Source organism: Mustela lutreola, chromosome 10 (assembly GCF_030435805.1).
Source record: "Mustela lutreola isolate mMusLut2 chromosome 10, mMusLut2.pri, whole genome shotgun sequence".
In the NCBI taxonomy this organism is placed as follows: Eukaryota; Metazoa; Chordata; class Mammalia; order Carnivora; family Mustelidae; genus Mustela; species Mustela lutreola.
The window spans coordinates 99357934-99501591 of record NC_081299.1 but is presented as its reverse complement, the minus strand read 5'-3'; the positions used below and the strand labels follow the sequence as shown (position 1 = coordinate 99501591).

At 47.2% G+C, this 143658-nt stretch overlaps 1 protein-coding gene and 2 long non-coding RNA genes across 5 annotated transcripts; 1 reads left to right on the top strand and 2 right to left on the bottom strand.

Moving 5' to 3' along the window:
• Window positions 1-14013: 14013 nt before the first annotated feature.
• Window positions 14014-16324, top strand: LOC131810185 (uncharacterized). Its single transcript, XR_009345463.1, has 3 exons — window positions 14014-14090; window positions 14724-14816; window positions 15557-16324. It is a non-coding gene; the product is annotated as an uncharacterized LOC131810185 (long non-coding RNA).
• Window positions 16325-58940: 42616 nt separating this feature from the next.
• LOC131809543 (uncharacterized) lies at window positions 58941-89185 on the bottom strand. 2 transcript variants are annotated; one of them, XR_009345219.1, is made up of 9 exons: window positions 89051-89185; window positions 78837-78998; window positions 74808-74852; window positions 73056-73223; window positions 67205-67344; window positions 65722-65894; window positions 64628-64707; window positions 60523-60967; window positions 58941-59214 (listed from the first exon to the last, which is right to left on the bottom strand). It is a non-coding gene; the product is annotated as an uncharacterized LOC131809543 (long non-coding RNA). The 2 variants fall into 2 exon arrangements; XR_009345220.1 differs by lacking the exons at window positions 73056-73223; window positions 74808-74852; window positions 78837-78998; window positions 89051-89185 and adding exons at window positions 69447-69498; window positions 69759-70453.
• Window positions 89186-92477: 3292 nt separating this feature from the next.
• On the bottom strand, window positions 92478-138343 carry MAB21L3 (mab-21 like 3). 2 transcript variants are annotated; one of them, XM_059136727.1, is made up of 8 exons: window positions 137285-138343; window positions 136440-136685; window positions 127233-127373; window positions 124221-124512; window positions 121041-121219; window positions 120367-120561; window positions 94114-94241; window positions 92478-92978 (listed from the first exon to the last, which is right to left on the bottom strand). In XM_059136727.1, exons 2-7 carry the CDS (start codon window positions 136485-136487, stop codon window positions 94125-94127), a joined length of 972 nt encoding a protein of 323 aa, XP_058992710.1. In that variant the 5' UTR covers window positions 136488-136685; window positions 137285-138343; the 3' UTR covers window positions 92478-92978; window positions 94114-94124. The 2 variants fall into 2 exon arrangements, with proteins under 2 accessions (XP_058992710.1, XP_058992709.1); XM_059136726.1 differs by lacking the exons at window positions 92478-92978; window positions 94114-94241 and adding an exon at window positions 113126-115033 and having other exon boundaries at window positions 137285-138299.
• Between the last annotated feature and the right edge of the window lie 5315 nt (window positions 138344-143658).

The window sequence follows — 143658 nt, the reverse complement described above, 5'->3', positions numbered from 1 at the left end:
TAAGAGGACTGAGCATGCCCAGAGAAGGGCATTTAGGGAAACCTCTGCAGACCATTTTACATTCCAAATTCACAAGGCTGCAGGGGATGCTTGCCAGAGAAGACGGAAGTCTGGGGCCATATGTAATAGCTGTCTATAGCTACTTGAAGAACTTATCCAATTAACTCCAAAGGCCAAAGAAAGGTCAATGGGTAAAAATCATAGTGGGGCAGACCTTTATAGTGTGGAGGTTTACCATGAAGATCTTGTCCTTGACATATCTGAGTTACTTAATGGCTTTTTTTTCTTTTCTTTTTTTAAATTTAAATTCAATTAGCCAACATATAGTAAGTACATCATTAATTTCAGAGGTAGTGTTCAATAATTCATCAGTTGTGTCTAACACCCAGTGCTTAATGGCTTTTAGTCTCAATTTCTTCCTTTGTAAAGCAGGCTCAATAATAATAACTCTTTTAACAGGATATTATGAAAAGAAATTAAAATGTGCATGTAAAGTACATAGCCCAGTGCCTGACACACAGGGACTGTTAGAGTGTTGTTATTTATCTTGCTTTATAGTGACTTATATTCAGAGCTGCCCCACAGTGGAAGAGATTGCTTTCACAGGCTGTGAGCATATTTCCTCCCACTGATCATCTCTAAGGGTTCACACGGGTGGTGTGTGAAGGATTCTATCACTGGGCTGGTCACTGAAGTCCACGGTCTCCAATGTCACCCTTCTCCTACCTTCATTCAAGGAACCAGTCTCCCTCCTCCTTGACTGAGTCTTAGTCCTGTGATTTGGGTAAGTTGGACACCATCTCCCAGACCCAGAGTTCGGTACAAGACCAAGGCTTGGCCAGAGTGTTCCTTCCCTGGTCATGGTGATCTGTCCAGGGACATGCCCGTGACCCAAGTCAGCCAATGGACAGCTTCAGGACGGGGCTGAAGCTGCAGTGAGAAAGGGGGTTTCTTGCTAATCTTAAGCCTGGAGAGCTTGGTGGCATTATTTGAGAAGGAGGTCAAGAGAGAGAAAAGGGAATCTGAGAGATTGGGAGGAACAAATTCCTACAACATTCTTTTAACAGCCAGACCCAGCTGTTCCTGAAACCCTCCTAGACAGTTAAGGTACTCAAATCAGTAAATCCCCCTTTTCCTCCAAGGCAGTGTGAGTTGGGGATGGGCCTCTTGGGAACCAAAGAGGAATGGCCAAACCCCGGTTCTCCTCATTCGAGGATAGTAATCTACAGGAAGCTGGGAAAGATCATAAATTTCTCTGGGTAATTCCAGTTGAAACATCAGTCCAGTTATGAGGGCACCCCCATGGGATACTGCAAAGCAAGAGGCACCCAGCTGAACCCAGTCAATCCATAGGCCCAAGAGAGACAACAATGAATTGTTAACAGATAGCCACACTGGGTCACTGAATCACGCAACCCACAGGGGAGCCTCTGGGAAAACCCCAGCAAATGCTGCAAAGCCTCCAGCCCAGGGTGACCTCCTGCTTTGTTTCTGGGCTACTCGGCAACTAGGGTACACTGATCTCACCACTGGCCTTCATAACCCCTTTGCCTACTCTTCTCCTTATCAGTGGTTAGGATGACAGCCCTCCTGAAATTCTGAAGGATTTCTTTTATTCTTGCCCCTCAACCAATTTACCTCCCTCTTCTTCACACAGTCTGTGTCACACACCTTCAGTGGTGCTCGAGGTAAAAGGGGTCCCATTCCAATATCAGGTTGTCCTTTTCACCTTACTTCAGGGAGGAATTCAAACAGGGAAACTCTTTTGTTCCTTGGAATAGCTGTTCTTTATAGAAGTTACTGATTAGATCAAATCTGTAAAGTTGAAATGTTTGTACCTGGGGCGGGGTTGGGGGGGGGGCTTGGGAATCCTGCTGATAAGCATTTATTCTGTGGACATTCCCCAAAGTTCTCTAAGCTATCTACACAAAGATGTTAATTGGAGCATTTTTGCAATGGGGTGAACAAAAAGAACAAATTGTCCATCCCTAGGGGACTGGTTGAGTAAATTATGGTACCTCTAAATGTGGGATCTGTGAAGTCAGATTTTTTTTTTTTTTAAGACATAAATCTCTGTGTTGATCTAGAAAGAGCTCTGGGGAATGTTATGAAGTGGAAACAACACTCCTACCACATTGCATAACTCTGGTGGGTACGGCTCACGTTGTGTGCTACGGGAATGCAGTCCTTGCTCGGGGTACCCAAAAACATAGTGGGGTTGGTGCAATCTTGAGGCTATTTTGGTGTCAAAAATATTTAAGCACAAGCGGGTATGTAGTTTCGTGCATAAACGTTTTTCCCCAAGAGAGAAGCAGAAGAAAGTTCTTAAAGTGGTTGCCTTTGGGAGAGAAATGAGCAAGTGGTACACCTTTTTGGACACCCATATTATCTAGTCAGGTACTTGTACCCGTAGCCATCTCTGGGTACTCTCTGGGGATGGCAGAGAGGGGATGATGGGCCACGTCTGGTCTAGTCTTTAAACTCTCTCTGCTAATTTTTCAAACCCTAATGTGTGGCCCTTTTCCCTAAAGAAGCCACTAAGCCTCACCAAACAGCAAGCCTAATTTTTAGAGATTATCCAAGACAAGGTATCCATTTTTCTCATGCAAAGCAAAACATTGCTCCTAGTACAACATTCCCTCCTGGGCTCTGCTTGTTTCTGCTTGCGAAAAAAGCCCTGAAACCCTCCGGTGAGCACACATTTTTGCCCCCCATGGCAGTTAGTGGAACATGGGATTGGGGTGGCAGGTGGATGATAGCTCCTGCCGAGAGCCGCTGCTCCCCCCACCCTCTGTTGGTCCCTGCCAGGTGGCCCACGCCATCAGCCATCAGACTCCTCAGGGCTGCTTCCTGCATGCCAGCTCCCGGGGCTTGTTTGGAAGAGGGAGATGAGTCAGCAGATTTGCCTGATTTCGAGGCTGGCCTGGTGCCAGCTCGATGCCCTGCCCGGATTCAACTGTCCCACTCCAGCAATAACTGGCAAGATGGGGTCAGAGCCCGCCTCTCGGGTTCTAGAAATGAGCTCATCTCCTTTGGCTGCCCTGGGGAGACAGACGCCCAAGGAAGGGGAGCCAAGGGGAGCTGGTCTGGGGGAAGGGCTGCCTCCTCACTGGCACCTCAGGGAGAGGAAAGGAACTAGGAACAGTCTGCGGAGTCCCGACCCCCCGCCTGACACCACCTGCCAGGCAAGGGCAGCTCTGGATGTGGCCCCTCTGTAGTCTGGGGGACAAGGATCTCTTCCCACATATTTCTCAGCAACACCCTCTGTTCTCTCTCCTCTGCCTCTTCTTGGAGGAGGTCCACAACTATCTACAGCCGAATGTCTGGAAGAATTAAACAATCATTCAGGTAAATCAGTGAAGTGGGAGCCATCCTTGCTACATGCCCTGAATCACTGTCTCTTGCAAGCTTCCTCTCCAAAAGGTCTGTCAGGCTGAAGGACCTTCCCTCTCAAACCCTGTGCCCTGCCTCATGCCCCTAGCACCTCCCTCGCCAAATTTACTCTGTGTACTAGGCTCTTTACAAATCAACCAAAGAAATGACTGGAAGGAATGTTCTTCCTTCTGGGTGTCCCTTGAGTTCTGTTCGGCGTTGTGTTCCAGCTGCCTGAAGAAAAAATGCAGTCTTATCCCAATTTTCATGGTTTGGCCTTCAGAGTAGAGGTGGGTCCCCATAATATTTTGTTGCTTTCCATGGTTTCCCTTGCTTTGAATTTGGGCTATTCTCTTTCAGAGACAGAGAAGGGTTCTTGTCCTTTAAGGCAGAAGCCCCAAAGACTTCATATATTGGGGGTTTCCTCCATTCACAGAACAATACAGAACAGCATAATTTCACAGATGACCCTGTGACAGCAGCAGCTCCTGTCTGGGAACCACACTTCAGAAGGGATCGGGCCACTTGTCAAGAGACCACAAACACTGGTACTGTCAGCGGGCCTGTGAGCAGGACAAACGCTTTCACTGACAGATACCTGTCAGGGGCTATGCTAGACGCCATAAGAATTTTGATCTTCCATATTCCTCTCGACAATTCTGAGTGGAAACGTTTTTGAACTTTTTTTTTCACAGAAGAGGGAACAGAAGCTGAGGTATTTAGTGAAGTGTTAGGGTCAAACAGCTTAAAGAGAACCCCAGCCTGCACCCCCTGCAAACCTCTGACTGCCTCTTTCTGGGTGAGTGAGGTGACACTACAGACGGAGAAAGCAAACAGCTCCTTGGCTGGAGAACCAGCAGATTGAGTGTTCAGATAGACCGAGCTTGCCACCACGCCCACAGATGCAACATGACCCAGCCTTCTGGTTCCCTCACAATGGCGGCTTGGTGCCAACATGGCAGTGAGGTGGCGAGTCTCTACCTGCGGCACATACCATTCCTGCCCTGAGCCTAATTCCCATGAAAGTCTGTCAGAGAGGATTGAAAGGAAAACCGAGGGAAGCTGCAAACACTCTCCCGAGGCTCCAAGATTCAGGGCCTTTAAGCCAAAAGACCAGCTCACTTGTTCCTTCCCATGTTGGCGGGCCTCACCGCTGGAAGACTGCTGTCCTTGAGGGCTGCATGGGTCCTAGACTCAGAGCTTTTCCCCACCCCAAGCATATGGCTGAAGGAGCACTTAGGGGCTCCTAACCCCCTCAAACACCTTCTGGGTGTTGCAGGCAACACTGTTGTCATTTAGGAAAGTACCCTGCATGACTGGCTCTTGGTCCTGTGGTCACCATGATGAGGCTGGAATGGAGTCTCCTGTGGGGCCCCGACTCTGGCCAAACCATTATCAAAGCCAATTATCAAATAGAGTCAACTCTCAATTATTCATAAACTAATGGTCCAGTCTGTGCATCCCTTTCTTCCTCCTCCTTCTTCTTTCTCTCCCTTCTCTTCACCCGCTGCCCTTTGGCTCTCCTCACTGATATACCCACCAGCGTGGGAAGAGGTGGAAGACTCCAGAGCCCTAGGTGTCAGGGCCTCTTAGCGATCCGGAAAAGAGTTTGTTTAAGGAGCACATTGGGCAGAACATGGGTTTTGAGTAACCTTGCTTAGCTCGTTCCCACTTACCATGGATGAGAGACAATGGTCTTGAGTTCTTTGAGCCCCTCTGCTAAGTCTCACCAGGAAAAGAGCTGGGTCCAGGCCAAGACTGGCCAGATTGAGAAGGCAGGCATGCCCCATGCTTCCCAGTCTTGCAGACCCAGGATGCATGTGTGTATTTCCCCAGAATCTGGTGGAAGCAGGAAAATGGGTTTTGAGATAAATGAAAACTCAAGGGTTCTCCTCTCTTGAGTGGCTTGGGTTTTACAGCCCCAAATCGAATAAATAAACAAATAAAATAGGAAAAGTGGTTTTAAAAAGCTGAATTCACATACAATGGCCGTGGTCAGGTCTTTCCTAGCAAACAAGAAGGCTTGTTTCAAGATACTACAGTTTCTCTTTATATTAGAACTAATAACAAACATTAACATATTGATAATGGAAGTGGCCAATGCTATGTCAAGTGATGTATATGAAAATATCTTATTTACTCTTTCGAACTGCACGAGGTAGAAACTACTATCACTCTTGTTTGCAGAAAAAGAGAGAGAGAAGTTGAGTCGCTTGTTCCAGCTTGCTCAGCAGTGAAGGGACAAGGGAAGTTAATTGTCTTATTCAAGTTTCAGACCCCCCCCCACCCACCTTTGACCTACGGTGCGGTCCACGCCACACGATTTAGCCTCTTCTCCTGACTGCAACTACAACCACCACAACAACTAAAACTCCAGTTATGGAACTTGGGATCCCAACTCCCCTCCCTCCTCTCCATCGGCTCCTGAGCCCCACGTGTCTGGCCTGAGTGCCCTTCCCTTCTAGAACACTCCTGCTACTTAGCAGTGAGCTGTGCACATTGCCTGGTTTTTGGATTTGGATTTGTTCTCTCAAGCACTGTTAGGTCTTTATATTATAATTTAACTTTTCGCGTGATATCTTACCTGCCCAGAGTAAAAGTCTCTTGGGATAAGACGGTGTCGCGCTCATGCATGTTGTCATTTGTCACTGTTCCTAGATGATTCCAGGCACTGCGCAAGCCTATAATACCTATTTTCTGATCCCTGAGTTGACCGACTGAGGAGTAGAAACCATGTGCCGTATACCTCTAGTGTGTATCTCACAGTGCTTAACACAGCCCTACGCAGAGGGTAGATACTCATAATCATTGTTGGCTGAGTGTCAAACTACGGGAAGAAAGAGAGAACGAGTCCCACAGTTACCAAGCGTCTACTGTATGGTTTATGTATAATATCTAATTTAAACTTCACAGTAATTCTATGATGTAGGTGTTGCCCCTACTTGTCACATTGCCTTGGACCTGTAGCAGGTGAGTCGGGGAAAGGAGGGCTCCTGAACAGCAGCACCAGGTGAGACAAGCACAGGCACCTGACCACCAGGTATCATTCTTGGGGATACCGGGGAGGTGGTTATGTGGTGGGTAAGCAAGGCCCCGGGCCCCCACAGGCCAGGTCCTAGGAACAACTGAGAGCTGGGATAGGGTGTCTCAGCGAGCAGTCCCCAGGAACAGCCTGTGGGGAGTTGCTGTCCCAGACCTTGAACTTCATCCCCACACCAGGCTCTACACACAACAGCAACCCCTTCAGCCCATTACTTTCCAATTGTTCCTGGACCTAAGCTGGTTCCAGTCGAACAAATTCTGCATCAGAACAGAGAGAGGGCTCAGTAGGAATCTGTGGGAATGTGGGGGAGTGGGCAAGACAAGAGACAGCAGGATTAAAAGATTTCACAAAGAAAGCACTCCTTTACCCTGGACAATGCCCGGCCGGCTGCTTTTAGAGCACTGATGGAGTGGGATTTCTACTGCCTGGGAAGGAGAACATTTATATTTATGTAAACTTCTACAAACTATGGAGGCTCTAGTCTGCCTGTCTTGTGGGAGCCTGGGACCGTGCCAGGGACCCCAACACATCCTGCCAGGTTTCTGCTCATGGACTCCCGTGAGTGCCCGCTTCCGCTGCAAGTTGCGAAACTCTCTTCACAGGAAGGCTGATAGGGGAGACAGACGGCCCTAAGAGGAAGGGTGGGAGGGAGTCTTACCCCAACCCCACCCCACCCTACCTACCCCGTGGCATATGCTCCTGCACACGGCATCATTCATTCTGCTCAAAAGAGATGGCTGCTCTCTTGGCCCGGGTTGCGAGGCCACCAGACTGAGCTCCGCAGGTCCCTTCCTGTCCCGTTTTTAGGAGCCTGGGCTTGGCACTTACAACCACTACTGCCTGCATCTAGCAGGTGCCCAGGAACTGCGTGTCAAGAAAACAATTTAACAAAGTGTCTATTAACCTGTCCTTCTCTGCAGCATCATGGCTGGCCTAGCAGCTGTATAAATCTGATGGGCAAGGTGGATGGTGGGCCAGCAGAGCGGGAAGGGGATCCTTGCGCTCGATGCTCATCATTTCTCAGAGTGGAGTGGGGGTTGGCTCTCCCAGCGTCCTTCCTGTGGAAGAAGAACAAGGCCCAGGGAGGCAAGGACACTGTGTACTCAGATCCAGCCTCTATCAGCCTCCCCAGCCCCTTCTTAAGCTCCGTAATTACTTCCTCTGGGACCCAAGGTCCTCCAGACCCTCGTGCACCTAATTCTCCAGTTCACATTCTCATGCCACACAGCCTCTACACTACGTTTGGTACTTCTCGTGCTTGGCCACTCTCCCTTCCTCTCTTCATTTGAGATATTTCTCACTTTGGAGTCCATAGTCATTACCTCTCTGGGAAGTCTTCCTGGGATGCCCCTAGGCAGGCTTAGTGACCATCCCTGAGTCTCACAGATACCCTGTGCTCTCCTCTGTCATGTACCTAGCGCTTGCATTTGTGCTGTATTTGGGCTACCGGGCTTTCTCCTCCCACACTGCCTGCACACGGACCAGGAGCTCCGGGAGTGCTGTTGAATGGTGATTGCTATTATTTATTTAAACCTGGCACTTTAACAAAGCTCCTTCTAGGGTGCCTGGGCGGCTGAGTCGCTTAAGCATATGACTCTTGATTTCAAAGGCTCAAGTCCTGATCTCAGGGTTGTGAAATCAAATCCCACATCGGTCTACATGCTATGCCTGGAGGCTGCTTGGGATTCTCTCTCTTCCTCTCCCCTACCTGTGCCTGTGCGCATTCTCTCTCTCTCTAAAAACAAAACTAAGCAAAACAACAATAACAACAACAACAAAAACCACCTCCTTCCATATATTAACTCATTTAATCCTTACAACAACAATCCCACAAAGTGGATGACTGAAGATGTATTACTTGAAAGTATCTATTATTATAATTATAAGCCTCCCATTTGAAAAGAGAGATGTATGCACAAGCTAGCGAGGGACAGAGCCCATTGTAGAAGGAATATGTAGACAACCATCTCACTGGCCTCTTCCTGCTGGCCAGAACCTCTGTAGCCTCATTCTTGCCTTCTCAGGAATGTTCCCCTTGTCCACAGCCTTTCAAAATTACAAGTGTCTCCAGACTCGGTCACATTTTCCATGACATTTCCTCTGCCCTCTGGCCCAAGCGGCTTGCTCCTGACCTCCCACGGCATTAAAAGCACCACGTCACACATGCTTTGATTTTTCTTCTTGTGCCATAACCTCGCATTCTTCCCAACATGAGGGACCCTGTGTGCTCCTCCAGGCAAGCGTTTGAGTTCTCCATTCTCATTTTCCCTCCCCTGTGCCCAGCACACTGCTAGGAGCGTGAGAGAGGTGAGACGAATACTTGGTGGCACCCTGAGCGACAGAACAGCTCAGGGCTCCATCCATCCTCACACACGGTGGGTGCTCCTTGCTGTCATCACAATGGTGGCCAGGGCTGTCCCTCCGCTGCTAACAGGGGCATGGTTCCCATCTGGGGTGCCCAGACAGCAGACTGGGCCTGGGGATATTTGGGTGTAACGGGAGGCTCTTTGACTGTTGTCTGCCGGTCGGACCTCTTTACAGGTCTCTGAACAACTGGACTCTTCTTCCTCGTACTCCCTTTCTTTGCACAGAGAGAAGTCTGCATTTTACATAGCTGAAGAGGTTGAGCTGACTGAGGGTGAGATCAGTAAAGTCAAAGAAGTGCTCAGGAAAGAGGCCTGGGGATCAGCTGGGGATTGGAATGGCACATGCCACCTCTGCCTTTCTGGGGACGTTCTTATGGTGACCTGCCAACTCTGTGGACCCTGGACGGCCCTGTGTGCGTGAGCCCCTTGGAAGACCCCCGGATGAGCGCTGAGGGACCATTTACTCCGTACATGACTTGAGCAAGTCCTTTTCTCCCTTTAACTGAAAAATGAAATCATAATGTCTACATTACCTCGCCCACCGGGGATTGTTGTGTGGATGAAATGAGCAAAGCCTGGGGGAGCGCCAGCCATTCCTTCATTCCCTTACTCATCTGTTCCGTAAATACTTCTTGGGCACAAGACACTGAGTTCAGCTCAGTGGGGATATGATGGAGGGCTCTGGACCAACAGACATAGTTCCTGCTCTCATGAAGCCCACAGTCCGGTGGGGGAAAGGGCTCCAGTTAATCACACTGTTGTGTAACTACTCAGTGAGGTAGCAGGGAAGGAGCATGGTCTCCCTGGGACAGTGTGACACGGGAACAGATCACATGACACACTTTGTTGCTCTTGTCACCTAGTCACTGGTTCACAAATTCTGAATTGCGAGAGTCACCTGGGCCCCAACCCCAGGGAGTCTGATTTCCTAGGTCAAGAATTTTCCTTCCAGAAATCTACATTTTTAACATGCTCCTCCTCCTTCTCCAGGCGACTCTCATGCAACTGACCTTTGGCCACATTTTAAGCAAGAATGACCTAAGGGTGGTGTGGGGCCTACGGGAGGGACTGGTGCCTCATGAAGTCTCTGCGACAGTTTCTTGTTTCTGTGTTTCTTCACTGATTCTGCTCCAGGCCATTCCTGAAGCTTGGCGGATGAGCCAACAGATTTTCTTCTTCGCTCAAGCTACTTTGAATTGGGTTTCTGTCACTTGAAAACACCCCCTCCTGCCTAATTTAGGTCCCTCTGATCTCTGTGAGCTCCCCTCAAGATGTCTGCGGTCTCTACGGTGAATACAAGATGTGCAGGGGGTTAAGTCAGGATTTATTGTTCGAAACAACAGTTAGCAAGCGTCATTCCCATTCTAAGCTTTGGCCCTGCAACACCCCCCCCCGCCCCCGCCCCTTACAGAGCCTCACTTTTCATCTGCCGGCCTTTTGTGACATCTCAACGCGTACAATGCACAAAATAGGAATATCAGCAGTCCATCTTGAAATATGAATTTCTGACCAAACAACACTGGTACTTATATGTCCATGCCTAAATCAAATAATTCTGGCTGGCTGATTACTCCACATCACCAAACCATACGGTGTGGGAACTGGGTTAGCATTCTGGAGTCACACCATCTGGATCCAGATCCTGGCTCTGCTGTCTCTGAGATGGGGGACGCTAGTCACCTCACTTCTCTGGGTCTTCGTTTTCCCATACACAAAATGAGTACAGGGGACAGGGCTCGCCTCATCGACAGTTGCAAGGGCTAAATGCACCATGGTACATAAAGACCTTAGAACAGGGCCTGGCACACAATCAGGGTTCAGTAAATATTAGCTATTATTATGTGGGTTTAATGTGCTTACGGTAGCACTCCCTCCAGAGGGTTTTCCCAGCCTGATAACCTTTTATCCACAGTAGGAAATCTTGTTTGTAACTGTGCTTCCCTTTCCCCCCAGTGAATACTGGTTTTCCATTGCGATCTACTCTTTCCCTCCCGTCTCCTAGGGTTTGGGCCTCCTTTATTTCTCTCTTTCCTGCCAATTCAGTGCTCTCCTCTTTCTATGAACGCCCAAGTCCCTGGGATGCCCCCTCCGTAACCTCAAGGCTCTGCTCTGAGTCTCTGCCACTGTATACGTCCCCAAGAACCCCAGGGCAGCTCCAGGCACACCTCTGCCCCCAGCGCCTAGTGCGTACTGCCATGACGACTGAAGCTATGTGCCTAGCATGAGTCAGTTAATTACACAACACATACTGCTCTGCCCTGGACTTCTGCATTGCTTAGTTATAAATCGAGGCTAAGAACACCTACTTAGTTAGATTGTTGGAAAAACTGAAGGCAATGATACACACAAAGCCCAGGTTAATGCTTAATAGCATTTAATATTGTAATTGCTGTTATCATCTGCAACTGTAGAGAAAATAAAACAAAGGAAAGGTCTGTATTTGCACACACACATGCACCCTGTTTCATGTGCAGACTCTCGAAGATGAGGCCAAAACTTGGCCAACAACACTGACCAGAGACCAGCAGCAACAGTTTGGAATGATAAGGGCCTCACCCTTGTGCCTATCCTGGCTGGAAGAGCCTGTTACTGGTCACTACCATCATTGTTATTTCGCTCTATCGCTTTTATTTTGTTTTTTTTTTTTTACTTTCTAAAACATTTATTTCTGCTTTTTTTTTTTAGGAGGTTTTTTTTTTTTTTTTTTTTTAAGATTTTATTGATTTACTTGTCAGAGAGAGAGAGAGCGCGCACAAGCAGGAGGAGCAGGAGGTTGAGGGAGAAGCAGGCTCCCCACTGAGCAGGGAGCCGATGTGGGACTCCATCCCAAGACCCTGGGATCATGAGCAGAGCCAAAGGCAGACACTGAACTGACTGAGCCACCCAGATGCCCCTCTGCTCTAATCTTTATTAGTTTGCTCCATAACTTTAACTCTGTCTGTTGGTCTGTCTCTCTGGTAAAATACACACAACATTGAAATTACCCTTGGCCATTTTTAAGCATGTGGTTCAATTGTGTTAACTGCATTCACATTCTTGTGCCACCCATCTCCAGAATTCTCTTCTGTTTTCTTTTTTAAAGATTTCATTTTATTTTAGAGAGAAAGAGAAAAAGCATGCACAAGCAGGGGGAACTGCGGAGGGAGAGGGAGAAGCACGCTCCCTGCTGAGCAGGGAGTCCATCATGGGGCTCCATCCCAGCACCCTGAGATCATGACCTGAGCTGAATATGAATGCTTAACTGACTGAGCCACCCAGGCGCCCCTGCAGAACTCTTTCCATCTTGTCAAGCTCAGCCTGTATCAATTAAGCCACTCGCCATTCTTTCCTGCCCCAGCCCCTGCTGACCACCATTCTACTTGACTGCTCTAGGTACCTCTTACATGGGGAATCGTACAATACTTGTCTTTTTGTAACTGACTTGTCGCTTAACACAATGACTTCAGCTTTCATCTGTGTTGTAGCAGGTGTCAGAATTTCTTTCCTTTTTAAGGCTGAATAATATTCCATCATATGCATCTACCACATTTTGTTCATCTGTTCATCATCAACAGACAATTAGATTCCTTCCACCTTTTAATTACCAGGACTGTTGCTGCTAGGAATATGGGTGCATAAACCCTTCTTCAAGACCCTGATCTCAAATTTTTTGGTATACAGATATGCCCCACTTTTTGAAGCTTTGCATCCGGGCACTTTGCTTTTACAAAAGACCTACAATGAGTACCTGTTTTTGCTAGCCCAAAGAAATCCAACGAGGAGTTTTGCTTTTAGGAAAAAAAGGTGAAAAGCAAGAAGAGCATTCAGCGAGTGTTCTGCAAGGAGCCTTTAGAGAGGCAGCTCACCTGCCGGCAGCAAGGGTGGGCCCTTGGAGCGCATCCCCCCCCCCCCCCCCCGGGAGCTACACTCAGCATGTCAGCCTCAAGCTGAACTGTGTCTGTGAGCATCTGTGATGTGTCTTGATTTATTCTGTGTGTTCGCTAGCCAGATGCATCCTAAGTCATCAGAAAAGCCAAAGAGGGGTTACTCTTTGGATATGGCAATTGCTAAAAAATTTTCCGCACAAATTAATGGCAATGACCTCTTTGCTTTCTGCCATTTCAGCTTATGAAAGTTTTCACAGAAACACTTCTCTCAGGTAGCGGGGAAACCTGTGTGCCCAGAAGCAGACTTGCTGGACCACACAGTAATTCTATTTGGAATGTTTGGATGAACTGCCATGCTGTTTTCCATGGTGGCTGCTCATCTTACATTCTCTCCTACACTGCCAGCAGGTTCCCATTACTCCGCATCCTCATCTCCTCATCAACACATCTTTTCTGTCTTTCTGACAGAAGCCTCCTTGAGGTGATCCATAACTCTGTTTTATCACTGGCCTCAGGGGTTCTCTGACCTCAGAGGCAGATTTTTCTACCACAACCCAAGGGCAGAGGGCAGCATTCCGACAGAGAGCACAGCCCCCCTTTATTCAGTTCCTCATCAGGATGTGTATATCCATACCAGAGCGGTACTCTCCCAAGTCCAAGGTGAGAATATGCCCTCTCTGATGCTCTTAAAGCCATACAACCCTTGGCTTCTGCTCAGCTGCCCCTCCCCCAGCCACTCAGGGGCTGCCTGGCTTGGGGAAGAGGAAATAAAGCAGACCACATTTATTATTTAACCAGAGGCCCAGGTGCACCTGTTGTGGCATTGGGTGCTGTTTATGATTCCAGTAAAACGTATAGTTCCAAGTGTTAGATGACTTACAAGAGTTTTCTTCAATTCCAAACCTCAGAGAGGGAGGGGCAAAGGTCAGACAGCTGGGGTCCCTTTAAGTAAGATCTGCTTGCAGAGAGAGCCTTTAAAAAATGATGCACGGGTCTTGGCTTTGCCTTACCTATGTGCAACAGCAGCAGATCTCTCCCCCTGCAGCGGTTGGGCCAAGCCCCTGTTTGGTCCAGAGGGACTAAGCGGGAGGTAAGTCAGGGTAAGGCTGCCGGGATCGCAGCCGGAGAGGACTGGTCTGGCCTGACCCAGGCTTGCACCCAAGCTTGCAGAGGCAGCCGGACTGTTCTACTTGAAGTCCTTGTCCCAGACACAGGTATCTTAACTGCCCCCTGAGGGATAACTAGTCAATGGAGGCACCGCCCTCCACGCATGCGCTCTGGTGTTCGCCTCACAGTCCCAGGTCAGCCATGCTTGACTGCCCCACGCCTGTTAGACGCTCAGCTCCTTTCAGAAGCGCCTTTTGTACCTTGATCTGGTCATGGAGAAGCCAGAAGTCCAGGGAGAGCTCTGCCCTGGGGGAAGACTGGGAGAGGGGCTGAGAGGTGCTTGCAAGCCCAGCTCTCAACAGCAACGTGGAACAGGGTGGGGGGGGGGGGTCGGGGATTGGGGAGTGGGGGTAGGGTGGGCAGTGAAGGAGCACCGGACAGAGGAAGAAAGGGGGAAGGGCATCCCAGGGGAGGGCGGGCCTTGCCACTGCACCAGAGCGAAGTGACCAGCTGGATAAAGGGCCATGGGCGCATCCCTCTGATGGGGCTTAGCACCAGTATTCGCTTGAGGAAGTACAGGAAGTACGGGAGAGGCGCACTTGACAGCATTCATCCCTTCTAGGCTGGTGAAACGGGGTGGGAGTGGCCTGCTTTCTGGAGCCCAGTGGCTTCCGCGGTCTTGCTCACACAGCTTCTCTGAGGGGCGCACATCTCCCCAGGCGTCCTTTCTGCTGCATCTACGGTACGGGCGGAGGCTCCTGGGCTAGGAGTTCTCTGGGAGGCAACAAACACCAGGCCTTAATGTGGAGGGGAAGGAGGCTGAGGAGGGGTCAAGGAGAGTGTGCAACCCTTCATGAAAGAGTTAGTTCTCAAAAAGGGAAGCCAGATGGACTAAAGGAAGAAAGAAAAGGGCACATGCATCTCACTTTCAAGATGTCTTCACACAGCCTGGGGCTTCTTCATATTCAGCTACATGTTTTAGACCTGCTGAATCAATGTACCTCAGTCCTGGAAAGGACAGGTGGGCTGATGGGTCCAGCCACATGATCCTACTGGTGGCAGGTAAGTTGCTGGATGTTATCCAGCCAGCTGGTGACAAAGTCCGGATTCAACCTTAGGTTCCTCATTCCCGGTGCAGGGCTGTTTCCATCTCCTCCTCTGGCTCCCACATTCCTCATTTTTCAGATCCCTCCTATAAGACTTTGTCCCTGGACCCAGAGCAGCAGGCCCTTTGGATAGAAGCCAACGGCTGGTTCAGGGAGCAGCAGGAGAGGGTGCTCCCTGGGAGGCTGGGGGATGGGCCACCCTGCAAGTTCATTTTATTCACTTCAATGAGACCAAATGGAATGGGAGCATTAACATGTTGAGTGTGCCTCCATGCTGTCTAAACCAGCCCTGAATACTAACCAGGAAGCTTAGCGGGAGCTAAAAATAACTGGCTAATCACCACCACGAAGAATTAACAAGGACTCGGAAGAAAGGGAAATGTCTTAATATTCCATCTCCCTACAGCTGGGCTCCAGCTGCGGTTAGTCCCCTCCTGGCTTCCACAGGGCGGGTAATTAGGCAGTATGGAAGCTCCAACACTAATGGCGGGAGGGGGCCTGCCCCAGCCTGCAGGAGGGTACATGGACTAGGGTTATTTGGGGTGAGGTGTTGGGAAGCAGTGAATACGGAAGAAATGCAATGCGACAGGAGGCAGGTTTTGAAGAACGAAACAGATGTTCTAGTTTATACCCCTTCTTTTCTGAGGAAGCAGCATCCTTAATTAAAGGGAAACATCTTTATATTCTGCTTTGCAGACCCTCAGGAAGTCTTCAGGAAGCACAGGTGCCTCGTTCAGCACTGAAGTCCAAGCCCTGGGTATACCCCATCGAACTGAGGTCTTCCTGGCAAAATTACCCTCTTTGGATAAGGACCAATGGGGAGCCACAATAAACCAAATGCTGTGAAGGGGCAGAGCATGTGAATAAAACCATGAAGGCATGACTGGAATGATTTATTCATAGAACTTGAAAGTAGGAATAGGAAACAATTATTGCAATTTGGAAAAGGCCAGTTCAAGAGAAATTTTTAAAAAAAGAAATAATTTGTAGAGGACAGGACTGGGTGGCTCAGTTGTTTAAGTGTCTGCCTTGGCCTCAGGACATGAAGCCAGGGTCCTGGGACAGAGCCTTATGTCAGTTCTCTGCTCAGCGGGAGCCTGCTTCTCCCTCCCCCCATGCCTGCTACAGAATTAAATCTTGTAAAAAACTGAAATCATATTAAGCATCTTCTCCGAAGACAATGGCATGATACCAGAAATCGATTACAAGAAAGCGCTGGAATAAACACATACACATGGAAGCTAAACAACACATTACTAAACAACTGATGGGTCAACCAAGCAATCAAAGAGGAAATAAAAAAATACATGGAGAGAAATGAAAATGAAAACACAATGGTCCAAAATCTTCGGGACACAACAAAAGCAGATCTAAGAGGAAAGTTTATAGTGATAAAGACCTAACTCAAGAAAAAATAAAAATTTCAAACCCAACATTACACCTAACAGAGCTAGATAAAGAACAGCAAAACTCAATGCTAGTAGAAGGAAGGAAATAATAAAGACCAGAGCAGAAATCAATAGAGAAAAACAATAGAAAAAAAATCAATGAAACTAAGAGCTGGTTCCTTGAAAAGATAAACAAAGTTGATAAACCTTTAGCCAGACACAAAGAGAGAGAGAGAGAGAAAGACAGAGAGAGAGGACTCAAATCAATAAAATCAGAAATAAAAAAAAGGAAAAACCACCGACACCACAGAAGTATAAAGAATTGTAACAGGGGGGGCACCTGGGTGGTTTAGTTGGTTAATTATCTGCCTTTGGCTCAGGTCATGATCCCAGGGTCCTGGGATTGAACCCGGCATCCATTGGGTTCCCTGTTCAACCGGAAACCTGCCTCTCCCTGCCTCTACCCCTGATTGTGCGCTCTCTGTAATAAATAAATAAAATCTTTTAAAAAAAGAATACAACAGAATACTGTGAGAAATTATACGCCAACAAATTGAAATAGATAAATTTTTAGAAACATGCAATCATCCAGAGCTGAATTAGGAGAAACAGAAATTGGAATTAGTGTCAATTACTAGTAACAAAATTGAACTGGTAGCCAAAAAGCTTCCAACAAACAAAAGTCGCCAGGACCAAACAGCTTCATAGGGGAATTCAACAAAACATTTAAAGAAGAATTAATACCTAGTCTCAAACTATTCCAAAAAATAAAAGAGGAGAGCTTCCAAATTCATACTGCGAGGGCAGCATTACCTTGATACCCAAACCAGAAAAAGACACAAGGAAAGAAAGACTTCAGGCCAATATCCCTGACGAGAATGGATGCTAAAATCCTCAAGAAAATGTTAGCAAATTGAATTTGATAATACATTAAAAGAATCACTCACCATAATCGAGTAGGATTTACTCCAGGCTGCAAGGGTGATTCAATATTCCCAAATCAAGCAGTGTGATACATCATATTTAAATGAAAAAGAATAAAACCATATGATCACCTTGATGCAGGAAAAGCATTTGACAAAATACAACATCCATTTATAGTAAAAACTCATCAAAATGGTTTAGATGGACCATACTTTGACATAATAAGGACATATATGACAAACTCACCATTAACATCATTCTCAATGGGGAAAAACTGAAAGCTGTTCCTCTAAAGTCAGGAACACGACAAGAATGTCCACTCTTACCACTTTTATTCAGTATAATACCAGAAGTCCTAGCCACAGCAATTACACAAGAACAAGAAAAGACATCCAAATTGGTAAGGAATAGTAAAACTTTGATTATTTGCAGATGGCGTGATATTACACACAGAAAGCCCTAAAGACTGCATAAAAAAAACTATTAGAACAAATAAATGACTTCAGTAGAGTTGCAGGATGCAAAATTAATATTTAAAAATCTGTTGTGCTTCTATAAACTAATTATGAAATGGCAGAAGGATAAATTCAGGAAACAATCTTATTTACAACTGCACCAAAAAAAAAAAAAAAAGAAAAAAAAATCCCGCAATAAATTTAAGTAAGGAGATGAAAGACATATACTCTGGAAACTATAAGACACAGATGAAAGAAACTGAAGATGACATGAACAAATGGAAAGATATATTGTGCTCATGGACTGGAAGAATTAATACTGTTAAAATGTCCATACTACTCAAAGCAATCTATAGATTCAGGGCAACCTGTATCAAAATATCAATAGTATTTTTCACAGAACTAGAATAAGTAATCTTAAAATTTGTATCAAACCACAAAAGATGCCAAATAGCCAAAGCAGTTTTGAGAAAGAAGAATAAAGTTGCACAGATTACAATCCGAGATTTTAAGATAAGCCACAAAGTTGCAGTAATCAAAACAGCATGGTGTTAGCACAAAAATGGACAAACAGATCAACGGGACAGGATAAAGAGCTCAGAAATAAACCCACATTTATTTGGCCAATTAATCTGTGAGAAAAAAGGCAAGATTATACAGTGGGGGAAGGACATTCTTAACAAACAGTATCATGAAAACTGGATCACTTTCTTACACCATACACAAAAATAAACTCAAAATGGACTAAAGACCTAAATGTGAGACCAGAAACCATACAACTAAGAGAAAACATGGGCAGTAATTTCTTGGACATCACCCTTAGCGACATATTTAGGGCTATGTCTCCTCAGGCAAGGAAAACAAAAGCAAAATTAAGCTATTGGGACTGCACCAAAATAAAAGGCTTTTGCATAGCAAAAGAAACAATTAACAAAACAAAGGCAACCAACTGAATAGGAGAACATATTTGTACATTACATATCCAAAAGAAGTTAATATCCAAAATAAAGAACTTACACAACTCAACATCAAAAAATAATCAGATTAAAAATGGCCAACAGACACATGAAAAGGTGCTCAACAGCACTCATCATCAGAGAAATGCAACTCAAAACCACAAGGAGCTATCATTTTATATCTGTCAAAATGCCTAGTATCAAAAACACAAGAAATAACAAGTGCTGGCAAGGATGTGGACAAGAGGGAACCCGCATGCATTGTGGATGAGAATGTAAATTGGTGCAGCTACTGTGGAAAGCAGTTTGGAGGTTCCACAAAATATTAAAAGTAGAAATACCATATAAACCGGTAATTCCACCACTGGGTATTTAGCCAAAGAAAATGAAAACACTATGGGGCGCCTGGGTGGCTCAGTGGGTTAAAGCCTCTGCCTTAGGCTCAGGTCATGATCCCAGGGTCCTGGGATCGGAGCCCCTCCTTGGGCTCTCTGCTCAGCAGGGAGCCTGTTTCCTCCTCTCTCTCTGCCTGCCTCTCTACCTACTTGTGATCTCTGTCTGTCAAATAAATAAATAAAATATTTTTTTAAAAAAAGAAAACACTAGTTTGAAAAGATACATGCACCCCTGTATTTATTACATAATTATTTACAATAGCCAAGATATGGAAGCAGCCCAAGTGTCCACTGAGAGATGAATGGATAAAGAGGATGTGGTGTATCTATATACAATGGAATATATCCGACCATAAAAAAGAATGAAACCTTGCCACTTGCAACAACATGGATGGACCTAGAGGGCACTGTGCCTAGCGAAACAAGTCAGACAGAGAAGGACAAATATGTTGTGGTTTTACTCCTATGTGGAATCTAAAAAATAAAATGAGTGAACAAACAGACTCTCAAATTCAGAAAACAAACTGGTGGTTGCCAGGGGGAGGGGGATGGGAAAAATAAGTAGAGAGGACTAAAAAAAATCCATGAATGATGAGTACATTATTAAAAACAGCTGCCAGGGGCACCTGGGTGGCTCAGTGGGTTAAGCCTCTGTCTTTGGCTCAGGTCATGATCTCAGGGTCCTGGGATCGAGCCCCCACCAGGCTCCCTGCTTAGCAGGAAGCCTGCTCCGCCCGCCCCCCTGCCCACCCGCCTGCCTTGCCTGCCTCTCTGCCTACTTGTGATCACTCTCTGTCAAATAAATAAATAAAATCTTAAAACAAAAAAACAAAACAAAAACAAAAACAGCTGCCAGTGAGGAGCTGACTGGTGGCATATCCTGGACCGCTGGATTCACTACCACCTGCAAAATGTTCATGATGCTTCCCCAGCCTATGAGCTTGGTGCAGACAGGCAGTCTGCCTGCTGGGAGTAAACGTAAGAGGCAGAGAAATGTGAAAAGAGGAATGTGGACTTTGGATATGGAAGATGGGTTCAAGTCTCACTCCACCAATTTTTAGCTGGATCTGAGCTTGATTGGGACAGCTACATTCAGCGTGGCTCTCTGGGTCTTTATTTTCTCACCTGCAGATGAGGATGACAGAATTCCATTTTCTCTGTAAGGGGAATCAGACCACCTCGTGCATGTGAAAACACTTCATTCTGAAGTACAATACAGATATTAATAACTGTGAAGCTCTGGAAGGAGACAGACATTAATCAGCCCGATCTTTCCGATACCCAGATTAAGACAAAGAAGTGTTTAACTGCTCAGCACCTGCACCTGTTTCCCAACACAGACTTCCTTGATTAGGTGTCTTGTCATCCTACAGCTGTTTATCTTGGCCTGGGGCTCTAGCGGCTAGGTCCGCCATTGCCGTGGCCTTGGGGGAAGGGCACTATTGGTAAGTTGCAAGGGGGGCAATTTCTGGAATTCGTGAAGTCCCCGTGTTCTCTTCCCACAGCCAGAGAGGCCTCATCCTGCCACCTTAGTCACACTGCGGCCCCCAGGTAGGGGACAGCAGCCTCCACTGAGCTGGGAGGGCTTGGAGGATCCTGCGTGGGGTGCTAGGAAAAGGCAAATCAGGAATTTCCCCCACATCCACTGGTCTGATGTTCCTGCTCCAAACCAGTAGATCTTTATTTTTTTTTGGGGGGGGGGCTCTTTATCAGACAGTACTTAAAACTACTAAACATCATGATGGCCTTGAAAGAGCAAAGAACAAAGTTTAGGAAACTAAGTTCGAATGGCAGTTGGTTACATGACATTATCAAATAATTGAACAGCTCTGAGCTTCCTGTGGTGCTTCAATCACCCCCCAGCAATCACTGATCTCTTTTTTCTACCCCTACGTTTTACTTTTTCCAGAATGTCCTATAAATTGAATGATACAGCATGAAGCCTTTTGAGTCTGGCTTCTTTCTCTTACTATACTACATTGCTATTCATCTACCTTATTTCATATATTCAGTAACTCATTCCTTTTAATTGCTCAGTAAGTAGTATTTCATTCTGTGGGTGTACCCCATAGTTTCTTTATCTATTTGGATTGTTTCTATAAATAAACCACTATTAACATTTGTATACAGGTTTTTGTGTGAACATAACTTTTTATTTGTCTTGGGCAAATACCTAGGATTGGGATGGCTACATCATATGGTAGGTGTTTGTCTAACTTTATGACATTAAGAGCTTTTTTTTTTTTTTTAAGAGCCTAGCACAGAGCCTGACATGAGGCTTGATCTCACAGTCCTGAGATCATGACCTGAGGGGGAATCAAGAATTAGACTCTTAACTGACTGAGCCACCCAGGTGCCCCCGACAGACTGTTTTTTTTTTTTTTAAAGTGGCTATAAGAATTTTGCATTCTAGCACAGCACTTAAAAAAAAAAAATCTTGAAAAAATATTCCTAAGCCCTCATGTGTCCAATTTTATTTTATCCTCCAGATAGCTCTGTGTGATAGGGAGGGTGCAATCACTACCCTGTGTAACAGGTGAGGATGTGAGGGCTGAAGGGGAGAAATTACTGTGGCAGAGGCTGCTATGGTCCCCTTCTTCCTTTTAGTGAAGACTCCTGTTCCCTGCTAAGTTCTGGCTGAGCAGGTGGTACCCATCAAGAAACTACATTCCCCAGTTTCCCTTGCGTCTAAGAGGCCATGTGACTAGACTCTGGCTAGTGGGATATGAGCAGGAGTCATATGAGCAAACTCCAGTTCAATTCCTGAAGGGCTAAGTTTGCTCCCTCTTCGCATTCTCTTTTCCCTCTCCTGCTGGCTGGACTGTGGGTGTGGACTTGTGGATGAAAATGGCACAAAAATGGAAGAAACATGGGTGGCTGATTGATGGCATGCCAGGGCCACCCCAACTGTTATGTGACCCTTCCTTATCCCATTGTAATTCTGGGTTTTCTTTGCCATCACAGCTTGGCATTTATCCTAGCTACATGTCATGCCAGGGAGGCGGGCGCATGTCCACATCCAGTGGTCTGTCCAGCCTCTTCCATCTTGTATAGGAAAGTTTTAAGAAGAAAATCAACGCTGGGGCGCCTGGGTGGCTCAGTAGGTTAAAGCCTCTGCCTTTGGGTCAGGTCATGATCCCAGCGTCCTGGGATCGAGCCCCACATTGGGCTCTCTGCTTGGTAGGGAGCCTGCTTCCCCCTCTCTCTCTGCCTGCCTCTCTGCCTACCTGTGATCTCTGTCTGACTTGTGATCTCTGTGAAATAAATAAAATCTTAAAAGAAGAAGAAGAAGAATGAGGAGGAGGAGAAGAAAATCAATGTTGCTGAAACAAGATATTCCCTGGAGATCACCTCTTCCAATCTCCTACACCCCAGAGGAGATGGGCCCGCTGCTCTACAGGGGAGGCATTTATTTTGTTCATAGACCATTTTGTGTGAAGGAATGACAAGAAATGAGCTTGCTCGGTATAGGGTGGGAAGTGAGAGACTCTGGAGGTCAAACTGAGGCAGCTGGACTTCATGGGTTAAGCAGGAGGCAAAGACACTTGCAGAGGGAACTGAGAAGATGCCGTTGGGTCTGGCAGTTGTGTAGTGAGAAGATGGGAGGGAAAGAGGCCAGGGGTGGGAGGCCCCTAGCAGGAGGAGACATGAGGACTTTAGGAATGCACAGGCAGAGATGGGGGGGGTGCTGCTTACACATCATGTGAGAAAAGGAGCCAACCACGAAGGGAAAGAGCACAGCACAGGGAAAACTGAAATGGATTGCTAAGACCCCCTCCCAGGGCCATGCGCAGTACTCAGCCCTGTCTGCTCCCTTTCCTGCCTCCCTAGCAAGGACTTCTGCACTTGCTGGCAACACCCTACTTGTTTAGTCTTCAAATCCTGTGTCAAGGGCCAAATAGAGCCTGGTCTATCCTCTACAGTAACACAATATTCCCAGCCCAGATCCCAGAGCAGCGAGTGAAGGAGGTGGTGAAGATTTTGATGTCATAGGTAATGGGGAGCCAGGGTAGGTTTTGAAGGGAGGGGGTGTCTTACTGAAAATGTCATTTGAGCTAATAGTGGAAGTCCCACCACCAGCAAATAATCCTACTCAAAAAGTGATCGGATTAATTCAGGCTATTAATTAATTCAATTTGTCCAGGGCCTAATTGCAGTCTTGAAGACAGGACGTAAAGCTGCTTGGGGGGGTCTATGGACAAAGGATAATGACAAAGAAGAATGGATTCAAGAAGACAAAGTATGTTGAAGAGAGCCCAGGGATTGACTTCCATGCTCTTATTCTGAATTATATCATTTTGGAATGCAGCGGGATCTTCCAAACCATCAGAGTGAAGGTATGGAAGAATGGAAGGTTTCTGATTCAAAGAACAACTGGGGACAAGTCCCAACTCGACCACCAACTGGCCCTGTGGCCTTAAGCCAGTCATTTACCCTCTCTGACCTCCAGATGGGCCAACCATATGACAGTCCCTACAGTTGCTAACTTTTCCACCACGTAGTGCAATTCAGTAACACCTAAATCAAATGTGAACATGTCACCTCTATTGTTGATGGTGAATGGGATTGCAAATAAGAAAGAAACACGCAGGAACTTACAGATCTATGTTTCTCAAACAAGGTACGGGTGCCCCTGGGAGTGCTCAGTGGTGCCCCAAGGGGTATAAGGAGCCACAGGGCGAACAAGGAATGTCTTCTTGAAATGTCAATTATATTTGCTAGTCAGTGGTTTCAAATATATTTATATGATAGCAAAAATAAATATATTATGGAGAGGAATACTATCTTCTAATATGTTTAAAAAAAAAAAAACAAAAACAGAACATAGGATGCCTGGGTGGCTCAACCGTTGGGCAACTACTTTCAGCTCAGGTTATGATCACAGGGTTCCTGGATGGAGCCCCACGTCAGGCTCTCTGATCAGCGGGGAGTCTGCTTCTCCCTCTCCCTCTCCTCCTGGCTTATGTTTTCTCCCCTCCCCCTCTCTCTCTGTGTCAAATAAATAAATAAAAACCTTTTTTAAAAAATAGGATATAAAACTTCAAAAATTTTTGAGCAGAGGGAGGGGAGAGCCATTTGGAACCATGTGTCTATGCATGCTTAAGGGAGGTGGGTAAGATTATAAATAAAAGCAAGGCGAAAAGGAGAGAGAACGGCAAAAACCAGAGGCAGGAGCAAGCCTGAAAGAAGGGAGAGAACGAGAACTCGCACAGCCTGGCCCTCTGTAGTCCCAGAAAGCATACAGCCACGGCCAAGAGCAGCCATGGGTACAATTTCCACATCTGCCATTGCTGGGATTGGAGCTGGCTTGGGAGCTCCCCAGGAACTATAAACTCCAGGGATTTTATTTTTCTTTCTCAAGTTCAAGGTTACTTCTTCCTCTGCTCTTTTGGATGCAGAGGCTTTTATTACCTTGGTTAGAATAAAACAGGAGCTGTTCTTCAAAGTGTCTTTCAGCTCGTTGAGCCCAGCCCTGCCTCTTTACCCTGTAAGGTGCTTTTCCCAGAGAAATCAGCCTCAGCTGTGAGTCCACGGGCCTCAAGGAGCTGTAATTTGCTCAAGGAGTTCAAATAAACACACCACCCAGAGCAGAGCCGTGCCCAAGGTTGGAAAGCATCCACCTGCTGAAAGGCCCTGCTCCTCCCAAGTGTTAGCTTCAGGGGCTGACACAGGAAAGCCCCAACAATAGGAGGAGCACAGAGCTTTGCCCCAGCATCTACAGACTTGTGGGAAGAGAGACTCTCTTTTTATGTTGTTATTCAGCAGCTGATGGGGAGGGAATGGCTGAGCCTGGGCCCTCTGAACCTGCTTCCGGTTTGTCACCTGTCTGTCCTGGCTGTGGCCCCAGGCCAGCAGGAGCGGCTGGTGGACAGGGAGGGGGCACTGGGGCGGTCCTGGCCCCTGACTCAGCATCCCCCCGCCCCATCCCCGCTAGTGCCCGGTGCTCTCTAGAGCACATTTCCCAGGGCCAGTTCGGCGCAGACATCAGGATGGGGTCTGGAACACAAACCCATGTAAGAATCCGCAGTTGCCCTTGATAAGGTTGCAGGGTAGAGAAGACACTTAACCAGTCATTTCGGCACAGAGTGAGGTGTTTCACATGAAGGGAAGTCAGGACGCTGTGCGGACTATCTGTGCCCACTTTCGCACTAAGGTCACTAGAATGTTGTGGGCTTGAGGGGTACCTAGAGGGGAGACATGGCCTGCCATGGAGGAGCTGCCGGAAGAAATGTGTCACCCCGGTTGGGATTTAAGGGCATGGCTATGACACTTCAGCTACAGCTGACTTTCTTCTCACCTTCTTTTTCTATTCTGACCTTTTGGGCAAAAAACTCATATTTGAAGTGGGAGGAAAGGGTAGGAGGGAAGAGTTCTTCTCCAGGCCTTGGATCCACGTGTTCCTGGTCACCAACATGGCAAGGCCTTTTTTCCAGAGGACAGCACCCTCAGGAGCTCAGAGGGCAGGTGACTGTGTGGCAGAATGCGAGGGACCACGTGGGGCTCCACAGCGGAGGTGGGAACAGAGGGCTGGCAGAAACCCACAGTTCCACGGAAGGCCTAGAGGGCATTCTCACTTCCTTCTCAACTTCCAGCCAACCAACAAAGTGGAAAATTATTTACTTTCCCTCCCTTCATTGCTCCTTTTCTCAAACATATTGGTGGTTTTATATCTTCTGGGTGTAGCAGAATTGGAACATTCTGTCTTGGCAAGACGTCCCTTCTCGGGGAGTATTCAGAAAGAGCTGCCCTTTCGTGCTTAGGACAAACTGAGCCTCAGGTAGATACTGTCACTGCCCAGGTGCTTTCTGGTGGCTGCTGCCTTTGGAGGGAAGCTAGACCAGAGAAAATCAGTGAGGAATCTGCAGTTGCTGACCCTGGGAGAGGCAGGCAAAGGACTTGACAAGACTAAGATAGAGTTATCTGCAGGTTCTTACTGAAAACCAGTTGCACACGTCAGATTTCTACATGCAGCTGTCTGAAAGCACAGACATATTGCCTTATCTAAATGAAAAAAAAAAAAAAATGCACCGCTGGGCATGTCACTTGTCTTCATTTCTCTTCCTTCTGGGTGTTATCGTAGGACTTCCAGGCCCAGTAGAAAGGGACTAGATCCCAGAGAATGGGATCTACAACCCAGCAGTGGTTCCCTCCAACTTCCAGAATAAATTTCCACACCCCCTCTCCCACCGCTGCCAGCATTACCTAGGCCCTGTTATTCATTCCCAGTGGGGAAAAATGCTATCCCAAACTAAGCAGCAGGCAAACTGTAGTTTGCATCTTTGTGGCCCAAATGTAACAAATCATCAGGGATGACTGTTTAAAATGAGAACTTAATCCCACTTTGACCTTCCCCTCACACTCATGCTTCTGCTCATCCTCCTAGTTGACTGTATTTCCTGAATACCTGTCAGTTGGCTGGGGATACAATTTGGTTACCCCAAATCAGAGAGAAATGAGCCCTTATCATTTGCTTCTTAAATGTGCTAGGTCCTTTCCTTTTGTTTTCCTCCCCCTTTTTTTTTTTTTTTTTTTTTTTTTTTTTTTTTAAAGATTTTATTTATTTATTTGACAGACAGAGATCACAAGTAGGCAGAGATACAGGCAGAGAGGCAGGCAGAGAAGGGGAAGCAGGCCCCCTGCTGAGCAGAGAGCCCGATGTGGGGCTCGATCCCAAGACCCTGAGATCATGACCTGAGCCGAAGGCAGAGGATTAACCCACTGAGCCACCCAGGCGCCCCTCCTCCCCCTTTTTTGATTGACATTCAGCACACCCAGCATCTTAGATAATCCTGCTACAGTTGTCCTTTGGTATAACTGTTAACCTGAAAAATAAAACTGTCAGTAATTTTACCAGCAAAATAGGTTTATTCAGGAATAGCAGAGAATTGCAATCTGGGACATGCAAACTACGTCCAAACCATAGGCAACTCCAGAGAACAAAGGAGAGGAATGCTTTTTTATAGAGGAAAGGGAGGAGTTGGGAAAGGCTCTTATAAGTAAAAAGTTCATTGGTGTAAATCAGGAGTTTGAAGTATAGTGGCTTCTGGGGCGCCTGGGTGGCTCAGTGGGTTAAAGCCTCTGCCTTCGGCTTGGGTCATGATCCCAGGGTCCTGGGATCGAGCCCCATATCAGGCTCTCTGCTCAGTGGGGAGCCTGCTTCCTCCTCTCTCTCTGCTTGTCTCTCTGCCTACTTGTGATCTCTCTGTCAAAAATAAATAAATAAATAAAATCTTGAAGTGTAGTGGCTTCTCATTGGCTGAGTTGTGGCAGTCACTTATTGGCTGACCTGTTGCCAGGCAAGGAGAAAATCTTCCTTTGGCTAGGTTAATAAAGTAGGCTTCATTCTGTTAGGAACGCAAATCACTTTCTTCCTCTTGGGATCTGCAATTGATGATGAGTGGTAGAGAATGATATTTCCTCCTCCTGGCTTCCTAACTCCATTTTAAAAGAGATTTCCTTTATTAACTTTCACACAGCCAGGATGAACTTGATAATGTTATGACCTTGGGAAAGGATTTTTTTTTTTTAAGTGCAATCTTTCTCACTTTAAAATCTGGCTAGTTATATAAGATTCTTTTTCCTGACTGTATAACATTTTCTGAACCAGCACACTCTTTTGTCACTTTGCTGGTTTCTTTGCTACCAAGATAATAAACTTTGACAAATGCTCAACATCAATTTGTCTAAGACATTTAATATTTTGACATCACCCTGGCCTCAGGGCACACCTACCTATAAAGGTTTTTTCAGCCTCCTCCTTCCCAGGCATTTTCAGGTGAATAGAGGACAGATAAGTCTCTAGTCCATACCCCTATGCCCCATGCCCACTCCATCCTTTTTTTTTTTTTTTTTTTTTTTTTTTTTTAATCTGCTTACATCTATTTGTCTTTCAGGACTCAGTTCAAGGCCATCTCTTTCTGAGAAGCCCTTCCTGACAGAGTCCCTCCTGCCACCTCACATGCACACACACACATCCTACAATACCTCTCTCTACACCAGGCTAAGGGCTCTTCTGTACTACTGTGATCACTTTGTTTACACTATCCATCCAGTACTATAAGAAAAATACAATTTTTAAAACATGCCATAGTTCGGGGCACGTGGGTGGCTCGGGTTTAAAACCTCTCCCTTCGGCTCAGGTCATGATCCCAGGGCCCTGAGATCAAGCCCCATATTGGGCTCTCTGCTCCATGGGGAGCCTGCTTCCTCCTCTCTCTCTGCCTGCCTCTCTACCTACTTATAACCTCTGTCTGTCAAATAAATAAATAAAATCTTTTTTAAAAAGAGTGCCATATTTCTAACCTAATCATAAAGTCCATGAGAAATATTTCCAGCTAACATTCATTTGAGAGCTTACTGTGTACCAGGTACCATTCTGAGAGCTTTCTACAGCTGATCTCATTACAGTTTTGGGACAGCCCTGTAGTAGACAGTTTTGTCTACCAAACAACCAGTTCCTTTGTTCATGGCAGGCAGAGCCCTAACTTTGTTCAGATATCTACTACTTTTCCTAGCAACTCAAGGAAAACTATATCCCAATTGGTCAAAACCAATTATTACTGTGATCCCATTTATCTTAGGGTGATTAGTTTCAGTATGGACATGTGAAAAAAACTTCAGCCAAAGGGATATGAAGAGAAGCTGAATGAGTGGGGGACAAGGGGAGGTGCCTCTCAATAATTTCTGGATGCCCGAAAGTTCAGCAATCATTTTGCATTTAGCAGAGGAATTAGCCTGAGAATAGGGAGATGAAGAAAATGTCAGAACCAAGAAATGGAAAATAATTGTGTCTTTGATGGTGTGATTGATTACTGAGGTAACTGCCCCAGAAGTATCAGTTCTTTTTGTGTGAGAAGATATGGTTTCTTTATTGTTTAAATTGAATTACTTGTAGTCAAAAGCATATTAATCATGATAAAATCCTTTGGAATGTTCGGTTATTATTTCCATTTTACAAATTAGATAATTGCAGCTCAAAGATGTTAAGTACTTTGCCCAAGATTAATTGCTTATAAAAAGGAACCTGCCTCTAGGACTTTTTCTTTTTTCTTAAAAGGCCTAAGTGGGGTCAGATTTGCTATCTAACTTGCTTACAACAAGCCCCACTCTCCTCCCATGCTTCGGTGGAACTGCCCCTCCCAGTCACTTGCCTCAGTCCCAGGGCAGTAGGCCCCTCCCTCAGAAGACTGGCTCAACCCCCTACCAACCCCACATTTCCCAACTTGGGAGTTCTGCAGAGCCTTCCTTCTGGAGGTGGTGGTAACAAGTCTCATTTCACAAACAGACCAAATCACACCTAGTTAAAAGGCACTGCATTCAGGCTAGGGACTGAATACTACCCACAACAGGCAAGGAGAGCTTCTGCAGACAACTGGCCTGAAGGATAAAGTGGCCAGTATGTAAGAGTAGAACATACACAGCACACATTGGAGCATTCCCTGAAGTGCCAGGTCTGGGAAACAGGAGATACTACATGACATGGCACTGAAGGACCTCATCTTCATAAGACCATTATCTACAAGAACAAGAGACAAAGCTGACTTTCCTAACACAGAGAGGCACAGAGACTTAAATAAAATGTAAAGACAGAGAAATTGATCCCAAATGAAATAACAGGACAAGACCATGGCCAGAAATCTAAGTGAAACAGATACAACGTGCCTGACGGAGAACTTAAAGTAATGATTATAGGGATACTCATGGGATTTCAGAAAAGAGTGGAAGACATGGATGAGACCCTTAAAATAGAGAATAACATAGCAGAGATAAAGAGCTCAATGAATTAAATGAGAAACACACTTGATAGAATGAAAAGGATGCTAGAAGCAGAGAAATGCATTAATGACCTAGAAGACAGAGTAATGAAAAGTAATCATGCTGAACAAAAAAGAACAAAAGAATTATGTAAAACGAGACTAGATGTAAGGAACTCAGTGACTCCATCAAATGTTATAACATTCGTTATTATAAGAGTCCCAGAAGAAGAATAAGAGAGAAAAGGGGAGAGAAAATTTATTTGAAAAAATAATAGTGGAAAATTTCCCTAATCTGGGGAAGAAACAGATATCAAGATCCAGGAGACACAAAGAACTCCCATCAAAATCAACAAAAGCAAATCCACACCAAGACATATTGTAACTAAATTGGCAATATATAGTGATAAAGAAAAATATTTTAAAAGCAGCAAGACAAAATCTGACAGTAACTTACAATAGAAAAGGAAGAAAAATTTGCCATCCATCCTATGAGGCCAGCATTATTCTGATACCAAGACCAGATAAAGACATCACAAAAAGAGAACTACAGGCCAGTTTCCCTGATGAACATGGATAAAAAAAATTCTCAACAAAATGTTAGCAAACCAAATCCAATAGTACATTTTAAAAAAAATAATTCACCATGAGCAAGTGGGATTTATTCCTGGGTACCAAGGGTGGTTCAATATTCATGAATCAATCAATATGACACATCATATCAATAAGAGATAGGATAAGAACCATATGGTCATTTCTGTAGACACAGAAAAATCATTTGACAAAGTACAACACCCCATTCATGATAAAAATTCTCAACAACATAGGGACAGATGGAACATTCCTCAATATCAGAGACCATACATGAAGGACCCACAGCTAACATCATCCTCAATGGGGAAAAACTGAGAACTTTTCCTTTCTGGTCAGGAACAAGATAGGGATGTTCACTCTCACCACTGTTATTCAGCACAGTACTGGAAGTCCTAACCTCAACAATCAGACGATTAAAAAAATAAATAAATAAAAGCCATCAGCATGGAAGAAGTAAAACCGTCACTGTTTGCAGATGACATGGTACTATTTAGAGAAAACTCTAAAGCCTACCAAACAAATGCTAAAACTGATAAACCAATTCAGTAAAGTTGCAGGATTCAACATCAATGTATAGCAATCTGATGCATTTCTATATACCAACAATGAAGCAGCAGAAAAAGAAATTAAGACAACAACCCCATTTACAACTGCACCAAAAATAATAAGATACCTAGGAACAAACCTAACCAAAGAGGTGCAAGACCTGTATTCTGAAAACCATAAAACACTGATGTAAGAAATTGAAGATGACACAAAGAAGTGGAAAGACACCCCATGCTCATGAATTGGAAAAACAAATATTGTTTAAAATATCTATACTACCCAAAGAAATATAGAAATTTAATGCAATCCCTATCAAAATACCAAACAGCATTTTTCACAGAATTTACAACAAGCAATACTAAAATTTGTATGGAACCACAAAAGACTCTGAATAGCCAGAGCAATCTTGAAAAAGAAAAACAAAGCTGGAGGCGTCACAATTCTGGACTTGAAGTTATATCCCAAAACTGTAGTGATCAAAACAGTATGGAGATGACACAGAAACAGACACACAGATAAATAGAACAGATATAAAACCCAGAAATAAACCCACAACTATGTGGTCAATTAATCTTTTACAAAGCAGCAAAAGATATTCAACAAATGGTGTTGGGAAAACTGGACAGCAACATGCAAAAGAAAGAAACTGGACCTCTTTCTTACATCATACACAAAAATAAATTCAAAATGGATTAAAGACCTAAATAGGAGACCTGGAACCATAAAAATCCTAGATAAGAACACAGGCAGTAACCTCTTAGACATTGGCCATAGCAACTTTTTCTAGATATGTCTCCTGAGGCAAGGGAAACAAAAGCAAAAATAAGCTATTGGGACTACAACAAAATAAAAACCTTCTGCATAACAAAGGAAACAATCAACAAAACTGAAAAGCAACCTACAGAATGGGAGAAGATATTTGCAAATGCCATATCTAATGAATGGTTAGTATCCAGGGGCACCTGAGTGGCTTAGTTGGTTAAACACCTGCCTTTGGCTCAGATCATGATCCCAGTGCTCTTCACTTGAGCCCCCTATCAGGTTCCCTGCTCAGCAGAAAGCCTGCTTCTCCCTCCCTGCTGCTCCACCTGCTTGTGCTCTGTCAAATAAAAAAAAAAATTAAATCTTAAGAAAAAAAATAGCATTAGGATCCAAAATATATAAAGAACTTATAAAACTGAACACAAAAAAAAAACCCTCAAATAATCCAATTAAAAATGGGCAGAAGACATGAACAGGCATTTCTCCAAAAGAAAACATACAGATACCAAGAGACATATAAAAAGATGCTCTTAGTCTTTTACCATCAGGGAAATACATATCAAAACTACAATAAGATAACATGTCACACTTGTCAGAATGGCTAAAATCAACAACACACACACACAAAACCCAAAAACTGCGCTGTGACCCTGGGCTTTGAATGGGGCTTCACCCCTTATCATCAACAAAGAGCTTGGTCCAGGGTGGCCTGCAGAAAGTAGATTCAAGGTATCCCCAGAGCCCAGGAACTGCTAGAGCATGGATCTGGCAAGAGAAGCGGTCTTAAGGACTTTTGGATCCTGCTTCAGCTTCTGCTCCACCATGGGTACCATGTCAGTATGGACATCAAAAACCTTCAGCCAGCCTACAAACTGACCAGAACTTGCAAATTCCTTGTATAAATACTGGATCCACTCCTATTCTTCCCATATCACCATCCCCGGGGAGGGGTGCCTGGCTCCTCCACTTGCCTCCAAATTTCCTGGAACTGAATGGCTTTTCCCCCCTTTGCTTCAGGGTGCTGGCATTGGGGTGAAGGGGGAGTCGAGAAACAATGCCAGAAGACATACCGAGACGCAAGATGGGTGGCTGAAGAACCCAAGCCCTCTTCTCTCTGTTGGCAAGAGCAACCAGGACAGTCTGCTCAGACCTGCTCTGTACACAGCCCTAGAAATCTGCCTAGAATAGCCCATGATCATGCGGAACTTTCTAAACGGGTGATGGAGTACTTACCTCACTGATGAGGCAGCCCATGGGGCAGAGCTGAACACCTGCCCCTGCACCGCATGCCCCGACAACCAGAAAGAACGAAGGGTCGCCACGCATGGGCTTCACTTCCCGCAGGTCCCTCTCGACGCACGCCCAGTGGGAATCAGTCCGCCGGGGACAGGTGAGTACAGCCTTGCAGATACTCCAGGGTTTTGAACCAACACTGAGTGACTGCCGCAAGGACACACCCTGCCCAATGAGAGGCCCTGAGTAACGCTCGTGTGAACAAAAACTTGACTCTAGGGCTTAAAAATGATATGCAAAACCTCTATGGAGAAAATTACTAGAGTTTACTGAAAGACAGAAAATAAGCCCCAACTAAATTCAACATGGTAAGGCTATGAATTTCAATTGTTATGAAACCTCCAATCCTCCCCAAACTATTAATTGAACATGATGAAGAGCAAAAAAAAAAAGGAAACTTGAGTAACCAGATATCAGTGCTTGAAATGAAGTAACTAAGATTTCAAAAGCACTGGGTAGACTAGTGCTTTTTAAACTTCTCTGCTCATAGGGATCTCCTGGGGATCTTGTTAGTCACAGGTCCTAATTGAGAAAATTTGGGATGCAGCTTGAGCTTCTGCATTCCAAACAGGCTAGCAGGTGATGCTGATGCTGCTGGTCTGCAGACTACACTTTGAGAAGCAAGGGAGTAAATAACCGAAAGAGAGCCCAGAAACAAACCCACGCATTTATGAAACTTGCTATACAGTACAGAGGGCATAGCAGGTTAGTAGAGAAAGTGAACTGTTTAATAAACTGGGCTGACCCATGGTCCTTACCAAAGGGACACAAGAATGTCAAAATAAAGGAGAGAATCGAAGATTCTGTGTGGTTGCTCTGAAGATGGAGGAGGGGACCACAAGCCAAGAAATGGGTTCTAGAAGCCAGAAAAGGCAAGGAAATAGATTTCTCCCCTAGAGCCCAAAGAAGGAATGCAGCCCTACCTACATGTTGATTTTAGGCAAGTGAAAGCCATTTCTGACCTTCTGACCTCGTAAGATATTAGATTTGTTGTGTTAAGTCACTAAGATTGTGGTAATTGGCTACAGGAGCATTAGGAGACAAATGCATCCTATAATAAAGGGCACCATAAAACAAGGTGAAAAGATAAGCCACAGGTTGGGAGATTTTTCTAAAGCATATAGCATACAGGATCAGTGCAAGAATATAAGGTGAATGATAAGTTGATAAAATAGGACAAGTGGAAAAACACTTGGAAACACTAGGAAAAACAAGCAAAAGGTATGTATAGAATTCACAGAGGCCAAGAGCTAGAAGATGTACAACCTCACTATTAATTCCGAACTGCAAATTGGAAAAAATTTTAAAATTTTAAAATTTTGATAATGCCAAGTGTTGATGAGAATGTGGAACAATGGGAACTTTCATTAAAAAAAATACCGACAGGAGTGAATATTTTTGCCATGACTTTGGAGACAGTGATTTGGCAATACTTAGTGAACTTGAAGGCACTTGTACTCTGACTCAATAATTGTACCTGTAGGTATTTCATTAGAAACATTATCACATGTGAGTACTTGGAGAAACTTACAATACTATTCATTAAGGCATTTTGGTAATAATAAACACTGGAAACAATCTAAATATGCTTCAATGGGCAAATGGATAGATTGTGGTATATTTCCACAATGGAATACACACTACAATTACATTGAATGAATCAGCATTTCCTCTTTTACCTAACTATATATATAATTATGCCTTAGGTTATTTCTCTGTGTCTAGTTTCTATATAGACTGAAAAACCTTTGAAAATTTGGCCATGTCTTTACCTTAATTAAAAATTCTGCAGTGAGGTGTATTTTTTTTTTAAGATTTTATCTATTTATTTGACAGAGACACAGCAAGAGAGGGAATACATGCAGGGGGAGTGGGAGAGGGAGAAACAGGCTTCCTGCTGATCAGAGATCTGCCTGATGAGGGGCTCACTTGATCCCAGGATCCTGGGATTGTGACCTGAGCTGATAGCAGACACTTAATGAATGAGCCATCCAGGCACCCCCTACAGTGATTTTTTTTTTAAGTTTTATTGGTGTATGATTGATAAACCATAAACTGCAGATATTTAAATTGTACAATGTGTTAAGTTTTGACACATGTATAAACAATCGCCATGATCAACGTAGTGAACATAGCCATTACCCCCAAACGTTTCCTTGTGTCCTTTTGTAGTCTCTCTGCCCCCTCCCTCCAATCTCTCCCATCCCCAAGCACCCACTGATCTACTTTCTGTCACTATAGATCCGTTTGCATTTTCTATAGTTTTATTAAACAGAATCACCTGATATGTATTCTTTTTTTGTCTTCTTTCGCTCAGCATAATCATTTGAAGATTCATCCATGTGGTTGTGTAGTTCATTCCTTTCGATTACTGAGTAGGATTCCATTGTATGGATACACTACAATATGTTTATCCATTTGCCTCTTGGACATCTGGGTTGTTCCCAGTTTGGGACTATTACAAATAAAGCTGCTATGAACCTTGTGTACAAGTCTGTATGTGGGCATCTGGTTTCTTTTCTCTTAGGTAAATTCATAGAAGTGGAATGGCTGCATTAAATGGTAGACATATGTTTTACTTTTTAAGAAACTGCCATAGTGGTTGAACCATTTTCCATTCCCATAGCAGGCTTCGGTGAGTTTTAAGAGCAAGATCTGGCACTCTTATTAGGCATGGGAAAAGGGCCTTTGCATATGTAATTAACTTACGGATCTCGAGATGAGATCATCCCAGATTTAGAGTGGGGCCCAAGTCTCATGATGATGTACTTACAAGAGAAATGCAGACGGAGCTAGTGACGAGACGCAGAGGACAGAGGCAGAGTGGAGTTACGCCGCCCAGGATAAGGAAAGCCTGGAGCTCCCAGCGCCTGGAGCCTACACACTGGGCTGTAGACTCATGCCTTGCCTTGCCCGCTGTTCTCCCACCGGCGTGCCTCACCTGCTCTCTCCCCTGTCCTTTCTCTTCTCACCTGTGCTCTGACCTTTTCCCCCCTCCCCAACGTGTGTAGCCCTTCTGCAGGGTTCAGGAAGGGTAAGACGGCTGAAGTGTAGTTAACCTCTACTCAGTTCACGGGAATGACATTATGGCCCCAGCTGGAATGTAAGCTCTCTGAGAGGGCAGGGAACCAACATGTTAAGGATTTAAACTCCTAACACTTGCCAGGCACGTCTAGCTACTCTAGCCTCTCGAATCCTCACGAGAACCTTGCGAGTAGATATTTTTATCTCTATTTCACAGCACACTAAACTCAAAGAGCTTGTCATTTGCCCAGCATCTCACAGGAGGGACTCACGCAGAGCTCCAGCTGGCCCCCAACTCCAAGCTTTCTGTGCCACGGCCCTGGGGAAGCAATGGCACCAGACCTTCCATGTACTTGCTAGCTCATTTCCTCCAAGATGATCAGCGCTGGAGAAATGTTTGCATGATGCCGAAAGTAGTTTATCCTCAGCCAGCATGTCCATTAAATAGTCTATGTATTCTTTTTCCATTAGAGCTTCATCTCCCTGAAGCTTAAAATAGGGTTGGAAATTTGCTGTGTTTGACCTATTTTCACCCATTAGCATAATTTATCAGACTAGAGAACTGAGAAGCTCCTGGATAAAAAAGAAGGAGCCCAGGAATCTCAGCACAGGAGGGCAGAGGGAACCACGAAGGCCCTGGGGTCTTAAGAGCATGGAGGGGAGAAAGGAGAAGGCTGACAATGGCCCAGAATTTGAGGCAGGAGGAAACAAAGACAAACTCTCATGGCAGAGTGAAGCAAGTCCCCGGACTCCGATCCCAGCCCTGCTGCCCACCGTCTGGGAACCTGCGGCACCCACCTGCACCTCTGTTTCTTCCTCTGAAAACTCTCCGAGGCTACCAACCTCACCAGGGTGATGACACTAATTCTAACAGGATGATGTTTGTAAACAGAGCTCATAACGAACCCAAAGAGCGAGGTATTTACAGTGTTCCACGTGACATGACTTCTTCCTTGCTTTGGATTCGAGCTCTCAGTCTGAGAGATGGGATGTGCTTTGAGGCAGGGACCATCTTTATGTTCCTCCATCCTCTGGGACCTAGAATGGTGCCTTGCAGAGAGCAGGTACTCAGAGACATCTGCTTGAATGACTGATGAATGAATGAGTTCAGCTTCTAACTGCTCAGGCCATGGCCCTACAAAGCTATTACTATCATGTTCCCGGACCTCCTCTCGGGGGTCCTCAAGCGCTAGCCTTTCCAGAAGCAGTCACTGGAGGATTATGGTAACAGGTGAGAGCAGCTAGTAGGAATGGGGCAAGCATGGTAAGCCAAGTTTAGTTCAGGCACAGGAGGAAGAGGCCCACGAATCATCTGTTTGCTGGCCACCAAAGACCCGGGGTTGGTGTCGGAACAGCCAAGTGCAAGAGTGCGACTAGGGAAGGAGGCAGTGATCTAAGGATAAACAAGAGGCGGGCCTCATACAATGAGATAAAAGCAACAAAGGGAAATGATAATAATAAAATGATAAATAATAATAAAGATCAAATGACCTTTTAAAAATACATAATACATGCACACACACCTAAATTGTACTGACGTTTACTCTAGTTGGTGATTTACACAGATTGTGTTTGGTGTTGGGGGTTTCAGATAAAATGTTTCCTGGGTGCGTGTTCCTTCTCCAGATCCCAGCCAACACTGTGTTATGTTTCCGTCCATGGGTGGTAGTACACGTGCTTCTCGTTTCCAATTGCCACTCCTGATGACTTTTGGCAGGAAAAGCACTGCTCCTGGTCAAGATGAGACAGTGATTTGGTACCATCAAAAGAAAAATTGAGATGGATTCTTACAATGAGCTGAATAACGGTCCCCTGCCCCAAAATATGTCTATGTACTAATCCCTAGATCTTCGAAGTGTTACCTGATTTGGAAAAAGAAAGTTTGCAGGTTTAATCACCTTAAAAATCTTGGCATGAGACATCGTGGATCATTCAGTGGGCCCTCAATCAGATGTCCTTGTAATGGAAAGGCAGAGAGAAATCTGAGACAGAAAAGGAGACGAGACCATCAGGAGAAGGTGAGATGAAGGTAGAGGCAGAGAAAGCTTCAATGAGATTGTATGCCAGGGGATGCCAAGGATTGTCCACAGGCACTAGGAGCTAGAAGAGAGACACAGAAGGGATTCTATCCCAGGGCCTCGGAAGTGTGGCCCCGCTATCACTGTGTTCCCAGACGTCTGCCTCCAGACTGTCAGAGAAGAAATTTCTACTGTTCTAAGCCATCCAGTTTGGGGTAATTTGCACAGCAGGCCTATGAAATGAATAGAATTCTGAGCTGCTATCTTGTCACAAATGTTCCCTGTGAAAGTTATAAACACCCAAACCATCAATCCAAATTCCAGTCATGGGAAGTCCCCATGGAAGCCCTAGCCAGCTTCTCTGGGCTCAGACAGCAGTCTCATGAAGCACTTCCCAGGAGGTCCCAAGGCTCCTTGACTCCTTCAGAGCTTTGCACCTTTCGCTGCCTTATGGGTCCCATACAACCATCCCTAGAAATGTACTCAGCTGAGCCCTACACCCTGGCTTTTAAGGATGATTAGCACCATTTCTCATCTACCCAAGTTCAAAGTCTTAGAAGAGTCTTAAGATGGACCTGAAATCCTCCCAGGGAGGGTATGTTGATTCTGATTCTGGCAGTTAGGGGCATCTTGGTAGCACCAGGCTTGTACCAAGGAGTGTCATCACATGAAGGACTAGGGAACTGTGTGCTGAGGGGTTAGACTTAGTTTGTATTTCTGATAAGACCTGCCTGGGCAAACGGTGGAGGGGATGCCCTTGTGTTCTAATTTCCTCCATTCTCCCTTCAAAAGCTCCCCTGCCCTGAAGCATTCAGGACCTCTCTGCGGGTCTGCTCATCCCTCTGCAGAGCCCATTCTGCTGCCCCCCCTCACAGCTTCCAAAAAATGAAACTGTCCCCTGTCTGTTGGCCTAGGCCTTTCTCCAATGCTAAGGGACAGTATCATTAATGTGTTAATTAGGTCAGTTCAGGAGTTTGACAAATTTCTCATGATGGAGACCAGATGGAGAAAGGTGGGTTGGATAGTGTACCCGTGGGCGGATTAGTAGTTGGCTAAAACCTCTTACCCAGGGGGAAAAATCCTTGGCCATCTGAAGAGAGATTTATTTGCCTGTGGCCCAATCCTAGTCAACATTTTAACCAAGAATTTGAATAAAATCGAACAGACAAGCTTATCTAATTTGCAAATGACCCAACCCTAAGCAATGTGGAACACATTTGTTCACCTATTCGCTGTTTTCTCTTTTTTTAATATGAAATGATGGATCACAAGGAAGAAATCCGAATCCATGTAACTTTTGTTGGTTTCAAAAAATAATCCACAAAAGTAAAAGATAGGTTAAAGCGCTTCTTTAGAGAGAAGATTTAGTGGTTCTAGTTTATTTTAAGCTCAATATGAGTCAACAGTCTGAGAAGAAGTTTTTAAAAGGACATAAATTTAGGTTGGATTTCTAGAATGTGCAGGTCCAGATCTAGGGTGGTGATGGTTCTGGTACGTTCTGCACTGTCAGAACCTAGCTACATTTATGACTGTGGTTCTGGATATCATGGTCAAAGAGAGACATGGCTTATTGGTGGGCACCGAGCGAGACAAGTCAGGGTGGTGATGAGTTTAATAAGCTTGTCACCTGAGCAAAGCTGCTTTTTAGTCCAGAGAAGAACACACTCAAGGACATATGTTGCTTGTTTTCACTTTTCTGAAAAGCCATCCCCTTGGGGGGTGGGAGTATAGGTTGTTGGAGGCAGGTTGCCATCTTGTGCAGCTTCAGAGAGTGAAAAAGAAACAGGAAAGTCTGAAAGGATCAGGATTCATTTTATTTATAAAAATCAGAAGTGTTACAGGCGCACCTGGGTGGCTCAGTTGGTTAAGCATCTGATTCTTGGTTTTGGTTCAGGTCATGATCTCGTGGTTATGGGATTGAGCCCCACATCAGGCTCTGTGCTCAATGTGGAGTCTGCTTCAGATTCTCTCTTCCTCTCTGTCTCACACACACTCTCTCTCAGATAAATAAATAAATCTAAAAAAAAAAAAAAGAAGAAGAAGAATCAGAGGAGTACAGTAAATGGTGTAGCCCTCCTATGAGGAGGTGATACTCCCATCCTTGGAAGTATTCAAGCAAAACTATCACTGCAGTGATCACCTGTGTGGGTCAGACTGGGATCACTGGCTGGTTGGGGTCCTCTTTCTCCTTCAGCAATAAGGGTATGTCCTCTTAGAAGCCACATGGTTGGTCGTAAAGGATGGTTCTTCCACAGGCAAGGCGGCCATTCTCGGTTAAAGTCTTGAGTGGAGTTATCGCCGGTTACAGTCTCTAAATAAGCCCTCAAAGTTCCCTTTGAACGCATCCCTTGAATAATGTATTACTTGTATGCAGTATTTTGTTAGGATTATTTTGATTTCAAGTGGAAAACAGCTAACCTAAATAAGCCTAGAGAAAAAGGAATTTTTTTTTTCATATAACAAACAATTTGTTCATTTGATTTGGAGGACAGACGTGGGGCTGGTTTCATAAGCAATGGTTTGGAGGCTCCCTCTGTTCAGAACCCAGGGCTGTGACCAACTCCACGCAGCCTTCATTCCAGCTGGTAACCCAGTAAAATCAAGAGGTACGCGTTCTTCCTAGGGAAGAGCTCTGATTGGCTTGGCCTGGGTCTTATGTTTACCTCTTGAACCAATCATTTTGGCCAAAAAAAAAAAAAAAAACCCCAAAACCCCAAAAGCCACCTGGGGCCTATGATTAGCCAGACCTGCGTCACTTCCTCACTCTTTTGGCCCCGGCGAAAGCGCAGTGATCCGCGGTCAGGCTAGATAATAGGAGGAGCCAGGAAGATGGAACAATAGCTCTCCGTTACTGGGCGTAAGAGTTTACTAGCACTTCTTTAAAAAAAAAAAAAAAAAAAAAAAAAAAAGATTTATTTATTTATTTTAGGGAGAGGGAGTACGAGTGAGCGCACAAGCGGGAGGGCAGGCGGAGGAGAGACTCGCAGGCAGAATCCGCACAGAGCGAGAGCCTGACTGGGAGCTCGATCCCACCACCCAAGCAGAAACCACGAGTCCCACGCTCTACCAACTGGGCCATCCGGGCCCCCCCAGAGCGCGTTCACACACAGCATTTCGTTTGATTCTCACTATAGCCCTGCGACGTATGTGGAACACACACATCATTGTTCTTCACCATACGATGCCATTTCACCTGACAGAGGCTGTTGGTCACGTGATGCACAAAAAATACTCTGACTCACTTAAAAGAACACTGTCACAGGAAGGATAGATAGGTTCACTGCATGGCCCTTCTTGTCGTCTGATACTGTCCTTGCGCACCGAAGCTATTTCAAGAGCTCTGGATAGAAGAAAACTCCCTTTTGCGTTTTCTGATAGCAGTCCCTGGGGAGTGGCTTAATACTATACAAAACGTGGATCAGTAGCAAGGCTGTCACTAGACTCCCTGGGGACCCACCATCAAAAGCATGGGTTCTCCCTCTCTTCTCCCAAACTCTTTCCCCGCTCTTTCTCTATCAGCAAAATCAGACGCCATTAAGAAAGCCAGACAGGTGTGATCTCCAGCAGTATTGCCATTGGCATCAGGCCATTTACTTTTTCATGCTTGCATTTTTATTTATTCTTTTGTTTATCCATGCATCCATTCATTCACACACACACACAAGTTGTATAGAGCACCTGTACCCCGATTAGTGGTTAGGCAAAGCAAGTTTAACAAAGAGATCCCAAAATAGAATAGCTTAAGAAAAATAGTGGATTATTTGTCTTTCATGTAAGTGCCTCGAATGAGCTGTCCCAGGTGGTGGGGGGCTTTGCTAGGGACTCAGGTTCCTTCCGTCCTGTGGCTCTGCCATCCTGAGGGTATAGTTCTTGTTCTTTATTGTGGGAAGGGAAAAGCACAAAAGGGACAAGCTACTCCGCAGTTAGGAATGTGAAGTGGAAACTCACCTCGCTTCTGCTCTTAACCCATTTGACAGAAACCTTGTCAAGGCCATGCCTTGCTCAAAAAGAATCAGGGAATGTAGTTCTAGCTAGGCAGCCACATACTCAGTCAAGAATGGGTAGTTGGGAATGGCATGAGCCTCACTCTCAGGGTGCTTGTAAACCAATGGGAAAGAAATGCCTTGTTCCCTAGTAGTAACACAAGGCAGTGTGAAGGAAAGGTCAGGGGAGTGGGGCCAAGAGTGTAGAATGTTCACAGGAGGAGGCATGACTTGAACTTGAGATGCTTAGAACGGGCTCCTGAAGGAGGTGACATTTGAGCTGGTTGGCCTGGGCTTGAAAGACAGATATGAACCTGAACATGAAAATGGGTGAGGACAGCAGACAGCACAAAGAGCAGTTTACAACTGTCAAGTGAAGGGCAGATTCTCCCGTGAATGAGGGATTCTTCAGCTAACCCTTCTGGACAGCTCTATGCACATACGCCCCCATTCGCCACTTCTGTACCCACCTTCATTAGCATCTGCTAGTTCTTGGTGTCCTCCTTGGTCCTGGAAGACACAACACCATCCAGAGGTCCAGGATATTTTTCCAGGTGTGGCTAGGCAGCACTCCCTGGAGTCATCTTGCTTCCCTTCGGAGCAAGAGAGACCAGAAGGCCGGAGGAGACCGGCTGTGAGTCAGAGCCGGGAGACCTGCAGTCTAATAACTTAGTAATTGCAAACATTTTCAGAGCTTTGCAGTTTACTGAGCATGCCAAATATAGAATTTTCTTTCATTCCCATCTCAACTCTGAGGGGTGGCTAAGTTAAGACATCAGTGATGAACATGCTTTCAAAAATCGGCAGTGCTACAGAATGGAAAACACCATTAGGGAAACACTGAAATTTTATTATTTCAAACTCCACTGATGCAGAATTTGCGATAATTTGCACAAGGGTCCAAGCTGAAAACCCTCTTTATGCTCACTCTAGCTAAAAGGATTTTCCAAGCCAATTCAGAGCATGGCCAAGATGGCTGGGAGACGTTTATGACCTACAGAGGACAGCCGTTTTCGGGGATGATTGTGGCACTATTGTGAGAACACTGCACTTCAATTACGTTTGCACAGTGCTCTTTTCATTAAAGTAGGTCTGGCGGGACTTCTACAAGGCAATAAAACTTCGTTAGTCATTTGTTTGAGTTTCTGAATATTCTAAAGAGGGCGAACATTGCGAAGTAAATTAGTTTGGGGCCTCACAGAGAGAATGTAAGTGTTTAAGAAAAGGCAAGGCTATCATTTGGCCAGGATGTGGAAGACCAGATTCTGGCCCTCATCTGCAGTGTGGATGAATTTTGGCAGCAAAAGCTCTTCCTTTCCCTTTTCCTTAAAATCTCCATAAAAGTTCAATCAAGCAGCGGCATGCAGAGCAAAGCAATTCTGGCCGAAGTGAGGATGTGTCCTCTCCATTTCTCCCTGCTTCCCCAACTAATTCTCAGAGCACCTTTGACCAGGTGCCAAAGAGCTCAAAATCTTAGCGATGTGTAAAGTCTCGTTGAGGCCCGTGTCTGTACACTGTTGGAAAGTCACATTCATGGTCACGGTCAATAACAGCATGCTGTGATAGGTCTATGCTGAGTGCCTGCTGGCACAGAGGAAGCCAATGCAGCTTTAGAGAATTTGAGATACTGATCCACGGCCACACTAACAGGACGTGGTAGAGCCAAGATTCACGCCGGTGTCACAGGTACAAAGAACATGCTCTTATAATCATCATCCTCACAGGCCACATCTTGGTAGCAACATCCCTGTCTCTGGTTGATTGGACATGACTTAGTGGCCTTAGGGTCTACATCTGTAAAAAATTTATGTCCTAAAAACCTCCGAAGATGAGGACCCCTTTCCAACCATATCCTTTGAAACCTTAACAGGAGAGCAGTGTGGTCACGTCCCCAGGGACCTGGAGCTGGGTGTTAAAGTGGCCAAGAGCTGAGGAACTCAGTAAGTGGAAAATGAAGCGTTTAAACAAATATACATAGTGTTTCAAAGGGGGTACATATCTGCTTGGGGGGAGGGAAAGTCCAGAAATAGACACTTGGGATGGATGGAGGGCAGATCCAACCGTTTATGGAGCTTAAGTCTGGTAATTCTATCTGACGGTCATTCGTTCGTCAGACCCTGATAGAGCCTCACTCCATGCCAGGCACAGGGCTAAGTGTTGGGGATACAGAAAAAAGGCCCCTGCCCCTCAAGGGAAATGACCTGGGGAAAAATAACACTCAAAAAATAAGAGTCCCAAGAGCATGGGCAACGAGCAGTCAGAATGGAGGGGTCCAGGGGTGACCAGCATGCACCGCAGGGCTCTGTGGGGACCATCTGTCAAGCATGTCACCATAGTGACAAAGGAGGAGCGATCTCTCTTGCTTGAAGGGTAGGAGTCCAAACAGGCTTCATCAATAAGATGTTAATGAATCTTCATGAGGATGTCGCAGTCGTCTTACAGACAGACTTGGCCGAGGCACTGGGGCCCTTGGGAGAGGTTACCAGGCGCGCTCCGCAGCCTCAGGCTCCCTGGGCTGTTGGCTCCCACAAGAAGTGTTTAGAGAACAGGTCATGATTGATTAGAGGATTTGGAGGCTGTTTTCTCACCTCAGATAGCCTCTCACTGTTGCAGAGGGAGGCTGCATTCAATTCGTGCTCAGACTGGTTCTGGCTAAAACATCTAGTCTTCTGTCTACCCGGCAGTACCCTCTCCCCTGCCCCCTACCCCGACCCACCTGGGGCACCGCACTCTCATTCCACTGTTCCCTGGGCTGGGAGAGAAGCGGATGCACAGGGAAAAAGGAACTGCTGGGCTCTCAGAGGGTGGGATGTAGGGGGTGGGTGATGGGTCTGAGGGGAGAAGACGGGCTAGCCCTACGGGGATCTGTACTCCCCAGGTTTGGTACTGAGCAAAAGCCTCGCACCAGCTCCACCACGGCTGAAACGGTTTTCAAGACCAAAGAGGTTACTGTCTTGCCTCCTTAGAATTTCTCTTAGATGCCCTGAGTTTCAAGAAACTGATCGCTTCAAGTATAAGCCCTATTTCCATGGCGGGGGCTTGGGTAGACGGACAAGTGGGCTCTGGTGGGAACTCAGGGACTGTGGTTCCCTGGGCTCCTCCAAGGCCACGAGAAGCGCAAGAGCCAGAACTAGAGAACCCAGGACAAGAAGAGCCAACTTTCTGCCCATGTCTTGGCCACAGGGGCTTCTCCCTTCCGCGCCCTTATGGAGACTGGGCTCCCCACTCCTGTGCTGCTGCTGGGACACCTATTACTGTATACAGCCCCGCAGTGTCTACTGCGTCAGGACCCCAGCCACCGCACGGCTCTGCTTACCAGCCTACTCTCTGCCTTTGTTTTAGTTTTTTCTTTCTGTCCCCCAAGCCCACCCCTCTCCTTATAACCTCCAAGTTCCAATTCCTGCTTTTCGAGAGCTTTCATGCAACAGTACTTGCCCACGGCTGGTTCAGGTAGTCACAGACGGATGGCCACAGTCACATGGTATTATAGAGGCTTCTGATGAAGGAATGTCCCTTAGCACAGGGCTTTGGGCTGATGCTGTGACCCCCACGTCCCCCTACTCTGCCGTTCCTCACCTCCCTGAGAAGGGAGATGTAGGCAGTGATGGCATTAGGAGGCCTGTCCTACCCAGTTAGGGCTGTTTTCAGGACGCAGACTCTGAACAGGGAGCTTAAAGGTTATCTAGCCTAAAGTCCCTGTAGGCTGAGCTTCCTGGTACCACAGCCTGGCCAAGGCCATGTCCAGCCTCTCTTTTGTTTTGTTTTGTTTTAATCAAGGGGTGGGGAGGGTAAAGGGAGAAACTCTTAAGCAGGCTCCACACCCTGTACAGAGCCTGACATGAGGCTTGATCTCACAACCCCGAGATCATGACCTGAGCCGAAACCAAGAGTCAACTGCTTAACTGACTGAGCCACCCAGGCGCCCCAATGCCTAGCTTTTTAAAAAATAACCCCTGTGACAAGGTGCACACAGAGCCTAAAGTGGCCCACTGGGGTTATGAATGAGATCCCCCTTCTCGAATGTGCCTTGGCCTGTACTCTGCCAGGGACAGAATCTCGGGCCCTGCTCTATCCTTCCAGGCCTTTGAGGTTCATCCCTGTTACGTATTACGGTCTCTTACATGACAGAAGACCGTTTTCTTAACATTTTCCCTTCAAGGACTAAGTTCCCTCCAGTGCTGACAAGCATTCCTCATGTGACTGACTTTGAGTTATCTGAGCACACGATCACTCTCCCTGGAATGTGGCCCTGTTTGCCGGTGTCCCTTTGGAAGTGTGGCCCAGAAGACAAGCAGTTCTCCGAATGTAGGCGGACAAGAGCCGTCACATGTGGCCAGGCCTGCTCCCGCTCCTGACTTTGGATTCAAGTCATTCCCCTTCCGCTTTATGCCAACCAGGTTTACCATGATCCCCACAGCTCCTGCTGGGGAGCCCACTGTCAGCCACGCTGCTGGTTTAGGATGGGATTACTGTTCAACCAGCATCGGCCCGAGACTGCCAGGGACCGGCTACGTCAGAGGCGCGCACGGTCCGCTCATCGCTTTGTTCCAGTCTAAAGGAGCAGTGGCCGAGAGGGAGGAGGGGAGAGGTTCCTGCAGAAGGTTAGTGTGCTCGCAGGATTCCTAGAGGACCGCGGGGGAAACAGGGATCGGTGGCGGCTGGGTCCGCTTTCTGAGGTGGGCTCCGGGGGCAGTGGTGGGATGGGGATGCTGTCACGAGGCGAGGGCAGCCTGGCCGCTGGGGACGCTCGGTACCGGGTGGGTTAGCGAGGTGGCTCTGGGGCGCTCCTGGGAAAAAAGCAGTGGTCACTCACGGTTATGACCACTGTGGGGCCTTGGGAGAAACAAGGTCTCCTGTTGACTTAGCAGCTGCGTTTAGCTGTGTCTCTCCAGCCTGATTAGGGGTAGGAATCCTCTTTTGTTTTTCAGGCTGAACTGACTTGACCCTTTCAATCCCAGAAGCTTGCTTATTCTTTCAGTGTCCCTGTGGACTCGAGGGGCCTTAGGCAGCAGTGCGTTCCTTCATTCCATCATGAGTTTGCAAGATGGCTACAGACGAGTTGCCCGTGTGAATCACGCAGTGATGGTTCCCGCACTGACCCCGTCTACTCTTCCCACTGTCGTTCTGATTCAGACCCCGCCTGGACTATGCCACGACCTCCAAGTGCCTCCAGACCATTCCGGGGGCCTCAGTCTGTCCGTCCAACTGTCTGCCAAAATGGCCCACTGGGGCTCCCAACAGGCTCCTGAGATACAACATGCCCCCGCTCAACGGTCTTGTCTCCGCCACTGCCCTTGGTCCCCTGGCCCTGCCTTCTAGTTGTTACTGGATACATCGTACATCCAACTGCCAACACATTCGGACCAAACAACCAGGCATCCGCTCTGCCCCAAGAGGACCCCCTCACCCATTGGCCCACCTGGTTTCCATCAACTGTCAACTCCTAAATATCTTTTAAATCTGCTTCTTTCTCCCTTTTGTGGGTCCTCTGATCCTTTGCTTGGATGAGTGCAAAACCTCCTCATCCCTCTGCGCACTCCAGTCCCTTCTCCCGGTACCCGTGGAATGCCCTGCTGCTGCCAGAGGGAGACTTGTAGATGCAAATGTGATCCTCTCCCTCCCTCCATAACATCCTTTAATAGCATCTCCTAACCTAGTGTGAAATCCAAAATATCTTACACAGCACAGAAGGCTTTGCCTCCAGCAGGCCCCGTTTTCTAGCATGGCTTCCCTTGCACGGGGACTCCAGCCATGATACCCACCAGCAGGTTCCCGGACTGGCTGCCCTGTGTCCTGGCTGATCCTTGGACAGGCCATTTCCACCAGCTGGGTTGTCAGAAATGTTAACAGCAAAACTATGGCTACGTGGCCACTTATGGATCGCGTCCCCTAGCTCAGGCCCCCTGCTAACGAGTTCACATGCGTCACCATAGCAGTCCTGTAAATCAGAAGCTACCATGACGTCCATGTCACAGAAGAAGAACATGCAGCATAAGAGAGCTGGAGGGTCTAAGCCGAGGCCCCTCGGCAGATAAGTGACAGGGCCGGGAGAGGAAGCTGGGTTACTGATGGGATCGATTCTCCTGCATCTCCTCCCGTGTATATGACGAATCCTAGTCGTGTTCTAAAACGCAGTGGCTGTATCCGTTTATCCTAGTTAATTCCGTCTTCCCTGCCGCTGTGTCTCGTTCTAACTGTGTTCTAGCAACCACCTCCCTGCTGTAGGGGCCTGGGTGACGTGCCGACCAGCACATACGACCCTCCCTCTCTAAGCAGCCACAGGCCATCTGGGGGACCTATCCACAGCCCAGGCTGCGGCCCACTGAGCCTGGAATGAACACCTGACCCCCAAGGCTAGTCCACAGGCTTGGACTAGAGCTGTGATGTCTATGCTTAGATGTCTACATCCAGAGCTTCTGGAAGACCGTGTCGGCCATGGACATGCTCCACTTAGCTCTCTTTCTGAAGAAACTGCTGCAGGAACAGTACTTGACTGACAGCCTCTAGCTGCTGCCTCTTGAATCCCACCATAGCGTTCACATGTCTCCCACCCCACCTTCGCCCAACAAGCACACCAACGGTGCTGGAGCTGGTCCCTTCCTATCTGGTGTGGGACTCCTCCAATGGGCAGCCTTGGCTCAGGACACTATCTGTTGGCCTGGTCGAGACTTTGCTCCGGCTGACCTGCAGTCTGTCCCTCTTCCTCTTGCTCTTTCTTCACAGGTGTCAGATTTGTGTCCCTGGCCCCTGCTTCTCCCGCCTTTATCTCCATAGGCATGTCCCCCAGTACATTTCTCGCACATCATATTCTGTTTTGGTGTCTGCATCTCGGAGGACCTAAAATGACATGGAAGGAAGGAAGAAACCATCTTTAAGCACGTGACATACAACAAGTGCCTAATCAGTGTTCACTGAATACAGGAAGAAATGAGCCACCTCCCTGACTGTTGCTATTCTTGCCCCCCGCCCCCGCCTCCAGTTCATTTCTCTCCCACTTCCAGATCAGTCTTCCTAGAACATGGAATTGTGTGCGTCACTTCCTTTCCCCCCCACAGGCAAAGTGAGAGCAGGTACAAGAAAAGATACAAAGCATTCATTTTCATAAATGTGGTAATGCATCATAGGGATATTAATGATATGGGATGCACGTTCTCTAATTATATTATGTGTTTTTAAAACAAGCAGAAGTTCAAAATGGCGGGATGACTTTTGATCATTGGGTAATCCAAACAGGTTGGTAGGTACTTTCAGAAAATGAGGATCTGACTGGAGAGAAAGTTCCTCCCACCCCAACACGATTCCTTGGTGAGTTCAATGTGCCAGGCTTGGAGGTCTGCTTTCTCCCCTGGAAGAACTCTGAACCCTCGCCTACCCCTTGAGGCACCGGTTTTCCCCATCATTAATCTTTAAATCCGGATGCAATGTCTTCCATAGATGCCCACTTCCTGTTTCAGGGAAGGGCTGCCATCATGCTCAGCTCCAAGGGCACACTGTTGCCATCATGATTTCTGTGGACGGCAGCCCCTCCAGGCCGCCTGCACAATGGACAGCCCTGTGAGGATCCTCTCTCGCCAGGTCAGTCTTCAGGAACACTTCCTTCTCCCCCAAACTCTACCGCTTGAAACCAAACCCATACTGTTCCTATGTGATCAGATGCTTGCTGCCTTCCCTGGCAAATTTCCTTGAAAAAGACTATTCACGTAGTGTTTTGGCATGATAGTCCCAAGAAAGGGTTATAATAAGCATCATCTTGAAGACTTAAGTACAGTCTCTCGTTCTGCAAATACCATAATGACAGACTTGCGTTCTCAGCCCTAGGATATTTTGTGGGCACCAGAGCTCCGAAATGTCCTAGGCATGTAAGCAAGCCTTATTCTTATTTGTGTCTGGGATCCAAGGAGAAAATAAGTGGTTCCCAGAACCCGTTCAAACGACACTCTCACGGAGGCAGAGGGAGGATCTCTACCACTGCATGGCTGTGATGAAAAGGCGAGCAGAATGCCTCTGTGTGGGGCACTCGGCGCCCCTGGGCTAGGGAACCATGGGAGTGCGGCATTGGGGGCGTGTTTCGGATGGGGAGTCGAAAGCAGAGGCAGGGGGAGGCCCAGATCGATGGAAATGGCACACGCTGCTTGTGGTCAGTGAAACTCCTGGAGAACTGACTCCGGCCCCTCCTTCTCCCACCCAGGACAATATTGGTGCCAGCACTAGAGCCTGGACCATTCCCCCAACAGCCGGAGTTGCAGACCACTCACTTGGCGCCCTCTCTGCAACGATCCTGAAAGGCACAACAGCTCACAAGGACCCTGGTTACTGCTGGAAAAGGAGACATGATGACTCAAAGGACGTCATAGGATTGCCAAGGGGTGAGTGCGCTAGCACTCCCAAGCAGTGGTCACCAGGCTTCCCTCCCTGCTCACTACCCTTGCCTATCTGCTCCTGTCCCTCCTCTTCCCTCAGTAGCTCCCATGGGCTTTATCTCACCATTCCTGAGGCCTGAGGCTGACTTGTTCTTGCAAGATGAGCTCCACTACCTCTTTCAAATCCACATGGACTGTTATTTCACAGAGTATAGGTTTGATTGAGGAATTCAAGCAAAAAACACAAGTTATCTTAAAGCCTTGTGCTTCTGATTGAAAAGAAGGGCCTAGTTAAAGGATTTCTGTTCAGTCTTCTTGTAAATCACGCCCGGTTTGTAAAGCTAGCCTTTTCATGCACTGAGCTCCTAAGACCTAGATGAAATGATGTGTTCCTAAGGAAGCTCTGGGATCCTTGTGAACGGTTGCTCAGACCAGGAAGGAAATTCCTTACCGGAAGCAGGAGGAAACTGAAGGTCATTTTGATCTGTTAGCCATTGACATCTTAGTGATTGTATGAGTCTAGCTGCTCTAATAAAAAACCACAGACTGGGTATTCTCACCGTTCTAGAGTCTAGAAGTCCAACATCAAGGGGTTGGCCAAATCAGTTCCTGGTAAGATCTCTCTTCCTATTTTGTAGATGGGGCTAACTTCTTGCTCTGTCCTCACAAGGCCAGGGTTGGGGGGTGGGAATCAAGCTATCTTTTCTTATAAGGAGACTAATCCCACTGAATATTAGTTTCTTCCTTATTGTATTACATTGGGTACTAGGGCTTCAATGTAAGAATTTTGAGAAACACAATTCAGGCCATAGCAATGGTCGAACCATGTGATCCTCAGGGAATATGGTGCCATTTAAGGTGTTGGCTGCCCTCCTCCTCTGGCCTACCCATGCTTCAGGCTTCTTTCTGCATCTTTGAATCTGGCTGTGTTTCTGCCACACCCCCCAGGCAGCAGGGTGGGGAGCCCCTGAGGCACAGTGCAGGACCACAGGCTGGCAGAGCCGTCTGGGTAGCCGTCTGTCTGGTAAGCCCACCAGCACCTTGCCAACACCTGCTTGTCCCTGTTTCCCCTCCCCGCCATTGGTCAGGCCCTGGGAGAGCCTGGGGGAAGGGTAAAAGGTAGCAGAGTGGGTACAAGCTATTACTTAGCAGAAGCAGGAATCCACCTGGGGACAGAACACAGACGCCTCCCAGAGTCCACTGGGGCAGGCTTCCTCACACACTTCAGAGGCTAAGCCATTGACACTTGGGGTCCTTTGCATGCCTGGCCTGTGATGTGGAGAAAGCTCGTCCTCTGTGGAGTCCAGGTTAATCTGTTAAATAAAGACAGGAGTGAATAAAAAACACTTGCAATTTGCCCAACACGGCCAAGAGCTCAGATGGTAGCCTCAGAAAAGTCTCCGGTCCCTGTCGTGCTTCCCTTTCCACTCTGAAAAGTGCTTGTGGTTCTCAGTCTGCACTCCCACCCCTGGCTGCTACCCTCTCTCTGCCTTTGTTTCCTAGCGGTAAAGAGCAACACCCTTCCCAAGCTCAGGGGACATTCTTCCATTGTCACAGTATCCAGCCGTGCAACCCAAGCTGCCCCCACTCAAAAGTTTATTCTTCTAGGGATGAGTCACTCGTACCGTCTTGTCCCTGTGCTTCCTGCAAGCAGATAAGGCAAGGAAAAGGAAAGGAGGGGCCCCCGGCTAGCTCACTGGCACCTTGTGGGGCTGGGTGGGCTCCAGCCAGAGGAGTCTATGGGAAATGGAAGAGACCATGAGGGAATCAGTCCAGCTGCCCTGGACAGGGGCAAAAACCTTGCCACCATAGCATGGGAGGGTCACATGCGGCTGTCTCCCAGGTAGGGGCCAAGGGTAATCTCACCAACAGAGCATGGGATTTGGGCTCTGATAGGTATGATTTGGAAGTCCAGATCCATGGCCTCCAGGATCCTAGGCCCACTACCCACCCTCTTTGCACCTTAATTTCCTCATCTGTAGGACAGGGCCCCCAATGTCCTTCATGGGATCTGCATGAAGGCTAAAGGGCATGACCCCTGCAAAGCACCCAGAGCAGTTCCCCCTGGATACAACAGGAGCTGGGCCTGTATTAGGGTTCCCCTTGCACAATCATCCAACTATAGAACGCTGTCCTCGGAAAGGTTCAGCCCAGAGTCAGGCCATTTTACAAAGGCCGGCTGCCATGTGCACAGAGAGAACACTTCTTGCTGGGAAACAGAAACAGCTGGTGACTGGGGAACCAATGAGCCCGTGCACCCTGGACCAAGGGGGCCCTATGCACGCTCCTTCGTTTTATCTCAACACTGGGGTTGGCAATGATTTATTAGCTCATTCTCACATCTCAGGCTTGTGTCAAGAATTTGAATCCCCCGTTAAAGGCAGTTCTTGTCATCCTTCAGATCCATAGTCATCGTTCAATATTTATTATGTTCGGAGCCGTCTTCCAGACACTATATATATTTACTTCAGTCTGGAAAGCTGAAGGCGGGGAGGCGCTGCTGTAGGTGTCCATCACGTCCCAAAGGGCAAGCAGGGTTCAGGGAGTAAGTCCTTATCCACACGAGCCTGGCATCCGAGTTGAAGAAGGGATCAATGACACCGGAGCAAGGGGACTTTTAGGTTAAGTGAAAGGTAATGCTATTCTCTTTCCAGCAGGTAATAAACCCACAGAATTCACTATCCAACAGGGAGTTCAGTGTGAGCATAAAAGTATATCGAAAGGAGTTTTAGGTAAATTCATAGTTGGCTTACCTCTGCATAGTGTGCCTTGACCCTCTGAACTTGTTGCCAGGAAGGGCGGCCAGCATTCTGCAAGGTCTAAAGGAGATCTGTGCCCTTGGGCCTTGGGTTCTGGCCCATGCAGCAATGACTGTGTCCATGGGTTTGCCCTCGATCTCTCAGATTTGTGATTTTTCAATGCCATTCTTCTGAATTTGGGAGACAAAGGAGGGAGCATTCCTGGGAAAATGGGGTAAGAATCTTCCAGGCAGATACTGGAGAGCAAATTTTTTTTTTCCCTGCTTAAAATTCCAAAGGCCTCCACCCTTTAAGACTGCAGCAATTTCACAAGAGCATAGAACATTTGCATTGGAAGGGAGTTGCTGGACCATTTCACTCACTGCAGTTTCTGCCCTGAACGGTTTTGTGCAATAGCAATTAGAGTCAGAAATAGAAACAGTGACAGTGCTAGAAATGCAGTTGCTGAGCTGTGTATCTTTGATGCAAAAAAAAAAAAAGTCTATGTCCCTAACGACTGAACGTTTGCTCATTTATACAACAAATTTTCTGAGCACTGATTCTGAGCCATGAGCTTTGGATACAAGGATGAATAAGACAAAACAGCAGCCTCCTGAGAGTTTAGCAGCGGTGAACACAAACAGCTCCGATATTGTGGGTGTGGTGGGAGCAGGGAGAAGGCGGGGTCCATCCGCACCTGCAGGAGTCAGGATGAAAAGGACAGCCAGGAATTCCCCGGTGGAAATGAGAAGGGGCAGAGAGGGTTTTCTGCAGACCAGGGAGTGTAGAACAGCTGGAGAAGTGCTAAAATTCACTCAGGCTGCCTGAGACAAAGGGGCAGGAGGCGAGTCTGGAGAGAAGACAAGACAAGGTTGACGTTGAGGGTGGTGGTCCAAGCTAAGGCATGGGGTGTCAGTGGTGGAAGGGAAGCTGGAAAGGGATATAATCTGTTCCTAACTGTAGAGAGATGACCGGGGTAGGGGGTGACGTGGGTGAGGACAAGACTCTAAACACACAGGAGTCAGGTGGCCATTGCAATATCCAGGAGAACATGGCCGGGGACTATAGCGAAGACCTGGGGTTACTGGAAAGGCAGAACCAATAACCCTTGGCTGCCAGAGGCACAAGGCAAAGGGAGAAAAGACGGGAGGTCAAGGATGACCTTCTGGGTTCTTTGAATGGATAGAGGTACCATTCCCTGAATGGTAACTGGCTGGTAATTGGAAGAACGTCATGTTGAAAATAACGAAGTTTTGCTAGGTTGCCCTTGATTTCTGTATGAGGCAGCTCGAGACAGCCATCAGGCTGTGTGTGTCAAGATCCAAGTTCTGGAGAAGGGTGGGGTTTGCACACTCTAGGCCTTAGAGAGACATCAGCAGAGGGAGGTGAAAGCTTGCCGAGGGAGAAAGCAAACAGGACCGGGGAGGCACGCCGAGGGTGCTGCACCACAGAATGGCGCGGGTGGAGGAAATGAAGCCCACCAAGGAGAGCAAGTGAAGAGACGGAGGAATCAGGCTGATTTTTGAGGAAAAGAACAGTGTTGCATATGCAAAGACCAAGGAAAAAAGAAGGCAGTAATGGGGTGCCTGGGTGGCTCAGTCAGTGAAGCAAGTGCCCGATTCTCGATTTCAGCTCTGGTCATGATCTCAGGGCCATCGCGCTCCCTGCTCAGCGGGGATTCTCCCTCTTCCCCTCCCTCATCTGCTCCCCATGCTCACTCTCTAAAATAAATAAATAATCTTAAGAAGAAGGAGGAGGAGAAGCTGCCAGTAACTCTGGCTTCCAGGTAATTTTGCTGTCCAGGTGAAAGACTCTTGGGGGAGATGTAGGGAAAAGCCAGAAGGGCAGGCAGCGGATGAAAGCAGGGAGCCGCGACCCCAGGTAAACTGTTTCCGTCCAGACATGCAGCCAGGAAGGGAAGAAGAGAGCTTGGAGGGGGCGCTGAGGAGCCAGTTCAACAGAATAGCCTTGAACAATCGTGGCCTGCATGGGGCACATGGATCATCTGGGACATCTAAGAGAGCACATCTGCTGGGGCCACCGGTGGAGGGTGCTGGGAGCTCTGCTCCCGCGTCACAGGTGCCATTTCCCCTCCCAGGTCTGTCCATTCTCTGCAGCCCGACTGCCTTCCCCCAGGCCTCTCACGCCGAGTTTTCACATTCTGCTCTACAGCATGGTCACTTCTGTGGACATCTTCTGGGGCAGGAACTCTATCTGAAACACTCCCATTGCAATTCAGAGTTTTGTTTTGTTTTGTTTTAAGGGAAGCTGAGTTTTAGGAACTTTAAACTGAATTTGAAGGGAACTTTGGTTATAGCATTTTTAAAAAAGATTTTATTTATTTATTTGACAGGCAGATCACAAGTAGGCAGAGAAAGAGAGGAGGAAGCAGACTCCCCGCTGAGCAGAGAGCCTGATGTGGGGCTTGATCCCAGGACCCTGGGATCATGACCTGAGCCAAAGGCAGAGGCCCAACCCACCCAGGTGCCCCAGTTATAGCATTTTTTAAAAGCTGAAGGACAACTTGCATACAGTAAAGAACACAAGAATGGTACAGTTTGACAAATGCTTACATCTGTATACATCTGTGTACCTGCCACTCCAACTACATAAACTATTTCCAGCTCGCTGGGGGCTCTGTCATGGCCCACCCCAGTGGGGTCTCACCTCTAAGTAACCTCCTTTCTGATCTCTATGCTTGTATACCTTTGCCTGATCTTGGTCTCATAAATAGGACCAGATGGTATATGTTCTTCTGCACTGAGTTTCTTTCTCTCAACTGTATGTCTTTTTTTTTCTTTCTTTTTTTTTTTTTTTAAGATTTTATTTATTTATTTGACAGAAAGAGATCACAAACAGGCAAAGAGGCAGGCAGAGAGAGAGGAGGAAGCAGGCTCCCTGCTGAGCAGAAAGCCTGATGCGGGGCTTGATCCCAGGACCCTGAGATCATGACCTGAGCCGAAGGCAGCGGCTTAACCCACTGAGCCACCCAGGTGCCACCAACCGTATGTCTTTTGTTGTGGGCAATGGTTAGCAAGTTCTTGTTTAGTTCATTGAGTAAATATAGTCTGTCCACCACGGTGTTCCTATCTGCTCATAGATGCTGGTGGGGATACCAGTTTACTATAGTCTGGGGCGACTGGAGGTAGTGCCAGTAGCCATGAATAGTCCTGCCTGTGCAGTGGGGGTCACAGCACTCCTTCTGCATGGTGTTTGCCCCAGAGCGGTATGTCAGGGCCCCCGGGGAGACACTTGTTCACCCCTAGTGGACACTGCCAAAGTGTTTCTGCTGACTTAGACCCCTCTTGCAAGGTGGGTGAGGGCTCTAGCTCCGCAGTACTTTTAAATAAAATGATTCTATGAGGAATGCATAAAACATTGCAAAAAACAATTGCTTTCAACAACCTTCAACACTTCAAAAGTATCTCTTGATATGATAATAATTACTATGTAAGTAACACGTCTCCACTGAGACTGCCCTTATAGGACCCCTGGTTGGCCTGGTTTGGGTTAAGGTAAATTTGGGGATATAAAATAAATGAGCTCCTTTGTAATTTTTATCATGGGCAAAATCATCACTCATTTAAAAAGGACTTCTTACCTTACAGTCAGAGTCATGAGATGTTACTCTAATACTCAATTGTGGATCGATTTTTCCCTGGGAGCTGGCAGAACCATCTTATCCCAACCCCATGATGTATGAATCTTGGATGACACAGGAATCTGTATTAATTCTATTAGGTATTCATGTGCACCCAATAAATACACACTGAGCAGCTACTCTGTGTCAGGCACTGGACTAGGCACTGGGGGATCCCACCCTCACCTCCCACCTCCCCCCGCCCCCCACCCGCCACTGGATACAAAGAGCCAGAATGCCAAGGAGAAAGTGACCAAGTCTCAGACTTCATTGAAGGTGTTTCTACAGGGCGGGCCAGGTGCCAGCTTGGGTGGAACTTAAGCGATTTTGGTCGCCTGGGTGGCTCAGTTGTTAAGCGTCTGCCTTGGGCTCAGGTCATGATCCCAGGGTCCTGGGGTTGAGCCCCACATCTGGCTCCCTGCTCAGTGGGAAGCCGACTTCTCCCTCTCCTACTTCCCCCTGCTTGTGTTCCCTTTCTCACTGTCTCTCTGTCAAATACATAAAATCTTTAAAAAAAAAAGAAAGAAAGAAAGAAAGAAACTGTCATATCATCCAACTTCTTGTTTTCTGTCTGGATAGAGAAGGCATATCACTTAAGGGCAGATTTTGTTCTCAAATCATTTGAGTATCCCCTCAATGTAAGCCTCTCAGATACCCACTATCTAAAGGGACAGAAGAGACAAAAACCTCTGGGTTGGACAAAGCCTGCCCTTTTATGAACACCCCCAGGAAGAAATTGGGCCAAACTGCTTAAAGCCAAGGAACCTCTTGGAACCTAGAAATCCTAGACCCCGACATGGTTCTAATCTTCCCAATTGTTGAGATGGTTCCGGGTGGTGGTACCTGGCAGGAAAGGGTCCAAAGATACCCCAGAAAAATTTGTTAAATCCAATGCTAGGGTCTAGATGGTTGACCCAAGAGTGCTGATTCTGGTACAGTAAGCAACTGAGGAGATAAGCTTCTCCCTCTCGACCCACCAGGCTTGCACAAAGAACCTACTTTGGGAACAGGGGCTGAATATGTGCATGTGACCTTGGAATCCAAGCATAGAGCATCTTTAGCTGAATATAACTCAGGAGAGAGTGGGATGTGAACATCTAAAAGCTGAGTTCCTATTCACACTTCGAGCTGCTGAAGACTTTCATACCAATTGCAGGCTTAGCAGATATCGTTGGTTATTATAGCACTCTCTGCATCCCATATTCCCTGCAGATCCCTTTACTATTCTTGGGCATATGGGCTTCTGGGGCCTTCCTGCAGGAAGGGAAAATGGTCTGCTCTGTGGATCCCGCTTCTAAGTTCATCTCAACCAACCTTAGCCCTTAGGAGTGGGTCACCGCAGAGGGCTCCTGTGGGGGGTGACAAGCTCACCTAGCTAGCGAGCAGAGAGCAGAGAACAGCACATGGTAAGGAATACGGGCCAAGCTTACCGGAGCATTCTGTCCTGGGTTGAAAAGACAACAGAGTGAATCTGGGCATCTCCCAACATGCCTGTATCTTGACTGGTGTTACGGCCATCCAGGCTGCTGGCCTCCATGTTTTCCCCATCCTCCTGGAAATCCCCTGTACCTCCCTCCAGTGTTGAAACTTCTGTTCCTCTTACACCTTTCCCTTTCTCGGGGAAAGTCTGCATGGAAAATACATTCTTGAGACTTTGGTGTCTGAAAATGTCTTGATTCTATCTTTGTGCCTTTTTTTTTTTTTTTTTTTTTTTTTTTTTTGTAATTTGGCTGGGTATGGAACTACAGGTTAGGGAACATTTCCTTTCAGAATTTAGAATATGTTGCCCCATTTTCTTTTTGTTTCCAGGGATGCTATGGAGAAGTCCACAACCCTTCTAATTTCTGATACTTGTATGTGACGTTTTCTTTCTCTAGAATCTAGTGGGCTCCTTATTTTCTCCAATTTTTGGAAAATTTCCAATCATGTACCTCAGTGTGGATTTATTTTCATTCACCGTGACCCAACATTTGATGTATTCTTTGAAGCTGGAACCATTTGTCTTTTTTTAATCTCTGGGAAATTTGGAGAAATACTTTCATTTGTGATTAATCCCGTTTTGTCTTGTTTTCACTTCTCTCCCCACCTCCCGCCCGCCCTCTCTCTCCCACAGGCTGGACTTCTTGGACTAGTCTTTTATTTTCGCTTTCTTTTCTAATTTTTTTAATCTCTTCCACTTTTTGCTCTACTTCCTGAGATATTATATTGAGCTTTTCATTTCTGCTGTTTTTTTTTTTTAAAGATTTTATTTATTTATTTGACAGAGAGAAATCACAAGTAGATGGAGAGGCAGGCAGAGAGAGAGAGAGGGAAGCAGGCTCCCTGCCGAGCAGAGAGCCCAATGAGGGACCCGATCCCATGACCCTGAGATCATGACCTGAGCCAAAGGCAGCGGCTTAACCCACTAAGCCACCCAGGCGCCCCCATTTCTGCTGTTTTTAATTTCCAAGAATTTCATTTTGGCCTCAGAATGCTCCTTTTTTGTTTCTCCCGGTTCTTTCTTCTTGGATGCAGTATCTTCTCCCTGTAAAGATATAATAAATATACACTTTAATTCTTCTCTTCTCCCATGTTCTCAGTTATCTCCACTTGCTACTTTGTTTGTTTGTTGTTTTGGTGTTTATCTTCCACATAATTGGCTCTCCTCAGATGTTTGGTAGCATTGGGATATCCCATCATGATTAAGAGTGTGGATCTGGGGCACCTGGGTGGCTCAGTGGGTTAAGCTGCTGCCTTCGGCTCAGGTCATGATCTCAGGGTCCTGGGATCGAGTCCCGCATCGGGCTCTCTGCTCAGCAGGGAGCCTGCTTCTCTCTCTCTCTCTGCCTACCTCTCTGTCTACTTGTGATCTCTCTCTGTCAAATAAATAAATAAAATCTTTAAAAAAAAAAAAAAAGAGTGTGGATCTGTTAATCTGATGGGAAACCTTAACCTGATTTAAAACTCTAGGCAAGTGGGTGGAGCTTCAGACTTTGTGCCAGGATGTAGGATTGTAGGAGAACTTCCTATGTCAAGTATTGCTAGGTCTGTCACTCTTGAATTACAGAGTCCCCAAGTACTCTTAATGTTTAAAAGAGTGTTGACATATAAAAAGTGCCCAATATGTGTTACTCTTATTATTGTGGAAATATGTACCCCAAGAAGCAAATATATACATAACTCAAGTAATCGAAAGCTCAGAGAAGCTTATAAAGGTACAATCATTCTCTAAAATTTGGGCACAAACTTTAAATGGTGGCTTCGGTGCTTCCTGATTGGTGGATGGAGAATGGAGAGAACAAACGGAATGAGGATGCTGGGGGCCAACACAGGAGAAGATGGGCGGCAGCTGGACGAGAAGGAGAAGGGGGCTAGAAGACACGCCAAGTTGCCAGGGTAGCTTCCAGAGAATGCTAGTGGTTTCCTCATTAAGCTTGTGTCTAAACAGTCTTCATTTTTACAGTTCTAGTGGATTGGGTTCTGGCACGCTTGGGGACGAATTTGTTAATTAGCTCCATGGCTCCTTGGGTGGCTGTCCATTTTATGGGTGATGGCACCAGAGGCCCAGCTCTGCCAGGGGAAAGAAGGAATATTCCATTCATTGGGCTATGGGTTATTAAGCCAGTCTTTCTTCCTGTCACAGATTGTGAATTACACTGTTCTCTTCCAACCCCTTCGCTGCCTCCTCTTCTGTCCACAGCCAGAGGAGGACAGTGAGTCTAGCAAAGCCTCGTTGTTCTCAGTCTGGTGGGTGCTGGCCTGTGTGGCCCTCAGTAATTGGAGAAGGACCTTTTTCCTTCTTCCCACACCTGTCGATCCCCAACCACCTGGGAGTCCCCTCAAGAAAGCTGACCTGCAGCTTCCGCAGTGCTGGGCCACTGGCCAGAGTGGCGGATTCCTCCCGGGAGCTGGTGCAGCCCTTGGCAGGAGATCAGCCCTGCAAGTCATTGATTTCAACTACTCAGCATCTTGTCTCGGCAATGCTTGTGCGTCTGCCTCTCTCAATTCAATTGTAATAACTTTATTGGCACAAAGAGATGGAGAAAGGATTGCCCAAGTCAATAATCAAGTTTCTGCGACTGGGATGATATGTGCGTGTTTATTTATTTATTATTTAGAGGCTATTTCATCAAGATAAGAAGCATGGGCTCCCATTGTGTATTCTCTTTGGATTGCTCTCCAATAAGACAGTTCCTGCTGGGAGGCCGGAGTCAGATCTTTCCTCCCAGTGATGCAGCCTCATTATTTTCTCTTCTTGTTTTATTCTTGTTTGTTTCCATGTCTTTTTCATGCAACTTCTTGAATGAAAAAAAAAAAAAAGCAAGGTAAGCAAATACTGAGCACCTACTATGTCCTAGGCGGGACCAGAGTATTCAAAAACAGACCTATTTATTTGTTCTAAAGTGGGAAAAAAAAAACTGAGGCAAGCCATAATGAAGTGATTACATGATGTTACCCATCCATCCAAGAGGACATGCTTTCTATACATTAGAGAGGAAAGAAAGCTGAAGGGTTATATGTGCAGGTGTCCAGCTCTGCCTGATTAGATGTGATTTGGGGCAAACTACTCTGTGCCTGTTTCCTCACTTACAAAAAAAGGGAATGGTAACAGTAGCACCTGCCTCTTAGGGTTGTTATAAAAATCATGCAAGATTGAACATAGCACTTAGAAAAAGCCTGGCACTTAGTAAGCACTACTAAATATTAGCTGCTGTTGTTGTTGTTGTCATTATTATTATTATTATTATGATTTACAGAGATCTTAACAGTTTTCTCATCCAAGCTCTTCCTCTTCATAATGAGGACATAGAAGGCCAGAGAGACTGACATGCCCAAAGTCATAATTTGGTCTCTCTCTCTCTTTTTTTTTAAGATTTTGTTTATTTACTTGAGAGAGAGAGAGAGAGCACGAGAGGGGAGAAGGTCAGAGGGAAAAGCAGACTGCCTGCTGAGCAGGGAGCCCGATGTGGGACTCGTTCCCAGGACTCCAGGATCATGACTCCAGGACCATGACCTGAGCTGAAGGCAGTTGCTTAACCAATTGAGCCACCCAGGCACCCATAATTTGGTCTCTTTAACTGCAGACAAGGATGTTAATTACCTCTACACCATGCTGCCCCCTTGGTCAAGGTGTGAGTTTTGATTCTGGAAACTCAAGCAAAATTTTGACAAAGGATTCCTCTCTAGCCCACCTGATTCATTGGATAGCCTGGCTGATCTGCCCTCCGCCCAAAACCTCCAGACATCAGCTACCATGTGGATGGGTGGGACACCAGAAAACTCTCTTGGCATCAGTTCCCCCAACAACTGTTGTTAATACACGTGGCAGGGCCCTGGGAGTTTGCGGGGCAAGAAGCAAGCAGGAATCAGGAGGCCCTGTCTGCTCAGGGTCTTGTTTTGAGGAGTGTGGGGCTGGGTTGTTGATAGCCATGGAAGAGACTAGGAACTGGACCCTCTCTCTTTCCCTGCTCCACAACAGTAAAGTTCAAACATGGAGGTGGCAGGGGAGAGGGGTATGTTGCGCTGTAATGTAGCTGTGAAGTCACGGAAACACAGAGAACCTGCTCTTCTGATAGTCCTAGAGCCCCTCAGGTATAGCCTGTCACCCAACCAATTTGAGCAGGTGGAGCTAAGAGGCAGGTGGCATGGGCCCAGGGCAGATCAGAGGAATACGGGCCCAGGCCCCCAGGGGGCAGCTCTACTGGCAGCAGCAAACTTACAGCTTTGGCACAGCTGATTTTTTTCTCTCTTTATTGTTTTATCACAGATATGTGTGGGTGCAGTCCTGATGCTCTTTGTCACCCAGCAAAATCTCCTAATTCCCGCAGTCAACTGTCTGCACGTCCTGGGAGAGGCAAGAAGGGCTCTGTGCATCTGTCTGCATGCCCTCCGGGGGCAGGAGCCAGCTCTGTTTGACTCCAACGGTCTGCCACTCTCTGTAACTCTTCGTTCATTGATCCCTGGGAAAACTCTGATGGGCATTTTGCCATTCAGCGGTACAGGAGCAGCTGCCAAGGCAGTTGGGCATGGAAAGGAAGAATGTTATAAAAACAAGAGAGGAAGTTTGGCCTCTCACACTGAGAGAAAGGAAGGATGGGGAATTTACGGTGAAGAATGGGAGAGGGATGCCATGGTGAGAATCCGGACTTGGCATTCCTGCCTGGAAGAGTGGGAGGGGCTTGGAGTGGGTCCATAGCAGGGGACCAAGGAAGGGCAGGGATGGTGCCAGTGGTGATGGGTAATGAGGAGTCCGGGGTGGCTGCTAGCGTAGGACAGGTGGAGGAGGGGCATCTAGAAGACTGTTCCATTTTCCCTTTTTCAGGATTGGTATGTCCTGACTTCACCAGCAGGGAGTAGCGCTTGGCAGTACCTTAGGGATGTTTCAGCTGATGCCTCTTTTCAAACCAGCTGCTGGAAAATGGTACTGGGCTCAGTCTGTGAGTTTGAAAATGACCGTTGCCTCTGGAGGAGAAAACGTCTGCTCCTTAAACCTCACGGAATGCACTATTTTGAATTCAGTTACTCCAATCGGGAAGCAAGAGCCACCATGCTGTTTGGACTTATCAGCAATTAAGTTTTTAAGCCAACATTTGTAAAGTGCTATTTAATGTAAAACAATCTTACACATAATCCACTTGGTTTTGAAAATAACTCCAGTAGTTCCATTTTGTAGAGGTCAAATTGAGGTTTTAAAAAAGATACAAATAAGGCCACATAGCTAACAAAAGTCCATCAGACTTCCCAATTTTACTCTTCTGTTTTGCTTATTTCCTCACACTAAATGCCCCCCCCATACCAATCAGTGATATCATAAGGCTATAATTTGGAGCCCATGAATGAGTGACAGGGCATCAGTGAATCTATCCTAAAATTATTTGTAAAATTTGCATGAAAGTGACTTGTGTGCACTTTTTTCTGTGGAGGGGGTCCATAATTGGAGCAGATTTATAAATGTTTCCATGATAGCAAAACATGAAACAAAACATCATAAAAGGAAAAGCTGTTTGGCTCACACTTCTTATGCTCCTAACACCTGTCTCTCGCGTACAACAGTATCACAACAAACCAAAATGAAATTGTTAACACAAGTGTAACAACTTCTAAAAGCCGTGTGAAACAGATCAATTGAATCTTCAATTCTATTGGAATTTGGGGCTCTGTGTAGGCAGAATGTAGCTGTCTTGTCCTAACTGCTTCCTGGGTCTTTGCTCCCATTCCCACCCAGCCTGGGGAGGGGAGACAGCACACAGGCAGGAGACAGTGTTTCTGGTTCTCCTCAGGATGCCATCCTTCACAGACTTCTACAGACACTCTTGATTTCCCACTCAGAGTCCCACTTTGTTGTTTGCTTTCCAACACGCACATTCCTCAGTGTGGCCATGGGCTCTCCTGACTTTGGCCCTATTCCCAGACCCAGCACATCAGTCTTGATAAACTGACGAATCATGGTAATTTTATTCCCCTTGCTAGGAACTGGCCTAAGAAAGAACATGTAACTTAATTCTGACTGATGAGATTGGAGGCTCACTCTTCTGGGGATGCTTCTGGGAAAGGTTTTTTAGCTTTTGAGAGAACTGAAAAGAATACAGCCATCTCCTTTCTACCTCTGAACATGGCTGTGGACAAATATGGTCACTGGAGCTCTGGCAGCCATCTTGAGGCCACAAGGAAAAATGGCCGACATGGCAAAGGCAGCTGAGCAGAAAGTAGAGAAAAACCCCTGGTCCTTGACGAGGCTGTTGAGATACTGAAGTGACTAACCAAGGAGCTGCCGTCCGATGCTTGATGATATGTGAGATAGCAATTGACCTAATAGGTTAAGCCATTTTGAATTGAGTTTATGATCACTTGTCGGCAAAGCCATCCTAATTAATTTACATTAGTCCCATGCTATGCGACTACCTTCTATGAAATGTCTTAAAGTAAGATAATTCTCTAAGTTTTAAGGCTAGACTCACCTTGTAGAAAATAAAGAGCCAGCATCCCCAGATGAATGACCAAAACAGGAAGTGCTGGGTAAAGTCTCGTGCTTTAATCTCTGTAACGCAAAATTCCAAATTTCAGAAGGGACCTTGGGGATAATTTAGATGACTGTTAAACTGACATCTACAATCATGTAGGGATACATTAGAAGCCTACAGATATCTAACTGAAATTCAGTTAGAATTTTGTTTTACAATTAAAAATTCCTTGATTAAAAAAAATCACAGTTAAATATTTCACACACCAAATGTTTATATACTGGAAACAACTGGCATCTTTAAATTGGGCTTCTAGCTGTACATGCTTCTATGTATATAGTTCCTGCCATAAATATTTTGTAAATGTTGGTTGATTCAGAATGTCATGGCTCTGTGCAGGTCCCTTCTGTATTATTATAGTTTGGGTTTTGTTTTTTTTTTAATGCAGGCCTTCCTGTGTCTATTTACATAAAATCAGACACATGAGTATCAACTATAGCATGCATGGGCCTAAGAAATTAAATGCCAGCTGAAATATAGATTTGCCCAGCACCTTGTAAGATCACAGTACAGTAATTAGTCTTAAAATAGCAACTGGACAAAGGTTGCTGGGCGATGATCACTGCACATTACAGTTTCAGCATCTATAGTAGGATCCGAATGCTTCTCTTCCTTCCTTTTAAAGGCTGAATGAGTTTACCTTGGCAAGATGAAGATTCTGGGTTAATCCTAGGGAACTGATCAGCAAAGACACTGAACCTGAGAGGAGTATTCAATGTTTCAAGCAAAGTAGGCTTGTCTATTTTACATTTTTTAGTAAATATCTAACAGAGAGAGGCGATGGAGCAGCTGGGACATCATTGGACATCTCACCGTTGCTAACAATTGTTGTCATCATGTGTCTAGCATTATTCTGGAGCCTCACCTGTATGGACAGGTGTAAGCCACCCACAACCTTCCAAGGTAGGTACCATTAAATGTGCCCATTTTTACAAGCAGAAGACACCAAAACAGAGGCACTCAGCCAGCAAGGGGTAGTCTCAGGATTTGAACTCACAAAGTGTGCCTCCAGAATCTGGACTGTTTCTCACCACATTAGATGTTTCCTTGAGCAATGAAGATTTCCTTGGTTGAAGAAACTGTTCACCGACTCCCTCCCTCCACACTGGACATTCTCCACTTGAGGAAGGAGAATAGGTCTCACAGGCTGGTATTGAATCAATGTTGAGGGTAATTGTCATGCTCTTCTTTCAAACTTTCTGACCTGAAAATGATAGATGCTGGCGAGGATGCGGAGAAAGGGGAACCCTCCTACACTGTTGGTGGGAATGCAAGCTGGTGCAGCCACTCTGGAAAACAGCATGGAGGTTCCTCAAAATGTTGAAAATAGAACTGCCCTATGACCCAGCAATTGCACTACTGGGTATTTACCCTAAAGATACAAACGTAGTGATTTAAAGGGGCACGTGCACCCGAATGTTTATAGCAGCAATGTCCACAATAGCCAAACTATGGAAAGAACCTAAATGTCCATCAACAGATGAATGGATAAAGAAGATGTGGTATATATACATAATGGAATACTATGAAGCCACCAAAAGAAATGAAATCTTGCCATTTGCGACAACATGGATGGAACTAGAGCGTATCATGCTTAGCGAAATAAGTCAAGCAGAGAAAGACAACTATCATATGATCTCCCTGATATGAGGAAGTGGTGATGCAACATGGGGGCTTAAGTGGGTAGGAGAAGAATAAATGAAACAAGATGGGATTGGGAGGGAGACAAACCATAAGTGACTCTTAATCTCACAAAACAAACTGAGGGTTGCTGGGGGGAGGGGGGTTGGGAGAAGGGGGTGGGATTATGGACATTGGGGAGGGTATATGCTTTGGTGAGTGCTGTGAAGTGTGTAAACCTGGTGATTCACAGACCTGTACCCCTGGGGATAAAAATAAATGTTTATAAAAAATAAAAAATAAAAAATAAAAATAAATAAATAAATAATAATTTTAAAAAAAAAAACTTTCTGACCTGAAATTGCAGGGTGAACACCCTTGTACATTCACAACATCTCATGTGTGTGAATTAGGAATCTCTCAATGTTATGCAGCTAAAACAATACTATGTTGACTGACGAGGCCAAGGTAAGACTAGCAACTGCTTTGGGTTTCCCTTGTTTTCAAATTTTAGATATTCCTTGCAACAACCTCTTTTTTGTGACATGGCGACTTCGTAAAATGAACTTACAAAGTACACGAAGGGTAATGGTCACATCCGTCAGACCTATCCCTCCTGTTTCACCAGACTCTGCAGCTGGTTTAGGGCAAATATCAGAAAAGCACTTAGAAGCAAGGAGTAGAAACTCAGTGGTTTAAACAAAGAAGGGTTTGTGGCTCTTGCAGAAGGAGACGCCAGGAGGTAGATGGTGCTGGTGGTGGTCTGGCTTCTCCACACGTCGGCCAACATCTCTGACATTCTCTTGGCCTTTCCCCACAGACCCAAGCAGGCTGATGTCAGTGCAGCCAACACCATCACCCTCCAGACAGAAAAGGAGCAAGGAAGGTACGTACCTCCTTTGCCCCTTCCATCAGGAAAGCAAAATGTTCACAGAAAACTCCTACAGGATTCTGTTGACATCTCACTTACTTCAAAACTGTCACCTGGTCACTTCCAAGGGAGGGTGGCCAAGAAAGTACTTCACTTCCCTGGGCTTTAGAAGCAAAGTGGATGAAAGAAATGAGGTTAGAAATGGATGCTGAGTCAACCAGTCTACTGTGTCTGCTACAAAGGAAAACAAAGACTTTCTGGGTCACCTGGGGTACATTTCCTTTAGGGAACCAAGCAATATCGGCTTTGAGGGATTTAAAAAACAGGACACCCATGCACGCATTTAAGAACATTTGGTTAATTGCTTATTTTGCATGTAACACTGTACTGGGTCCTGGGAAGTCTCAGAGGTCTCGCGTTAGAGGTTCCCCAACCTGAAGAAGGAAGAGATGAGCTCGCTAACCAATTTTTCATCGTGCTAAGGAATCACGGGAAATTCTCAATCTCCATTTCTGTGTTACAAAAGGACTGGCTCTCTAAGGACACAGGAAACCTTAGAGCTCTCTGATTTTTGTTAAGATTTTTATTTTTATTAAGATATTCTCTGTCCCTGCTGCAATGTCACTGTGAGGGTTTGCTGTCAGCAACATGTAATGGCCCACATTTCCCTAGCAGCTTAAGTCATCATTACATTAATTTGATGTGATGGAGCAACCAGAATGTGGCATGGGAATTGTATTTTAATGGGAAACAGCACTCCAACCTTCAGAAGCAAGGACAGATGGAAAAAGCTTGGAAAAGACCCGGAAAAGTCAACATTAATAGGAAATAAGAATTTAGAACTTAGGGGAACTTGGGTGGCTCAGTCAGTTAAGCATCTGTCTTCAGCTCAGGTCATGATCCCAGGGTCCTCGGTCAAGCCCCGTGGCAGGCTCCCCACTCCAAGGGGGGTCTGCTTCTCCCCATCCACCCTCCCCTACCCACTCCCGCTATTTCTCTCTCTCTCTCTCTCTCTCAAATAAATAAATAAAATAAAAAGAATTTATTTGGAGCTAGCATTAAAAAACAATTTATAAACACTTTTCATCCTTCCAAGATTCTAACACTGTTTAGACACCTTTTCAGGAGTGAGTGGCCTGCCTGTTTCTGAAGGTGGCTGCTCTTCATTTAACTTCAGGTGCATACCCTGAGTGACCTGGTAGAAACAGTCCTTCATACATTTCATAAATCTTTAATGAGCACCCTTTACGTTCCAAGCACTGTAGTGGGTCCTTGGTCTCTTATCTGGGATGCTTATGTCTACTGGAAGAGATGGGTACCTTGACTAAACACTGAAATTCACTGGGACAAGTTGCCCTAATAGAACGGTGAACCAGGTACAGAGAAAGTACTGCGAGATCCAGGTCAATCCTGCCTGTTGCAGGTATGGGACATGGAGAGCATTAACTGGCAGAGGAATGGGAAGAATCTTCACAAGCAGAGGAAAAGCAACCTTTGAGTAGCAGGACATGTGCAAAGGCATGGAAATATGTTTGGAAAATATCTTCTGGATTACAGCGTATGTAGGGGAGAAGGCTGGGTAAAGGACTCAAGGGAGTCCAGCTTGTTTTGAAAGTGTTTTGGGTTGCCTTACATACAGAAGCATAGGCTAGCCAATTAAGGCAAAACTGTGCTGGCTATTGGTTTTCCTTGGCTTTTCTTTGCAACCAGCTTTCATTTCTACCATCTGGGTCCTTTATTACAGGGACCAGAAGCCTGAGAACTAGCCATCTCATGCTCCTCTCTGTCCAGGGCTCTGGACACAATTCGTCAGCCAGTGAGACACTCTTGCTTAAGATTTGGAGATGGAAGGGCCTGGGAAGCACACAGTGTTGGTCTGCTTCTGGCAGCAGCTTATGGGTGCTTGGGCTTTGGCTGAAACAAGGATTTAACAAAATCCTCAAGGCACCCTGCAGCTGTCCTCTTCACTGCTATCCTACAGATCATCAGTGATCATCAGTGGAGGTTTTCTGCAGTTTCCTGATCCTGCTGGAAACAACTTCTTAACTGTAGGAACACAGCCGCAGTGGTGAACCCAAAAGCTAACAGCTTCTTCTGACTTTCACTAAAATCCCATTTTCCTAATAGTCTTGGAGGCACCTAATCCCCTCTATGAAATCTCTCTGAACTTCCCCTGCTACAGTATCAATATACAGAAAGGTTAAGGACCAAATGACCCCTAACTGCAGCCCGTGTTAACTGTCTCCATAGAAAATCTAGAGTTACCTTTTAGAACTAGAAAGAAAGTTCATCACGGTTGCTGGATGCTAAGACTGTGCTATTAAAAAACAAAAACAAAAACTAGTGCACAAGTCACAAACCCGGATGCAATCTTGATTGCCCGTCACCTCTCACACCCAATCACCAAGTCCTGCTGATTAGACCTACTTGACCTTGCACAAAAGCGTCAACCCCGGCTCCCACCCTAATCAGACCACTAACACGTCTCCCCTACATTACTAACTTAACCCATCTGGGCTGCTATCGAGAAAATACCACAGACTGGGTGGTTGATAAACGACCCAAATGTTTCCTCACAGTTCTGGAGGCCGGGGAGTCGTGGATCAAGGTGCTGACAGATTGAGTGTCTGGTGAGAGCCTGCTTCATGGTTCAGAGGTAGATGCCTTTTCACAGTGTCCTGACTCGGTAGAAGGGACCAGGGAGCTCTCTGGCCTATTTTATAAGGGCACTAATCTTACTCACGAGGCCTCCACCCTCATGACGTAATCACTTCCCACAGGTCCCACCTCCAAACCCCATCACACTGGGGGTTGGGTTTCAACATATGAATTTGGCTAGGGGAGGCACGGAAACGACACAAACATTCAGTCCATAGGAGCTGCCTTAACATCCTAACAGGTCTTCTGGATGTCGTTTTACCTTCCTGCATTCTTCACTACACAGCTGGAATGGTCTTCCTGAAACATGAACTCAACCCACGCATTCTCCCGCTTCGAAGGCTCCTCATCACTCTGAGGGTTAATCCCCAACTCTTCAATGTGGTTTACAATGTCCTTCACAACCTGCCCTCTGTCTCCCTCTCTAGTTTTTCTCTCTCTACACCACACTCCTCTTTTGAGAGCTCTAGCTTGACTGTCATTCTGTCATAGTCTCAAATAGCCCTTTGCATAAAGTTATCTCTCAGAGCCTTATCTTTCTCCTTAGCCCCTCCCCCTCCTCAGCTCCTAATTGAGCTTCAGGCTGAGGATGGGACCTCACCGTCTCTGACTTAGCAACCTGGGCTCTCCTAATCCCCCTGGCGCCCCTGTCCCACCACAGCCCCTTCTATCCTTCATTGTTACTGCTTGTTGAATTGTTGTTCGCCATCAACCAACTGCAAGCTCCACGAGGCTGGGAATGTGTAAATCATTGGACTTCTAGTGCTGACACACGGAAGGTGCCCATTAAATATTTGTTAAAAAGAAACCCATACTCTAGGCCCTCTTCAGATGTTAGATTGAGGGGTAACAGGTGAGCAGGAGAAGGGAGGTCATGTCAAAGACAACCAAGCTCTACTGATGGGTTACTGTGCTACACGAACCCCCACAGGGGACCACAGGGAAGCTCATTTCCATATCAGCAAACCCCAGGATGAGGTGAAGCACTTGTCTTGGGCATAAAATTTGGGGAGGAACCAGAAAGTTCAGTAATCAAGACAACACTTTAATGAATATTAAAGGGCCATATTAGAGGCAAAAAGAAAAAAAACTGGGAAAAAATACGGATCCTGACTATATTTAATATTTGTAAATTTTAGATATTTTGTTCTTCAAGGTGTTTTTACATTAATTTTAATTTTTTATCACTTTGTATTAAGATATTCTGTTTACTTGATTACCGTGTGTGTTGGCATGCTCTGAATGTCTGCACTTCAGTCAAGTTCATCACTCACCTAACTAGAGTCCCAGGTCATCATCTGTAGACTGTTTTACCAAACTCTGATGCGAGGGCTTGTTGTTTCCTTGTTCAGTATTATGTGCAATGTGTTTTTTTAAAAATATGCCCTTTCTGGGCGCCTGGGTGGCTCAATGGGTTAAAGCCTCTGCCTTCGGCTCAGGTCATGATCCCAGGGTCCTGGGATTGAGCCCCGCATCCCTCTGCTCAGCGGGGAGCCTGCTTCCTCCTCTCTCTGCCTGCCTCTCTGCCTACTTGTGATCTCTGTCTGTCAAATAAATAAATAAATCTTAAATAAATCAATAAAAATACACTCTTTATAAATGAGGGACCTTCCTTTTACTCCTGGCTTACTAAAAATATTTATTAGGAACAGTCACTGAATTTGAAAGCAAGTGCTTTTTCAGCATCTCTTGAGATGATCATGTAGTATTTCTCCTCTAATGTAAGAAGGTAGTGAATTACATGGGTAACAGTAAGAAAAGTTGTTCTCGATTTTTTGTTATCATAAACAAACAATAAGCACATCTATGAGACCATTTTTTCAGTCATTCGAATTACAGCAATTAGGCCAAACCCCGGGCAGAATCACAAATGGAATTAATGGGTTGCCATTTTATTTGAAGCTTTGTCATTTTGAGCTTTTCCCAAATAAACCACACTTTCAAAAAATGTCAGTATCAATAGCAGCAGTCTTCCCTCACGAGTGGTCTGGGGGGATTTTGACACATTTTCACTTCCTACTTCCTCTCTCACCGTTTTCTGGCCCAGGTCGTGAGTGAGTGAGGGTCAGGCAGGAGTAACAGTGCAGGAACTGTTAAACCTGATGGGAACTTTCAGTACGTTTGCTAGGAAATAAAAGAAAATGCCCCACTCAACCGTACTTCAAGCAAAAATTTAAAAAGAGAAATAAGAAATTTTAAAAAAGAAGAAAAGAGAGAATCCCCACATATGGCAGGATTCTGTCAGGGGAATTTGCTACTTTAGAACCTCCCAACATGTGTGAGTGTTGCAGAAAAAGAAAGTTGGAGCTTAGGTAGGAGAAAAGGTAGCCAGCTCTTTCATGTCTTCTCTTCATATCTTGGCTGGGAGTGTGGAGTAGAGACAACTTCATGACTGACTCACCAAATGGCAGGCAGGTCAGCCTCTTCTCTCCTTTCTAGGGGCATCTGTGGACTGTGGCTTAATTAGATAAGTCAATGTGAAGTCCTGCATGGGAATGAGACAGTGGCACGTGCAGATGCCAAGGAGGTGAGCAAGGTTGCCCAGGAGGCGTGTGGACAATGGCTGGGGCAGTGCCCAGGACCCCAGTGTAAGCTGCTTGAGAGCAGGGGCGTCATTGTCTGTCTGCAGGGCTGAACCTGCCAAGCTTCATATAAAGCCTGACACACAACAGTGCCCAGTAAATACCTCACAACAAATAAAAGAATGAACCACCAAGTCCTATTAGACTCCACCATCAAGGACTGACCCGAGGAGAGGAATATGAGAAATGAGAAGAAAATCCGGGGACACGGTACCATGACTGCCAAAGGAAGAATGTGTTAAGTGGAGAGAACAGACAACATTGTGTCAAATTATGCAGAGTAGTGGAAGTCAGCGCAGGTACAAAACAGCCAATTTGATGTAGAAAAGAAAAACATCACAGCAATGACTTAGAAGATAAGGGTTTTGATGTTATTGTTTTGTCTGTTTGGTGCATGGTTGGAAGTTCAGAGGGGCAGTGCCTCAACAATGGCCCAGTGCTTTTCTTTCTCTCTGCTATTGGCAGCATGCTGGATTTCCTTCTCCTGTCACAAGATGGCTGCTGCACCTCCAGGGATTGCATCCATACCCCCACCAGAAGGAGGGAGGATGGGCAAAAGAATAAAGTGAGCCAGCTGAGTCTGTCCTTTTTTCTTAGGGACACTAAAGCTTTCCCAGAACAAGCTTTTACTTACCCCTCCCCGTTCCTCTCTAGGTCATGGAGTCACCTTTAGATCAATTCTGGACCCAAAGTCTTAAGATTCCATCACTGCCTTAGTCAATCACATTCATTCACTGTAGCTGAAGAATGGCCTCTCCCTGAAATCAAGGGGTCTCCAAAGGTGGCTGAAAAGAATGGAAATCTGTTGGAGGAACAGAGGGAGAATGCACGTTGGGTAGACCACGGATGATGTCTGATACAGAAGTTACATTTCTAAAAGACCCAGCGGGATCAGCGGTGCAATTTGTGGGGCCTTTTACAAAATGGGAATCTAGAATCCCTGTTCAAAAAATACATGAAGAATTTCAAGGCAGCAACGGTGGAGCACTAAACCAAGTGTGGGGACCTTCTGAGAACTGGTCCCCCTGCCTGCCACTGTCTTCCTCCGGTGCCAGGGAAGTCAGCCCCAGGCCCAAAGCTGTCCATTAAGCTGGGAGCTCACTGGTCAATTCAGGTGAAGCGGGGAGGGGGAGGAGAGATGAGTGCAGTAGGTTGAGGAGTGAATGGGGGGTGAGCAAGTGGCAAAGGCACCAACACTCGCTGGAGAAAATAGACACAGTGTGGTAGGAGAAGGCTGGCTAACTAGGGAAAGAGAGAAGAGAGGGGGCGAACTGCTGCTCAGGCATTTTCTGTCTCTCTTCCAGGCCAGCTTGCTTCGGAGCCTGCGGTGGGGGGTGCTTTCATGTAGGGCAGGTGGGGGAGGGGCTGGCGCCGACAGCTGCCCTCACCCCTCACCAAGCACATGCCATCAAACCAGGGGATCATGGAAACAGAACCCTGGGTCAGAAAAATCAGAAAAGCTAGGCTGGAATCCCAGTTCGGACTAGCAAGACTCTGAGTCTCCATCCCTTAGCTCACCTGTCAACAGAGGGTCACGCGCTTATGTAGGGGTGACTTGCTACAAAGGGAAGGTGCGGTTATTGCCTTTTGAGTGCACACCCTCCACACAAAAGCTGGGCAACCCTTCCCTGCCTACGCCTCCACCACTGTGGACCCCAGCCCCTCGATACAAATTTTTAGAGGTGGTGTCAATTTTAATAGATTTTATAACTATGCAATGATACTGTCAATACAAGCAGTGGGTCGGAAGGTGCAGGGAAGGAAGGGCAAGGAAGAGGTACGTATGTTTGTTTACGTAAACCCACTCTGTTCCTCCCCACTCCCACCTCTGCCATCCATTAGAGACCCGCTCAGGGCTATGCCACCTGGTGATGTAAACAGTGCCTCAATGACGTCACCCCCATCAGTGCCAGGAGACATAAATTTCATTTCCCAGAAGATGCCGCAGACAGTAGCTTCTGGGCAAACAGTGACTCTAGCAATAAATATTGGCAGAGGAGAGAGACCTTTAATGGAAAAGCTTTGTGAACCTAGAGCAGCGAGGCTGTAAATCCCAAAACAGAGAGGGATTTAATATCTTAGATCAGAAGACAGATTCATCAGAGCAAATAAATAATTCTATAGCCCATTTGGGGCAATCAACTATTAAAATTTAAGTATTAAAATAAAAACCACATCTGAGGTAAGAAACCATAGAAACGAGACAGAAGCCCCCCAACTAGAAAGAAAACGGCCTAGCCAGGGCTGGCTGTGGAGGGGTGGGGTAGAGGGATGAGCAAGCAGAGCCAATCAGGAGATGGTGGGCGGAGCCTCCGCTGGGTCCGGGGTAGGAAGAGGAGGCGGACCCACAGAGCCCCAAAGATAGATCCCACCGGATGGAACTTACCCGATGGCAAACACAAATTGTGCAGGGAGGCTAGCAAGAATTTACCTGGAAAACAAAAAAGGACACATGACAAGCTAACCTAAAGGCCAGAAAGTGGCCCCCAAATATCACTTATCAACAGAATGCGCTGGGAACGGGGGTGCCATGACATTATGAGTAATGTAACGTGAATTTCCTTTCCTGTGTGCTCCTCTGCAGGGAGTTCGCATCAAACACACTGCCTGGCTGCAGGAAGAAAACCGAGGCTTGTCTTCATCTTGCCTGATGTCTGGACATCCCGTGCTTTGGAACACATTGGTTCTTCTCAAAAGGTGATGCCGACATCCAGGGACAAAATCCCGCTATACTTGACCTAGGACGTTGCACACCAGGCCATGACTGGTCAAGGCCAAAGGCAGACCTAGAGTGGGAAGGATGCATGCCGGCGAGGGTGCTCCCACGCCTCCCCTAGCCCGTTCTTTAGAATGTTTGCACCCAGTGGGGTAAACAGGTCAGGTCTTTCTTGTCTCCTAAGATGCAGAAATGGAAATTCAGAGAGGTTAGGTGACTTGCTCAGGGTCACATAATCTGGGTCTTCTCAGGAAAAATCGTGAGCTTTACTACAGTACTAGTGTACTACAAAGCGGTGCCAAATTCCAACTCAGCTTGAGAAACTTTCCCGGCAATTCTACCTCCAGAATGAGAGATTCAAATGTGCACAGGTGGACCTGGCGATTCCCTGGGGCTCCCCAACAGGCCCTGCCACTAGATCCTATTCTGGAATTGACCCCCATGAGGGCACAACCTCTGGACAGAAGGAGCATCCTCAGAGGCCTGGAGTCCATCTTTTCTAGACCCGGCACTATTGTGAGCAGGCAGAGGTGAGGCAGGGCGCTCGGCCGATGGCGTGTGTCCCATGGGGTGTTAGCCCTGACTGTAGATCAGGATATAATCCACGAAAGCTGGCTCTGAAACTCATCCTTACGGAGAGTGCCAGGGGAGTCAGGGATCAGGCGGCTTGAGAACCAGGATGGGTATACCCTGAGGACAAAAGCCAAGTCTTATTCACCTTTATATTCCTTCTGCCCAGCACATCATGTGACATTTACTACCCTCAAAACTGGCTTATGGAATAAATGGACAGATAAAGTGAGTCTCGGCTCTGTTGCACAGACAGCGCGTGACAGTAAGTGAATTCCCTAAGCTCTCTGCACTCTAGCTTCCTTGGGGAGGTGAGTTACACCTTATGAGTTTGTAAGAAATAAATGAACTAACACACCTGGAAAGAGCCTGACCAATTACAATGCTGCCCCAAATGTAAAGCTTCCAGAGGAAGCATTGTTAACATTAGAAATTACTTTCTTGTTTAAATTTTTTAAAATGTTTCGAAAGATTGTATTTACTCATCTGAGAGAGAGAGGACACGCAGAGGGAGGAGCAGAGGGAGAAAGAGACTCCCCACTGCCTGGGAGCCTGGCACAGGGCTGGATCCCAGGACCTGGAGATCATGACCTGAGCCAAAGGCAGATGTTTAACCATTCGAGCCACCCTGGTATCCCAGAAATTGCTTTCTTGACCACCGTTATCTTTCTTTGCTACCAAGACTCTCTCTTGGTGTCCCTGTAATTATGGTCTCCCACCCTGACCTCAAGGCACTGATGATGGGTGGGAGTGCAGAAAGAGAAATCAGGCTCAAGTCATGGAGAGTCTGGCCACACATCTAATTCTCACTGAGAATCGGCAGTCCCCAGAGTGTATCTGTAATTAACACGGCAGCCTGGAGACTGCCCACCCCTCACGCTGGTATTCAGAGCAATGGACAGGCTAGATAGATCCATGGGAGGGGGGGACGGGGTGTGGAGTGTGTGGGTGATCCAACTCCTGAGCCACACCCATCCCAATGGCTGTTCAGAGACTCCCACTGGAATGAGGAAGTGGGCCTTTTTTGCTATGTTAGACCACGGTCAGTAAACGACCACCCGCGGGCCACATCTGGCCGGCTACCTGTTTTTGTGCAGCCAACAAGTGAAGGATGGCTTTTATATTTTTAAATGGTGGGGGGAAGAAATCAAAATAATATTTTATGACATAAGACAATTACATGAAACTCAAGTGTCAACACCCCTACAATAAAGTTTTATCAGAACATCACCTCACACCTTTGTGCACATAATTCTCTGTGGCCGCTTTCACAGTTGCAGTAGATCTGCAGGGGAGACCCAGGGCAGGTCCCTGGTCTAAGTTTTTAATTCAACAAACTTTCAATGAAAACAGACTCTTGCCAAGCTCGCGGCTCGTCTCTGAGGGTACACCAATGAATAACAGTACAGCTCCGTTCTTGTGAAGCCCAAGGTCTAGAAGGGCACACAAGTAAAACGCCTGTTTCTCTGTGTTCCCAGAAACACCAGATTCATTCTGAGACCCTGGGTTTGTAGACAGATTCCAGTCTGAGGTCACGTGGCCTCTACCAGGGGTCCTAGCCATTCGTGATTTCAGTGAGGGCACAATTTTGCAGGAGAAGGAGCTGGTCCCTTGAGGCATACCAAGGGGTCCCTTTGAGTGCTTTGGGGTAGGGGCTGGCTCTCACACCCAGGTGCTGGCCTGCATCAGCCTGTTCTGACTGGCTCTTTGCAAACAGGTATGGGGAGATCTAGTCACAAGAGTCCGAAGTCCCTGGTGCCAACTCTCCAACAGTCCATGGGTCACCCACCCTCTGTTGATGGCTGCGTCCCCTGTTCCTTTAGTGGATTGTTTTATTGTTTCATTATTAAGATTTTATTGTGGGTCCTGCCTGCAATCTGGTCTCTCCCTCTTACCGCTCTCCCTGCCGCACACAGATGTAAAGTGTGTCTTTCCCCAGGGAAACTCGCCAAGTCTCTCCCGATGCCACCTTTGGTCATAGGCTCTTCACAGCGGGCAGAGCCAGAGCCAGCAACAGTCAGCACCAAGCACGGAGCAGTAACAAAGCAGTAAATCATAAAATAACTTTCAATATGCCAGCAACCTCAGGGTTGACCGGTCTGGCGCAGAACTAGTGCAGCCCCCAGCCTAGTGTGAGGGAGAAAGTCTACCGTTGAAAGTCAGACAGGCTGAGGAGCTCTGCTCCTTGCCATGCTCCGCACACACACACAGGCGCTTGTCCAGTGGGATCTGTGAGCTGAGCCCAAAGGTAATGGGTAGGGCTAACTTGAGCATTGAAAGTGAGCTTCAAGGGTAACCGAAGAAGTAAAAGAGGTTCCTCTGGGGCGCCCGAGTGGCTCAGTGGTTAAGGTCTGTCTTTGACTCAGGTCATGATCCCAGGGTCCTGGGATGGAGCCCTGCATCGGGCTCCCTGCTTAGTGGGGAGTCTGCTTCTCCCTCTACCACTCCCCACAGGTGGGAAATGGCAAAGTGGTGAGGAGCTGCAGTGTTCTGGGCTGTGGAATTCGCTCTTCTGCCCCTGCTTTCTGGGCCTGTTTTGTCCAGCTGAGCTGCAGGGGACCCTGGTGAGCGGCGGCACAGTGAGGGAGGCCGACTGGTATGCTGAGACAGAGCACTCCCACTAGGACAGACGGCTTGAGGTGGGAGCACTCTGAGGAGGCCCCTAGAGCACCGTGGCCTTCACTGTCACTGTCGCTTAGTTTTTAAAAAAGTGTGTACGAAGGGCGCCTGGGTGGCTCAGTGGGTTAAAGCCTCTGCTTTCGGCTCAGGTCATGATCCCAGGGTCCTGGGATCGAGCCCTGCATCGGGCTCTCTGCTTGGCAGGGAGCCTGCTTCCTCCTCTCTCTCTCTGCCTGCCTCTCTGCCTACTTGTGATCTCTGTCTGTCAAATGAATAAATAAAATCTTTAAAAAAAAAAAAGTGTGTACGAACCCAATGTGTCTAATTCCAACCAAATACTAATGAAAATTACATTTGTAATTGACAGTTGTGTAGTGTCTTATAATTTTCAAGCTATTTTCAAAAGTGTGGTCTTCCCTTACTCTCTAGAACTGTCATGGGAGATGGTGGTTATGACCAGTTTTCTCACTTTACAGATAAGGATGGGGAAACAGGGCCCGAGTCTGGTACCTTCCACAGCAGCCAGTCAGTCCAGAGATGGGGAAGCTCTGTATAGCATCGGCAGCAAGCTGGCTCCTTCCCTTCCACTCTGCCCTCCTCGCCTCTTGGACTGGTCCTCAGGCCTTTTTCCTGGGTCAGAACACAGCTGCCACATACTTGCACCATGAAACCCTGAAGCAAAAAGAGATTGTGTCTTCCTTGAGTTATTTTTTAAGACTGAGGGAGTCTCTGCCAGAAGCCCTTCCCTGCAGACTTTTCCACCTGCAGCATTAGCAAGAACAGGCACCATGTCCAATCCTAGTGGAGTCGCTGGAAGGAGGAAGGTATTACCGGCCTGGGCTCAGAGGCATTGTGCTGACCGGCTTCACTCTAAATTCATGACCGCTAACCTCAAGAAGGCTCTTACCGCTGCCTGGCAACACACGACTTTATTTATTCCTGCCCCAGTGCTTCTTGGATGCAAGTGTGCATCTGAGTCCCCCGGGGGCTTCTCAGAGCACAGACTGCCCAGCTTGGCGCCAGAGTTCCTGACCCAGGAGGCCTGGGTGGGGCGGGGCTGAGAAGGTGCATCTCTGATGAGCTCCGGGTGACCCTGGTGATGCTGTGCGTCCTGCCGGGGATCACACTCTGCGAACCCCTGCTCCAGATTGGGGACCAGCTTACTGCCCTATACACACCCCTGGGCTCTTCTTTCTCCTCAGACATCGTGCACGTCGCCCTACCTGCTCCTCCGTCTCAGCTGACACCCTGCTGACTACTTCAGTGAGAATGGAAGATAACCAGCTACCTCCATCACAACCAACATTATAGCCTTTGGCTTCCCTTCTGCTGCTATGGATGAACTGCCCTGCTCTGATTTCAGGCCGACTCTACATCTGTGCCTTGGACCTTAGCTCCTCTCACACAGCCAAGGGACATCACTCCAAAACACGTACCCCTCATCAGCTAACTTCCTCTAATATTTTCTTTTCTTTCAAAAAGATTTTATTTATTTATTTGACAGAGAGAGCGCAAGCAAGCGCACAAGCGGGGCGTGGGGGGAGTGCGGCAGCAGGCAGAGAGAGAGGGAGAAGCAGGCTCCCCACGGAGCAAGGAGCCTGATGAGGGACTCGATCCCAGGACCCTAAGATCATGACCCAAGCTGAAGACAGACACTTAACCCACTCAGCCACCCAGGCGGCCTCTGATATTTTCCATCCTAAAGCAAAACAAAACAAACACAAAAACTCCCTTGACCCCAATCCCTCCTCAGTCGCGAACTCAATTCTATTTCCCTTTATAGGAGAACTCTTGGCATCTCTCTACCTGCCCCCCTCACTTCCTGTCTTTCCTTCTTCCTTGAACCCCCTCCAACCCCACTCTGGTTGCCCCCTCTCCACTGAAGCTGTTCCTGTCAAGGTTAGCCATGACTTCCTGGTCCTGATTCCCGGAGTCATGTCTGTTTCCACGCTACTCAGCTCGTTAGCAGCATCTGACACGGCTTCTCACTCTGCCCTCAGAGCCCCCTCCCTTGGCTTCCGGCCACTGATGTCACTTGGATCCCCTCCCTCCTCTCTGGCTGTTCCTTCTCAGTCTCTTCTGCAGAGTGCTCTTCCTTTCCTGACCTCCGAGGGCTGGAGAGTCCTAGAGCTCAGGCCCGTATGCACATTCTCGCTTGCGGAGTATCAGCTGGTGTTGGGATTTGAAATGCCACCTCCATGCTGTGACTCCCAAATTTCTATCTCCAGCCTGGATCTCTCCACTGAATCCCAGACACAAGCATCCGTGGCAAGCAAGCAGCTCCAGATATATAACGGGTGCGTCAAATTAACATCTCCCAAACTGGGCTGCTCCTTCTTCCCCAGCATGACGGCATGCACGTGCACTAGGCTTTTCCTCCTGCCCACAGCAAATGGAGATTTTGCTCCCCAGTTCCTCAGGCCAAAAGCTTGGAATCATCCTTGCTTCTGCTCTCTGCTCTCACACACCGCAGGCAAACCGTCAGCAAATACCAACCGGTCTCTTTCAAAATGTATCCAGATACATTTCAAAATGTATCCATCTGACCCCTGATGGCAGCCTCTGCTGTAATGGACTCTGGTCCAAGCCATTCTCATTTCCTGCCTCCACTGTTACAGAAGCATCTTAACTAGTCTCCTCACTTCTTCACTTGCCTCCTGCGCCCCCCCCCCCCCACCAATTTTCACCAGAGTCAGCCAGAGCGATGCCATTAAAATGTAAATCAGATTATGTCATCCTTCAGCTCCAAATCCCACTTAGAGCAAAGTAAAATCCTTACAAAGGCTTGCAGGGGATCTGGGCCTGGACACTTCTCTGATGTCATCCCCTGTCCCCTACTTCTCTGCAGGCGTCCAGCCTCCTGGCAGTTCCCTGAACACAACAAGTACGTGCTCACCTTTACCCTTGCTGTGACTCTGCCAGGGGTACCCCCTCTTGCAGAAATCTCTGGGTCTAGTTGCTTCAGCTTTCTGCTCAAAGGTCTCCTACTCAGAAAAGGCTTTCCCTGACATCCCTAAATGAAACAGGAACAAACCCCTACACTCACTTCCATCCCAACACTTCCTCTTCCACTTAAAGCTACTTTAATTTTCTTGCAGCACATATTACCACCTGACATACTATATACGTGTTTGTGTATCATATATCTCTCCCCCTAGAATGTATGCAGCATGAGGGTAGGGAATTTGAACCTACCTATAACAAGCACTCAGTAAAATTTGATGAATTAATGGAAAGGGGAGATCCCACAGTAAGCCGACAAATAGGCAACTAAGTTATACTTTGGGTTTTTATGAGTTAGATTAGTCGTAGTCAGTCCCACAGCCCTGTCAACTCTGTATTTCCAGACTGAGATTCCGATCTGCAAGGCCAAGAAACAGATTCTGTACAGTATACTGGGGATCTCTGTATTGTCATCCTGAGAGACCCAGCCAGCCAGCTTCCTTCAAAGGAGCTCCATCTCTTAGATCCCCCAAGTCCTAGGCCCTTCATATTCCTTGTGGCAAATTCTTTTTACAAGGCAGATAATTCCTTCCTGATGGATCAAGTTCACAACCACTCATTTTGTACGCTGTTTTTCTCAAAGCTGGCCACACCTATAGGCACCACAAAGAAACCTACCTAGCATAATTCACCCTCTCCTTTCCTGCCACAAGATAATCTACACAGTTAAAAGAACTGTAGAATCATTTTGGTAACTGTGTCTAATCATAGTATAACCACCTGTACCTTGACAAGAAAACTGATTATTGTATCAGGCATTAATGAAACTTTCTTCTTTCATATGAGCCCAAATTTCTCATCCCAAGACAATAGTGGGTTTTTGTTGTGGTTGTTATTAAAAATAGAAAAATACAAATAACAAAAACATAAATACATTAAAAAATGAGTATATAGAATATAAAAGAGAAAAATACAGCATCTGGTGCAAATAGCAAGAATTTCCACAAGGAGCTATCTGTTTGGAGATTTGCCAGTGTGGCATTTAGTACATGCCTGCCCTAATAAGTAGACCTGAGGTGACCTCCCCAGGTGATTTTCTCTTCTATGAAGGACCACACTTCAGGTTCTGGAACAATCCAACAGATCAAGAGATTGGCAAAAGGAGATGGAAGGACCCAACTGGAAATGAGGCAGGGTGGTAGCCTAAACTCTGCTTCATCCAACCCTCCACTGAGTAGGATTAAATTGATCTAATTGGGTAAGAAGATAAGGCAAGAGTTCTGCAAACTGGGATGGATTAGGAAGACTTTCATTATCTTGCTAATGGCAATGCGTAAATGTAGCTGGTTTAGAGCAAGTCACTTGATAATAAGACGGAATTCCAAACCCAGTGGGAGAAATGGGTTTTGCTGAATGGATCCTTACTCTCTACATGGTGAAGAGGAAGAAAACCCCGAGGCAGTAAACTGAGAGGCAGTTGGAACCACTCAGTTTTGAGTGGGCATCAAAGCAGTGTGACAGAGGTAAACAATACCTGATTTCAAAACAGCTGCTTCATCCTGTCTGGAACTAGGCCAAATGCCATGCCAATGGCCTGGGGCTACCCACTGGTAGGAGGGGTCCTCCTGATAGTTAAGTAGCTAGAGTTTCCATTGTGCTTGAGTTGGCTGTTTCAGCATTTTTAAATAGATGTAGAACCAACCACACGATAAAAATGCTTAGTAAATGGCAAAAGTCTACCGAATAGAACAAAACATGTACACAAGGCCTGTTGAATTTTGTTACCTAGTTGCTATTTTCCAATTCATCGTTTCTATGTTAGAAAGCTCTGCAATTTTAGTGCTACCCATGTGCCACTGCCCCCTCGTAGGTAAGTCAATATATCTGCCGTGCCTGAACATCTCTTCTCCTCTTGTGATAGTATCAAGGTTTAAGTGTCCATGAGGAATTAATGTTCAGAACTTAGCTCAAGAGCAGAGCTTGTCAAACTACTGCGCCTCCAAATCAGCTGGGCAATCTCGTTAAGAGATTCTAATCGTGGAGTCTGGGCTGCGGCTTGAGAGTCTATGTTTTCTAACAAGCTCCCAGGTGCTGCCAGTGCCAGCCCAGGGATGGACCACGCTTGGCTCAGCAGGGCTTTCTATACAGTCTGCAACCTGAGTTCTCTTTTTTCTTTTCTTTTTAAGATTACTTATTTGTTTTTTTATCTAGTAGGTGTTAGAGAGAGAATGGGAAGGAGAGACAGAGAGAGAGAGCTCCTGAGCACAGGGGAGGAAGAGGGAGAAGCAGACTCCCCACTGAGCAGGGAGCCTGACTCCTGGCTTGATCCCAGAACACTGTTATCATGATCTGAGCTAAAGGCAGACACTCAACCGACTGAGCCACCCAGGTGCCCCCTGAGTTCTGTCTCCAATGATAGCATTTCTGAAGGGGTGGATTCAGTGTGTAACTGGGTAGATCAGTTGTCTGGACCAGTGGTCCTCAGAGTGTGCTCCAGGGACTAGCGACATGGCCAGCACGTGGGAATGCATTAGAGATGCTAATCCTTGAGCCCCCTTCCCAGAATTTTTGGTTTTCTGGATTCTAAAACAGAAACACTGGGGGCGGGAGCCAGTAATCTGTGTTTTGATAAGCCCTCCATGTGACCCTGATGTGCACTACTGTTTGGGGAATATGGCTCCAGGACATTAAAATCACCTGGTGTGGGACTCCTGAGTGGCTCAGTCAGTTAAGCCTTTGGCTCAGGTCATCATCCCAGGGTCCTGGGATGGAGTCCCATGTCGGGCTTCCTGCTCAGGGGACAAACTGCCACTCCACCTCCTTGTGTTTGCGCTGACAAATCAATACAATCTTAAAAATAAAATAAAATCACCTAGAAAGTGATTTAAAAAAAAAAATCAATTCCTGGGTCTCCTCCCAGAGAATCTAACTTTTTCATTTAGGTAGGATCCAGGCATCTGGATATTCTAAAGACACCTGCAGAGATGTTCATATGCAGTCAGCATTGAGAACAGCTGGCCAAGAGCAGAAAGCAAACCCTGCTTACAGTTTGCTGTAAAACACCTGAGCTAACTGCTATAGGCTGGTTGCAGGGCTAGACGTCCACGTGAACAGTGTGCGCTCTGGCTCTCCAGGGTGGTTGGGTCGGAGCCGGGGACGATGCAACACTCACCCTCATCCATGGCTGTTCTGGCTCCTTTCATTCACGATGTGCTCTGGCGGGAAGACCCTGGGGCTATCCTATCACAGCAGTCCAAAGTTTCAGCCATCCTTAAAGGCTCGTATCAATCCAGGTCTTCAGAAATCCCTTCCCCAACCCCCTTGCCAAATGAGATTTATCCTGTAGATGTTCATGGTACGTTCTTTACAAATCTTATTTTCTTATGCTACCTACCTTTCTGGGCTCCTCCCCTCTGCTGAATTACAAACTCTTGGACACCCACAACTGTGTAACCCTGAACTTCCGCCCCTCTCCCACCAGTGGAAGGGCTGCTCTGTGAACCTACTAGGCACGCAGTACATCTCTTCTTGAATCTGGGACTGGAACACCTGCGGTTGAGGCTTGCCTTTGCAATCAGGGCTTGTGACCCAGGTTGTTGGATATTTCCTAGCCTCACTTCTCTGTAAAATTAGAAGGTTGAATGAGAGGATCTTTAAGATGCCTTCCAAGTTTCAGATTCGATGTTTCCATGTAGTCTACCATTATTCCTAGAAAGTTGAGTCTGCTGGTACTGTCATTGGCCACTGGGGCAGAGACGGACACAAGCTCTTTGGGCCTCTTCCCATGGAGAGGTGAGGTCTGTTTCCTCTCCCTGTGTTTCTGGGCCACGTGGCGACTTCACTGCAGCAGCAGTGACACTGTGGCAGTTCTGGGCACAGTAAATGGGTGTCTGAAGCAGACCGGGGTAATGTAAGGGGAAAGAGGGTGAGGAAGAAATTCAGAAGGTTGGGGGTCCAAAGGAAGGCCTTCACTAGGTCCTGTCCATCTTGGCTTTATGCACACTTGGGGTTGGACACTTGAGCTGTTATGTAAGATGTCCTGCCATCTTGCTGGAGAGACGACGTGGAGGCGCCTTCTGTCTACATGCCCCGATAGCCATCCCTGCCAAGGTACCATGTGAATAAAATTGTCTTGGACCCTCTAGATCAGCCTCATCACTAGCTGATCGCCACCTGTGATCCCAGCTGATGCCACCTGGAGGAGAACCACCCAACTGAGCCCTGCCTCATTCCTGTTTTACAAAATCACAATACATAATCAGATGGTTGCTGCTTAGGTCACCAAGCTTAGGGGAGTTTGCTATGTAGCAGTAGGTGATCAGAACACTGTGTACACAGCATTACTCTTGTATGTGAAATTCTACTCAGTTTAGCAAGCAAATATCTAGTAGGTGGTGGCAAGAATATATACACATATACACATACATACATAACATGGGCTTGTGAAAGTGCATGACATTTTGCACTACTCCCACTGACTTTGATTTCCTAAGTCAACTAAATAGCCTGTGGATGCATTTCCAGAGCAAAATACACAGCCACTAACAAGGGCCTCCTTGAGAGCTATGCTGGGGCCCATGATGACCAAGGGCAATGTCGGCAATGTCAGGACTTGTTAAACGGATCTGGGAGGAGCCAGGGAATTTCACCCAGGGCTCGAGATGGTGGAGCCCTTACACAAAGAGGGCTTTGTCTGCTCCTGAACACAGTGTGGCCATCTCTTCCGGGAAAATTTTCGGTTTGGGGAGAGATCTGCCAATTGAAAAGGGGGGATATGATTTTCTCCTCTCCCGGACTAATTTAAACCTCCTCCGATCCCAAGGGAGATTTTTAGTGCAGTATAATAAGGACACCTTCAGAATCACAGCCTCTTTTTCTGAACGTGTTTCTTATGTAAATGCCGCATCAGAGAAATTTCCCTCTGCTTGACACTTTAATTCTGCTTTTAAAACCTGCAAAACAGAAACACAGAGAAAGACACCTTGGAAATACTTTAGGTTTCATCTATTTTCCATTTTTACATCCAGCTCCCACATTTTTTTTTTTTTTTCCAAATCCTTGTTCTCCAAGTCAAGCATATTTTAAAATCATCCTCTGTTGAACTGGAAAAGCAAAAAAAAAAGATGATTCCTGTACATTTAGGCTGCCCCAATCCACCAGAAGTATAAGGCACTTCCTAGTTATCTAATAATCCTCGGAGCACTGCAGTGAAGTCAGGTGGCCCAAAGCAGGGGAGTCAAGGGACATTTAAAGAGGAGCCCTTTGAGGCCTAGGTGCGCCCCTCCCCCAGGCCACAGAGGTTCTGAAGGCAACACCAGTTCCAGGGAGGAAAAAGGCCTGGCTCCCTACCTCTCTTTCAAGAAGACTTTCTTTTTTTCCCTGGCTTCCTTGCCCTTCCCCACCACGTGCCCCTAGGTAGGACTGACCTCCTAGTTAGCATTTATGACCCATCCACAGCGCCCCACAGAGTGACTATCAGACTATCATACGCCACCTTATTGTACTAATCACTTCATATCTAGTCGCCTGCTTGGGGAGCAGAAGTAGGTGAGAGAAGGATTATATCTCTTCTCCGTATGCTCACACACAGCAAAATAACACAGATACACCTAATGAATGAATGGGGTTGAATTCCAACTCAGCTCACTTGCAGCACTTTCTCAGGCACGTTGTTTCCTCTTGGAGACCCAGGTTTTCTTGTCTGTGAGAAGGGTGAGTAGGAACCATCTCTCGGGCAGCTTGGAGGAATCACGGGCTAACATTGGTGACGTGCATGGCAGAACATGCTAGGCATGCAGCAGGTTCTCAGCTAAGGTTCAAGTCACTCATCTTTCCCAGACCCACGTCCTAAAGCTGTGGCCACAGATGGAATGAGGCTTGCCTATGTCTTGCATGGGCACCTGCAGGGCCAGCTGCCCCTACAGTACTGCCCCACATTCCTGGCTGTCACTTAGATCAATTTTTCCTTAAGAACCTGTCTTCGAACTTGAGGACTGGATTCTACTTAAAAGTCAAGTCTTTTTTTTCCCCCCTCTAAGATTTTATGTTATTTATTTATTTGACAGAGAGAGAGGGAACACAAGCAGGGGGAGAGGGAGAGAGAGAAGCAGGCCTTCCATGAGTAGGGGGCCCAATGCAGGGCTCCATCCCAGCAGCCTGGGATCATGACCTGAGCCGGAGGCAGATACTTCATGACTGAGCCACCCAGGCAAAACTTGAGGAGGGAGGAGAAGGAAAACACTTCAGGCTGTTATTAGTCACTGAAACTTCAGTGTGAACAAGTCTCAGACCCTTCTCATAGGACACATTGTAACGGAGAAGTCAGGTAGAAAAGGCAGTAAGGCAGGGCTGGGGATGGGATAGAGAGGAGAGGGTGAGGAGGAAATGAATTGTTGGAACACAAAAGAATCAGGAGGGACTGCCTGGTACACAGGAAAACATTGCAAAGTCGGTGAGAGATCAGGGTTCAAATGTGAGCTTTTCCTGCTGCTGGCTGTGTGACTGGAGGCAAGTTACCTAACTTCCTTGAATTGCAGTTTTTTGATCTGTAAAATGGGGCTAATACTAGCTGATTTGGGAGTGCCTCTGGAGGTTAAGTGGAGCAACATAACAAGTGCTTAGTAGGGGCACCTGGGTGGCTCAGTCCTTAAGCATCTGCCGTCAGCTCATGTCCTGATTTCAGGGTCCTGGTATCCAACCTTTCATCAGGCTGCCTGCTCATCAAGAAGCGTGCTTCTTGGGGCGCCTAGGTGGCTCAGTGGGTTAAGCCTCTGCCTTCGGCTCAGGTCATGATCTCAGGGTCCTGGGATAGAGTCCCGCATCCGGCTCTCCGCTTGGCAGGGAATCTGCTTCCTCCCCTCTCCGCCTGCCTCTCTGCCTACTTGTGATCTCTCTCTGTCAAATAAATAAAATCTTAAAAAAAAAAAAAAAAAAAAAAAGCCTGCTTCTTCCTCTCCCTCTGCTTGTGTTCCCTCTCTCGCTGTCTCTCTGTCAAATAAAGTCTTTTAGATTTTTTTTTTTAATTTGACAGAGAGAAATCATAGGTAGGCAGAGAGGCAGGCAAAGAGAGAAGGGGAAGCAGGTTCCCTGCTGAGCAGAGAGCCCAATAAATAAAATTTAAAAAAAAAAAAAAAAAAAGGCAAAAAAACCCCGAGTGCTAAGTAGGTGGTTGGTGGGCACCGTGGGGGCCTAAGAGAGGACTGACCACTGCGGGCTGCGTCCATCACTTAGTAGTTGGAGAAGGAGGCGGCCCATCTAGGTTGTGGTTATTATCTCCCTTCCCTCGGGCCAGATTTCCCCGTCTCTGCTCTGCCTGGGGCCAGTTGTGACCACAGTGACAGACACCTACATTAATTAATTATGAGAGAATGCATCTTCTCCATCCTCAAATCCCAAACCCAGGCAGAGGCGAGAGAACAATAGCATTTCATTCTCGCGGAGACAGTCGGCCTCAGGCCCAGCTCCAGGAAGGAAAGGGTGAAAACATTCCACCATTCCACTGAACGCAGGGAGAAAATACCAGTAAGTGGGAGGCACTCCGAGGCGGGGCGGACGCGCGGGAGGCTGGAGGCTGCGGCGCAGGTGGGAGCGGTGCGCGTCCTCCGCCCCGCCCTCGCCTCGCCCCCTCTGCCCCCAGGGCGTCGCTCCAACCGGGCGCCGTCTCCTCCCCCCCGCCCTCCCGGATTCCCCATTTCTGTGCTCCGGCCACACCCGCTTTCTCCTGCCCCAGCCCTTCCCGCCGCCCCTGCGCTTCTCCCGGTGCCGAGGACAGCGGGCCCTACCGGCCATCGCGTGGTGGGGGCCAGGGAGTGCGGGGTGCGTCGGTGCGGGAGCGGCCTTTGTAGTCCCTCTCCTCGACACACCCCTGACTCCTCCTCCTCTTTCTCTCTCTACTCCCTAACTCCTCCTCCCTTTTCTCCCCGCCCGCTACCTTCTGCTCTCCCCCACCTCCTATAGCCGCCCTGTCTAGACCACCCCAGGGGAAGGCGGGTGCCATTCACGGCGATCCCAGCACCCCGCTGACCTAGTCTCGCTTTGCAGTGTGAAGCCACTCAAAGGACAAGTCTGCACCATGCCCCTGCTGGCAGGTCCCAGCCAGCCTGCAGATGCTGCTCATACCCGAAGCCTGGGCCCGGCTTCTGGGCCTTCCACGCCTCCGGTACCGCCCTGTGTGTCCAGTCTGGGCTGCCCCTCCACCACCACCACCACCACCACCACCACCACCGCGCCCCCCCCCCCCCCCGAGTCCTGGTAAACTGGACAGACTCGCAGTCCCCAAACACCACCTCTGAGAGCCACATGTTGAGGGAAAAGAGAACTGTAGCAAAGCAAAGACAGGGTCCCCGCCTGCCTCTGGGTATAGAAACACCACAAAGGGCTCAGGTTGTTTACTGGGCCCCGCAGGGGTAGCGGGGCCGGGTAAGAGTGTGAGATACTGTGACGGATGGACTGGAGGGGGCCTCTCACACAAGACTGCAGGTCCTCCTGTCAAGGCTGGGCCCCCTAGAACAGAGTGGAGGAGACTTATCCAAATTCAGCCTGGCACTCTGGAAGCCTCTGACATTTCCTCTGCGGGAATAGGCTCCATTATAGGTCACTTTGCTCTAGGAATGAAAAAAGAATCGTGATCTGAATTATTGTGGAAAGTGTTTACCTAAAATCTTATTAAGGTTTATTTTTAGAGCCTATGTTGGCTGGCCTTATCACCAGAGACAAATTCTAGAGGGGTCTCTCTGTTCTACTGACCTTTAAGAAAAGACTTCAAAGACGAAAGGCAAGCAGGGAGAGGCCAGTTCTGTCCCTGGAGAGCAGGTTTTGCTGGCAGCCCTCACCTGCCTTTACAGGGAGGCAGCCCTGGTCTGGGTCCACCAGGCATCCTGGATGCACTCAGTAATGCCAGGACTCTGGGAATCCTTTCCAGGGGTGAAAGGCACTGCCCCTCCCTTCTTCCAAGAGCCTAGTCACCATAAAAGACAAGTCTCCCCCGACCCACTCCCACCCCACCCCAGTGTCACCCCATCCCCAGCAGACCTTAGGAAAAGGCCAGACTGACCTTTGGGATAGTCTCCTAATAACAATTGCTAAGTGCTTCTGACATGCCAGTACTCTTCCAAATGCTTCACGTACGGTAACTCATTTAATTCTTACATAAACCTATCATTATCCCCATTTTACAGATTAAGTAACAAAGTCACAGTGGTGCTGAAGCAATTAAACTCTGAGGTCACAGAGCTTTCTGATTGCTCTCTTCATCACCGCAGAGTCCTCGCTGGGAGGCACACTGCCTAAGCCCAGGGGCCAGAGAGTAGTCCACTGCCTGGCACAGCTGGCCACAGATGCCGAGGCAGACACCAGGCAGTGTGAGAGCAGGGACTTGGTGTCACACCCTTGCAACCGAGCCAAGAGCTGCTCTCCCTGCCAGGCTGCAGACCCCATCTCCAACCTCTCCCCCAGGAGCCCACCAGCAGCCCAGTAGCTCCCTCTCCATCAGACCCCAAAGTAGTCCAGGTTTTAACAGTCCTGGGTTCCCAGTTCCCCCAGCTTTGCAAGGTGATGTGGAGGCTACGAGTGAAATCTCCAGAGACCCAGAGCAGTGGCTGGAGGCAGACTCAGAGAGTGATGCTATGCCCCACTGTGAACCAATCAGAAAGACTGGGGAGGGGCAAGCCCTCACTCTGGAGTTGCAGCCATGGGGAGGTGGGAGGAGAGGGTCGGGTCCATAGGAGATGGGGGATGAAATGCCGAAATTCATGCCCATGGTCTTGCCATGACTCAGAGGACCCTTTCAGCACCATCCTTCTTTGGCTTCCAAACTGCCCCGAAACCCCCAAGTTTGCCAGCTCCCTTTGATGTGTGTGGGGTGAGGGGTGGGGGGTAGCGGACAGTCCCCATGGCTGGAGCTCAAATCAATGGAGAATCAGGAAAGCTGAAGGGGCTGCTTCCTGCGAGAACAAAACCAAGCCCACACAGAACTAAGCTGCCTCCTTGTGCAAGGCCAGAGCCCAGATCACCTTGGAACATTGCCTTAGAGCAGCAAAGGAGGAGTGCCACGGTGGTTAGGAGCGACAGTTGTGTGGAAAGCCATCACGAGAGTGTGTCCACACATAAACACACACACACACGTGGATACACAGCTATACACCTCCAGCCTCTCTTGCACACAAACTTTAACACACTTTATGCTCATTTTGGTACCCTTCCATATTTAGACATGAGCCTTGACACATGCACACGCTACCGGGCAAAATAAAGACACCAACATAGCAACCAGTGAGGCTCCCCTCTGTGAGAGGAGATACACATCTTTCCGCGAACCCCGAGATGGGCCCAGACCCGGAGATATCAACAGGACATTCCTGGGGAGGGTGGCCATGGCCCACTGCCGGCCGTGCCCAGACAGCAGGCCCCAGAGCCCGGGCCCTGGCACCGGGATGCCCACAGCTCCAGCCGCTCCAACCACGGCAGCTCTGAGAATCCCAGGAATGGGTCTGGAGGCGCTGGGCTTCTGGGAGGGATTTCAGACACTCAAACTGTGGGGTGACCTGAAGAGCTCTGGGAACATCCTCGAAAGAAAGGAGAGTTTTGTCTACCTTGGATTAAAGCTTCCACAAGGTCAGTGCTGATCCACGGCGCTGCTAGGCCCCACACTCTCCATTGGCTCAGATGCTAAGCATGATGGTGCCCCCAGTTTGTTCTCTACGGAGACTCACACAGAAACAGCACCAGAGCTGGAGGCTGAATAGTGCAGGTTAAGAGCCCAAATTATGGCACCAGATGGCTGGGTTTGAATCTGTGCTCTGCCACTTACTGTGTGACCCTGGGCAAGTTACAGAACCTCTCTAGGCTGTCCCCTCAACAGCAAAGCGACAACAGTGGTAATCTGTACCTCCTAGGGCTATTGTGAGAGTTAAATGGACACATCAGAGCAAAATGCTTAGACAGTACACAACCAGCTAAGAACCTGGGGAATCAGTTTTGAGAGCCTGAGGCCCCAGGGGCAGGCGACATGGTGGCTGAGGAGCAGAGTGTGGGGCAGGGAGAGGCCAACGGTCTGGAAATGACCACAGACCTAAGTCTCTGTGCTGTCAACTTTAATATTCTGGAGGGAAAATAAATAAGAGCCTATTTCCTCATGGGGCACAAAGTACTCAGCCAGAAAGCCGCAGAACACAAGAACACTTTCTCATTACTGTATAATAATATCGAATATAATGTTCTCCCTTTCAAAGGAGCCCAGAGCACTTAGAGATTGCAGAGTCAGAGTCTGACTTGCGTGGGCCCTGACCAAGGTGGCCAGCTGCCGGTGCCGGCCTGCTCTGACAGTGGGAATGACAGGACCTGGACCACAGGCATCTTGGGTAGCCCCCAACCACACTCAGGAGGAGGACTGAGTCCTCAGTGCTCCCACAGCAGGCCAGTGCCATGCGGCCAACCTGTTCAGAGAGGCTGCTGACCACGGAGGTCACCACCAGCATAGAAGCACAGAAGCCTCAGAGGGGCTTTCCAGAAGCAGGGGCTCTCTCTGCTTCTGGGGAGCAGCCAGAGGGACTCCCCACAAGGAAGGGCAGGAAGGGTCTGCTTTTCTGTCTAGGGGAAGCCCTCCCCATGGTGTGGACTCTGTTCTGTTCCAGGCGAAGAAACCCAGGCGGGTACAACTCATGCGTGATGGGCTTCCCGCTTCTAGAGGTTCTGCTCCAGACTGGACCACACCTGTAGGAAGACGTGTTATTTGTGGGAGGAGTTGGGGAGCCTCTGAAGAATTGCAATGAGCCCGAATACATTCCAGAGAACTGATGACTTGAGAGGGTCACTGAAGCCAAGAGAAGTTGTCCATGATCGAGTGCGAATCGGGTCTGGTGAAGGCTCACTATTTTTCTCTGCTCTTAAATCAGATTTGATTATTTTCTTTTTAAGAGAAAGAAGGAAGCATGCAGTTTCTGAACTGAGGAGCCCTTCATGCTCCTGCCCCAGACCTCCTGTCTTCCTGGGCCCTCAGATGCAAACACACATGCTCAGACCCCTGGGTGTCTTCAGTGCAAGGGGAGGAACGCTGACCACTTCCTGAGCACCAGCAACTGGCACCAGCGAACCTCATCGTCCTAGCACTTCTTGCCTGGATTTCTGCAAGGTCCAGGTCTCAGACGGATGTCACGAGACCAGTAAGACCCCTTGTACTCCTAGAGCTTAAGGTAGAGACAGGCACACAGCAGGTGCTCACAGCTTCTTACTGCCTTCCTGTGGCTGAGAGCAAATGAGCGGTGGCCCCCAGAGCTACATCTACCACGTCTGCTGAGTCTGAATCCTGAGCCAGCATGGTCCTGCATGCTTGGTATGGACTGTGCCATTCAGTGTTCTCGGCCACCTTCTAACACAGGTCCTCCTCTTAAGCACGTGTTACAGGTGAGGAAGTTGAGGCATGGAAAGGTTTGCTTCAGGTCACACAGAGACCGAGTGATGGGGCCAGCATTTGAACCTGGGTAACGTCCAAGCATCTAGCTGGGAGGCCCAAAGTTCTTGAGCATGGCCCACAGCCCCCCTCCAGCTTCAGCTCGTAACACTCTCTACCTTGTGTCCTGCTAACAGCCTTTGTGTTCTCTTCCCCTCTCTGTCTCTGTCTCCCTGCCTGGGCTGTGTTTTCTACTCACCCTGCACCCTGCCCTTTCCCCATTTCAGCACACCCTTCTCCTGGCTCGTACCTACTTCTTTTTCCAGGTTAATTTCACTTGCCACCTCTTCTTGGAAGGCTCCCCTTATCTGCACTCCTAAAGTCCCCAAGGTTGAGCCGGGTGCCCCTCTTTTGTGCTTCCATACATGGGGGCCCCATCACTGTACATGCAGCACTTACCATGGGTACATTCATTCTCCCCCACGCAGGACTGTTGTCCCCTTGGGGCAACAGTGAGCGCTTCTCCAGCATGGTATCACCAGCACCTGGCAGTCCTTGGTCGTTGCCTGACGGACTGTGACCTTTACCTGGACCACAGAAGAAATGTGGACTCTTTCACTTCCTCTCCTCCTCTTCCTCCCAACCCTCTAGAAATATGAAAATAATAATAATACTAAAAATAAAATAAAATAATACGAAAACCATCTTTAGCCACACCAAAAAAGGTCGTGTGCCAATCTGTACCTGCGGTTCACAGTCTGCCGGCTCCACTTGCATTGGGTAAGAGATTTTGAAACAAAAATGTCATCAAACGTATTTGGTGATTTTCATGTGAGAGCCTTACTGCCATTTCAAAATGGAGGGGCGGGGCGGCGGATGTTTTTGGTTGTCAAGGTGACTGGGAGTAGCAGGTGAGCAGCACTCAGTGCCCAGAAGCTGGGGATGCTAAGCCTCTGGGGCAATGCTCCAGGCAGTCCCCCAGAGCAACTCCCCGAGGAGCACAGGCCAGCCATGTGATGCTTTTCTCTCGCTGCTTTCCGGCAGCCATGGAGCTGCCTTGGGAATTCACTGAAAGAAAAGACGGCAGAGAACCAAATCCTTTTCAGAGCCAATTATTTGGGAGTAAAGACAGGAGAAACGAGACTATAAGCCTTGAGGTAAGGACTCTCTTCGGTTCTTCATGGGATTTCTGGAACAGTGCGCAACACACACAGGCCTCCTTGTCTGTTCATCTTGCCCATCGGTGCTGCTGAGGGCTACAGTGCCTAAGACTTGCTGTGGCTGACTGGGTCTTCTGCAACCTATCCCAGAGCAGGGTTGGCCCTGAAGAGCTGTAAGCTTACTTGAGGAGCCTGAATGGAAGCAGGGATCCCTTAAAATAGGTCATAATCTGTCCTGAGTGGGCCAGATCCATCTGCAAGCCAGGCCCTGGTTGAGTTCACAGGGGCATGAAGCTGTGTGCTGGCAGGCTTCATCACAAGCCACAGGCAATGTGCAATGGGGAAGTTTAGTTCGCAATCAAGCCAGTAAGCCCAGAGCAGCCTTCAGAGCTGTCCACTTGACTCCCCCTTTCTCCCTCACTTCACCCCATTATACATCTGGAGTTCCTGCATATACCGCTATTTAACTTCAGTGAAACCTCACATTTTCTCCTCATGAAAAGGAATCAAATAGCAGTTTGAAACCATTACTCAGATGTTTGTAGGCACTTTAGAGGAATGTACTAATAAGTATGTAAAGGTCAACTCTTCCTTTGGAGTAGCTTTGACCATAGTCTCCCAGGCCATAGTAGACCTTAGTTAGAACTGGACACACAAGGTTGAAACTGCCTCTAGTCCCTATAAGCCATGGACTTCTTCACTCTCTAGGAGTTGTCATTTCTCCACTTGTAAGGGCAGAGTGACTGATGCCTGCTCAGCCTTTTCTTCTGGGAGTGAGTCTGGTAAATCTGAAAGAGATGTGGCCCGTTGAAGTCCTTTATGAACTATAAAGCACCATGGAAAATATAAAATCCCTTAGGAGGTCTTGTTTATTGCATAAAATCAGAATCTGGTTCTTCCTAAAAATTTCTCCTGCCTTAAAATTATTCCTCTTTAGAACAAACTAGTTATTTGCATGAGAAAACAGGTCATATAGACCTTTCATTTTGGGGCCAGATGGTAGGTGCCAAGATTAGCTACAATTTCATGGCATCATTTGGAAATTCCATGGTGGGATTTTGTAGTGTCTTTTATTTCTTCATGCAGTCGAGCTCCATACCAAGGTGTCTACATCTGCCCAGCTGTGCTAGGTGCTAAGATTGCTGACTTATCTTCCCCATGTTGTGGCCACCCCAAGAGAGTTTATGTAACTTGCTCCCCAAAATTCAATGAGAAGTCAACCATTTTCTTAAAATTTTTTCCTATAAAATTAAATCTAGTTATTTTAATCTTTGCTAGGAGACTTAAAGCATATTTCCTTCTTGTTAAATCACCAACATATGCACAATCAGTCTTCAGTAAAAACCAAAATATGCAAGTGAAAAGTAAATTGACGGGAAAAATGCAAATTCAAAAATCTCAGAAGCATTGCTTTTAGTCTGTTTTCTTGCAGGCTAAAAGCAGACCCTGCAAACCAGGTTGTGCAGAAAAATGGGAAAGAAGGTGAAATATGACTGACAACTCCAGAAAGAATGAAGAAGATGTGATTATGGATCCCCTGGAATTCTTTCTCTGTGGTTGAGCTGTCCTGTGTCTCAAGAGGATGGAAGCTATTTTATTCTCACATGAACCCCTCTCTTCCTTGATGCTGTGAGCCCAAGCCCTTAGGACAGGAGCAAATACTTTTCTCCAACCACTTGCTATTCTACTCTGCATTGGCTTCAGTGACTCTAGCATTCCCCTGACTTCTGTAGGCCCAAAAGGCCCAAATCCTAGGGCTAATTCCACTCATGTCCACAACCCGGCAGCATGCTCCAGGGTTGGCCAACGAGTAGCTCTAGTGTTTTGAGTCCTTAACTTCCAAGTTCAGCTCAATTTCTGACAAGGCAGAAGGACAGATCATATCTGTGAGGTGGCAAGATATGAAGGAAGTAAAATACTTTTTTGCTATTAGCTTTATCTTTGTCACCCACCTTCCCCTTCTCCTGGCCCAGAAAATGCTACTTATTTCTCTACAGGCTTTAGGAGCTACTTTCAGTTTCTGGAAGACATGTGTGAATTAAGTAGGCCAAGTGCACCAACTGGTAGCAGGCTCAGTGGGGCATCATGGGAAAGTGCCCAAGGGCAGGGTGTACTGCCACTGCCAGGCAAAGTTCCCTCTAACCAACATGGTTCTACCCTAAGATCTTCACTATGGAACTGCTACCTATTCTCAAAGCCCAGTTCACACCCTTGACCTTGATCTACTGGGCTGGAAGAGACTGACCGCCCCTCTTTGCCCGCTGCCGGCAGCCCTTCTCTTCACCAGTAGAAACTTCTTATCATTGAACACCATGCATCCCATTTGTTTACATAAGAGTCTTCGTTTTCCTCCTGAACAATTAGTTCCTTGAAGGAAGCTGGATCTAAGTCTCATGCAGCTTTACATGAGGGGCTCAATAAATTAATTCATTTCTAAAATAATGGCTTTAGATTTTTACAGCTTTCCCAAATTTAATGATTTTAAAAACATATGTGGGGAAATGTCTAAACACTTTAAAATTAAAGCATTTACAAACAATCCATTAGAAAGTCTTGAAGAGGGTGCCTGGTGGCTCAGTGGGTTAAGCCTCTGCCTTCAGCTCAGGTCATGATCTCAGGGTCCTGGGATCGAGTCCCCCATTGGGCTCTCTGCCCAGCAGGGAGCCTGCTTCCTCCTCTCTCTCTCTGCCTGCCTCTCTACCTACTTGTGATCTCTGTCTGTCAAATAAATAAATAAAATCTTAAAAAAAAAAAAGAAAAAGAAAGAAAGTCTTGAAGAAAATTAGAAAATATTTTCAACTCAATGAAAATAAAAACCCCAAACATCAAAATTTATGGGATTTACCTAAAGCAGTTCTTAGAAGAAAACATAAATGCTTATATTAGAAAAGAAAGGTGTCAGATTGATCATCTAAGTTTATACCTTAAGAAACTAGAATGGGGGGCACCTGGGTGGCTCAGTCATTAAGCATCTGCTTTCGGCTCAGGTCATGATCCCAGGGTCCTGGAATCGGGTCTTACATTGGGCTCCCCATTTAGCAGGGAGCCTGCTTCTCCCTCTCCCACTCCCCCTGCTTGTGTTCCCTCTCTCACTGTGTCTCTCTCTGTCAAATAAATGAATAAAATCTTTAAAAAAAAAAAAAAAAAGAGACTAGAACAGGAAGAGCAAAATTAGGACAAAGCAAGAAAAAAAGGGGGGGAGTACAAAAGAAGAGCTGATACCAATGAAATGATAAATAGAACAACAGAGAAAAATCAATGAATCCAAAAGGTGGTTCTTTGAAAAGATCAAAAAAATTGATAAACGGCTAATAAAAAAGGAGAAAAAGCACAAATCACTGATATTAGGTATGAAAGCCTACAGGTGCTGTAGACATTAATGAGGTAATAAGAGAATTACTGAGAACGACTCTACAAACACAAATCTGACAATTTAGATGGAATGGACTAATGGACTAATTTCTTGAAAACCACAAACTATCAATTCAGTCATGATGACAAGGGTTATCTGAATAGTCTTATAATGATTAAAGACTTTGAATTCACAGTTTAAAAACCTTTTAAAAGAGAAATCTCCAGGCCTGCATGGTCTCATGAGTGAATACTCACAAACATTTCAAGAAGTAAGAGCAAGGGGCGCCTGGGTGGCTCAGTCGATTAAGCATCTGCCTTCGGCTCAGGTCATGATCCCAGGGTCCTGGGATGGAGTCCCAGAATGGGGCCTTGCATTGGGCTCTCTGCTCGGCAGGGAGCCTGCTTCTCCCTCTCCCTCTGCCTGCAGTTCCCCCTGCTTGTTCTCTCTGTCAAATAAATAAATAAAATCTTTAAAAAATTAAAAAAAAAAAAGTAGAAGGGCAAATAAGAGCACTCCCCAACTTGTTTCAGCAGCCGGCATTATCCTAAGACCAAAGCCACATAGTGACAACAGAAAACTTCATATCCATATCCCTCGTGAACATAGATGCAAAAATCCTCAACAAAATATTAGCAGATTGAGCCAGCAAAATATGAAAATAGTAATGCGTCGTGACTAAACATCCTTCAGTGACTGAATGGGGCAATGATACTCCATATTCTCACTCTGGTGATGGTTACACAAATCTGTACATGTGTTAAAATGCACAGAACTGTACACACACACACACACATACCAGGTGATTTTACTGTACGTCAATTTCTAGAAGTGTAAAAAAATAGGTGTGTTCTGTGTGTGTGTTAGGTCTCTGGTGATGGGCACTAGCTTTGTACTATACCTTCACCAAAGTGCTTTCAGATACGTTTCACATAATTTTCTCACCAGCAGTCACACGAGATGTGTGTTACTGGTCTCATTTTACAGATGGGGAAACTGAGTCTTAGAGGGGGGAATGTCTTCACACATACTAAGGAGCAAGTCAAGCCACAGGTCGAGGTCCTCAGTGGAAAGTCCCTGTCAGCAGGGTTCCTGCGAGCTCCCTTTGGCTCTCTGTTTTCACCCCAAATGGTGGTGGCAGGGAAATCCTGTGTACCCCCCCCCACCATGCTGCACCCCCTCATGGAAAGCAAATACAGAAGCAATTGTGCCCAAGGCCAGGGGCCGCCAGAACCTCACTGCAAAAGGTTTTCACGCGTGGGAACTCACAGCACAGGGAAGCTATGGCAAGCAAGCTCCTGGCTACGGCAGCTAACCTGCAGAAAGCATGGTGTTCTGTCTGCCGGCAGCTAACCTGCAGAAAGCATGGTGTTCTGTCTGCCGCAGCAGCAGAGACTCCCCCCACTCTCTAAGCGCCTGCTCTCCAGAGGCTTTCTTTTCCTTCTGTAATCCCATGAGGGCCAGGTATCCCACCGGGCTCCACATAAACGGGAAGTGGGGGGAAGGGCAAGAATGGAGACCGCTAGAGGATTCTGTTCCATTTTCTCCAGTTCCTGAAATTCTAAGACACTTATCTGAGATGCTCTCTACTCCCTATCCCTGCTCTACCCTAAAAAGCACACGTATGTTAAGAGAGAAGGAGAGAGCAGAAACTGGGGGAGATGCCCACGGGGGCCCTAATTGATTGAGGGGGTCAGGAGGAGTGAGGGACGAACCAAGAACACACTAATGAAAAATGTGCTAAAGACAGACTGTTACATACTTGTATATGTCTCCCCTGCTTTCAGTTCAGTTAACATGTATCAAAGATCTGAAGGGGTGTATGTGTCCATGTAATTTCTTATATCCTCTCTTCCTCAGAGTAGGGCTCGATGGTCAAGAGCCATTCTGAGAGGACTCAATTTAAGATGCTGCGGCAACTTCTGCCAAAACTCTCGAACCCCTCAGGAGATTTGGACAGGCAAGGGGCGAGTGTATCTCCCGCTGGTGGCGCTGGCCACCAGTGCAGACCCTCCCCTACTGGAATTCCATCTTTTTGGAGTGACAGTCTGCTTCCAAAGCTTGGTTCTGGCGGCAACACCCTGAGGCTGAGTCGTTCTCTCCCATTCCAACCCCACTGGAGTGAGTCTGGCCTGGGGGCTGCAGGGATGAGTGAGTTCTGGAAGGCACTGAAGGTGTAGAACGGACTCTGAGACCCTTCTGCGAAGGACCAGTGGGCTATGGGAGAAGTTGCAATGCCTCTGCAGTCTAGGTTCGGTGAGTAGAGACTGTAGGCAAGGCCCATTTCACGTGCGGGCAGGGACAAATCATGGCAAAGGGCACGCGATGACTTCATTCTATGTCTGGAGCATGAGGCATCAGGGTGTGCTTGTCCTTGAAGGCAACTGTATCTCTCCTGTGTTTGCAGCAACAAATCCCAACGGTGGGAAGAGGGACAATCCTAGGAGAATATATTTTAGGGAAGAGTAAGAAAGACCCACCTGCTTTCCAGGCAGCCTAAGGTTACCCTGGGAGACTAGGATTCTTTCCTCTTTAAGGACCCAGAATGGTAGATTTTGACATAATATTTTAAAATATCCCTATCTCCAGCAGCTTTCCTCTTTAGGGAGCAGACAGCCTGTTTTAGTGTTTCCCAAACAAAGCAGGGAAAGGACCTCAAGTAATCTGAAATCCATCTTATGGTTACAGGGTGCTTTATTTCAGTCTAAGAAGCAAATTTGCACACACGATCCCATCTGGTTTTCCAATTCCATGAGGCAGGTTTTCTGATCCCCGTTCTACAGATGAGGAAGTCAAGGCCCAGAGAGATTAAAGAACATGCTCCAATTCTCTCAATGATCATATGGCAGAGCAGGGACTAACTCCCAGGTCTGTGTGCGCAGTGCCCTTCTGTGTCCTCTGTCGCCTCTCCTGTCTGGAGCCAGTCTCTCAAACCGAACACCATCTCTAGGGATTGTGAAAATGGCACCTGCCCAGATGAGAATTTCCTTTTACTTCGACTCTGAATTTAACAAGTGAAGACCTTAGTAGGTGTTCCACTGGTGGCCCGGAGTGTGTGTTGAATGCTTTCGAAATCCAGCCCTGCCCCCCCCCTTCGTTCCCTCCCCTCACAAACACATACCGAGGCATCGCCACGGACAAGTCATGGTGTCAGGCATCACGGAAGTTACAAAGATAAATGCGAGTTAGCTTCTTCCTCCAGATGCTTTACAATTAATCGCAAATAGGCATGTTACTGCAGACCGTAAGGAAGTCAGTGGAGCCAAGGGCTCCTGCGCTGTACTTACAGGAATCTGTAATATCCTTGTCTGTTTGCTATATTCTGTTGCCATCAGTGGCAAGCTCCCTGTGAGCAGGAACACATCTCTAGCCCCTACTGAATTCTCAGTGCCTGGAATAGCACCTAGGACACAGCTGGTGCTCAGGATCTGTTGACTGAACGAATCCATGGGAAATTGATCCTTAATGGGGGTCTCCTAGAAAGTTTCAAGGAGAAGCCAGCATGCGTACCAGGTCTTGATGAAGAGGGAGGTGTTTTAGCAGGCAAGGTAGCTGTGTGTGTTCCAGACAGAGTGTCAAGAGTGTGGGGCCAGACAAGAGTTGCGGCGATACAAGAAACACTGAGTTGGGCTCAGTGTGCTTAAGGGACAAGTGGGGGAGAAGTGAGGTTGGGCCTATATCACACAGGGCCCAGATGGCAGTTGTTTGCTGGGTTGGCTATGGGAGACCATTCAAGTGGCGACAGTGTGGAGAGGCTGCCCGGACCCGTGGGTTGGCGTGAAGGACCTGGTATCGATCAGAGCGGCAGTGATAGGAGAGAGGCTGTTGGGGTATTGAAGGTGGTGGCAAGAGTCCAGGTGAGAGGTGACTTGAACTCAGCAGAAGTTGGGGGAGTAGGAACAGAGGGCACTTCACAACTAGAATGTTCCAGTCTCAGGAAGCAGATGAATGTGGAGGTTGAAGACAGAGGGAAATCGAAGAGGATACTGAGGGGGGCTCCTGGGTACCAGGAAGAGAAGTTAGGTGAGACGAGGGGACAACTGTTTGCTTGGGGCATCTCCTGCTTGAGTGCCCATGGGATCACTGGTGAGACTGTCCAGCCAGCTGTCAGAATGTTGGAGAGATGGGTGTGGTCTGATAAGCCCTTCTAAACCTTGGGTCAAAAATAGCCAGTGGAGCTGGGCTGCAGAATTACAGGCTGTAGAACATGGACCTTGGAAGGAGTCTTGTAACTCACTCCTCTTCTGAGGCCCAGAGAGGTTGGGTGACTTGCCCAAGGTCACACAGCCAGTTGGCCCTCCCTAATTCTTATAGGAGGTCAATTAACTTTTAAATGATTCAAAAACTAAAACTGAAAAGTTCCTAAGTTGCATCTCTCTATGTGCAAAGCTAATTAGGGTACTACAGTAATGAAATAAAACAAATGATCTCTGTTGGTGAACTTAGCTGCCACCCAGGTAAGAGAATGACCCTAAAGGAATCAGGTGCAGTATGGGTGGTGGCTTAGATTTTTGTTGTTGTTGTTTTGTTTTGTTTTGCTTTGTTTTGTTTTTGGTATGTTTTTGTCTCCTTGGGTCTCCGGCATTCAGTACCCATAAGAGCCACAGTCACAGGTGATCAACTTGCTTGAGTTCTGAATCCAAAACCTCTCAAACTTCCGGACTCCCAGGAGGTGGAGGAAAGAAAACCAAGCCTTATACTGCGCCTCAAATTCCTTTCTTCCATCTAAATGACACTGTTCCAGCTACAAACTCCAGGACTTTCAAGAAAAGCAAACAAAATCCCAACTGCATGCCAAAGGTCATCCCGCCTGCGGTGAGAATGAATGATTAACTCCTGTGAAAGTGAGTTTTGAGGATTTTTTTTTTTTTTTTTAACAGCGTTCAAAGGTACAACTTGAAAATGTCAGCCCAGGGCAAATTCTAAGATAGCTCCTTCCCCCATCCCATGTGCTCCACCCATTCCCTTTCCCTCAAAGACCATGACCTGTGTCCACGTGAGGAATGAACCCTGCCAAGGGCAGAAGGTGTGGGGCATTCTCTCTCCCTTGGCCCCTGAGGCCTCATCCGACTGCAGGGCGGACAGGAAGGGGGAAGCTTCTACCCAAAAGCCCCGGCGGCTTGTCTCCATGCATCTCTCCCGGTCGCTGTACTGCAAAAAATTCACTAGGACAAAGGCACAAAACATGGCTTCCCGGCATCCAGGGGGGTTATCTTGAGGGAACTCGTTTTTCTCTCTGAGCCTCCAGATGCCCATCAACAAAATGGGCTTATGATGCCTATCGACCAAGGGGTTGTTGAGGGGAGGACATAAGATAAAGCAAAAAGCACACAAAAATGCGCCTCGTGAGTGGGAAGTATCCGCACACCTTGGAGTCCTTTCCTTTTCTGGAGCATCGCCCTCCCCCTTAGCCCTCCTTCCCAGATGCCTCGGGGCTTCTCCTTTTGCCTGTTCTTGTCGTTCAAGACTGTAAGGGTCTGTGGGTCTGGGGAGGCGCTGAGCCCCTGCGGCGCAGGGCTGTACCACCATGCGCTGGGTGGCCTGGTCTCCCGTGCTGCGGTAAGAAAAGAGGAGCCCCCGGGAGCACGCGGTCAGCTCGGTGGGCCAGAAAGGCCTCTCCAGGCGCCAGGTGAAGCGACGGAGACCCCCCAAAGACGCAGGGCTCTGCGGAGGGGGCGAAGGCGGGTTGGCGGCCGGCGGGCGGGCTCTAGGCCGGCGGCATTGCGGGTGCGCGGGGTCCGCAGGAGAGAAGCCGCGGGCGCCCCCTGCCGCTTTGCAGTCATACAGCACCGAGCGCGGCCGCGGACCTCTCTCCCCAGCGCAGGGCCGGGACCTTCCGCCCTCCACCGCCCGCAGGGTGAGGGGTGCAGCCGAGCCCCGCCCCCACTGCTCCTCCTCACTCCTGCAAGAAACCGTGTCCTGCTCACCAAGGCCACAAGTCACGAATGGAAGCCCCTGGACAGAGAGGGTCAAGGGCGGAGAGCTTTCCTGACGTCCCTTGATCCACCGTGGGCACAAAGAACCACCTTTGGGAGGGAGGCGGGAGAGGGGAGGGACAGGCAAGCGGAGAAGGCGGGTCCCAGAGCTGTCAGGATCCCAGCAGCGCAGGAGCGCAGAACCCGGCTGTCTTTGATCCCTGGCCACCAAACGGCTCACACCGTGGATTTCCTGAGAGAGGGGCTGGCGGCTTGCTCACCTGGTCTCTCAGGTGTGAAACTACACAGTCACCTGGGCTGGGTGCTCTGCCTATTATTCTAATATCCCTCCGCGCCCCGAAGAGGGAACATTTTATGTGGAATGCAAGAGTCTGCATTACCGTGAAAGTGTTATGTTCCTTCACAACGCCACTCTCGCAGGAGCAAAGCTCCCTCCGTCTTTTGTATTTAGTCCTGACAGAAGACGCACAGGTTACAACGCCTGTGGACAGAAGATGGAAGCTCACAAAAGTCACATGACCAATGAGAGGACATGAATGGTTCTAGACCCAGAGACAAAGAGAATGGGACAGAGACCTGCCAAGAGCCCTACTGTTTATCCCCATACTTGGCAGGAAGGGAAGGTGAAGGCTTGAACCCCTCTCAGATGTGTTTTGTTTAAATGCAAAGTGTGTGTGTGTGTGTGTGTGTGTGTGTGTGTGTGTGTTACTCACACAGTCCACAGAACACCTGTGTTGGATCCTGGCTGAGCTGGCTGCAGCAAGAACACATCAGCGTTCCCCTAGGTAGGGTGGGGAGGCTGAGATGCAGAACAGGCCCCCCTGACGGATAAGTGTACTCTCCCGCACCACACTGGGCTCCGCACTATGAGAGGGGTCTGGCCCCTCCTGAAGAAAGGCATCCACAGCTCGGAAGCAGCTATTCCTTCTCTAAAGCCAAGGATGTGATTCCTCAACCCTCTGAAGTGTTACTTCATGGCAGGGAAGAGCCTGGCCTGAGCATCCAAAGACCTGGGTTCGATTCCAGCCCTGCCAGGAAGTGAAGTCTACGGCAGGGCAAAATCATTCGTTCATCCCTTCCCCTAACTATCCATTTAACAAATGTTCACTGAGCACATGCCAAGCACCAGGCACGGTGCTCAGTGCAAGAGAGGCAGCAGTGATCAAGACGACTGTGCCCAGGGCGCCTGGGTGGCTCAGTGGGTTAAGCCGCTGCCTTCGGCTCAGGTCATGATCTCAGGGTCCTGGGACCGAGTCCCGCATCGGGCTCTCTGCTCAGCAGGGAGCCTGCTTCCCTCTCTCTCTGCCTGCCTCTCCATCTACTTGTGATTTCTCTCTGTCAAATAAATACATAAAATCTTTAAAAAAAAAAAAAAAGACGACTGTGCCCATGAGAAGCTTACATTCTGGTAAGGAACAGGCAACCCACTATGGGGAGAGTAAAGCAGGGTGAGGGCTCAGAGACAAGGGTGTTATCTGTTTGGTTAGGAAGGAGGGGGCTATGTCTGTGTGCAGGCCAAGGGATTTCTGAACACAGGAACAAACAGGTACGAAGGCCTGGGGCGGGAATGAGCTTGTGTTTGAAACAAGGCAAGGGAGGTAGTGTCCTGTGGCCCAAATGGCATGGAGGTGAGAGGTGGGGGGGAGGGGGGCGAAGTCAGAGAGAGGGGCAGTGGGCAGATCACATGGGCAGAGAGGAGTTTCAGGGTTTGTTTTTTAAGATTTTATTTATTATTTATTTGACAGACAGAGATCACAGGTAGGCAGAGAGGCAGCGGGGGATGGAGGGGTGGGGAGCGGTGTGCGGAAAGCAGGCTCCCCGCTGAGCAGAGAGCCCGATTTGGGGCTAGTTCCCAAGACCCTGGGATCATGACCTGAGCCGAAGGCTGAGACTTTAACCCACTGAGCCACCCAGGTGCCCCTCAGGGTTTTTTTTTTCTAAGAGGGATGAGAAGCTTTGAGCAGGGAAATAGGAATTGATTTGCATGTCAAAGAGATGACAATCGGTCTTGTGGGGGAGACTGGGGTGGGGTGGGGTGGGTGGCAAAAGTGAGAATGAGGACGTCCCTGTAGCAATCTAGAGAGGAGGGGGTTGCTTGGCCTGCAGTGGGAGCAGTGTGCAGGGTGTGGGGATGCACACTCAGCCAAGAGGATCCACCAGGGGGGCTGAAGGTGCGGGTGATGGAAGGACAGGCTCCAGGACAAACACGTGGGCTGTGGTCAAAGGAAATGGTTGCACAGTGACTCTCTTTACTGAGTGGGGGCAGGCTGGAGAAGAGACATCAAGAGTTCAGTTGGGGACGTTGTAAATGTGAGCAGGTCGTTTTCTTGTCTCTCTTCTGGCCTCTCCCTTCTCACCTCTACCACAAAAAGTGGTACAGGTCACCAGTGGGTCACCAGGAACTCCTCCGTGGTGATTAGGGCTACTTTCCCTAATTCTCCCACATTCCCACGCCTTTTATTTTTATTTTTTTCTATGAAAATTCTGTTTATTCTTAAAATTATATCATAATTACAATCAATACACAATGCACAAAAATGTCAGGATCAGTCAGCACAATGCAGAGTATTCCATTTTTATTTTATAAACTAATTTTTTAATTATTTTTTTTTCAGTGTAACAGTATTAATTATTTTTGCACCATTCCCATGTCTTTTAAACCCACAAACAGATTCTGAATTCAGAGAAAAGAAGCAGCAGTGCCCTTTTAATTCTCTTTTGGGGAGAGTGAGAGGGAGAAAGGCTCCACAAAAGCAGGTCCCCATGTCCCACAAGGGTCCTGCCCATGCTGATGTCCTAACAACCATGAGAGTGGAGCCAAGGTGCAGGATGAGGGGGGCGAGTCAGCCCACAGGGCTCAGATGAGGAAGAGTCATAAATGTCTGACTGGCCAGAGACTGATCTGGATCAATTCCTACGTTGCTTAGGTTGGCACTTGAGAAGTTTCAGGGGCTTCTGAGAGGATGGGGAGCATTTCAGACTTTCAGTTACCAACCAGTGCCAAGTTTATGATCTGAGCCCCACAGTTCAACCTGTCTGAACCCCCACGTAGGTCCACTCTAAATGTAAAGACCTCTACCATCTCTTCAAGTGAGAACATTCTATGATTCCATCGTTTTGAAGGAGAGAAAAAAAAAAAAAAAAAACAAATGCACGTAGAAGTCCAAGAAGTTTGAGACCGAATGGACAGCTTCTGAAGGGGTTCTGCAAACATTTTCACTCAACATATTTATTGGGCATTTGGTATGTGCCCAGGGTCGTAAAGACATAATCCTGAAAATACACATGAAGTTCCTTTCTCACAGAGGTTTCATTCAGGTGGGAGATGATAGATAAATAGATCACTAGATTGACTGACAGACAGACAGAAAGAAGAAAGGAAGAAAGGAAAGACTGTTCAGGTGGTGCTGAGTGCCATGGAGAGAAATAAAGCCAAGCAGGAGGGGGAACATATCAAGACTGGGGTGATAGTAGTTTGTATAAGGAGGTTAGGGAAGGTCTTCAGAGGGAACAACAAGTGAAGAGTCCCAAGGTGGAGTCATGCTTGGAATGTTCTAGAAGAGCAAGGTGTGACTGGAGGTAGGTGTGAGAAAGGAGAGGAGGAGGAGATAGGTTTAGGTAGCTCGGAGGCTGCAGAAGAACATCTGGGCCTTTGAGTTTTTGGATGAGTGGAATGAGAAGGGATTGGAGGACTGGGAGCAGAGGAGTAACATGATTTGAAAACTGGAGCGGATCCAGATTGTGAATGCTGGGCAGAGAACAGGGAATTCCTGGGGTATCAGATACCACATCAGGATACTTGAAGCTCTAAATGTTCAAACAAAATGTTCCACCAAATGCTCAAACCAAAATCCTCATGAGAAGCCTTTTCCCATTGCTGCTGGAAGCTCCAGTCAGTTGTGCCCTGCAGGGTTACTGGTTGCCTGCTGTGTGCCGCACACTGGGCATACTGTGGAATAAAAGACAAGCTGTGTGTGTGTGTGTGTGTGTGTGTGTGTGTGTGTGTGTGTGTGTGGTGGGGAGTGGCAAGCGCGCTAGAATCCAAATCTGGGGTCATAATAGCAGATAACATGGGGAGGGGAGTGACAGGAGCCAAACCCCTGCATGCAGTCTTTGTTGAGAGGAAAAAGGGTATTGGTTAACTTTTGACTTCAGCCTACAGAATGAGTCTATGTGTACAAATAGCCTTGGTAACCATTAAAAGGACAGAGAGTTAGCATATGGACCTTACACACTAGTAAGAAGGAAAAAGAAGTAGCAAAAGAAAAAAAAAACCTTAAATATACATTTAAAAAGACAAGATGGTGGGGTGAAAGACAGAAGAATCTGGTTTAGAAAATGGGTCACATAGAAAATACAAGAGTAGCAATAAATCCAAATGCATTCATCATCAGAATATATGTAAATGGATGAAACAGAGTCAGAAGACCCCAGTTGTTAGATGGGATTTTTTTTTTTTTAAGAAAATCAGCCATTTATAAGAGACACAAAGAGGTTGAAAGCGAACGGATGGAAATGATATTCTACGGCAAATAAAAGTGGTGGTGTCCTGATAGTAGTATCAGACGAGACCAATTTTTACACAAAATGTTTACCATAGTTAAGGAAAAGTGACCTTACAATGATGAACTCTTCAGGTTAGCGGGAAGATACAAACATTCTAATCCTGTGTGTCCCTAATAATACAGTCTGAAAGTGTATAAGCACACGTTGTCAGCCCTCTAAGGAGAAATACAAAAATCCACACTCGTCATGGGAAATTTTAAAACAACTCTCCTGGTAAATGTTGGAAAGTGCAGCCCGAAAGAAACCTGAAATACACACAAACTTTGAGCAGCGCATGGTCTAACGTTCCTCGCACCTTGCATCTAAGCTCGTTCCCCCTTGTATGCAGGGACCAATGCAACAGCACTGGGCGAGAAGCCAGCCTCCATGGGCATCCCAGGATTGGGGCCTTCAAACCACTGTCCTTTTCTTTTAAGACTTTATTTATTTATTTATTTGTTTGAGAGAGACAGAGAGAGAGAGAGTGAGCAAGTGAGCATGAGCACATGTGAGAGTAGGGGGAGGGGCAGAGGGAGAGAGAGCAGACTCCCTGAGTGCAGAGCCTGACTCCCCTGGGCTTTATCTCACAACACTGAGATCATGGCCAAAATTGAGTCTGACTTATTTTTTAAAATTATTTTTATTAACATATAATGGAGAATCTGACTTTTAACCCAATCGGCCACCTAGGGGGCCCAAGACATTGTCTTTGACTATAATGTAATCTGTTTATAAATCAGTAATGAAAACATACTAGGAAACCCGATATGTTTGAAAATAATACTTTTTAAAAAACTTCTAAATACCCCACAGGTTAATAAGGAAATCATGGTAGAAATCTGAAAATAAATACAACTAAATGAGATGAAAATGCCATTTACCAAAATCTGTGGAATGCCACTAAAATTGTATTAAAAGAGAATTCATATACTTAGAAAAGAAGAAATACTAAGGAGTTCTGAGCTAAGCATTTAAGAAATGACTTTAAAAAAAGAATACCAGAATAAAGCTGAAGAAGTAGAGGGAAAGATAGGAGCAGAAATTAATGAAAAACATATGAAGATGAAAGAGCAAACAAGAATTATTTGATAAGCCTCATTGAGAGAGGAATACAAACACACCAGAATTTAAACACAGTATTATGAACAAATTTTTTGCCAGTAAATTTGAACACTTAGATGAAACAGATGAAATCCTGGTAAAATATAAATTAACAAGAAGCTCAAGAAGTAGTCCAAAATCTGAATATCACATATCCCTAAAAGGAAATAAATAGCTTAAATTCTTCCAACAAAGAAAACACAAGGCCCAGTCAGCTTTTTAGGGGAGTTTACCAAACTTCCAAGCAAAGAGATTACTCTAATTTTATTAGAATTGAATAGAAAAAAAAAAAAAAAAAGAGAGAGAGTATTTCCTAACTCTGGTGAAAGGCAGAGCAATAAAATTATAGAGAACCACATAGCAGCATACCTTCATGACCTTAAAGAATGAAATTTTTTTACCCAAGATACAAAATGCATTCCATTATAATGGAGAAAGTCACTGAAAATTCACTGACATTAAAAGGGAGAATTTAGACTGGTGCTACTACGTCAGAAAATATGTTGATATTACCTCACTAATTTAAATATATATATCATTATATATATTATATATAATATTTTGTATTTAGAAATATGAAATATATTCAAATACAAATATAAATCTATAATGCATAATATAAATGTTTATATTTATAATAAATATTTATAAATATTATTTATAATATTTATAATATATTTATATTTAACATGTATTTATTATTTAAAATATATGTGTAATTTATGTCATATATTATATATTACATGTTATATGTGGCATATGTGATATATATACATCTTTGTACTTGAGCATATATATGTATATACACATCTTTGAACTTGAGAGTTCACTCTTATGTATATACCCTTACATAAGTAAGTGCATCAGTCAGATACACACAAGAATGTGCAAAAAAAGGTTCAAAACACTAAAACTAGAAACCACCCAGATGCCCAGTTACAGTAATGTAAATATGTACAGTGGCATAAGCTCACTGTGGGACATTCCACAGCAGTGAAAAGAAACACACCACTGCCACCTGCACCCACATGGGACAATCTCAGAAGCACATCGTGTCCAAAAGCCGGTCACCAATCACGAAGACTTTGTACAACAGGATTCCATTTACAAAAAGCTCAAAACATGGGCGCAACTAAAAAGACATTCGGATGCAAGCAGGTCCTGTTCTGCTGATTCCAAAATACACTTTTCACATTCCTAGCTCCCTAAAAGGGGGGAGGATGCATCTTACAAGCAGTGGTGTCTTGTGATGACATTTAGCAGCACTTTTTCTTTCTTAGACACGAAACAAAGATGTGCCTCACAATTGTGGGGGGGCTTAGGTTCAATGAAATACAATAGGTAGTTGAACTATAAAGCAAAGCAGCAGAATGACGAACATAAAATCTGGGAGGGAGGGGGCTAGGGGACGGAACAGCACCTAGAATTCTAAAGTACTGGCCAAATGCTATTTTTCAGCTAGATGGTGAATATATTGGTGTCTGTTTTATTGTTCTTCAAATATTTTCAACTCTCACATGTGTATCTTTCACTAAAAAAAGGTGTGTGGGGACAAGGAAGCGGGGCCATGTGGCCAACAGCTCAGCAAGCTGGACAGTGAAGGGGGGAGAGAAGGGGCGACACTTGCAAGAGGAAATGGAGGACACGACAGGCACTGAATGGAAAGCCCGAGACACTGGGCAACATGGCTGCAACGCATGAGAAGCTGAGAGATCCTTCTTCTGGTAAGCAAGAGGGACAAAGGACAAGATCGGTTTGTGGAATTCATGGTGGAATTCTGCCCATGTTTTCCTTTGATGGTTTCTAATCTGTTCATGAAGAATTTACACATGGGATGGGGGTTGTCACCAGGACTGGCTGAGAGGCAATGGCCAGGATGAGTTGGTGTCTAAAATGAGAAGCATGTATGCCACGGTTACTACGTGCCAGGTTACGAAGTGAGGAGCTTCTGGCATCCATTCTTCTGCTTATTCCCCTCCTCAGAGCCCTGAGGTAGCTCCTCTCTCCTCAGGCCCAGATTTGTTGCCCAGGGTTACCATCCCCAAATACCACAGACCGCATGGCTTACACAACAGAACGTTATTTCCTCATGGTTCTGGAGAATGGAAACCCAAGATGAGGGTGTTGGCAGTACTGGCTTCTCCTGAGGCCTCACTCCTCAGCTGGCCGGAGGGCCCTTCCTCCCTGCACCCCTGCCCCCAGGTGCCTCCACCCCTTCTCCACAAGAATGTCAGTCCTGGTGCATTGGGGCCCACCCTCACGGCCTCATTCTAATCTAGTCACCTCTTTAAAGGCCCCATCTCCAAACAGAGTCAGATTCTGAGGTGCTGGCAGTAAGGGCCTCCATGTACAAATTTTGGCGGGAGGAGGGGGAACACAATTCAGCCTCTAACCATACGCATGAAGAAATGGATACGTAGAGAGGGGTGAACAACTTGCCAAGGGCACACAGTTGTGTCAGAGCTGAGATGCAAAGGCAAGCAGGTCAACGACAGGGGCTGACTCCCAACCCGTCCACCTGTGCCCAGATGGGACATGAAAATAAAAGGCCTTCTGGAGAATTTAAAAAATAAATAAATAAACAAACACTGCCTAGAACAGAGGAGTTAATATCAGACTTTCCAGAGCCAGACACTCTGTCCCTGCAAACAGAGTGGAAGGACTCCTCTCTCGTGGGCTCCATTTTAAAGTCTGAGCTTTAAGCACCAAGCCTGTAATTGCTAGCCAATGTGGCCGGTCATTGAGCATCAACTGAAACCCTTCTCCCAAAAGCCAAATTTAAGTTTATGGGCTGAGGAGGGCGCCACCTACTGGGCCCTGAGGAGTATGGGTGGGAAAGTCGCTCTTTCTGTAGGCAGTCCTCTATTGCCCTCTGCTGCCCAGCGGAGGAACACCCAGGAATCCACAGATTCCAGGAATCCCGCTTCCTTCAAAGACCACTGGTGGATAGGGAAAGGTAGGGGCAAGAATCTACCAGAATCTGGTCTGTGGAGGATGCCAGTTCCCTTCCTCTCCATAGACATGCACATATTTCCAATCAATGGTCCAGCCAACTTTCACTTCTTGGCATTTGCGACTATACAGCTATTTTCTAAACTTGCATAGGGCGCCTAGGGAGCTCCCTCCGTTAATAGTATTATTCATTTCAGCTCGGGTCAAGATCTCAGGGTGATGAGACCAAGCCCCATGTTGGGCTCTGGGCTGGGAATGGAGTCTGCTTAAGAATCTCTCCCCCTCTCCCTCTGTCCCATTTCCTCTAAAAACAACAGTAACAAAAGAACCTTGCTTCCGTTGTTTTCATCATTAAAAAAATTAACTGCTACCTTCTCAAAAATGACGTTTCCCAAGGCCCCAGAATATGAGACTTTGAATGCATATACTGATAACATTGGTTTGCTCATTGTTTGATGTTTTCAAAAATTATAAACTTATTGTACATTTGAAAGGATTTTTTTTTCAACATTTAAAAACCATGATTTCCTATGTCCCCAGCATATGGTTACAGTACTTTTGTTAAAAAAAAAAAAATTAATTTCAAAAGGTCAGTAGTTCATACTTTTTAGAAATTTCAGCGTTCCATACTTGCGAAACATTGTTCTAAGGGATAAAGGACTCCCTTGAGCTGAGAAGCATAAATAAGTGTGGGGAGAAAGCAATGACCTGCTCAAGCCCCGAGAGTTCCTGCCCATGTGCTGCACTGGAAGCATGGCCCAGTGGACGACAGTGAGATTCAAAATGGGGGGCTTACTGTCCTTTGGTGCTTCGACTCTCATGTGGGTCCCCCGGGCCCCCTTTATGCAGTCCCCAGAATGGGCATTTCAAATTCAAGTCAAAAACAAATAAACAAAATGCAAATCAGATTAGGATACTCTACTGCTCTGGGAGAGGCCAAACGTCAGGACTTGAATAACAGATCCCAGACCAGCTTTGCAATGTCACGTGATCTTATTCCAGCCCCGCCCAGCCTGCCCTTGCCACGCTTCCCTTCCCCTTTCGCTGTTTGCATTTTCATCCTTCCAGAGCTTTCTGCGGCTCTAAATCAATATTCTGTTTGTTTCCTTCAGGGCAACTTGCTACAATTTGTAATAACTGTGTCTGTGTATCTGTCCTTCACTTCTTGTCTCCCTTAGGCGCTGAGCTCCGACAGGTTCGACCTTCGACCGTTTCATTCTTGGTGATACTCCCGGTGCCTGATGAGCACGTATTTATGGTGCAGTGAAGGAAATGAGCAAAGGCAGGTGCGGAGAGGTGACACCAAATCCTTCCACGTAGGTCATTGTTCTGAGTGCATTCCCAAAACACCTGGCTTGGGGCGCAAGACAACGGAAGCCCCTGGCAAACAGAGCTGCACTTTCATCTTTGACCCACACTACTGGTCAAAACCACCTTCTCCCTACTTGCAGGACAGCCCGGAGGCAGACAGAACCACAGGCCCTGAAACACAGTTCAGGAGAACAGGAGGGCAGCGGGCGCACCAAGCCATCAGACGCAGTCATTCAATGAGCGGTGTTGGGACCCATCCAGCCGGAGGCAAACACGGGCTACCAACCAAAGAGTAACACTTTGTGTTGCTCCAGTGTCTTTCTCCTAAGGCGACCCCAGCACGGTCTCCCAGGCTCACAGCCCTGCTCTGACAAAGGCATTTTCACAGCTGCATTTTACAAATGGAACAAGAAGAACCATGGCCAGTGGGCTGGAGACCCACTCCTGGGCCACAGGCTGATGCCTGGCCTTCCAACCGGTCCTGTCACCATTCTCTTCTGTAGACAACCGGAGCCCAAGCAAGGCAGAATCCATTCAGCGCAGTCTGTCATCAGCTCAGAATCAGCAGCTCAGGGAAGCCTGCGGACAGCTGTCCCCAAGGGAGGTAGCTAGTGAGGGCCAAAATCCTGGCTCCACGGAGGCCTGGGTCAGCCATCTTGGGGTACAGTGCCCCCCTCTTTGGTGCTCCTGGGTCCTTGTACTCTCCTATGCTGTAGGGTGCCTCTGTCCACGGAGAACGAGGTCAAGCCAGGATCAAGTGTCCAAGGGCCTCCCAGGCAGGGGCAGCTTCAGGGTGGGCTGATCTGGGGGTTCTTCAGAAAGAGGGCCAGCCTCTGGGCGACAGCGTCCAGGTCGCCTGAGTTGGCAGACCGGAGGAGGTTGCTCTTTCGCACGAAATAGTGCTTCAGAAAGTGCTGGCTTACACACTTGTGCAGCTTCCTCACCAGGCGCAGAAAGGCTTTGCTGAAGACCCGCCAGTCCTTCTGGCGTGGGTACTTCTCACAAGTCCAAAAGAGCACTGTCTGGGGAAGGAAGAGGTGCTGTCAGACATGGGTCCGGGCCACAGAGGAGAGTATCCTCAGGAGTGTGACCCTGCTCACATGGCCTTGGAAGAAGGGAGAAGGGGGGTCTCACCCAGGGCAAGGAGGCTCCGCCGGGATTTCACAGCCCCCCACCTCAGGTGTGCTCTCGGCCTCATCTGGCCAGTCTCCTGCGCCTGTCATTGTTTCTCTCACCACTGACATTTCCGGTGACCAGCACTCTCGTTAAGCCTGCGATCCCCCCCACCCTGGGCAGATGGCTTTGCCTCCTACTTTACAGGGAAAACGGAAACCCTCAGGCTAGCAAACCAGACAGTTCTAGCCATCTCTGCCTTCAGCACCCTCTTCCTCTCTTCTCCGCTTGACCGTCCCACCTAGCCGGGTGAACCCCAGGCAGGGCTTGGGGCCCCTCCTTCCAGAAGCTGTGACCGACTTCCCTCTTTCTCATGGGCTCTCAAAACTATCAATTGCACTCCTGGGTATTTACCCCAAAGATACAGATGTCGTGAAAAGAAGGGCCATCTGTACCCCAATGTTCATAGCAGCAATGGCCACGGTCGCCAAACTGTGGAAAGAACCAAGATGCCCTTCAGCGGACGAATGGATAAGGAAGATGTGGTCCATACACACTATGGAGTATTATGCCTCCATCAGAAAGGACGAATACCCAACTTTTGTAGCAACATGGATGGGACTGGAAGAGATGATGCTTAGTGAAATGAGTCAAGCAGAGAGAGTCAATTATCATATGGTTTCACTTATTTGTGGAGCATAACAAATAGCATGGAGGACATGGGGAGATAGAGAGGAGAAGGGAGTTGGGGGAAATTGGAAGGGGAGGTGAACCATGAGAGACCATGGACTCTGAAAAACAATCTGAGGGGTCTGAAGTGGCGGGGGCGGGTGGGAGGTTGGGGTACCAGGCGGTGGGTATTAGAGAGGGCACGGATTGCATGGAGCACTAGGTGTGGTGAAAAAATAATGAATACTGTTTTTCTGAAAATAAATAAATTAATTTAATTTAAAAAAAAAAAAAAAAAACAAGGGGCGCCTGGGTGGCTCAGTGGGTTAAGCCTCTGCTTTCAGCTCAGGTCATGATCCCAGGGTCCTGGGATCAAGCCCCACATCCAGCTTCCTGCCCAGCGGGAAGCCTGCTTCTCCCTCTCCCACTCTCCCTCCTTGTGTTCCCTCTCTTGCTGTGTCTCTCTCTGTCAAATACATAAATAAAATCTTAAAAACAAAACAAAACAAAACTATTCTCAGCTCTCCTGCCCCGCCCCCTGTCCCAGGGTCCCAGCTCCCTCCTAACCTCTCATTCCTCTGCTCAAGTGCAGGCTTCTCGAAACAATCCGCTCAATTATCAGTCGTCATTTCCCTCCTCTTATTCCCATCTCAATCCACTGCCATACGGACTCTTCTGCCATCTGGCCTGAGAAGCTGCTGTCTGTGAGGTCCAATGATCTCCATGCTGCTAAGTCCAACAGGTCTTGCCCCGCCCTGGCCCTACCTGACCTTTCAGCGGAATCGGATTCTCCCACTCACAGCCTCCTTCGAATCCTTCTTCACTGGCTTCCGAGCCACGCGCTCCCTGGATTTCTCCAGGCGCCACAGCTATGCCTTGGCATGTTAGCCCCTTGACTGCCTCAGTCTGGAGTTTTGGAGGCTTGGTTCCACACCCTCTTTCTCTTGTTCTCTCTTGCTTCCTTCCTCAGTGGCCTGAATCCCCACCAAACACACGGAAGTCACTCTTTCTCCAAGCCCTACTTCTCCTCTGACCTCTTCCTCCCCTGTTATCTCTTGGAAATCCATCAGCCTGTCCCAACTGAACTCATGGCTTTCCCACGTCTCCAGGGCTGCTGTCTAGCCAGTCACGCAAAACACAAGCCGGGGGTCACCCTCCCTCACCAGCATCACCAAGCCCCCCAGTCCTCCGAAGTGGTTCTCCCATCTCCCCCCGTTATGCTCGTCTCCATGGCCGTCCTCCTCTTCCGCCTCCCCCGAGCCTCTGTCCCCATTCTTGTCCCCATCCTGTCACCACCCATGCTGCAGCCAACATGATCTTTTTGAAATAGAAATCCATGATTCTTCTGGTCTGAAAGACTTGCAAGTCTTCTCCTGGCTGGTTAATGAAAAACCACAATTCTTCGGAGGGTTTTGGCTCACAAGGGTGGGGCCCTGCCTTCCTTTCCAGCCTCGGCCGGCCCTCGGCCCCCCTCATGCTCTCCTTCCAGCCCCACTGGCCTCACATCGCTCTCTGCTACCCCGGAGGGACTTCCTGCACATCTGACTTCTTCTGCTTGGAACACACTTCCTTCCCCAATTCGTCCAGGACACTCGTCCATCAGATCAAATGCCCCTACGAGACCATTCGACACTCTCTTTACCACGTACTTCTCAGAATGCCCATGACGGCGGTTGCCATCATCTCTGTTATTTATGTATGCGATCCCCTAGAAGGCTGTAAGCTCTGTGCACAAAGAGGCCAATCAATACCTATTTCATGGCTCTGATGTCACACAGCCCCCAGCAGAGGAGCTAGCCCACGGGAGGCAGTCAAAAATGTTTATTGACTAAGGGAAATAATTCATTAATATTATGATCTGGATATTGAGCATTTTTTAAAAAGAGCCTCTATGAGAAAGGAAAACAACAGTTGCAACTTCACAGCAAGATCCTGAGTATGTGTGTATTTTTAAAGATTTTATTTATTGGACAGAGAGAGAGAGATCACAAGTAGGCAGAGAGAGAGGAGGAAGCAGGCTCAACGCTGAGCAGAGAGCCCGAGGTGGGGCTTGATCCCAGAACCCTGGGATCATGACCTGAGCCGAAGACAGAGGCTTTAACACTGAGCCACCCAGGCGCCCCCGAGTGTGTTTTGATTTAAATCACATTGTGCAATGTGAATGAGCTGGCGATAAAGTCATGCTATCAAGATAACCTAGACACCCCTGCTTTAATCCCTCTCTCCTGGTTAAGCTTTTATCTGCCTAAGCAAACCCAAAGTGGTTAAGCTTCTTACCATCAAGCCCCTGTGCCTTTGAGTGGGGTTTTAGAAAGAAGCAAGCCAATGAAGGATGAGCTCTTCTTCATACAAAGTTGCTTTGGGGGAGAGCTGCTTTGGGGAGGAGGCAAGAACCTCCTTAGACCATGTCAGACTGAGGGTGATGCCGACTCATACTCCCTTCCTGAGGCTGTTTTTCAACCCAGCTCTTCTACTTTTCCCAGACTGCAGTCTTGGCAAGGATCCTGCCCACTCAAGCCATCATCCAGGATGGTGTCTAACAGCACACGGTCACCAGCCACATCCATCCTTATGTCTAAAGGTGAGGACATCCTGGACCGAGGATGGAACACTAGAAGAAGAGGCAGCTAGTACTACTTCTGTCTGTCCTGCCATTCTCCATGAGTACCCCCACCTTCAACTGACCCTTCTTGAGAATGCACGATTCTGCACTCTATCACTGAGTTAGGGAGAACTGAAACAAAGCACATTTAAGGAGTTGCCCTAAAACCCTCTAGTGATGGAGAAGCCACTGGAATCAAAGTATATCCTTGTGTGTAGTACAGTGTTGACAGCAGTCAAGGGATGGGAGGCCCACTGTGGCCCTATTCACTCTTGTCTAAAATGTTCATGTCACTTAATATGTTTCCATCCATCTTAACTGTGAGGCAGTGAAGTCAGTGGTTAAGATCTTGAGGTTCCAGATAAGATAGAATGTGGCTTGCTTCTCAGCTCTGACCCTTCCTAGTGTGGCTTGTAGGAAGAAGGCAAGCAAGCAAGAAGCCAAACCTGCCGAATGAACTTGACCATCCTCCGCAAGCACATGCCCTCAAGAACAGGTGGGTGTTTTTAGGGGAATGTGTGTGGGCACATACCGAGAATGTTGAAACTCCAGAGAAAGGCCCCGGGGTGTGCAAATGATATTTTAACTAATTCTTGGGGAGGTCAAAGAGGACAGGATATTAGGAAAGAGGAGAAAGAAAAGCAGAGACTACTGCCTTCATGGGGGAAAAAAGCTGAATATGATGTGAAAGCACTCATTCATTTGCTCAACAAATACTTATTGAGCAACTACTATGTACGCAGCATTGGGAGAGATACTAAAGGTGCAGTAGTAGTTGCTCTTCAAGAGCTTACACTGGAGCTGGAGGAGTTATCCAGGGTCAGAAGATGGTGGTCCCCTGAACAAGAGGGGGCACAAGCGGGAAGGCACCGCACAGGCAGCCTGTGCTTGCCTGTGCAAAAGGTCAGAGAGAAGCTCCCGGACACACACTAGCTAGGCTTAGGCTGTGCTGTCTCTAAGTCCACCTGCCACCACCCAACCTCAGAGTGCCACACAGCATGTTCCATGAATGGCCTGTTCACCATGTACCGTTGGGAATTTGCAAAAGAGGAGTTCAGGGTGTGATGGAGTGCCCCCCTCCCCAGGGATACCCTGTGATGTCCCAACCCGGGCCAGGGGTCTGCTGCTCTGGGTCTGTTTTCCCCGGTGCTCCCCATGTTGTGTGATGCCACGTGCACCTGGGGGACCACCTGACGGCCTGTCTCCCCCACTGGACTGTCGACTCCAAGGAAGCAGGAACCACTTTCTGTGTTTGCTCACCTGGGACCTCCACGAGAGCGCACACAACAGGTGTCTGGCCCACAGTGACCCCAATAAACATTTGCTGAACGAGTGATTAAAGGCAGTCATGAATGTGTATGACTGGGTTTGGGGAAGGAGGCAAGTGCTGCAGAGGAAGGGGAAATCCCTGCTTGAGGATCTGGAACCCAGAAGTTCAGGTCCGCAGCCATGACCCCATGGCAATCACCACTTCCTGGTGTCCCCCCACCCCCATGTGGCCGTGGCCTCACGAGGCTGAAGTGGAGACCCAGGGAGTCTTAAAGCCCCGAGTCAAGCCATTTGCAAGCTGTTCCCAGACTGTTGGCTTCTCAGGGGCAGGGGCCATACCATGTAAACAGCGCTGAACCTCAGCATGGTTTCTGGCACACAGTGGGCACTCGTGTTGGTTTGGCGACGGAAGTAAGTGGAGGGGAGAGACAGAGAAGAAAAAGAGGAGCCGACCAAAAGGAAGGAAAGAGAGCAAGAGGGCCAAGGAAAAGAGGAGGCCATTCGGCTTGGGCAGGGCTGTGGTGGGCGCAGATGGCCCCGGGGGCGCGGTCTCACCAGGCAACAGTACATGCGACGGCCAATCGGGACACCAGCGCCCCCTCTCGAATCTGACGCGTACACACCCCCCCAGCGGGAGTGGCTCTGGCCCGCGCGTGGGGCCCCCGGAGAGGATGCGCCCACACCTGGGGTGTGCCCACTCACCTGCAAATGGTGGGACGTGATGACCGGCCTCCTTCCTGGACACCAGACGTCCTCCTTCATCTGCCTCAGGGCCCGGAGACACTTCCTGCGGCAGCCCCCGTCCTCGTCCAGCTGCTCCAGCAGCACCTGCTCGGCCTGCAGGAAACTCAGCTGCCAGTGATAATGGGAACAGGCCAACAAGGCAAACCCAAAGGACTGGGAAAAGAGAAAAACACCAGGAAAATGAGGAGGGGGAGGAGGCTTGCCATCTCTGAAGCTATCCACTACTCTGGGGCGGGGTGGCGGGGGGAACCTGCCACTAAGCAGGCAGAACCTCCCACTTGGGGACGTGGAGGCAGGCTCAGGGCAAACCACTTCCTTGTGCACAGGGAATGGGAGAGGCTGTGTCCACGTTCCCGCAGGCACTGGTTCTCCAAGCCGAGCCTGCACCTGGAGAGCTTCTTAAGGCCCAGACTGCCCGGCCCTGCCCATGGATAGGAGCAGGGCTCAGGAATCTGCATTGCTAACAGGCTCTCAGGGGCCGCTGTGGACTGTGGGGCCCCCACCTGGAGCACCACTGCTCGAGGGAAAGCTCATTTTTCCCTTCCAGTGCTGGCTGGCAGTTAGTGATGCTGCGGATGGATAAGCTGTGAGTGCCTCTGCTTTGGGGAGCTGGGCCCTCCGCTCCCCAATACCTTGATGCACTCCACTCTCTGTCGGGAAGGCCAGCGCCTCAGACAGGGAGGCCACCGAGCTTTCGCAGACCAGGCAGTAGGGATCTCCACAGCAGGGACCAGCTCTAGCTCCACCTGCCCTGTGGCTGTTTCCACGGCAACCCAAACTGCAGAGTGGTGTGTTAGCATGCTGACCTTACCTGTTGGGAAATGACAAAGAGGCAATGAGAAGAGAAAGCCCGGCTCCCTGCAAACGTTCAAAGGAGGAACTGGGGAGCAGGGGCAGCGAGCAGCTCCCTGTGCCTGGGCAGCTGGGCGCAGGTTGGTAGCACTCCAAAGCTGGGGTATTTATGGCTAAACTAGACAATTAAGTGAATATGGATAGAAACGTTGCTAGCAAATCTCGTGGTGGGTGACTGTTGCTTCTTCCTTTCTCCCCGCCCCCAAGGCTGTTACGGCTCCTTTTCTTTGAAAGTAATAAGATTCTTTTCAGAAGGCTCAACTGAAGAAAAGAGACACAGAAGACAAAGGAAAGAGGGACTATTTGCTAGTAAAAATGAAATCCAGCCATTCTTGTATGTCCCCTCCATTGTGCCCAGATGTCCTGACCTTGTTGGGGACAGCATTCCACCCGACTCATCCATCTGCCCCTGGTGGGGTTCTGCTTAACCCGTTCGTTCCCTACCCGACTCCCAGTCTCTCAGACAGCATCGTTTCCACCATCCATCAAGCTAGTCTGGCCTCCAATACATTGGTCACCCCAAGCCCTTATAATTATAAAATGCTTCAAAGTGTGTCATCGCCATTGGTTGAAAGGATCGAAAGAGTAGGAAGAAGCTCCCACTACCTCTTCAAACCAGGCAATGAGAGGAAGAGAAAAACCAATGCATCTGGGAGCATTTTCCAGCTCCTGTACTAGAATTCATTGCTGATCTGTCCCCCCTTCTTTCAAAAGAGGCACAGTAGTTTTTTCGTTTGTCTTCACTAAAGATGAGGATAAGCTGTCTTGGTCAGGATCTATTATTTTTCTCCTGTTTGCTCAGAGAATAAAATGGAAGCTCACTCATTAATCGTGCTAAGCTATTCAAAAGGAAAACACTCTTCTCCTTGGGCTGGCGTGTGATGAAGAGGTTATTGTCTGCATCTCATCAGAGCTGCCCAGACAGGAACAGGACGACGTCTGGCACCCTGGCATTATTTACTGAAAGCATCTCATCAACCTGGCCCATTTGCAAGGTCTCATTTGCACTTTCACTATTACCACTGTTTCAAAGTGAAGAGGTCAGCACATGCTGGAACCAGCCTGCCCCGTCCACACCTCACTTCTGCCCTGGCTCTGCTTGCGTGGTGCGTGACCTCCTGCATGTCAGCTCATCTCTCTAAACCTCAGTGTTCTCGTCTGTAAAACAGGCAGAAAAATAACTCTGACTCTCCAGGGTTGCTATGCCATCACCAAAGCATCCTATACATGGTAAGAATCCATTCAACATGGGTTAATTCCATCACAGAAACTTTCAGATCAGTTCCGTCCAGACAAGTAAAAGCACATTGAAATCCTTTTCTTTCTACACATGTGGAATTGCGTCCTGTTCAGCACTTTGGTTTTCCCTTCATTATCCAGCATATGGATCTTTCACAACTCAGTGTGTACAACATGTACCCCATTCTTAAAGGCAGGACAGTGGACGAAAGGCAGAGATAGTACAATTTATTTTGTCCGTCTCCCTTTGTTTCTGACATTATTTCTAGTTCCTTTCTATTACAGAGCCTATGGAAGTAGACACCCTTGTGTCTGTTTCCTTCTCATCTGTAGGAATCTATTTCTAGAACTGGAATTGTTGAACTGTCAAGTCAAGCACATTATAAAAATAAAAACAGACTCATCACCCTTAAGAAGTAGGCACCGATTTACACTTCCAAGAACAATGCATGGAAAGGCCTTTTGTACCACAGTCACCCTTGCTCTGAGCATGAGCCCACATTTCACCTCTGTCCATTTAATGCACACTGCTTGAAACATACATTAGGTGGAGCCTTTTTCCCTGTTTTGTTTGTCTGTTTCTTTGTTTAAGATTTTATTGAGAGAGCGAGCGAGAGAGAGAAGTATGAGTTGGGGACAGAGGTGGAGGGAGAGGGAGAAACAGAGTCCCTGCGGAGCAGAGAGCCCGATGCAGGGCTTGATCCCAGGACCCCGAGATCATGACCTGAGCCAATAGCAGATGCTTAACTGACTGAGCCCCCCAGGTGCCCCTTTTTCCCACTTTTTTTATTAACTACTACTTGTTTATATTCTTTTTCTGTGAGTCTTTTTTTTGGGGGGGCTGTCATGATTTCTATTGCTCTACTTGTATGTTTTCTTATTGGTTTACAAATACTCTTTTATAACTAAGGAAATTCACCACTTTTCCCAGTGTGAAATACACTTTTTTTATTCTGTGGGAACAAAATGTGTGTGTGTGCATGTGTGCACACATGCCCACATGGTAGCATACAGTTTAAGATTTGCGGACTGTCAAATTTAATCAGTTCTTCACGGCCTCTCATTTTTGTGTTTTGACACAAGTCAGTGGTTTCTGAATGTGGCATCTTAAGACACTGGGGGACTGCAGTCAGTTGTAGGGTGAGATAGAAGTGTGCTAGAAACAATGATCTGTGGCTTGCAATTTGCTTTTTATAAAGCATACCCAAGGTTTTAAATTCACATCCAGGGAAGGGTGTGCAAGCCAAAGGTCATTGTATGTCTGCCAGGGCAGTGATCCACGGAAATCCCAGCATCCCACTCTTGGGTGTCAAAGCAGAAAAAAGAGCTAATTCACATTTCGGGGAGTGAACAGATGTAAGGAGCACATGGTTATTGTCTCCGTTTAGGGCACGAGTTTCAGGTAACACTTAAGCACAGGTTTTTTGTTTTTTAATTTTTTTAAAGATTTTGTTTATTTTATAGTGAGAGCGAGAGTGTGAGACAGCATGAGTGTGAGGGGCAGAGAGAGATGGAGAGAGAGAGACTCCCAAGCAGACTCCATGCTGAGTGTGGAGCCTGATGCAGGGCACAATTCCAGGACTCCGGGACTGTGACCCGAGCTAAAACCAAGAGTCAGACGCTCAACGGACTGTGTCACCCACGCGTCCCTAAGCAGAGGTTTTATAAAGCTAAAAGGAAATGCCAGAAACTGCCCTTTGTCCTGTTCTTGATCAGCTCACCTGAAAGATGACAGCTTCCAATCGCATTTTCTACCAGCTTCCGGAACACCTGGAGGACCTTGGCGGGCACAATATCACCCTCAATGTTCACATCCGCCTCATGCCACTGCCACAGGCTCTTCATAAACTGCTCCACCTCTAGCCACTGCTGCAGGCCCTCTGGGTCCTGCAAGGGGCAGGACAGCCTCGTGCCCTGCAGCGTGTAGTAACGCCAGCGTTGCTCCCTGGCCTCCCTGTACCCGGCCAGGCCCTTCACTGGGATGGTGACCAGGAACTGGCTGGGGGCCAAAACCTGGGGTCAAGAAAAGAGACAGGAGTGTGAGTTCACGGACTTCAGAGGTAACAGCAATCTCCGGGGCACCAACCTGTCGAACTGGGGAGCTCAACGAACCACTCAACGCTTGGCAATGTGCTGAGATGGACAGAGGGCTGCACCTGCCCACTGCAGGAGGGTTCCATCTTTGTCCTGCCACTAACCACGGTATCAGACAGATGAGTTAATTCACCGAGTCCTTGGTGTAAGGAATCTGCAAGGAAAAGAGTGCCCCTGACCTGGAACTCTAAGAAGTACCCAAGGGGGAGAAGAGAAAGCAGGGAAAGGAAACAGTATACACTGAGTTCTGCACATACTAAGCACTGCAAGCCCAGGCATTAGACGAGGTGATCTTCCCAGTTCCACGATGAGGTGGGCTTTGTTAACATTTCCCAGATGAGGAATTTAAGGCTCAGAGAGGCTCTGACATCTCCCTGGGGACACACAGCCAGTTAAGTGGGAGAGCCAGAATGTAAGCATAAGCCCTCTGACGGCTTGTTCAGGGCTTGTCATCTATGTTGGGCTGGCTCTCAGTCAGGGAGGAATGACCTGGGCTGGCTTAAAGGTCTGGTAATGGGAAGGGTTGGAAGGAAGCAAAAGGATTCTGCAAAACGTCTCCCTATCTTTTTGCCCGTACTGATGGCCCATGGCCAGTATTAATGATTGGTCCTTACAAAACCACAGGTGAATGCAAGGCAATTGCTGAGACCATGTGAGCTATTGAGATGATTCTAAGTTTCATAAAACTTAGAATAAAGCAAACAATCAGAATCTACCTATTCCATTTCTACAGGTATCAGTGAAGTAGAGGTCGGGGTCAAAGTGGTCAGGCCCAACAGTCCAGAGGGTCAAACAAATTGCCCAGAAGTGTGGTACCCCCAGAAGGAGCCTGACCTCTGGCCACAACACGTGGCAGCCTACTCCACACCGCACCTCTTCCCATCAGTCAGCTGTGCACTTCAAGGGCCTCCTCCTTCTTGTAGAAAGTTCTGACCATAGTATTTGGTTAATCTTTGCTCAGGGCCCTGTCATCGGCCAGTTCATGGGTGAACACCAAACTCTGCCTCGTTCTCAGACAACAACAGTGTGATGCTTTAGATAACGGATCCATGTGACTTCTAGTGCCCACAGAAAGGTGATGGGATTTCAAAAGGGAACACATCGAAACTCTGGCATACTTTGAACCCCCCTTCACGGGAATTCGAGAACACCACTATTGTGTTAATAGTCACATAAATGATGCTTAATTAATACTCGCCACATTTGTTCCAAGATAAAATAAAATCAATTTCATATGCTCCACTCCAACTATTTTTGAAATTTAATATGCAGGACACGATGTATATAAATGCAAGATCCATTTTAACCTATGAATTCTAAGTGAGACCACAGAAGGAAATTTCCTCCGATATAATTCTAGGGAAAGTGTTGTTGTGGGGTGCCTGGGTGGCTCGGTTGGTTGAGCATCTGCCTTCAGCTCAGGTCATGATCCCCGGGGTCCTGGGGTCAAGTCCTGCATCAGGCTCCCTGCTCAGCAAATCCCCCTGTTCATACACTCTCTCTCAAATAAATAAAATAAAATCTTAAAAAAAAAAAAAAGTGGTGTTGTGTTTCTACTCCTAGTCACTGGTCTCTAATGATCTACTGCAGGTTGGAAGGGCGACAGAAGTGGGCAAATGATGTTATGTTGGGATCCAATCTAGTATTAGAATTTTTATCCTGGGGTAAATTTCCCCAAATCTCTACTCTGTCCCCAAATACACAGGTCCCAGATCCTTGTGCCTGACAACCTTGGAATGTTCTGGACCCGCAAGGGTCTTCAGTTCAGGCCCTATTTCTTTTATTCATTCATTCATTCATTCATTCATTCACTGAAGCTGAGTGTCTGCATGGGCCACACACCATGTTGGGTGTTAGTAATGGAGCGATCAATAAACATGATCTTTACGATCAAGGAGCTTATCGTCTTGTGTGAGAGATAGGGCATGAATACACATATATTTAATACACGCAAAAGGGGTTCTTAGGAGCCATAAAGAAAAACCAAGATAAAGCAGCACAGGGACTGAAAAGGACTCAGAAGCCCACTTCCCTCATCTCTGAAAGGCAATGAGCCATGTCTGTTCCTCGAGGCTGTTTGCAAGTGTGAGGGAGGCCATTTCTGAGAGAATGGTTCGGTGCTGCCGGAAGGCTGCCGTCACACATGGGCCCCGGTGGCTTAGAGTCCTGTCTGCAGCAGGGACAGAAGTTGTGAGGCCACCCCTGCAGTTTCTAAGGTCTGCCTCCTCCCCCACCTCTGCAACCCAGACTCTTAACTTTCAACCCTTTTCTCACAGGTGGCTCCAGTTCCTCTCCCCAGGCCCCCTCTATTGGGCAGGCACTGCCTACAAGGATGTGCGCTTAACTAAATTTCAGCTGTTACAGCCCAGTGTGTTTGGAGTCCGAAGCCCCGGGCTGAGTTCTGGCTGTAGTGCCTAACAGGACATCAGGTCATCTGACTTCTCAGAGCCTCAGAAGGGGGACTCACAAGACACAGCAACACAGGGAGACTGTGTGTAAGTGGCAAATACTAAAAGGACCTGCAGAACACAAAGGATCACTGGTACCCTCGGCTGGGTGACACCTGCTGCACCGAGACCTGCCCACCCGTGCACCTGACTCCCTGGGTGGTGCTTAGAGAGTAAGTGAGACCTGCTTACCTTGATGTTCCCATTATACGTGTCAGAGTAAGGGACAGCCTGGAATCGAATGTCTTGGTGGCTGATTTCGGCGGTCAGGTGGTGGACGACCCTCTGCACCTCCTCCACAATCTGGGAGACCTGCTGGCGCCTCTCATGCACCTGGATGGGAAGGGATGAGCACAGCAGTCGCTCCGGGGGCGGGGCCCGGACACTGGCATGAGGATGTGACATACAGGCCCAGCGGTGGGCGACCATAGCAGCACAGGCAAGCAAACCTACGCTCCCAAGAACCCCAGGGGACATGCACCTAGGCGTGGTGGCACTTGCTGATGCTCAGTGCTCTCCTCTGAAATAGAAGCAGTCATCAGCATTGACCCAGTGCCTGTGTGCAGTGGGTGCTGGGGCACAGCAGTGAACGAGAGAAGAGCAAAGAAGACAGACAAGTCCTCATACATACAGGATATATGTACATATGTGTATATATACACACGCATACACACACACATACGTAGTATCTAATATTGGGAATGATAAATCCCATGAGGCAAATAAAATAGGATAAGGGACTAGAGAGTAAAAGGGCTGCTCATTTAGATCAGGTGGCCACAGAAGGCTTCTCTGAGGAGGCGCCGGCGGATCCCCTAAGCAGAAGCGTGCCTGGAAGGCTCAAGGGCCGGCAAGGGGGCCCCTGTGGTTGGAGCCTGGAAAAGGGAAAGGAGAGTGACAGGAGATGAATGCGAAAAGGCTGGCGTGGCCAGCCCATCCTGCGGGGCTTTGTGTGCCGTGCTGAGGCTCTACCATGGGGGTAAGAGTGGTTGCTGTCCAGGCTGGTGAAATGAAAGGTTCAATGTGTGTGATCACAGCACAGACGCTTTCTAGCCTTCTGTTGTCCATAGATGGTGACTCTCTTGGCCCTGGTACTCTTGCTACCAGACCTGCCAGAAAAGGCACACATTTATGTTCCCTCAGATTCACACTGCAAGTTCCCAAGAACAGGAATTACCATCAGAAAGTTGAGCACTAATGCTACAAACCCTCACAGGTACTCAAGGTCTAGGGAAATAGGTGCTTGTGGGGAATACACGGCACTTTTAGTAAACTCCAGGGAATTAGGAAGATCCAAATGAAGAAGAAATGGGAAGAGCCCATTTGTGTTTTCTGGAATGGAGGGGGGGGTTCCATTCTGTTGCTCGTGCTGGTGCCCTGACGTGGTGGTGGTGGTGGGGGTGGGGGAAGAGGCGGCTGACCGGGGCCAGGAACTGACAGGAAGCAGTATCTGATATATCTAAATGCAATGTCATGGCTGTTTCTATGTATTCTCCAGTCATTTAAGACACCCATTAATTAGTCAAGGAAAATGTCTAAGTCTAGGAGATTTCTAGCTATTTTTCTAAATGAACTCATCAGCTGGTCCAGTCATCTGAGACCTCATACCTCTCACCAATAAACCCAACAACCATATATGGACACAGTACACAAAAGTGCTCATGTACACATGCTCTATGTCACGTGTATAAAGTGTGTCACATATATAAATTAGTTCATTAATAAACATTTATTTAGCACCTCTGTGTGCCAGGCACTCTGTGACATTCAGGGGCACAACAATGAGTGACACAGAAATTGCCATGGTCTGCAGTAGTGGGTAAGACAGGTATCGGGTCTGAATAAGCATGGGGCCCACGATAGGGAATTACCAGAAGGGTACTCCTGGGTTCAACGGGGCAGGTGGCCTCATCTGAAGCCCAAGACCTGCTTTAAAGATTCCTATCCCCACACAGGGGACCATCTTTGAAAAACTAGTACTTTCCAGATGCCTAGGAGTAACAAGAAACATAAGACAAGGCTCCTGATCTTAAGGAGCTTAAATCTCCCTGGAAATACATGATATACATAAAATAGTCTTTTCAAAACCCCATATTTTGACCTAAGGGTCAAAGGTCTTGACCTTGCCTGACCTTAGGGATGATGATCATATCTATGTGGTTTTTTAAAAAAATATCTTATTTATTTATTCGACAGACAGAGATCACAAGTAGGCTGAGAGGCAGGCAGAGAGAGAGGAGGAAACAGGCTCCCCTCTGAGCGAAGAGCCTGATGTGGGACTCGATCCCAGGACCCCGAGACCATGACCCGAGCCAGAGGCAGAGGCTTTAACCCACTGAGCCACCCAGGTGCCCCCATGCAGATTTTTAATACCATCTTTTTGCCATCAGCACCCACCACTGCTCTTATATGTCTACCCACTACATTCATCACAGGGTGGGGAGCACCTTTCTTAAGCATTTGTAAACTATCAAGATCCTGCATCTTCTAGAGTGTCCAATGGAAGAGGAAAGGCAGTCAGGGAGGGGGCAGATCCTTTGCCATGCCAAACATAAAGGGGAATGCTTTTAGTAGCCCATTTTAAAGGGTCCCCTGCAGGGCCAGACTCTTCTGTGTGTTGTGATTCAACTCCATTTGATCATAAAATGCCAGATGCTGTGTATATGTGCCTGTATGACAGAACAAGACAAGGAAACTGGAAATTTTTTTTTTTTTAAAGATTTTATTTATTTATTTGACAGACAGAGATCACAAGTAGGCAGAGGCAGGCAGAGAGAGAGGAAGGGAAGCAGGCTCCCTGCTGAGCAGAGAGCCCGACGCGGGGCTCGATCCCAGGACCCTGAGATCATGACCTGAGCCGAAGGCAGAGGCTTTAACCCACTGAGCCACCCAGGTGCCCCAGGAAACTGGAAATTAAAGTCACAGCCATCTGGTGCTGGGAAGAGGTTTATATGGGATGCTATGGGTATACAGAAAAGGGAAATTTCATCTAGTCTGGAAGCTAGGGGTCCTTCCTGGAGGCACAGCATAGGGGGGGTTATATCTTGAAAGATTAGTAAGAGTTAGCGAGAAAGAGAAGAGTGTGAGGGTTGTTCTAGAAAGAGCAAATGGCAGGTATCTAGTACGAGGAGCATAGGGGAGATAGCAATGGTTTCCATTTTGCCAGAGAAAAGAGTGCCTTAGAGGAGGATGGTGAAGTGGGAGAATAAGCAGCAAGAGGTCTTGAAAATCAAGGAAGAAGTTGTTCAAGAACAAAGTCAATAGTAAGTGGCCCGATGAATAGGGCCCCCCAAAATGTCCACAGTGTTTGGCAACTAGAACAGGATTGATGTGCTCAGGGAAGGGGTGGGCACTGAAGCCAGACTGCGGTGGCTAAAGGGTAAGTGGGAGGCGAGCAAGGGAACACAGAGGTCAGCAACTCCTCCAGGAAGTGGGGCCAGGGAAGGGGAAAAACCAAATAGGGACACCAACAGGTTTTTTCAAAATGACACACAGGTTTGAACATGTTTAAATGCTGAGAGAAAGGGGCCGGCAAGGAAGGAAGACTCAGCAGGGAGCAAAACCACTGAGTCAGGGTTTCCCAGCCAGAGCATCTTGCAAATCCAGAAACCTGGTAAGCAATTCACCTTGGCACGTCACAAGGAAAGAGACAGGCATAAACACACATAAAAGGGTAGGCGTGCAGGAATCTGAGAGATTTCCCGTCTGAGGACTGTTTTCTTTACAGAGCAGGAGCCAAGGCAATGTGCTATGTGTGAGGTGGAGAGGGGAACACAGGGGACTGCAGACTGACAGACTTTGATGTGGAAATCACATCTCTGAGGAATGGGCGCTGTTCAGGCACCTATGTGAAGACTGCTAGGCACTCCTGACTCAGTTATGGGGGGGGGGGTCCATGGGGCTATGGCATATCGGGGATTCAGCTGTGAGATGGTCTCCATGGCTCAGCCCTCCAAAGGTAACAACGGAGGTGCTAAGGCGAGGGCTTCATGGGCAAGATCTGGAAAAGGATAAAGGACCAAGGGAAGGTTTCTATGGTGGGCCACGTCTTCTAGCTGGGGAAAGAGAATGGACAAAGCCATTTAGTAGATGATGGAACACTGGACAAGTTCAGGGGCTCCAAGTCTGATCAAGAATAGCAGGAGAAAGTCATACAAGGCTAACTAGATAGAACCCCATAGTCAGAGTGGTTGGGAAATAGTCTTCCTAAATACCTAATTCCTTAGATTGTGTTGAGGACTAAGGCTCAGCCACAAATCCTCCAAGTCCACTGATGGGAGTTCATAGAACTCAAATGTCAGCAACACAGTGGTTAACTCTGTATGGGCAAGTATATTTTATTTCCCAAGTTGATAAACTAATGAAAGATTCATCACCATATCGACACTGTCAAATAATTTTTTTTTTTTTTTTTTTTTTTTTAGAGAGATTAAGCAGGAGAAGAGAGGCGGAGGGAGAGAACCTGAAGCAGGCTCCACACTCAGCACAGGACCCAATGCAGGGCTTGATCTCAGGACCCTGAGATCATGACCTGAGCCAAAATCAAGAGTTAGATGCTTACCCCTCCGAGCCACCCAGGCACCCTGACACTGTCAAATAATTTTTAACTGATTTAAGCTTGAGAGACAAAGTGTGTGTGTGTGTGTGTGTGTGTGTGTGTGTGTGTGCGCGCACGTGCACACACACACACACACAATGAGTGGTCTACTGGACAAAGTTCTCCACTGTGAATCTCTTCCTACAAATTCTGCCCTCACTGGATGGTAGAATTTTCTTACTGGGAAGAATGAGGCAGTTCACACACTCCCTGGAAGACACCTATATTCCCTCATTCATTATACATCTTTATGACCTGTTTTGATTTCTGAAAGTCAAAATCAGAGTAGGTTCTAGAGCCTAGAGCCACAAACTCTGGTTTTGATTTCCTTCTTCCATTACTGCTGCCGCCATTTTGACTTGGGATCTTAGAACTGGAAGAGACCTCAGAAATTACCTTGTCTGGTGTCAACATATAGGAGTCCACAGTGATGGGTGGCTCTCCTGATGTCACATTGGCAGTTGGCAGCAGGACTGGCCCTAAGCCCAGGGTCCCTCACTGCTCTTTCTGTCCCTCTGTGCCTTACCTCCAAGTGGACGCTCCCAGAGTCATACCTACCTTTAGCCTCTTCCTGAACCTAACCACGCCCTCCATTTGAACTGAAGTCAAGTCTCATGAAGTAACAGATCCAAAGTCTCCATTTCTTTGGGCATCACTGACTGTTCTGACACCCACAGGCACCCCAGGGCAGCACAGCAGGGTCCTGAGTGTGGGGCTCCACCAGGACTGGGGGGAAGAGCCCTGCTTCTGACAGGCCTCCCTCCCCCACTCTCCCACCCAGTGCTCAAGCCCCCCAAGTCAGGTAGCAGCCTGTTCCCTGCAGGAGGTGATGGGTCGAGACCCCTGCCCCGCCCCGCTCCACTTCCTACCCTAGGTTCTTCCATCTGCACCTCTACGGACCACACCCTTCAGCAGCCCCAGAGGGACTTAGGCTGAAGGCTTCCCAGGCTCCATCCCACAGACCATTTGTCACTCTCTTGGTGTCACTCACAACCCAGACACCCCAGGCAGTTTCCCTGACTCCTCCGGAGCACAGCCTCATTAGCTGGAGCAAGAAGATTCCATTTCAGGGTGTGGAAAAGCAAGGAATGGGGCCCGAGGCGGCTCTACACGGACTGATCTTGAGGGAAGAAGGACGTGCCACCACAGAGACCTGTCACCGGCCAGAGCCCAGAAGCCCTTTCAAGTGGGTCCAACTTCAGGGAGATACCAGGTGCAGCCTGGTATATATACCCATCACCAGACCCATTCCACAGCGCAGCTGGGAAACCCACGGTCATTTCAGAAGAAGGAATCAAGGCACGTGCAGTTCAAACATGACCTCAGTGCAGGCCTGAGTTTCACTCGCCTTCCCCAGGGATTAGTTCAGTGAAAAAAGGTGTGCTTTTCTTTTTAAAAGGCTGCATTTGTGGGTGGGACGGAGCATGAGCAGAAATGAAGTGGGTGACATTAGCCGGGCCCATGACGCAGACGCGGTTACCCTCTCTCAGCCTCCCCTCCATCCCAATGACCCCAGAAAGTTACACCACACCTGTTAGCCAGCAGATTCGGGAACTCGAATGAAGCAGAGTTTCCGTAAGAAGAGTCATGAGAGAGGCCCCCTTGAAGGATGCCCTGCGGTTTCTGTGTACCTGCCCCCACACACGTACACACCCCCAGCCCGGTGTCTGGCTCACTGTTGCCCCACACATCGTCTGCTACTATTAATAGCTCGAGTGCGGAACAATTTACTGTTTCAAATATAAATGAGTGAGAATTCAAGGTTATTGCCTATCATAACAGCATTCTGACTCATTGCATTCCAACACGCTTTCTTGAGACAGGCAGAGGGGCAACACTAAGCAGCATGCCAGGAATGTCACACAGGTCTGGCTACGTGAGCATGTGGCCTGTGTCACTGTCACCCACTGTGAGTGCTCCTGGGGATAAAAGGCTGAGAACTTCCTGCCAGACATTTTAATTCTGGAGCTGCATTAAATCCAATAAACAGGATCTTTAAAGACAAAAACAAAAAAGCAGGACGAGCACCATCTCTGTCATCCTGGGTTAATGACAGAAAAGTCTAGCACATATACTAAAACTGGAAGAAAAGTCTGAAAGGATGAAGATGGAAGGTGCTATCTCCGGATGAAATGAGGCCCTGAACCATCATATCCCCGTTTTCTCAGACCCATTCTTCCCCGAGCGACATGTAGGGGCCCTACAGGTTCCATACATTGTGCAAAAACCAGACCAACACCAGCACCACAGAGCAGGGACGGGAGGCCCTCCCGTGTATGAGACCCTCCCTGAGAGCTAGCTCCCTGGAGCTGCCCCATAATACTGGAAGGTGGTGACTAGGATTATCCCCATTTTACAGAGGACGAAATGCCAAGTTCAGAGTGTCTAAGGAATTTGCGCTGGGTCCCGCCTGAGACAGTTTAATTCTCGGAACGGTGATCCACGCTGTGCACTGTCACACCTGGCAGACCACATTTGTAACCACTGCACTGCTCAGCCTCCCCAGGGACAAGCTGCAGGGCCTGAAACCCACACTGACTGCTTGAATGGAGCTCCCTCAGCCAGAAAGGTCTCTCCGTTACTCCTCCACTTAAAACCCAGTGCGTGCTCTCAGGCTTAATCTCCACTCCTCTCGCTGGGCCACGCCTCCCCGCTGAGAGCCAACACTCCTCGGTTCTACTCCAGCACCCTGTAGAAATCTCGGTGTAGCCCTGTGGTCAGCCATGTACTGTACCAAGCATTTCCCTGTCTGCACAAGAACAGCCTCCTTTTACCCTTGGAGTTCTGTGCGAAATCTGCAGGCAGGAGAGGGCCATCCTTAAAGATATTCCAGACACACTTTACCTCTCAGTTCACATACCACATCCTGGACCTGGGTTTAGGGCACGGTGTTTTGCACACAGCAGGTGCTCAGTGTGTGTTTGTGGAGATACAGAGGGATTTAACAGAGAAAATATGGCTTTGGAGTAAAACAGAATTTTCTTACTGATACCTCAACACTCTCACTATCTAGCTGTGTCACCTTGGACAAGTTTTTGGAGGTATGTGCACGTGTCACCTAGTGGATGATAGGTCCAATGAGATACTGCCTGGGCCTCAACCTGCCAGCACCTTTTACACTATTCTTGTATTATCTTCACTGAATTCTAAAGCTATTCTGACCACATATGTGTGAAGATACTGTGTGAACATCAAGGGGAATGAAGATACCGGAGACACTACCGCCCCCTCCAGAAACTCATAAACAGTAAAAGGAGATAATATTTAAGTGTCCACCCAAGAGAGTAACAGGAAAGGTGTCAAGAGTCAATATACAACCGATTGCCAAATAAATATTGTCAGTAATAATTACGACGAGTTCACAGGGAAACCAAAACATTCTGTGCTAGGGTGTCAAGGAAATCTTTCAAGATAAGGCTGGCTCTGAGTGGAGTCTGAAGGATGAATATGAGCCAGAGAAATGGAAATGGAGGGGAGAGAGGATGTCTCCCCTGGCAAAGGAGAGAGGGGAAGCTCGGGCTTAGACCTTCTCAGGGCACAGTATCTGTGGACAGGATTAACAGACTGACCACCTTCGGGGACAGAAGGGGGATACACCTGAGAAGGAGCGCTGAGGGGGGCGCAGGAATGCCACAGCACCCCCCCCCCAAGAAGCCTCAAGCACATGCTCTGTTGAACTGACACTTAGCCCCAGCCCACAGTTACTAGGCAAGAAACTGGGACCTGTGGTTGCCAGATAGCCTGATGTTTTCCTTTTTCTGGAGAAGATGGAAATCTCAGTTTCTATGCAAAATCCTGCTATTATGAAATGTTTGTAACAAATATGAAAAAAATTTAACAACACTCTGCGGGCCAAAGAAATCCTGTGCACAGGCTGGAATCAATGTATAGAGCACTGTTGAGAATTTCTGCTATTGGAGATGCTGGGAAACAGCGTGGAAAGATACAGTGTTACTACTTGGATGCCAGGCTAAAAACACTTGGACTTTTTCCAGAAAACAGAGGACCATGGGAAAATGCCAGCACCCCTTCCACTTAAAAGAGTCCCCAAAGGGAAAACAATGGGAAGTTACTTTGTTGGGTGTAATTTTTATCATCCCACGTTTCTCCTATTCATCTAAGTAGTTTGCCTAAGAAATCAACTTTACTTATCACTGTGATAATGAACTCTGCTTTGTTTACTTGTGAAGGCATGTCTGTAATTTAGACCAGTCCCTAATCTTAGTTTAAATGCTTTAGCTTTAGTGGTGGCTCTGTGCCTTAAAAACTTCATCAGTAAATGGAAAGGCTGAATTAAGTCAGATAATATTTAAGGTGCCTTCCAGTTCTAACAGTCTAAGAGTCTAGAAGAATGTCAATTAACTCTTAAAGGGTCTGTACTAAAAATATGCTATACATTTTTAAATACAGCAGTTTTATAGTTTCTAAAAGGTGTTCTTAATTTCATTTACTCATTTTTAATGACCCTATTATTTCAATGACCCCTCAGAGAAGAAAGCTGAGGCTCAGGCTGGTTCGGGGCCTTGCTCATGACTCTGCCCAGTTCAGCTACAGAGCTGGAGTCCAACTCACGTTCTAACTTTCTGTTCCACACTCTGCACCCAATGGCCTTTGGCACTAGAACCTCAGAGAGAGGACGGAAATGATGTAAGCCCTAAACACTCTTATGGGTGATGGTCTTGGGTTCCTGAGGACCACTTCATGGATCTTTGAAAGCAGCCTGACTTCCCTTCTTAATTCAGGTTGGTGGAACAGAAGGGGTAGGGGCGGGGGGCATGGGAGAAACCCGCACCTGTCCTTACCTTAGCCAGGAGGCAGTCTTCCAAGTCTCCTGCAGTCGGGGATTTCATGGCTTCTTGTTCAGTCCTCAGTGGAGCAGCAACATCTTGGTTTTTCCGTTAGTGGAGGACAACACTTGCAGGTTGGCTTCCCAAGAATGTTAGTCTCAGTGCTAAGTTTCTTTGAGAAGGTGTACATGGACCAGAGGCTGGCCTTCCCAGGTCTTCCCTCCAGCTCTCACTTCCACACTGGGAGCATCTCTCTGTCATCTTTTGGGAATATATATATATTTTTTTTTTAAAGAAAAGGAATTTAAAAAGAAGAGCTGATGAAATTGAAACTGAATTTGAGTCCAACCTAATTTGACTCGATTTAGCTCTACTGACGGATGCTTTGACCGAAGGGCAATTTCCCAAGTTGTATTTCCCACTCAAATACTTAAAAGCTTCATTCAAGATAAAAAAGCTCTGTAGTTGGCTTCTTCCCCGCCTTTTAAGGTTCTTGTCCCAACACGAGATGCACCTTGAAGCCCAGTATCTTATAACTCCTTGTTCTTATGCTGTTGACAGTAAATATTCCTTGCTCTCCAATCCAGAAAATCCCCCAGACTGATTTACCTTCTTTACAATAAACAAATAGGGAACTGCCAAACTACCAGCCAGGCACTCGCCATTGGCCTACAAACAAGTGATTAGGTCTCATCAATCAGATCCAGGCACAATAATTTGCAGGAGGAAAACACACACACACACAGACACAGACACACACACACACACACACACGCATACACACGCACACAGGCACACAGGCACAGATAGAGAGAGGCACGCACACCCAGGAACAGCAGAACAGGAATCCTTCAGCTCACCTGCTGACCTTTAAATATAATCTCCCTCTTCCTACTTGAAAGCTGGCAGTAAAAATAAAGTCAGTGTAAACAGGCCCCTTGAGAGTCAAGGAAACACTCTTGTCTGCTTTTGCCAGCAAAACCATGTTGGAAAACAGCTCAGGCAGTAAGTTCCCAGTCTGACTGGCTGGGGCCAGTTTTATTAAAGAAAAAAAAAAAAAATTCACAATGGCCTGATCTCCCTGAAGCTGGTAAACATCGGAGAATGCTGTCGGATGATCTAAAGAAATTGCGGCACTTCCGGGAGCCCTGCTCACTTCTAAGCACTGTTCGGAGCAAAGGTCTTTTCCAAACCCACCTCTGAGAGCTCAGCCTAGGTGCCTCAGACACTTCGCTTTCGGTAGCCACTATATTTGCATATCTCCACGCTGTGCCCCGGGTTGAAAGCCACACCAGAGCTCCCTGCTCCACCCACCTCATTAATCCCAGCCTTCACGCCTGCTGCTATAGATCCCTTCTGTGACATACTGCAGTCAGTTGAAATCGTCTACGTAAATATTGTGAAGCTCCCCTCCTCAAAACTGCCTTGATTTTCCATCTCCTTCTCTTTGTAACCCAGTCTCCTTCATTTGATAGCAGATGCTCCCGAATATTTCAGAATCTTCCTCTCTAGGCTTATCACTGGTCAGTCATTCCAAACTCCGGTTTTTCACAAACGGAACACAGAGCCTGCCTCTTGGAATTTCCTGCAATCCAGAATCCTCTCTCCACCTCATTTTCAGCTTCACCAAAGTCCTGCTGGTCGTCCCCTCCACCCCCACCGCGCGCTCTGGGGTTTTGTCCTTTACTGCCGCTTCACTGTAATCATTAACTTGAGATTCCCGGTCCTCTGGGGGGGGGGGGGTGCTTTCCTACAGCTCTCAGCTTCCCCCCAGACACCTGTCATCAGATACACAAACTTGCATCATTCTGTGCCTGGGGCCCTCCTTCCTCCGTGGCTCCAGCCCTGCCACTGATGGGAATGCTGAAACTGCGATTCTTCTCTCGCTAGGGCTCAGTGGTGCTTCCGGGGTGTGAACAGGGAGCCCCACCGGCAGGCCACCTGTAGATCCTGGGAGAAGGAAGAAGTCTGTGCTCAGGCTGGCTCACGACATTCTAATTTTACCTGGATGCCATACCTGGCAATCAGAAGGTTATATAAACCCAACCAGTTCTCTACTCCCTGATTGAGTTCCTCATGGGCAAAGTTTCCAACAGGAGGACAGTCCCACAGTGGAGGCCCTCTGACAGATTGTCGAAGAAGACCTTTCTTTGTAGATAGAGATCTCTGGCTAAATGGCTTTTGGATTAGCAAATATTTATTGAGCAACAGGCTGCCGAAGGCACTATGTTGGGCCACAGAGCGGGATTCAAAGTCAACTCAGATTCTCCTCCTTTCTGGGGAAATAAATATTCTCATTTCTCATGACTCATACCAAATGCCAGTACGAACCTGTAAACCAGCTTTGGCTCCATTTCTGTTGTGAGGACTGAGAAATTATTTTTTAAAGTCAGTTTAGTGAGGTATTCAAAACCCTAAACGAACAATATGAAAGTCCTAGGAAGATAATGTCAGCCCTGATTCACCAACAGAAGTGTTTACTCTTGACTTACAATGGCTACAGTTTTCATTCCAAGGTGAAGGGTTGGCTTGATCCAAATCAACCTTAAATACACAAATATGTTAAAGTTCACCAAATATGTTAAATACACAAATATGTTAAAGTTCACAAATATGTTAAAGTTAACACAAATATGTTAAAGTTTACAAACTCTGACATATTTTTCAAAAATTTCCTTTAATCCTAGGGTGACTCAAAGCTAACAGATCCAAGAACCCAACAGAGAAAACTGTCCATGCCACGATCGGAGCCCCACGAGGAAGCCCCAAGCAGTGAAGGCAGTGATCCCATCTGTTCCATCGCGGTCCAGTGCCTAACACATGATTGATCCTCAGTAGTGATGAAAATATGATTGCATTATACATGAAAGTGACCTCATATATAAGATATTTGGAGATGCATGAGATCACTTTATAAATTATATGTTTAATTTCATACATGCACCTGTGACCTTTTAAATTACTATCATCTTTTATAGAGGCCTATTATAAAAGAATTTAGCATAGTATCTTGCACATGATAGGATCTCAATAAATATCTGTTTCCATACTCCATTTTCCTCCCAGGAAGGGGATGTGAGTAACCATCCTGGTCTTATCTCAGGGGTAAGATCTTTCACTGTATTGGTCTTCAGATTCCCATCGAAAAGCTAGTCTCCTTTCCGGCATACCAGAAATGGCAACTGAGATAGTTTGAGCTTGATCTTTGTCTAATCTAAGTTCAGAGGCCGATGGTCCCAACTCAAATGCCTACGTGGGTGGGGAAGGTAATAAAATAATCAGGATAGAGTAGAACAATGGAAAGGGGTGGGGCTGATGGCGGACGCAAGAATATATTCCCTATCTAGGGAGGTAGGGAGGATGGTCTAGGGTGTGTGTGTGTGTGTGTGTGTGTGTACTGAAACAACACTGTACTAACAAATACTGGAAAATACAAAACCCACCTCTGCACTCTGTACTCCTGAAATACTAATATCATTGCAGTCCTCTGGAAAATCATGGACATCTTCCCTGGCCCTTTCATAGGCAAAGCTCTCTGCTTGGGTACTCTCCTACTCTCCCCTACCTCCTTCCCCCTTCACTAGGCCAACTCATATACAGACCTTTTCTGATTCTCCAGGCTGAGTAGGGGACTCTATGTCAGTGCTCCTAGACCACTTGCTGGTTTACTTGTATCTATCACCAGTTGTACTGTGTACCCTTTCCTCATTCTTCAGTCTCATCCTACCTAGAGGCAGAAGATAAAGTGAGAAAAGTAAAAGGTAAATAATGAGTGAATGCTCATTCATTCAATTTGGGAGGACCATTAATCATAGTAGAAAGGGAATCAGATAAGGTCACTTTAAAAAAAAAAAAAGAGTTTAGGGACGCCTGGGTGGCTCAGTGGGTTAAGCCGCTGCCTTCCACTCAGGTCATGATCCCAGGGTCCTGGGATTGAGCCCCGCATTGGGCTCTCTGCTCAGCAGGGAGCCTGAATCCTCCCCCATCCCCACTCTCTGCCTACTCTCTGCCTCTCTGCCTACTTATGATCTCTGTCAAATAAATAAATAAAATCTTGGGCACCTGGGTGGCTCAGTGGGTTAAGCCTCTGCCTTCAGCTCAGGTCATGATCCCAGGGTCCTGGGATCGAGCCCCTCATCGGGCTCTCTGCTCAGCAGGGAGCCTGCTTCCTCCTCTCTCTGCCTGCTTCTCTGCCTACTTGTGATCTCTGTCTGCCCAATGAATAAATAAAATATTTTAAAAATAAATAAATAAATAAAATCTTTTTTTTAAAAAAAGATTTTATTATTTGTCCAAGAGAGGGACAGAGACAAAGATAGAGCACAAGCAGGGGTTGCAGCAGGCAGAAGGAGAAGCAGACTCCCTGCTGAGCAAGGAGGCTGAAATGGGACTCGAGGCTGGGATTCTGACCTGAGCTGCAGGAAGCCACTTAACTGACTGTGCCACCCATACTTCCCCAGATAATGTCCCTTTTAAATGCTGGCTTCGGCTCAGAAAGAGCAGGGCAAAAGGACAAGATATGAAAGAAGTCACTATTCGAGCTCCCTTTGGCAGCACACATAACTAAAGAAGCCACTATTCATAACCTAAAACTGTCCGGATGGCTGAAAAAGTGTTCAATAATTAGAAGATGCCATGTGGATCTTGGAATCCAAACACCCATGTGTCTTCGGACAAGTAATGAGTCCATCTGGCCATGTCAATAAAAAGTACATTATTTCTTAGCTGCAAGTGTTATCCTAATACATCCAGAAAGAGAAGTCCTCCAACATCAGCCTGAAGGGAGAAAACATGTTTACTTAACACCCATGACTCTACCACTTGTATCAAAAGAAATATGATCAAAAAGAAATGTGATCAAAAGAAATCATTAGTGCTATCAACCCCAGCTTTCTGTGCAGCAAAGACAACCTATTTTAGTTACAGAATGGCATATATATTAAACGATCCCCGCTTGGGCCAGGGGAGAGGAAAGAAGGCTATCTAGAAATGTTTTCATCTCTCTGTGTGTCCATCCATCTATATTTCTGTGCACTGGAATGTCATTCTAGATTTTCCTCATTCAAAGGAATGATTTTCCTCATTCAAAGGGCCCATGCTGAAAGGCAACCCAGAAATGTATTTTTAACAGATACCAGTTGTTGATGTAATAAAACTCCTGCTATGCCTTACATGACAATTTATTTTCAAATAAAATCGTAAAACATGTTTCCATTTTCCTATTATCCTGCCTGGGAAGCAGAGTGGTATTTTCATCTGAAACTTTTCCTTAAGTCAGGGTATAGCTTCCTTCCCTCTGCACTGAGTTATGTGAGTCTGGCCTATCTTTCTGTTGTCAGCACAATGGACACACTGTGAGGAAGAGTCTCTAAGGAAGAAGACATTTAGTTTTGTTAACCGGTTACACCGTGAACTTAACTGGTAACTTTACCGATCCGCCCCGCTCAGTTTCCATCATGTCTGAGCCAGGAGGTGGCAGGACAAAGGTAGGACAGGAGGGCTCAGTCACTGCTAGCTCTCGGGCACACAGGGGACTGCCTTGTCCCTCATCCACCCTCTACTGCTCATGACACATGACAAATATTTCTGGCTTGGGTTTTTAAAATTGTTTTAGTTAAAAGATACAGATAGAAGATACAGACATGGAGATCAATGGAACAAAATAGAAACTCCAGAAATAGACTTACACAAATACAACATTTGATCTTTGACAAAGTGTAAAAACACAGGTCAGTGGAGGAAAGATGTTCTTTTCAACGAATGGGTATTAGAGCAATAAGTTATCTTTAAGGAAAGAAAGAAACCTTAGTATAAAATTCACACCTTGCATAAAGATTAACTCAAAATAGATCATAGGTCTAAATGAAAAACATAAAACAATAAAGGTTTTAGAAGAAACACAGGATAAATCCTTGTGATTGGGGTTAGGCAAAGAGGTCTTAGGAATAACACCAAACAGATGATCCATTTAAAAAAAAAAAAAAAAAGAACAACAACAACAATAAAAAAAAACAACAACTGATAAACTGGACTTCATCAAACTTAAAAACTTTTGTTCTTCCAAAGATACTGTTATGAGAATGAAGAGAAAAGCTAAGGACTAGGAGAAATATATCTGAAAACTGCATACTCCATAATGGACTTGTATCCAGAATATACAAAGGATTCTCAAACTCAAGAGCAAGAAACAAATAGCACAATTAAAAATATGGGGGGGGGCGTGCCTGGGTGGCTCAGTGGGTTAAGCCTCTGCCTTCAGCTAAGGTCATGATCTCGGGGTCCTGGGATCAAGTCCCGCATCCGGCTCTCTGCTGGGCAGGGAGCCTGCTTCCTCATCTCTCTCTCTCTCTCTCTCTGCCTGCCTCTCTGCCTACTTGTGATCTCTCTCTGTCAAAAAAATAAAATCTTTAAAAAAAAATATGGGGAAAGAACTGAAATAGACATTTCACCAAAGAGGATATAAGAATGGCAAATAAGCACATGAAAAGATAATCAAAATCATTGACCATTAGAAGAATACAAATTAAAAACACAATAAGATACCATTTCTTACATACTTTTGAATGGCTAAAATCTGACAATACCAAGTGCTGACACGTATACAGGGCAACTAGAACACAATACAGTTCTGCTCAGGATGGGAAATTGTACAGCTACTCTGGAAAATGGCATGGTGATTTCTCAAAAAGTTAAATATAAATTTGGCCCCAGCAATCCCACAGTGAGGTTTATAGCTGGGGGAAATGAAAACTTGGATTATATGAAAACCTGTATGCAAACATTTGCAGCAGCTTTATTTGTGATAGTCAAAAGCTGGATATCCCCCCAAAGTTCCTCAACAGGTAAATGGATAAAGAAACTGGAACTTGCCCACCAAACTACTGTGCAACAACAAAAAGCAACAAACTACTGATAAACAGAACATGAGTGACTGAAATATACCATGCTGAGCGAAAGAACCCAATGTCAAAATGTTACATACTGTATGATTCCATTTATTTGACATTCTGGAAAATTCTCAAAAAAAAAAAAATCAAGCTATAATGATGGAGGACAGATCAGCGGTTGTCAGGGTGTTTGGGGTGAGGTGAGGATGTGACTACAAGCAGATAGCTGAGGGAACTTTTGGGCTGGTGGAACTGTTCTGTATCCCAATTTGGGTGGGGTTTTCTTGAATCAAATATATGTTAAAATTCATAGAAATTTTCACCAAAAAAGTATTACCATAGATAAT

Excerpts from the sequence above, each read along its gene's own strand:
- MAB21L3 (XM_059136726.1), bottom strand. The coding sequence starts at position 136,487 with ATGAAATCCCCGACTGCAGGAGACTTGGAAGACTGCCTCCTGGCTAAG. Across the intron at positions 124,513-127,232 it reads CGTATAATGGGAACATCAAG|GTTTTGGCCCCCAGCCAGTT; the intron begins GTAAGCAGGTCT and ends TCTTGACCCCAG. Across the intron at positions 120,562-121,040 it reads AGAGAGTGGAGTGCATCAAG|TCCTTTGGGTTTGCCTTGTT; the intron begins GTATTGGGGAGC and ends CTCTTTTCCCAG.